The sequence below is a fragment of the Trichosurus vulpecula genome, chromosome 3 (assembly GCF_011100635.1).
Source record: "Trichosurus vulpecula isolate mTriVul1 chromosome 3, mTriVul1.pri, whole genome shotgun sequence".
Lineage (NCBI taxonomy): Eukaryota > Metazoa > Chordata > Mammalia > Diprotodontia > Phalangeridae > Trichosurus > Trichosurus vulpecula.
In genome coordinates, this window is record NC_050575.1 from 199,786,338 (window position 1) to 199,910,780 (window position 124,443).

Consider the following 124,443-nt stretch of genomic DNA (forward strand, 5'->3'; position numbering starts at 1 on the left):
CAACAAAAGCCACCAGCCCATGAGAGAATAGATTTCAAAGTTCCTTGTCAAGAATAAAATGATTACTAATGTGAAAATAGGTTTAATTAGAATGTATAAGTAAAGCCCATATCAGATTGCATGCTGTCCTGGGGAGGGGAGAAGGGAGAGGGGAGGAGAAAATTTAAATTTAAAACTCAAAAGCTTATGAAAGTGAATGTTGAAAACTAAAAATAAATTAATTAATACAATAATTTTTAAAAAGAATAAAATGTCATGCACAGGTAAGAGATTGTCATGATATTAATATCCTCTTAAGCTTAATAGAGTGTTAGCACAGTATAGTGGAGAGAGAGCTGACCTCAGAGTCAGGAAGAACTGGGCCCAGTTTTGGCCAGAAACCCTGAGGGTCTTCCCCTCTCATATAGATTTTTTTTTTCCGACTAGGTAAAGAGGCCATTCTCTGCCTCACTTCTTATTAAGCCTTCATCACCAAATGGGCTTGTCTCAGTCAAACAGATCTGTTAAAGACTTTAGCTTATAAAGACCAAGGTCTCCCACCACAACCTGAGCCATCTCCAGTTGTCGTAATCTATATCTGGCCACTGGACCTAGACAGCTCAGGAGGAGAAGGTGAGGTTGGTGACTTTGCATCACTTAAATCCAATCCGTGTCATGTCACGGCCCCACGTTCTCTTTGAGAACAAAGGACAAACAGCAACATCTCTGACGCACACTGGCTGTGTGACCCTGTAAATCACCATTCTCTGGGCTCCAAGAAACTCTCTGTGGGTCTAAGTTACAAAGTAGATGCCTCTCTCTTAGCAGGAGTATCCTCACTGGGAGTTCCCTACACCCTTAACATCACAGGTCTGGTCTCTATCAACAAGCTTATGTAACACATACAACTTTTTCAAATTAATTTCTTTGCACAAATTGTGGTTCCTAAAGGAGGGTTCCTAAAGTCTAAAAATGTCAGATGTGGTATTTGTGATTACTGAGTTCAATCTTATCATTCTACAGAAGAGGGAATTGAGGCCCATGGATATGTATGTGCCTGTGAATGGTACAAAGCCCCAGAGCAATCTCAACAGCATAACTGGTGCTTGATCCTAGGTCTTCCGCTGCTCGGTTCAGTGTACTTTCAGTTGGTCAATTAATAAGCATTTATCAAGCACCTGGGCCTGGAGTCAAGAAGCTCTGAGTTCAAATCCAACTCCAGACACTTACTAGCTGGGTGACCTTAGGCAAGTCGCTTACCCTCTATTTGCCTTAGTTTCTCATCTTTAAAATGGAGACACACTGGAGAAGGAAACAGCAAATCCCTCTAGTATCTTTGTTAAGAAAATCCCACAAACAATGTCTATGGGATCATGTAGAATAGCACATGACTGAACAGCAACATTTGACAGGCACCGTGACAAGCACTGGGGATAAAAAGAAAGGTAAAAGACAGTTTCTCCTCTCACAGAGATCACTGTCTAATGGAAGAGACAACAGGCAAATGAATATGTAGGTGATCCTGAGGGCCAAAAGGAGAAAATGCCTGAAGTCATACGCTGACGTACTGTTAGAGACAGCAAGTGACGGTGTCCTTTAGCACTAAGGGGAAAAGGAGAACCCATCATTTCATGCATCATCTTTGTCTAAGAGAAAGGTTCAGATGTGTTCCAGCCACAAGGAAGCCCAGGGGAAAGTCCAACTGTTTGAAGTCCCCAAAGAAATTCAGTTTGTCACAGAAAGGACAGTAGCTATTATGTGACTAAGTCTAAGGCCCGCTAGCCTCGAGTGTTCCACCCACCAGCTCTGTCTACAGACAATTGCCTATACCCTGCATTTCTCCTGAACCTCCTCCGAAGCTGTTTGCCCTCTCTGAGGTAAGAAGAACTTCATGAAGGAATCTCTCACATGGTGAGAGGGCCAGGGCCAGGGCCCTCAGCACCCAATCTCTGGCGTGATCTCTGTGTTTTTGTTCAGTGCCTGCTCACACCACCATCTGGAAATCACCCACCCACAGAACGATAGCTCTCCCACAGATCATTCCAGGCAGGGAAGAGATAAGGCAGGCCCCACTGAGCCAAGTCCAACTCCCTGGTTTTCCATAGAAACTACGTGTCAAGAAATAATTGGTGGGTGCAGCAGCCCAGGGAGGCGGCTGATAGTGATGTTATTCTAGCGGAATCCAAAAAATCAGAGGTCAGAGCTGGGAGGTTCCTTAGCACACACAGGTCCTGGGGCTTTAGAGCGGGAAGGGGCCTTGGAGATAATCTCACAGGGGAGGAAATCAAGGCCCAGAGAAATCAAACGACGTGCCCCAAGTCCCCCAGGCCCTAAGGCCCAAGCTGAGCTTGGAATACAGACCCACTGACCCCAGTTCCTGTGATCTCACCCCTATGCCATACTCTGTAGGACACAGAATGGCCAAACAGGCACCTAGAACCTTCTCCTTTTATAGAAGAGACCGAGGCACGGAGAAGTCCAGTCACATAGCTTTGTAAACTGTAGAGTGCAATACAAATGTAAGTTATTGCTGTTATTGTTGTCTGGGAGGGGAAACTCATTGGTCAGTTGTAGCTACGAATACATATTTATAGTAACCACAAGTTTTACATATTCGTGTGACCTTGGAGGACATCACTCCTCCCTTCTAAGCCTTGGTTTTTTTCATTAATGGAATGAGTTAGTTGAATTAAATGATCCCCAAGAACCCTTCCAGCTTTGGCATCAGGTGATCTATGCCCTCTGGTCTCTTCTAGCTCTGATATTCTAGGACTCTGAGATTATAACAGGAGGAAGGAGGTCCAGAAAGGCTAATGATGGGGGAATGAGGTAAGGAAATGCCAAGGGTACATCCTACCTTACCATTTCACAATGCCCAGCCTCGTCCTAATTATCACCCTCCCCCTTCCTCCATCAGTTTCCTCCTCTACAAAGTAGAGATCACAATTGTACCACCTACCTTGCAAGGATGTTGTAAAGATCTAATATATATATATATACATACATATGTATGTGTGTGTGTGTGTATGTATACCCCATATATATATACACACATACTGTATACATCCTGAGAGGCAGTATGGGTAATGAAAAGACAGACTTGGAATCAGGAATATCTAGGTTCAAATCCTGCCTTGGTTACTTGTATTACCTTGGGTAAGTCATTATCCAGTGAGGCTTGCTCAGACTCAGTTTCCTGATCTGTAAAATGGGGCTAGTAATAGCACCTACTATTAAAACCCCCTATACCTTGCCTCTAGATTCCCTTTCCAGACTTACTACACATTTCTCCCCTTCATGGACCCAGGTGGTATGTATTTTCCCATTGATGTACAACTCAAAAGCAGTTCCTGGCCCGGGCTGCACCTAAGCTCCTTGTTTCCAGATCGTGGGCTTAGAAGATTTAGACCTGGAAAGAACCTTAGAGATTATCTAAGATGATTTATTTTAAATAATAACAACTGGAAAGAGCCCCCAGCCTTGGTCTCTATCCTCCAAGTTCTTGGCAGCTAAATACTTTCTCCTTCAAATGGGGCACAGGGGGTTCAAGGCCTGTTCCTGGCCCCTAGATACAATCTGCCAGTTCCGGGTGATCAAGTGGGTTTTAAATAAATCAGTTTGGGTGTTTCTCCTCAGTTTTGGCCATTGTTACTCTCAGGCAGGGTGGACCCAGTCAGTGATCATAGCCGTAACAAGCACAGGAATCAATAGGATTATTTCAGACACTGCCCATCTGGTGGAGGCTCTGGGCTGCTAGAAACTGCCTCAGCTGGCTTTAAAAAAGTATCAGCCTGTTCTCCATTTCCTGCTCCCTGTGGATTATTCTGCCAATAGCTTGCTGTGTGACCCTAGATGAGTCATTTCCTTCTCTAGGTCTCAGGTTTTTTTCTCTTTAAAAGGAGAGGGTTGAATCCAGAGACCCCCTGTGTTTCACTCCTATGTTCCCCACATTGGCTCTGGCTCTGATCTTGCTGAAGAGAGAGTTTCAAAAGCAATGACGACTCATTTATTTAGCGTTTTTAGATTGGCAAAGCCTCTTTATACATTATCTCATTTTATCCCCACAACAACCCTGTGGGGGATCAATACATTAACCACCAAGCATTCATTAAGTACGATGTACCAGGCACTGTGCCAGGCACCGGGGTCGCAAAGACAAAAATGCAACAATCCCTGTCCTCAAGGAGCCTACATTCTATTGGAAGAAACAACACACAGACAAGTTTATCATACATAAGATATACAAAAGAGGGCAGCTAGGTGGCACAGGGGAGAGAGTGCTGGGCCTAGAGTCAAGAAGACCTGAGTTCAAATCCAGCCTCAGGCACTTACTAGCTGTGTGACCCTGTCCAAGTTGCTTCATCCCGTTTGCCTCAGTTTCCTCATTTGTAAAATGAACTGGAGAAGGAAATGACAAACCACTCCAGTTTCTCTGCCAAGAAAACCCCAAAAGGGGTCACGAAGAGTCAGACATGACTGATATGACTGAACAACAACAACAAAGATATATAAAAATTAAACACAAAGTAATTGCTAGAGGGCAGGGGAAGCACTGGCATCTGGGGGGAATCAGGGAAAGTTTCCCAGAGAAGTGGCATTTGAACCGAGTTCTGAAGGAAGCTAGGGAGCTTGAGAGGCAGAGGTAAAGAGGGACAGCATTCCAGGCACGGGGAAGGGCCCATTTGACTGAACTCCATAGAGCATGTGAAGGGAAGAGGTGGGTAATAGCCAGGAAAGGTAGTCTTAGAACTAGGTCGTGAGGAGCTTTAAAACCAACAATAACAACGGCTGACGTCTACACGGAGCTCTAAGGTTTACAAAATGCTTTACCTGTATTAGCTCACCTGATCCTCCCATCAATCCCGTAGGTGCTATCAGCATTCCCATTTCAGAGAGGAACAGACTGGCTGAGCCAGGGACACAGGGCTCGTCAGCCTCCGAGGCAGGATTTGAACCTAGGTTCTCCCAATGCCACATCGGGCGTTCACCTCATTAGCGACACGACCTCTCCATGGCCAACATCCATTCGAATATGTTATCTCATTTGGGCTTCAAGACAACCTTGCAAGGTATGTGGTACACATTGTAATGCCCGTTTTATTCATGTAGAAACTGAAGCTCAGAGAGAAACAAGCTGGCCAAGATCACAGGGCAAGTCAGGGGCAGAGCTGGGTCTAACACTAGCTGTCGCTCACTGAAGGCAGACTGTCAGGGCCCGAGCATTCCTGGCGGTCAGTCGGCCACACCCAACCTCCACTTTCTGCTTGGCCCTGAGATAAGAAGGGTGGGAGAGAGGAAAGTGGGAACCTTGGTTTCTCATCCTCGTCCAATTTCTGTGCTGGGTGTTGCCCAGAAGACTTCCCTATGATAACAACAGCTTTCTGAGGACTGGGATGGGGTCATAGGATTGGAGACTCTAGAGATGGCCGGGACCCTAGAGCCCATTCAGCCAAAGCCTCTTATTGTGCAGAGGGTGACCTGAGGCCAAGAAGGTAAACAACCTGTCCAAGGTGACATAGGCAGGAAGTAACAGGTAGGATGTGAACCCTGGTCTTCTGACTCTAAGGTCGTGTTCTTTCCATTGCACTGAGTCTGCCTGCTCCTCTATATAGCCCAACATGGGATTGCAAAAACAGCAGCAACTCAGTACTTTTTTTTTTAATTAACAAATAATGAATCATATTATTATCATGCTTTATGGTTACAAAACACTGTATATATATATGCATGTGTATGTATATAAAATATATGTACATATGCACATACACACGTATATATGTGTATGTATATCTATATATACACATATAAATTTTATCCCCTATCATAACCTTATGAGGTAGGCAGTCCAGGTATAATTGTATCCATTTTATAGACATGGATATTGAGGCTCAGGGTGTTTAAATGACTTTCAGTACTTTTTATGTGAATGAAAGGACTTTAGTATGAACTGAAAGAGGGAGACTGACTTAGAGCTGGGTCCCACAAGAGTGCACAGGACCCTATGGAGAAAACAGATTCTCTTGCCCTATCTGAGGCATTGCCCCCCATGTTCCCCGCTCCCACCGCATGTCTCACACACAAGGAGCCCTAGCTTGCACATACCTGGCTTCTTGTAGACACACACTGCCTTTCTCACACATGTACTTTCTTGGTTTCCTGTATACACACATGCCTGTGCCAAGCATACACAGTGACTCTTCCTAGCACAGAAATGTTCAGTGGAAATGTTTTTCTCCTAAGCCACGTTTTAATGCGTTCTAAGAGTCTGGCTACAGCCAAAGTTTCCCTGGCAGTGGTAGGGATGGAATGGAAACCACAGAAGTTCACTTTTTCCATAAGTCCTCAAGTTATTGGATCTCTCCAGGCTGCAACGAAGCAACTGGCTGGAATTAAAAAGGAGGCTGTGAGTCTTAAAACCTGCTGGGGCTTCAGGGTCCTCTTCCCCATGGAACAAGTGAAAGGAAAAGGCCATTCCAAAAGGAGATATGGTGTCAGTGGTGGGGCTGAAAGTAGGATAGAAGCCCACCTACCTGAGTGAGATAGCTTAGCCAGGCGTGGGGAACCTACGACCTCGAGGCCACATGTGGCCTTCTAGGTCCTCAAGTGCAGCCCTTTGATTGAATCCAAACTTCAGAGAACAAATCCCCTTAATAAAAGGATTTGTTTTGTAAAACCTGGACTCAGTCAAAAGGCCAAACCCAAGGACCTAGAAGGTCACACATGGCCTTGAGGGCTCAGGTTTCCCACCCCTAGAGGTTCTGTCCTGCCCACAAGCAGGAGCTGGCTAAAGTTGACCTCAGCAGTGGCCTTGCAGGCCTGGAGGATCTGTGGCTCAGATTCCTAACCTAAAAGGCATGGATATATGTCAGGGATGTATGAATTTGAATGGGGGGAAAATACATCTCTTTTCATTAACCTCTAATTTAAATTTAGCATTTTCTTAATTATTTAAAAACATTCTGAGAAGGGGTCCGCAAGCTTCACCAGACTGTCAGAGGGGTCGGTTACACAAACAAGGTAAAGAACCACTGGACTATGGGAATGGGAAGAAAGCTGGAGAGTTCACTAGAAAATCATCCACAGCTCCTAGATGATTCTGCCTGGGCCTTTGATGCCCTCTCTCTTCCCAAGTCTGACTTCTACAATCCCATCCTCCTAACCAACTCAGCATTGATATGTCACCCTGTTGGGTGGCATGGCCTCTGGTCCTGTTCAGTCAGAGTTGGATTTGCTAGGACAGGTCAGGATGTCTGTGTCTTTGAACCAGATTTGGAGTGCTCTGGAGATTGGGAAGGTCAGAGCAGGGAAAGCAAGGAGACCAGTTAGGGGCAGGAAGGAGAGACGTGCAGTCATGAAAGAGGGTATGACCTGCCCGGGCCAAAGATCTCCAGGCAGCACAAAGGGCCAATCCAAACTAAAACCAGGCTGAGAAAAAAACAAAATAAAAACAAAACCCAGACATCACAAGGGAAAAACTCCAACACATTCCAATTTCCCAGAAAGGAAGAGGAAAAGTCAAGATAGTTGCCTAATCTGAAAAGCTAGCAAGTCCCCAACAAAGTCCTCTGGAGTCTGAGACTTTTCTCAGTTCCCTCCACCCTTCCTCCAGGCTCCCAGGGTTCCCTTGCTTTTTGTCCTCTGTGGAAATTTACTCTCAGAAAGGGTCTAAAACTCACTCATTCTCTTTTGTGGATGACCAATAACCCCCCTGCCACACACACACAAGAAAATTATTGCTATGTTTCATTTTTATGTCACCTTCATTTCCAAATCTATTTCTCCCACTCTCCTATCCAGGAAACCATCCTTAAAATTTTTAGAAAGAAAGCAGTTCAGAAAAATCAACCAAACACATATACTATACCTGAGAGTGATGAGGCTGAAGGGTACCCCAAAATGTTGGGGAGCAAAATTATCTCAAAAGAATTCATTCAGGCTGTCTCCAAATCATATAAAGGCATTTCTTGCAGATAACACAACACACCAAACAGGCTCCTCTGCCCTTTAAGGGAGACAAAGCTCAAGGGAGGCCCCAGCTTAAGGAGGGGTGGGACCCCCCAAGGGAGACAGCCACTTAAGGGGGAATGCCTCCTGCTAAAGGGAGATGCCTATCAAGGGAGACCCTAGCTTAAGGGAGACCCTAGCTTGAGGGAGATGGGTCCTTAAGGGAGATGCCCACTAAGGAAGATGCCCCTTAAGGGGGGCATCCTCTGATTAAGGAAGATGCCCACTAGCCAGAAGAGGCTAGGGATTCTTATAGAGGAAAACCTGCTGTGAGCAGGGAGATGAGGTAACCAGGGAGAGTAGTTCAGAGTTATTATTCCATTGTTCAGCCCAGGGCAGAGGGACTGGGGGACTCTAGTTAGTTTCCTATTTTATTGACCAGCCTGCTTGAATCTCGTTGTCTGCTAAAGTGGCTCTAAGTGGTAGTTGAGATAACGGGCTTCTCGTTGACTGCTCTATTTGAATCTCATCAATAGTACATGCAGTATTCTAAGCCCATAGCTCCCCATCCCTACAAAGGGAAAAGAGGTACATTTTCTTAACTTTAAAAGTATTAAAGGGCTGATGATAAGTGGGAGCATTACAAGGCAGTCCATCAAGGTAACAGGCTTCAAAACTTTGTGTGTTCCAGGTGGGATAACAGCTAAAGCAACAGAGAATTCTAGAGTTCTGGAGAACATTGAGGGAACTGATTTGGACGATTTTTAATTTATCCTGTATGTAACTTGTTTGTACATAGCTGTTGCAAGTCATCTCCCCCATTAGATTGTCAGCTCCTTGAGGGCAGGCACTGTTTTTTGTCTTTGTATCTTCAACACTTAGCACAGAGCCTGGGTTGGGTGGTGCTTAATAAATGTTTATTGGCTGACCAATTGACTGACTGGAACATAATTTTTCTTTGGGTGAAATTTAGTTGAGGTTGGGTTAAAAAACATCTAGAAATCCTGTATGCATCTACATGAGGCTGCATGCTGTGATTTTAGAATTCTGTGATTATAAGAGAATGTGATGGGCTTCGTAGCATAACGGTTAGCCTGCTAACCTTGGAGCCAGGAAGACTTCAATTCAAGCCCCAACTCTGGCATATACTGGCTGTGTAACAAGCTGTGGACAAATCACAAGACCTCTCCGTGTTCCCTCTGATACTGAAAGTTGTGGAACAAGTGCTGCTCTGTTTAAGTGCAAGGCATACCTTCACCATGGAGTCCCCTATACTAATAAAATCCCGGTCCCGGTCTCTATCCCTATCTCTGATAGCCAGCCTGACAGAGAGGATGGAGGACTTGTAATAATTATCTTGGGTTAATGCTCCTTGCTCTACCTAACCTTGCAGAGTCACTTGGAGGAAAAAGACTTTATCAGCTTTAAAGGGCTTAATCAAGGGTAAGGTGGGAAGATCCCAAGACTCTAAATAAGGGAAATAGAGACGTTTAGATGGTTAATTCAAAGGCATGTTCCTTCTAAGGAAGTGTTGAAAGAGATGTCTGGAGACAGGCCTTCAATTTCCCCAAAGAGATCTAATCCAAGACTTGAGACTGCTGTGCTTTGGGAGGGGACCATGCACTGACTTCTAACAGGGTCCTCTTTTTCTGCCTCCCATTGCCTCATAATGGCTGCTTGTCTAGATGGTAGTGGCCCAAGGGCGATTCCCATAAGGCCATGTGAGATTTATGAGAAGGCCAGGGAAGGACAGCTGGTGTCCAGAAATTCGTTAAGTCTAGCTCCCCTGCTCTTCCTGTCCCTGTCAGAGATTGAGTCAGGTGGGGGAGGAGGAGGCAGGTCCTTGAAATACATCTAGAAGGAAGCTTTGCCTTAGTGAGACACAATCTGGCCTCTGCTGTTGGGTTTGTTTGCTTTGGGGAATTTAGGCCCAGCACTAGGTCAGGATCTGATGCAGGTCTCATGTACCACTGGCTTCTAGCCGTCCAGCCTCTCTGCTTTGGAATTTGCAAAGTTTCATGTCGTTTTTGGAGAGTTTATTGTTGGCCACTTAGGCGGAGGCAGGATTATTGCCAAAAGGTTTAGAGTCTGGGGCCTGAATAACCCAACCATCCCAAGCCCCCAGCATCTTGGAGGTGAAGAGGGGGAGAGGAAGCAGGATTTCCTGCTCCTTTAGTTCCAATGAAACATTGATGGGATCCATTGTTCCTCTCTGTGGGGACTGAGAATCCTAAGGTCATTGTGCTCTGGGAAAGGCCCTTCCCTGGACAGCAAGACAATGGGCTGAAATCACTGCCCAGGTAGGCTTGCATGGTGATTACACAACCCTGAATTTGTGCCTTGGATAGGCAGGTCAGTCAATTAACTAAGAAGGCCAAACATCTGATGCTAGTGTCTCTTTGCTGGCATCACGTCTCTCTGCTCTACTACATGTGTCTCTACATTCTGATCAAACTAGCTGTAGAGTGGAAAGGGCCCTGAGCTTGAGGTCAGAAGACTTGGATTTGAGTCTAGGCTTTGCCATTCACTACCTGGGTGACTTTGGGCAGTTAACTTAAATTCTCTATCAGCCTCTACCCCCATCTATAAATTGAGGCTGGATTAGATGCTCTCTACAATTCTTTCCCTTTCTAAATACTATGAACCTACATCCTATTCATTTTTCAAAGGATTTAGAGGTATAAGGGACCTTAGAAGTCACTTATTCCATCCCACCTCAATTGAAAGATAAGGAAATCAAGACCCAGAGAAATGAAACAATTTGTCCAAAACCACACTGATAAAAAATAATGGAGCCAGGCTGTGAATTTAATTCATCTGGCTTCAACCATAGTAATTCTTTCTACTGTAGCCTTCCTCTTCCTCAAACATGCCTTCAAGCCTCTGTATACTGCTCAGCCTACTTCTGAGACCAGGCTAAGTTTTATAACTGTGTGAAGACCTCTCTGGCCACTCCTAGGTCTCCCTATCTGAAGTATAGCACTCTAACATCAGAGATTCTGAGCTTAGAGGAACCTTAGATATAATCACGTCCAATTGCCACATCTTACAGGAGAGGAAGCTTAGCGCAGAAGGAGAAATGACTCTTCTCTGGTCATAGAGCTAGTAAATAGTGGAGTTGGGATTTGAACATAAGTCCTCCAAATTCAGATGCACAGCCATTTCTACTACACCACTTGGCATGTGGCCTTGCGGTACCTTCGTGAAATTTTGGAGTATATTCCCATTGGTGATAAGTGACTAGGCAAGGATGTGAAACAAGTGACTCACAGGTCAGTGGGCACATGGAGGAGGGGTCAACCAAGGGTCCTTAGGCATCACGATTGTTGGAATGGTAACATGCCCTTTAAAAACTCATAGGTAGGAAAAGCCTTGGAGCTAGAAGTTGAGGTTGGTTCCCCACAAGACCTAGCAGAGGGCTGAGCTCACTGGAGGAGCTTAGTAAAGCCTTGCGGTGGGATAAATAAATGAAAGATGGAATGAAAAAGTAAGTGAATGATTAGTGCGTGAATGAGTAAGTGAATGAATGAGCAAGTGAATCAGTGACTGGTGGATTCCAATTCTGTAGACAGACACGTGGCTGTGCAGGAGGCCAAAGCTGCCTCTGGCCTGACTCAGGAACAGGCAGTGAGGGCACTGCTGGAAACTCCAGCATTTTTTGGTTATGCTTTGTCTTGCTTATTAAGCCTCTATCTTCACAAGTTAACACCATGGGGGTGGGGGTGGGTGGTGGGAACCAGCTATGCTGCTTCCCCAGAGTCCTTGTGGACAGATGGGGAAAGAGATGGTGACCAAGAGGGGAGAAGAGGGAATACTGAGAGGGAGGAGAAGGAAAACAATGTGGTGCACGTGGTCAGCAGATAGGAGGTGAAAGGAACTCTCTGACCAGAGGGTTGGGACCTGTCCAGTCTACAGCAACTCCTCCTTCGTACTGGCCGGGGACTGACCCTAGAAAAGTTTCTTAATCTCCTTCTCTCTTTCAAATGCTCCCTTTTCTATTTTAGCTGCTTCCAAGTCACATTCCCTGTCTTGGCCTCAGTTTCCCTATATGTAAAATGAAGTCATTGGACCCCATAATTTCTAAGGTCCCTCCCAGCTCTGACAGTCTAGGTTCTTTACTCTACATTCTGAAATCCCACGTTCCTCCTCTTTATTTCTATAGCACCTTTTGATTTGCCTTGTGATTTGCTGAATAACAATGTAGTCCTCTGGCCACAAATATAATGCCTCCAATCCACAACCCCATAGAGGCTTGGCCTTCCAGTTGTTTTATCAGAAGCAAGAATCACAGGTTTGGAGCTGGAAAGGACCTTAGAAGGTCATCACATCTACCTACCTCATTTTATAGATGAGAAAACTGAGGCAGAGTTTAAGTGCCTTTCCAGGATCACACAACTAGGAAGTATCTAAGACAGAATTTGAACCCAGGTCTTTCTGACTCTAATTCCAAAACTCTGTCCACTGTGCCATACTTCTCTCCTTTTGAGGAGGGGGCTCAGGCCAGCCAGCTCTTCATTTCTTACTTGGCTCTGCATTCTTTTGGACTTCCTTATACTTCTCCATCAAGCTTCCTCACTGGCTACCTTCTCCCCCTACTCTCCTGTTGAGCTTCCTTTTGTGTGTCTCCCCTTATTAGACTCTAAGCTCCTTGAGGGCAGGGACTGTTTTTCTTTCTTTGCTTGTATTTGTATCCCCAGAGCTTAAGATAGTATCTGGCACATAATAGGTATTTAATAAATGTTTATTGACAAGCCAGTGGTGCCCTCTCCTTTGTACATTTCTCTTTGTAGTCTGCATTGACAAAGATGGCTAGCTGTGGGTAAAGGGGAGAGCGTATTGATTAATAAATTGACTAATGAGTTTTGGTCTGGGCCTGGCATGTGGGGGCCTAAAGACAAACAAAGAGTTCTTACAGCAATTTAGGTAGGATGATAAAACTCATACACTGGAAAATATGCCCCAAAGTGCCAGACAGCATATGATAAGCATTAGATGGATTTAGTGGAAAGAGCCCCAGATTCATTGCTCAGAAGCTTGAGTCACATAGGCTCCAGGAATGGATTCAGCTCTGTTGCTTACTGGCTTTGTTACCATGGGTGAGTCTCTCTCAACCTCAGTTTCTTTTACAGTAAAATGAGGGTGAGGTAGGTGTTGGTGAAAAAAAATAATAAAATGAAGCTAAACTGATTTTTATTTATTTCGTATTTTGTCTTTTCCATTTCTATTACGTGTAAAAACAATTTTTCAACATTCGTTTTAAAAATTGAGTTCCAAATTCTCTCTCCCTCCCAACCCTCCTCATTGAGAAGGCAAGCAATTTGATATAGATGATACATGTGTAGTCATGGAAAACATATTTCCATATTAGTCATGTTGTAAAAGAAAACACAAACCAAAGTAAAAACTGAAGAAAGATGAAGTTAAAAAAGTATGCTTCGATCGGAATTCAGATTCTATCATCTCTTTCTCTGGGGGTAGATAGCATTTTCATCATAAATCCTTAGGAATTGTTTTGGATCATTGTATTGCTGAGAAAAGCTAAGTCACTGATTATTTATGACCAATATTGGATGCAGAGTAGATGCCTATGGGTAGGGAATGTGGTTAGCTCCTATGTATTTGAATACTGCTAGATTCTATCACTGTGCTGGTAGGTGGGCAGCTAAGTGACACAGTGGATAGGGTGCTGGGCCTGGAATCAGGAAGACAAGATGAAATTCAGCTTCAAACACTTACTAGTTATGTGACCTTGGGTAACCTCTTTCTCCCTCAGCTTCCTCAACTGTAAAATGAGGATAACACCTGCTTCATAGGATTGTGGTGAGGATCAAAAAGCACTTAGCACAGTGCCTGATGCATAGTAGGTGATTAAAAAGTGCTTGTTTCTTCCTCCCTCTCACCCCCCCCATTACAAAAAAGTGTTCAGTGATGAAGGGGTGGCCCATTGGGAAACGACTACAGCATAAAAACAAAAGGTATCAATACAACTTTTCAAAAACTAAACATAAAATGAGAGAGACTAGACTAGACTATCTCAAAGGTCCCTTCCAGCATTGACTTTTTATGGCCCAGGTCTTATCCATGACAAGCACTTGATAACACCAGAAAAAAAGAAATTGATATTCTAACAGATAGGAAAAACAGGAAATGGCTGATTACTGATGTGGGGGCTCACTTATTAATCAACTGTCTATACATAGTCAAACTATCAACTTGTGAAAGCAAAGGTTAAAATCAGTACCTTCTGATGAAAATGAAAAGGTATGGAAGTGAGAAGATATGGCATGCAATTGAAATACCTCCAGTCTGACTGATTTAAATAAGCTATTAAGGCAAAAAAAAGAGAGAAAGAAATGGATAAAAGTATAGACATTGACGTAGACTATCACTATTTCTTAAGGAAGTTAAGCTGATTTAAATCAATTGCCACAACAAAGAGACCATCTTAAGCATCTTGATCTTTGCCAAATGGAGTAAGATGACAGCCAGTGCCAACACCCAGTTAGAACATAAACTTATTGGTAAAATCATGTAGAGGAGGATGGTAGAACAATACTAGCGTGTCACAAAACAGCAAGAAGAAGAGGAGAGAAAACAAATTTATAGAAAGTTTGGCAACATGCTTAGTGAAGTCAGATCATTCTAAAAGCACTTAAGGATGATACTGAAATGAGGATGACAACAAGAAAAAGGCAAAAAAAGGTAAAAGGTCTGTCAAAATTTCTATAACAAACTCTTTTTTCCATCAGTGACTATGGAGTCATCACCTTTAGACTTCAACATCATAATCCCCAATGTGCTGCTTGAAGAAATAGAAATGTCACTGAAGTAAACAAAGATGGGAAGAATGCCACTCAAGTACAGACAGGAGGTTTATACTGGAAGTGACACAGTTTTCAGGATGTTGAGAAATTGGTTCTCAAGGTATCTGAAAGAGGTAGGATATTAGATGCTTGGGAGGGGGAAGAAAACACAGGCAACTGAGGAATTATCAATAATTAACCAACTCATATGCCTGTTTTCCCATTCCACCTTCCATATTCCCAAGGGTATAAGCAGCTATCACAAATGTCTGTAAAACATCTTTATAGATATACAATATTGACTGAGAGGGACATAGTATACAAGATCTCATTATGTTTTGCTTACTGTTTGTTGACTATACAAAAGCATTTTAATTGGTAGAGCAAAATGCTAACTTAAAAGCTCTTCTCCAATAAGGTGGTTCCCAAATTTTAGAATTATATGAGCTTTCCTCATTGCATTGGCTTTTTTTTTAGTACAAAAGCTTTTCAATTTAACATAATCAAAATTATCCATTTTGCATTTTATCTCTATCTCTCTATCTCTTGTTTTCTCATGAATTCTTTCCTTTCCCATAAATCTGATAGGTAAACTATTCCTTGCTCTCCCAAATTGCTTATAGAATCAGCCTTTATTCCTAAATCATGAACCCATTTTGACTTTATTTTGGTATATGGTGTAAGGTATTGGTCTATGCCCAGTTTCTGCCCTACCATTTTCCAATTTTCCCAGCAGTTTTTGTGAAGTAGTGAATTCTTAGCCCAGAAGCTGGATTCTTTGGGTTTATCAAAGAGTAGATTGCTATAGTTGTTGACTACTGTGTCTTGTATACCTAACTTATTCCACTGATCCACCATTCTGTGTCTTAGCCAGTATCAAGTAGTTTTGATGACTGCTGCTTTGTAGTACAGTTTAATATCTGGTATGGCTTGGTCACCTTCCCTAGCATTTCTTTTCATTAATTCCCTAGATATTCTAGACCTCTTGTTCTTCCAGATGAATTTTGTTATTATTTTATCCAGCTCTGTAAAGTAATTTTTTGGTAGTTCAATTGGTATGGTGCTGAATAAGTAAATTAATTTAGGTAAAGTTGTCATTTTTATTATATTAGCTCGGCCTAACCACAAACAACTGATACGTTTCCATTTATTTAGATCTGACTTTATTTGTGTGAAAAGTGTTTTGTAATTATGTTCATATAGGCCCTGGGTTTGTCTTGGCAAGTAGACTCCCAAATATTTTATAGTGTCTACAGTAACTTTAAATGAAATTTCTCCTTCTATCTCTTACTATTGAGGCTTTGTTAGTAATGTACAGGAATGCCGAGGATTTATGTGGGTTTATTTTATATCCTGCAACTTTGCTAAAGTTTATTTCAAGTAGTTTTTTATTTGATTCTCTAGGTTGCAACAAAGATTAGGAGGGAAGCAGAAAACTGGGAGAAAATCTTTACTAGTGTCTCTGATAAAGGCCTCATCTCTAAAATATACAGGGAACTGAGTCAAATTTATACGAATACAAGTCATTCCCCAATTGAGAAATGGTCAAAGGATATGAACAGGCAGCTTTCAGAGGAAGAAATTAAAGGTATCTATAGGCATGTGAAAAAATGCTCTAAATCACTACTGCTTAGAGAAATGCAAATCAAAACAACTCTTAGGTACCACATCTCTTCTGTCAGATTAGCTAAAATGACAAAACAGGAAAATGATAAATGCTGGAGAGGATGTGGGAAAATTGGAACACTGTTACATTGCTGGTGGAGTTGTGAACTGATCCAGCCATTCTGGAGAGCAATTTGGAACTATGCCCAAAGGGCTATAAAAATGTTCATACCCTTTGACCCAGCAATAGCACTTCTAGAGTTATATCCCAAAGAGATCACACAAGTGGGAAAAGGACCCATATGTACAAAAATATTTTTAGCAGCTCTTTTTGTAGTAGCAAAGAATTGGAAATCAAAGGGATGCCCATCAATTGGGGAACGGCTGAACAAGTTGTGGTATATGAATGTAATGGAATACTACTGTGCTATAAGAAATGGGGAAGATATGAACTTCATAATAACCTGGAAAAACCTACATGATATAATGCTGAGTGAGCAGAGAAGAAGTAGGAGAACATTATACACAACCACAGATATATTGATTCTGTGATGATGAACCTTGATAGTCTTAGCTCTTCTCAGCAATACAAGGTTCAAAGCCAACTCCAAAGGATTCATGAGGGAGAGCTCTATCTATATCCAGAGGAAGAACTATGGAGTCTGAATGCAGATTGAGGCAAACTATTTGCTCTCTCTTTTTTTCTTTTCTTTTTTCTTCTTATTTTGGTTTTGTTTCTTCTTTCTCATGATTCATTCCATGGGTCATAATTCTTCTTTGCAACTTGACTATTGTATAAACAACTTTAATGTGAAGTTATATGTAGAAGATATATTGGATTCCATGACGTCTGGGGGAGGGGGAGGAAGAAAATCTGGAACTTAAAATCATGCGGAACTGAGTGTTGTAAACTAAAAATAAAAAAATCTTAATTTAAAAAAATAAAAGAAAAAGAAAAAAGTATATGAGATTTCCTTAACGATTATAATAATATCAGCACACATCTATGCAGTAGTTTAAGGATTGCTAAGTGCTTTATATTTGTTATCTTTTTTTAGTCTTCCCAACTACCCCTTGAGGCAGGTGCAATGACAATTCTCATTTTAGAGCTAGGGGAACTAAGGTTGAGAGAAGTTAGGCAACTTGTCCATGGTCACACAATGTTTAACTATTTAAGTCAGGATTCTATCTTGGGTCTTCCTGACTCCAAGCCCAACACTCTTTATTTACTATGCCACTATGAAGATAATTTTTTTTGGAAAGGCTCTCTGATTCTCAGTATCAAGTAAGAAATAAAACAGGCAAATGTACGCTCATTAAAGGGCAGCTAGGTGGCACAATGGACAGAGCACCAGGTCTGGAGTCAGGAAGATTCATCTTCATGAGTTCAAATCTAGCCTCAGACACTTACCAAAGAGTCAGATACAACAGTTCTTATTAAAGGTATTTGTCACTGTCGGGGAGGATGTTCAGTGAAGAATCCAAATGGATTCCATACACATGGGGAAATCCTCCAGATGCTCCCATGTGCAAATGATATTGTGCTGATTACATCAAGCTCAGAACATTGCAAACATTAGAATGTCTCCCAAATTAAATCCATAATCAGAAGGAGTTATTTCAAAGAATAGAAATAGATTAGGGAGAGCTTTTTAAGGGCAAAGCAGGAAAGTCCAGGTTTCTTGAAGTTTAAATCCTGCCTATCAACAGTGCTTCATTCTTCTGGTTAAGCATTGCCTTCTCCAGGCCTTTCTGTTAAAATATAAATCCTCTTTAAATGGAGAGCTAAGTTACCACACCTAATTCATGCTCAGATTTTGGGAAACCCATTTTATCAACTTTCCACTGGATGGTAGGTTGGGACACTGGGCACCCAGACAGGAAGAAGAGAGAAGAGTAAAGGAGGGTGGTTATACCAAAGACGAATGTCCCAAACTTGCCATTGGCTGGTGCTGCCTTTGGGTGTCCAACCCAAGAATATTCATTAAGTCTCTGGGCTATAGGAAGTAGAACTGGAAGGGAACTTAGAAATAATCCTTCCTATCCCCTTGCTTTACAAATGGAGCAGAGAAGTTAAGCGAGTAACATAGATAGCAAATGTAAGACTGGAATTTGATTCCAGGTTCTGTGGTTCAACAACTAGAGCTCTTTCCACCACATTGAGAAGTCCCTCTGTGTTGTTGATGGTGAGAGACACGGAGAGAGACAGAGAGAAGAAGAAGAGGAAGAAGAAGAAGAGGAAGAAGAAGAAGAAGGAAGAAGTAGAAGGAAGAAGAAGAAGAAGAAGAAGAAGAAGAAGAAGAAGAAGAAGAAGAAGAAGAAGAAGAAGAAGAAGAAGAAGAAGAAGAATATAGGGAAGAAGGAGGAGGAGGAGGAGGAGGAAGAGGAGGAGAGAAGGAGAGGGAGAAGAAGAGGGAGAGGGAGAGGGAGAGGGAGAGGGAGAGGGAGAGAGAGAGAGAGAGAGAGAGAGACTACCTTTGATTTATCATTGACCAAAACAACATTTTTCTGTTTTTTTCCCTAATGACTAATTCATAATATTTAAACTGCTGGCTGGAGGATGGAAAAGCTCCTTAATTTCCTAGCATCAAATGCACAAAGAGCTGCTGATTAAGGAATGCAATGGCAGTGGAGCAGCAGAACATCTGTGCACTGGGTGTAGGATTTCTTTCTATTTCATGCAGGATAAATATTGCCTGTTCCTCCCTGAGAAGGAATATTGTACCCATTTTATAATGGAGAAACAGAGGCTCAAGGAAATGAAAAATTATTTTCTGCTTCACAGATAGTAAGTATCATAGGAGTTCAGTGAAGGAATGTTTCTGTGGGGGGAAGGGGTTTCTGGACGTCTTTACAGAGGTGTCAGGACTTAAATGTTGATGGGTTAAACTTAACTAAGTGAAGAGGAAGGGTCTCAGTTGAATGAGAGGTAACTGGAATAGTAATGGAAAGAACATGAGAGTAAAAGGTTAGGAGACCTAACTTCAAACCCTAATTCCAACACTTCTTAGCTATATGACCATGGGCAAGTCTGAGCTTCAGTTTCCTTCTGGGTGACACAGAGATTATAGTACTTGTATTTCCTACTTCATAGAGTTGTTTTGAGGAAAGTGACTTTCAAAACTGAAAATGATATTGAAATGTGAGTTAATGCTATTATTATTAATAAGAGCAGGAGGCAGATATGAGACTGGTTTGTGGTGGATGTTACAGGAGCAGGACAGTTTAGTGGTATGGAATGCATGTGAAAGAGTAATAGGAGATAAAGCTAGAGGAGTAGTTTGAGTTAGGTCATGAGGAAGGACTGACCTAGAGCAATTACTACGTGAATGAGGACAGAATGACTTATTGTATGAGAAAGATGGAGAAGGAGGAGTCAAAGATGACCTGAGGTTTGAAATCTGGCTGATTGGGAAGATGGTGGAGGACCAGTAAGGAAAGCGAGGGAGGCGATGGTTTGGAAGGGAGGGGAAGAATTTGATTTTAGACATGGTGGGTCTGACATGGTGAAAAGTCTAGCAAGCAGTTGGAAATGAGGGATTGAATCTCAGAAAAAGAAGTCAAGAATGGAGATGAAGATTTGGGAGTCATCCACACAGAGGGGATAGCTGAATCTATGGAAAAAAAGAGCTCTCTAACAGAGAGAATGTAAAGGCAACGATAATAAATGGAATGACATTTCCAGAGCTTTATGGTTACAAAATACTTTGCATATGTTATCTCATCTGATCCTTAAAACATCCCTGGCAGGTACTATAGAGCTATTATTATCCCCATTTTATAGATGAAGAAACTGAGACTCCAAGAGGATAAGTGACTTATTCAAGGTCACACAAATAGTAAGTGGCAGAACTGGGACTAAAGCCCATGTCTCCTGACTCTAAGTCTCAGAGTACAGGGCCAAGATCTGAATACTGGGGTCTATAGTTTTCCTAGCTGTATCCCCTTCACCCTCTCCCCTACCTTGGTGCAGCTATATGCCTGAAATTCCTCCATTATATACACCAAGGTTTTGAAGACCTTTGTTAAAAAATATCTATTAGCAGGAAAGATTGACTGTTAGTTCTTAATACTCTGTCTGGGAGAGGCAGGTGGTAATCTTGAAATACTCCTTGAGTCCTAGAGTCCAAAAAGGGGAAGAGGTTGTGTTGTCACAGATGTTGATTATCTCCAATTTATCCTGTCTAGATCTTGTTTGTTACTGTGTACACTGTTCTCCTGGTTCTGCTCACTTCACTTTGCATCAGTTCATGGTTTCCACGTTTTTCTGAGAGCATCCTGCTTGTCATTTCATATTGTATAGTAGTACTCCATCACAATCACATACCACAACTTGGTGAATCATTTCCCAATTGATGGGCATTGCCTCAATTTCCAATTCTTTGCCACAACAAAAGGGGCTGCTATAAATATTTTTTATAAATACAGGTTCTTTGCCTTTTTGTTTTTTATCTCTTTAGGATATAGTGATATTGCTGGATCAAAGGATAGACATGGTTTTATAGCCCCTTGGGCATGGTTACAAATTGCTCTACAAAACAGTTGAATCAGTTTATAACTCCACCAACAAGGCATTGGGGTCTCAATTTTCCCACATCCACTCCAACATTTTCCTTTCATATTAGCCAATCTGATAGGTGTGGGTGGTACTTCAGAGTTGTTTTAATTTGCATTTCTCTAGTCAACAGTGATTTAGAATTTTTTTCATATAACTATTACTTTGTCTGAAAACTGACCATTTATTAATTGGGGAATGGCTCTTAGTTTTATAAATTTGACTCAGTTCTCTATATATTTGAAAAATGCAGCCTTTACCAGAGATACTTGCTGTAAAAATTTTTCTCACAGTTATGATTACCGTGTATTTTTCTCCATCCTATTTTCCCACCCTGTTTATCCTACTGTCACTCTCCTTTTACCCCATCCATCCTCAAAGGTGTTTTGCTTCTGACTACTACCTCTCCCAATCTGCCCTCTTTTCTATTTGTGCTCCCTTCTCTTATCCCATTCCCTTTCTACTTTTTCTGTAGAGTAAGATAGATTTCTATACCCAGCTGAGTGTGAATGTTATTCCCTCTTTAAGCCAATTATGGTAAGTGTAAGGTTCAAGTGCTCCCATCTACCCTGCCATCTTCCCCTCCACTGTAAAAGTTCTTTTGTGCCTCTTTTATATGAGTTAATTTACCTTATTCCATCTTTTCCTTCTCCCTTCTCCCAGTACATTTCTCTTTATCACCCCTTAATTTTAATTTTCTAGATATCATCCTTTCATATTCAACATACACCCATGCCCTCTGTCTATGTATACATCTTCTAATTGCCCTAATAATGAGAAAGTTCTTAGGAGTTACACGTATCATCTTCCCATGTAGGAATGTAAACAGTTTGTCTTTATTTAATTCCTTTTGGTTTCTTTTTCCTGCTTACCTTTTTATACTTCTTTTGAGTCTTGTATTAGAAAGTCAAATTTTCTATTCAGCTCTGGTCTTTTCATTAGGAATGCTTAAAAGTCCTCTGTTTCATTAAATATCCATGTACCCCCACCACCACCAACCCTCATCCCCACAAGGTTTACACTTACTTTTGTGGGGTAGGTGATTTTTGGTTGTAATCCTAAATCCTTTGCCCTCTGAAATACTCATATTCCAAGCCCTCTGATTCCTTAATGAAGAAGATGTTAAATCTTGTGTTATCCTGAATGGCTCCATGATATTTGAATTGTTTCTTTCAGGCTGCATGCAATATTTTCTCCTTGACTTGGGAGTTCTGGAACTTTGCTATAATATTCCTGAGAGTTTTCATTTTGGAATCTCTTAGAAGGTGATTGGTAGATTCTTTCAATTTCTATTTTACCCTCTGGTTCTAGGATATCAGGATAGTTTTTCTTGATAATTTCTTGAGAGATGATGTCTAGGCTCTTTTTTTTATCGTGGCTTTTAGGTGGTTCGATAATTCTGAAATTATCTCTCCTGAATCTATTTCCCAGGTCAGTTTTTCCAATGACATATTTCACATTTTCTTCTATTTTTTCATTGTTTTGATTTTGTTTTATTGTTTCTTGATGTCTCATGGAGTCATTAACTTTCACTTGCCCAATTCTAATTTTTAAAGAATTATTTTCTTCATTAAGCTTTTGTTTCTCCTTTTCTATTTGTTCAATTTCACTTTAAAAATAACTTAATTAATTAATTAATTTTTAGTTTTCCACATTCACTTCCATAAGCTTTTGAATTTTAAATTTTCTCCTCCTCCCTTCCCTCCCCTCTCCTTCCTCCCCAAGGCAGTGTGCAATCTGATATAGACTCTACATATACCTTCTTATTAAACATATTTTCACATTAGTCATGTTGTAAAAAAGAATTATAACCAATAGAATAAACCACAAGAAAGAAAAAACAAAACAAAAAAAGAGAGGAAATAGTATGCTTCGATCTGCATTCAGACTCCATACTTCTTTCTCTGGATGTAGATGGCATTTTCCATCATGAGTCTTTTGGAGTTATCTTAGGTCCTTGCATTGATTAGAAGAGTTAAGTCTATCAAAGTCAGTCATTGCACAAAGTGGTTGTTACTGTGTACGATGTTCTTCTGGTTCTACTCATTTCATTTAGCATCAGTTCATATAAGTCTTTCCAGGTTTTTCTGAAGTCTGCCTGTTCATTATTTCTTATATCACAATAGTATTCCATTACATTCATATACCACAACTTTTTCAGCCATTCGCAATTGATGGGCATCCCCTCAATTTCCAATTCTTGGCCACCACGAAAAGAGCTGCTATAAATATTTTTGTGCATATGGGTCCTTTTCTCATTTTTATGATCTCTTTGAGATATAGCCTTAGAAGTGGTATTGCTGGGTCAATGGGTATGAACATTTTTATAGCCCTTTGGGTATAGTTCCAAATTACTCTCCAGAATGGTTCAATCAGTTCACAACTCCACCAACAGTGCATTAGCGTTCCAATTTTCCCACATCTTCTCCAGCATTTATAATTTTGCTGTTCTGTTATGTTAGCCAATCTGATAGGTGTGATGTGGTTCAATTCTACTTTTTAATTCTAAATTCTAATTTCTAATTCAATTCTACTTTTCTTCAGTTAATTTTTGTGCACCTCTTCATTTGGCCAATTCTGCTTTTTAATGAATTCTTCTCTTCAGCGAATTTTTGTATATATTTTTTCCATTTACCCAATTCTGATTTTTAAGGCATAGTTCTTTTCATTGGATTTTTTGTGCCTCTTTTACCATTTAGCCTATTCTGCTTTTTGTTTTGTTTTGTTTGTTTTGAGGGGGGAAGGCAGGGCAATTGGGGTTAAGTGACTTGCCCAAGGTTGCACAGCTAGTAAGTGTGTCAAGTGTCTGAGGCCGGATTTGAACTCAGGTCCTCCCGACTCCAGGGCCAGTGTTCTACTCACTGTGCCACCTAGCTGCCCCTATTCTGTTTTTTTAAGGTGTTATTTTCTTCAGTATTTTTTGTGCCTCCTTTACCAAGCTGTTAACTCTATTTTCATGATTTTCTGGTATCACTGTCACTTCTTTTCTCAGTTTTGCCTCAATCTTTCTTACTTGATTTTTAAAATCCTTTTTGAGCTCTTCCAGAAATTCTCTATGGATTTGAGACCAATTCACATTCTTTTTTGAGGCTTTGGATGTAGCAGTTTTGATTTTGTTGCCTTTTTCTGAATTTGTGTTTTGAGCTTCTCTGTCACTATAGTAACTTTTTACTGTTAGAATCTTTTTTCATTGTTTGCTTATTATTCCAGCCTATTTGTTGACTTTTAGTTTTGGATTAAACTCAGGCTCTGCTCCTCAGGTGGAACTTCAGGTTTTTTGTACAGTTGTTTTCAGAGCTAGTTCTTAAGGTCTATAAGCTTTTAATTCTTCCAAGTTGGCATGATCTAAGAAGAGGTGTATTTATTACTTTCCTGCCTGTTCTCTTGTCTGTAAGCAACCACAAGCATTCTTTTCAGCCCTGGAACTGTGACCAGGATCCTCACTCCCCTGAGGCTGCAAGTTCTGGCATGTTAGTGCTCCTCCTTGCCCTGGGCCTGTGACCCAGATGCAAGTATGGACAATATAATATAACAGAGTACTGCTCCTGGTGCCAGCAAAGGGACCCTGTAATCTCCTTCTGACCAGTTGTCCAAACCCCTTACTATCTGTGGGCTGAGCACTCTGGAAGGTGCTGCTGTAGATTCAGTTACCCCCAAGGCCTGCTACTGGTTTCCTGTGGTGTGGCCTATGCTGGCTCAGCCTGTGCTGGAGTGCATTCCACTCTCACCGCAATGCGATAGATCTTTCCTGCCCGTGTTCTAAGTTGTCTTGGGCTGGAAAATTATCTCACCCTGTGTAACAGCAAGCACCCTGGCACACCCAGGATGGCCTGCTAGCACAGGTTCTTTGATCTGCTTTTAAAGGAAAGGTAGCTTTTAAAGGGGTTAACAATCTTATTTTAATTACATTCACTAGTTCAGGGGAAAGGTCAGCACCCTGAACATGGAGAAAATACAAGCAGAAAAATTAGCACGAAGACCAACAGACAGTGTTCCAGCTGTGTGAACAAGGTAATACAACCACGTAAAAACACCACCAGATTGGGGGAGCTCAGATACATCTGAGTAGTCAGGGGGCTCTGAACAAATGGCTACTCAAAGTCCTGTCCAGGGAATGAAAAGGTCTTTCTCATAAGTGAACCCCCAAAACAAAATCTCACCTCAGAGTATATATACACTTCTCGGAGCCCAAAGTCATCACAACCCTCATGACTCAGTGCCTAATTAGTTTAGTACCAAAAGGTGTGAAAGCCTTTCTGTAAGCAAGCCTCCCCCTAAGCAAGTTTCCCTGTAGGTAAGTTCCTCCCTCAATGGGCTCTATGAGACTCAGGATATATCACAGCTGTGATTGAACACATAGGTCTATTAATGGATGGGGAAGATCTTCCTAGTCCATTAACATTGCACCCTGTCCTTTTGTGGGCTCTGCCACTCCAGAATTTGTTTTGAGGCATTATTTAAAGTTGTTTTGAAGGGGATTGGGGAGAGCTCAGGTGAGTCCTGTCCCTGCCTTTTCTCTGCCATCTTGGTTCTGCCCCCTAGATCTAATTTGGTTGTTTTATATGTTGTCTCCCCCATTAGACTGTGAGCTCCTTGAGAGCAGGGACTGTTTGGGGTCTTTCTTTGTTCCGAGCTTAGCACAGTACTTGGTAGGTGCTTAATAAATGCTTATTGACTTGACTTGATTGAGAATTCAGTGAGATCCTGGAGTATGTGGGGAGCAAAAAGGCATAAAAAAAGGAGGAGAAAAAAAGAGTTGCGAGAAGCGACCTTGCTTACTTTTGTTGTTGTTGTTAAAGGACTAAGATACAGAATCATGACATCTTGGAATGTCCAAGTTGGGTCCTAGGAATGAAGGGTCCTAGGACTTGGGTCCTAGTCCAACCTCACAACTAAATGCAGGAATCTTTTTCTTCATTATCCCTGATGGCTGGCTACCTAGCATCTATTTGCAAACCTATGGGGACAAAATGTTTACTACCTGCCGCTAATTCCACTGTTAGCTTAAACTGTCCATATGTAAAGGCCTCTCTGGGCCACCTCCCAAACTTGGCACTCATGTACTTGCAAGGTCTCCAGGGGAGTGACCACTCTCAGTGGTTCAAAGTGGTGCCTTGTGGGTCTGTTGGTACTCCTAAAACTGTAACTCATTGGTACCCACCAGTGAACTTCTTATTAATAGTCAGCAAGTAGATACAATTAGCACAAGGCAGAGGCATTTATTAAATTGGCATAAGAAGAACAGGGGAAGGGGAAGGAATAAACATTCTCCAGTACCTAGCATGTGCCAGGCACTGTGCCAAACACTTTACAAATACTATATCTCATTTGATCCTCATGACAACTCTTAGAGGGAGATGCTATTATTATCTCATTTTTATAGTTGAAGAAACTGAGGCAGGCAGCAGTTAAGTGCCTTGCCCAGGGTCACACAGCTAGGCAGTGTCTGAGGTTAGATTTGAACTGAGATATTCTTGACTCCAGCCCCAACTCCATCCACTTCTCCACCTAACTGCCCAACAATAGCTACAAATTAATCCCCTCCTAAACCTGAACTGCATTTTCCCACAAAAACACAGTGTCCGTGGGAAGAACACGTACAGATTAGGAGTATACAACTGTAGTGAGGCCTATGCAGAGGGATTACAAAGTGACTTCAATACTACTGGGCCCTAATGCCTTTTCTCTTCTTATGGAGAACTTGCAGTGTGCTCTCTGGGTACCACATCTATACTCCATGGGGTGCTCAGCTGTGATCCCTGAGTATGCAGGTAAAATCCCATGTTGTTGTTGTTTAGTTATTTTCAGTCGTGTCCAACTCTTTGTGACCTTTTTTGTGGGGGTTTTCTTTCTCCAGCTCATTTTGCAGATAAGGAAACTGAGGCAAACAGGGTTAAGTGACTTGCCCGTGGTCACACAGCTAATAAGTATCTGAGGCCAGATTTGAACTCAGGAAGATGAGTCTTCCTGGCTCCAGACCCAGCACTCTATCCACTGTGCCACCTAGCTGCCCACTAGGGACCTTAAAGACCGTCCAATTCAACCTCTTATTTAATAAGTATGACTGTTGCTTTTGTTCAATTGTTTCAGTCATGTCCAACCCTTTGGGACCTCATTTGGGGGTTTCTTGGCAAAGATACTGCAGTGGTTTGCCATTTCCTTCTCTAGCTCATAGTGCAGATGAGGAAACTGAGGCCAACAGGATGAAGTGACCTGCCCAGGGTCACACTATAGACAGTATCTAAGGCCAGATTTGAACTCAGGTCTTCCTGACTCCAGGTTCAGCACTCTATCCGCTGCACCACCTGGCTCCTCCCATGTGCTAGGCGCTGTAATTCTCTCTTTTCTGTTGCCAAGGGCTGTGGTCCTTGAAGCTTCTTCCCCCATCTTGAGTCACTGCGTCTCCATGCCTATGCCTGACTGCAAAGTGTGAGCCTCTACAGAGGCTCTGCAGAGGCTAGATACCACAGCTGATGGAGGAGAGCTGGAAAAGTCTCCTCCTCTCCCTCCTCTCTTCCATTGCCACCCTCTGGTCTAGGGACCTGGGTCACACTCCACCAAGATGCTCCCCAACCTGGATGCCCAAACTCACTGGAACTAATTTATTATGAATCTGTTTGGACCGCCCTTTAAAGGCCACTCTGGATGATGGCCAATCTTTTCCCCAGCCAATGGTCCTTCTAATTCAATCAAAGAACTTGTTTCCCCTTTGCAAAGGAACAGTCCACATCTTATTTTCTGTGATTACATGTTGGGCCGGGGAGTGGGGGAGGGTTATTCATGAAAGGCTGTTGTTCTTCCTTTTTGAAGAGGACCAATTCAATTCAGTTGTGAATTGGATTTCAGGGAGGCAGAGCTGCACAAAGTTGCCAGCCTTACTCTCTCTTCCAGAGTCACCAAAAGTCTACTGGCAGGACAAAAGACGGGATGACTGGGGATGGCCTGGGAGGCCACGGATGACCTTGGTGTCTTCAATGTCTGACCAAGCTCTAGGCACTCCATAGCATCTGCTTCAGTTGCCTTCGTGGCTATCGGAACACATTGTTCTCATCTGCTCATTCTGCCAAGAGAAGTCTTCCCATGCTCAGGGTAGACACTCCCACAGGGTTTCAGGTCTGTTAGTTACCCTTAACCCGGTTGAGCCTGTCTGCTGAGACGTGCTACAGCTTCTTGGAGCCGCAGGTGAGAGTTGGGTGACAGGTGGACCCAAAGGTGGATGAGCAGCCCTGAAAAAGGCTCAGCAAGCCCTCACACCGGAGGTGCTGATTCTCCCAGAACATCCCATACACACCCGATTAAAGGCTACACTTATAGAGAACCAAACCAAAATCTCCCTCCTTGTAGCTTCTCCACCCCCATCCCCCACCCTTGGCTCTGGTTTTGCCCTCCAGGGCCACATGGAGCAAGGCTATTTCCTCTTTTCAGGGAATCAAGCATCTTCCTGCTGGAGGAGGAGCTGGTCTCTTGTAGCACTGAAGTTTATTACAGGGCAGGGATTTGTTCCTTTGCTTCTGGTAGGAATGAAAATTTTCTCTGTGATGAGGAAATAGGAACCAGACATCACGTCCCATGTCTTCTGGAAGATAGATTCCATCTGCCTTTCATTTAAGAGGATTATTGAGGTGAGACAGGAGGGAGGAGAGTTCTTTTTTCCAAACCCCTCTCCCTAGGTTTCACTGACCTTACATGACCTTGGGAATTCATTTACCTAGTCCTCAGTTTGCTCATTCATAAAATGAGAGACCTAGATGATCTCTGAGGTTTAATCTAGCTTTAAATGCTATGACAGGGCAACTAAGTAGCAAAGTGGATAGAGGACCAGGGCTGGAATCAGGAAGACCTGAGTTCAAATCCAGCCTCAGAGACTTACTAGCTGTGTGACCCTGGGCAAGTCACTTAACCCTGTTTGCCTCAGTTTCCTCATCCGTAAAATGAGCTGGAGAAGGAAATGGCAAATCATTCCAGTATCTCTGCCAAGAAAACCCCAGATGGAGTCATGAAGAGTCAGACATGACTGAAGCAACTGAACAATAAAAATCCTATGATATTGCCCTTGCCCTTCATTTTCCTCTTCCTATCTCCATGAGCTTTTTATTTTCAAACTAGGGTGGGTATGACCTTGGACTCTCTAAGGCTTTTACCAGCCTCTGGAAGATCAATCAATCAATTGACAAGGATTTATTAAATTCCTATTATACACCATGCACTGCAACAAGATCTTGGAATACAAAGACAAATCAAAAGAGTTCTTATTCTAATGGAAGAGAAAATGTACTCATATACGAGTATTTACAAAATTGGTAAAGTACCGCCTTGTGGGGGAAGATACTAGTATCTGGGGGGACCAGGAAAGGCCTCATGAAGTGGGTGATGCTTGGACTGAGTTTTGAAGGAAACCAGGAATTTTAAGAGGTGGAGGTAAGAAGGGAGTGAATGAGGCTCAGTCCATGTAAAGGCACAGAGATAAGAGAGCGAGGGTGGGGTGAGGAAGAAGAAGGTCAGCTTACAGCAGGGCTGTCCATCCTTAGGTTTTTACGGAAACAACAGACAATATATTTTGATTTGCCATTTTAGCGAGAGCTCTGCAGTAGCTGGGCTTCGTTTACTAAAGCATTTATGGAGATTTCTATGCTTGTAGGCAGGCCGCATAAATCCCACTTCGATGGGTCAACATTTTGGACAGTCCTGGCCTACAGTATGGACCATATGGACCATGTGGAAGATCTACCCCATGGACCACAGAGTGTGTGGAGGAGTGTAATATGTAATAAGGTTGGAAAGGTAGGTTGGGGCCAAACATGGGAGTTTTGAGTACAGGTCCAGTCAGTAACAGATCTGGGCCTCTTGAGCCCACTCCAGCTAAGTATGGAGATGTTATTACCAAGGGGTTGTTGGCCATCAGGGAATTAGAGTTTTGGGTCATAGTCACTCACAAATAATAATTCCCATTTCTGAATAGTTTTAAGGTTTATAAAACACTTTCTTATGTAATGGGGTGACTAACCAGTGAGTGCCCAGTCCTTGGAGCACGCTATACAGAACATGTACAGGCTAAAGTTGGTGGAGGTACAGAGAGCTATGAAACCAAAGAAAATAAGGGCCCCCAATCAACCGTGCTGAGGCCATTACAGATTCAGAGCTAGAAGGGCCCTTAGAAAACACCTGGCCTAGGGGCAGCTAGGTGGCACAGTGAATAAGGCACCGGCTCTGGAGTCGGGAGGACCTGAGTTCAAATCCAGCCTCAGATACTTGATACTTACTTAGCTGTATGACCTTGGGCAAGTCACTTAACTCCTATTGCCTCACCTCGCCCACCAAAAAAAAACCAAACAAACCAAAAAAAAAAACCCAAACCCAGAACACCTGGCCTGAATGACTCACTGGTCACTTACTTAGCTGTGTGACCTTGGGCAAGTCATTTAATCCCTATTGCCTTGCCTCCCCCATCAAAAAACCAAACAAACAAAAAAATAAAACACCTGGCCTAAATGACTCATTTTATAGAGGAGTAAACCAAGGCCTGAAGAGGTCAAATAACTTGCCTAAATTCACACAGGGGCAGCTGGATGGTACAGTAGATAGAGCACTGGGCCTGGAGTCAGGAAGATCTTAGTTCAAATCCGGCCTCAGATACTTCCTAGCTGTGTGACCCTGGGCAAGTCACTTACCTCTGTTTGCCTCAGTTTCCTCATCTGTAAAATGAGCTGGAGAAGGAAATGACAAACCACTCCAGTATCTTTCCTGAGAAAACCCCAAATGGGGTCACAAAGAGTTGGACACACCTGTAAAACAATTGAATAACAAGAAGCAAATCTATGTGTGTTTTATCCACACTGAGGGAAATTCTCAGATGAGCCAACAGTAGAGAAGGCATGATTTTAAAGTCCAGAAAGTTGGAATGGGGCTAGGTAGGGACTTAGAAATTCATTAGAGAAGTGTGAACAAAGCAGTATATGAGAACTGAGGAGAAAGGGGAATCAGAGAAGGCTTCACAGAGGCGGCATTTTCGTTTTTTGGGGTTTTTTGGAGGGGGGAAGGCAGGGCAATTGGGGTTAAGTGACTTGCCCAAGGTCACACAGCTAGTAAGTGTGTCAAGTGTCTGAGGCCGGATTTGAACTCAGGTCCTCCTGACTCCAGGGTCAGTGCTCTACGCACTGCGCCACTTTTTTTGAAATAACAATCATCTGGTGTCATGATGACAGGTGCAAGCAGAAGTTCAGGTGGAGAATTCATGGGATCCATTGATTTAGAACCGAAAATGACTTTAGAGGCCATCTGGTCAATAAACATTGAGTATGTGCCTGCTATGTACCAGGCGCTGTGCTAATGTAAAAAACAAAGACAATCCCCACCCTCAAGGAGCTTACAGTCTAAAAGGGAAAGACAATACACAAAAGGAAGGTGAAAAAGGTGGGAAAGATGCAGAGGACACCCTGCTGGGGGCAGGATGTTTCTGGAGTCCAAACCAAGCAAAGCAGTTGATGGAAAGTGAAAAGTTATTGGGAACATTCTGAGCCCTCTCTAAAAGGAGGCTTTGAGAGGAGTTTATTGCTTCATCCTCCAGCTTTCTAATCAGAGGAGAGAGGTAACAGAGGGTGCTGAAGCAGTGCAGGATATGAAAGCTGAATCAATCTCCTTGACTATGAGATTTCAGGTGATAAGCTTATCCCCGGGGGGAAGCTGAGGAGCTGATGGGAAATGAAATTCAACTTCCTCATTTTACAGATGGGGAAACTGAAGTTCAAAGAGATCAGAAATGCCTTACCCATCATAGTGACACACTATCAGAAGCAGCATTCAAACCCAGATCTTCCTGAATCCAGGCCAGTGCTTTAACCACAATACTATACTGCTCCTCGAGAACACTGGTATCCTGGAGGGAAGAGATTAGACTGAGTCCAGGGGAGAGGGTGTCTAACTTGTGGATGTGAGTGTTTCTTTTTCTTGGGAGGCAATTGGGGTTTAATGACTTGCCTAGGGTCACACAGCTAGTATGGGTCTGAAGTCAGATTTGGACTCAGGTCCTCGATGCTAGGCTTGGTGTTCTATCCCCTGCACCACCTAGCAGCCCCCGATGTGAGTATTTCTCATTTGCTTGCCAGGGACATACATCCCTGCACTAGAATTAGGTGACTTCCCTGTCAACCTCAGTTTGAGGATCATATGCCTGCCATCCGGCAAATATGGTACAAAGGAAAGAGACCTCAACTAGAAGCCAGGAGGCTTGAGGTTCTTCTGGTCCTGTCTCTATCACTGGTCCATTCCATCATCCTCCATGACTTTGCATAAGTCACCCAACTCCTCAAATAAAACAGGCCAAACAGGACATTAGAGCTGGATGGGACCTTGGAGATCATCTAACAATCCCTTTATAAGACAGAGGAGAAAACTAAGACAAAAAAGGGACGTCACTTGTCCAAAGTCAGCTGCCCATGAGGCAGGCCACTGCTGGCACAGTGGATCAAAAGCTGGACTTCGAGTCGGGAAGACCTGAGTTCAAATCCAGCCTCAGACTCTTGTAAGGTGAATGACTCTGGGAAAGTCGTTTCGCCTCAGTTTCCTCAGCTGCAAAATGGGAATAATTGTAGCACCTACCTCCCAGTGTTTTTATGGGGATCAAATGAGGTGATATTTGTAAAAATGCTTGGCACATAGTAGGCACTCTTATGAATGCTTATTCCCTTCCCAAGGTCACAGAATAAGTTTTGAGAGAGCCTATGGTTCTCCCAAACCTGGAGCTGCATAGGAGATCTGAAATTGAATTTAGAGCATAGAATCTCAGGGCTCAGAAGGACCTTGGAGAACATCCAATCCAACCCTCTCATTTTGCAGATGAAGGAGCTAGCTGAAGACTGCACAGCCTCCTACTTTGAGGAGACCAAGATTTCCTGACTGTTGGGTCAGTGTTTTGTCCACTGTAGCACTTACAAACCTGTCCGGATCCTGTCTCTGCCATTTACTAACAACCTGACATTTGTAGAGTACTTGAAGGTTTCTAAAGTGCTTTATGTGCATTTGGTCTCATTTGATCCTGGTAATCACACTGTGACTTATTGTTGTCTTCATTTTACAGATGATGAAACCGAGGCAGAGAGGAGTTCTTGCATTATCATACAGCCATTACATAGGAGAGGCAGGATTAAAAACTCAGATTTTCCCAACTCCAAGCCCAAGACTCCACTCCTTATACTACACTGCCTCAAGGTGATAAATAAGTAAATCATTTTATCTCTCTAGGCCACCCTAGGTTTCCTTATCTATAAAGTGGGAGAGGAAGGAGAAGGGGGGGGGGTGGAAGGAAGTTTAGACTAAATGATCTCTAAGAGTTCGTTTCTGCCCCGAATCAACGCTGTTTAATGTTCCTTCTGCGAGTCTGATTTTTTTTGGGAAATTTCCAGAGGGAAAGTTACCAGCAGCTCAGGGAGAGACGAAGGATGCACGGTGACTTCTCTCTCCAGTGCGTACTATCAAGTAAGGCCACCTCTCACTTAACCCTCCCTCCCTGGCAGGGCAGCCAACAGCCTGTCCTGGAACAGAAATGCCTAAGGGCCTACATCACTCTTTCCATCCCAAAGCGCCAAGGCTGCCGTCATGGGGCTGCCAGGGTCCACTGTGCTCAGACACTATGGACAGAAAGGAGTTGAGCTGAGGACACTGAGATGTGGCAGTCTCCTTTCTCTGGGGTCCTAATGCTCAGGCAGACTAGAGTTGTGAGGGGAGGGGGCAAAGGTCAGGGACTGAAGACTGGCTGACCAGGGGCAGAGGTCAGTCCTGGCAACTGGAGTCATGTCGGTTATAAAACTGTAGGTTCTAGAGATGGAAGAGACCTTAGATGCCACCCAGACCAACCTCCTCATTTTATAGATGGGAGACGAGGGAAGAAGAAATGATTTCCCAAGAGTAGTCAATCAAGCAAAGAGCATTTATTAAGTGACTACTATTTGCAAAGCACCATGCTAGATACTGGGGCACATATGTGGCAGGGTGAATAGAATGCTGGGCCTGGAGTCAGAAAGACTCACCTCCTCGAGTTCAAATCAGGCCTCAGACACTTAGTAGCTGTGTGACCCTGGGCAAGTCACTTAGCCCTGCTTGCCTCAGTTTCCTTATCTGTAAAACGAACTGGAGAAAGAAGTGGCGAACCACTCCAGTATCTCTGCTGAGAAAACCCCAAATGGGGTCACAAAGTGTCAGACATGACTGGAAAATGACTGAAATTGAATGCTATGTGCTGGGGATAAAAGCACAAGGAATGGAAGCAATCCCCACCTGCGGGGAACTTACATTCTAATGGGGGTGACAATAAGCACATATAAATATATAGAGACATAGATATATAAAATAAATATAAAGTAAATACATACATGTATGTAGATAGAGGTTTGTGGTTGTTCATTTTTTCAGTTGTGTCTGATTCTTAGTCACCCCATTTGGGGTTGGTTTGTTTGGTTTTTTTTTTTCAAGGATACTGGAGTGGTTTGCCATTTCCTTCTCCAACTCATTTAACAGGCAGACAGGGTTAAGTGACTTGACCAGGGTGACACGGCCTCAGACTAAGTGTCTGAGGCTGGATTTGAACTCAGGAAGATGAGTCTTTCTGACTCTACACCCAGCACTCTATCCACTGCCCTAGATAGACAGATAGACAGATAGATAAGACAGTCAGATACATACATACATGCATACACACATATAAAGCAGTGTAATGCAAAGAGGTTTGGGAAGAAGGACACTAGGAGTCTGGAGGATTCAGAAAAGCTTCCTGGAGAAAATGGTACCCGAACTGCATCTTAAAGGGAAAGAGCTAGGAGGGACAGTGACGAGAGCCCTGGACCCGGAGTTAGGAAGGCTTGAGTTCAAGAGTCTCTTTAGATCCTAACTGTGTAATCTTGAGCAAGTCACTTGACTTCCGCTGCCTCAGTTTCTTCAGCTGTAAAATGGGGATAATAATAGCAGCTATCGCCCAGATAGGAGAGTTGTTTTCAGGATAAAATGAGATAATATCTGTAAAAATGTGTTGGAAACCTTAAAGTGCTATATAAATGCTAGCTATTGTTATAGGCAAGGAGAGTGTATTCTAGGTAGGGGGCACAGCCACTGCAAAGGCCCTGGAAATGGGAGATGGAGTGTCATGTGTGAAGATCAGAGAGAGGGCTAGTTTGGCTGGATCAAAGAATGCAGGAAAAGGAGTAATATCGACTGAGGCTGAAAAGATAGGTTGGGATTGGGTTATGTAGGAATTTAAAAGCTAAATGGAGGAGCTGATATTTTATCCCAGAGGCACAGATAATAAGTGGAAAGTTGGGACACGAACCAGGCCTTCAAACTCCAAAACCACTGCTCTTGCACTATGGTTATTAATCTGTTCTATGTTCTTAGTTTGTAGGACCATGCATGGGAAGAAGGCATGCGTGAGACTAAAGAATTGAAAAATTAGGCAGGATGCTTTGTTGACAATAGAAAAGCCAGCCAAAAGCTGTGTTCCTCAAAGAGCAACTGCCTCTCCCAGGAGGCTAGTCATCTGCCTTCCCTAATTAACCTGGGAGTTAGGGCCCAGGGAACCACTTTATAGGCCGAGGTATTGTTTAATGGATCTGGGAAATCCAAGCCAGGAGTATCCCAAGGAGCCTGCAGCTAAGACACAGGAAAAGCCATTAAAGAATCACGGGGTAGGATCCAACGCTTAACCCAAAATGTTCAGGTCAGGAGGTTGTGGCAAAGGTCACCTTATCTATTCCCCCGACCCCAAGCACAATGGCCTTCTTCCGGTTCCTCACATACCACACTCCCTCTCTGTGTCTTTGCACTGGCTTTAGGGAAGTCACATCCACCCCTCGGTTTTCTCCTTTGTAGTATGAGGGGTTTACTAGATCATCTCTAAGGCCCATCCAGCTCTACTGTTTAATTTGAGAGGCGAGGTGCCTTGAGCCACACCACGCCTGGAATGCACTCCCTACTTGTCTCTGGCCCTCGGAGCCCCCAGTTTCATTCAAGGCTCAGCTCGAGCACAACCTGAGCCTTTTCTGATTCCTACAGGTACTAGTGCTTCTCTGCCATAATTATCCTGTATTTATGTTCTATGTATTTTGCATATATTGATACAAGGTATCCCAAAAATCTTAGTGCATTAAAAGCTTACTAAAGCTTAAAACTGCACTCAGACCTTTGATACTATACATATACATGCTATAGACACATATACACACATATACATATATGTATTATACATACGTATGTGTTGTCTTCCTCCATAGAATATGAACTCTTTGAAGGCAGGCACTGTTTCATTATTATCTTTTTACTTCCAACCTGGCACACAGTAGGTGCTTAATATATGCTTGCTGATGGATCAGCTGATTATGGGATAATTTTTTTAAAAATTTTTTCTTTGCATGTATCTTGTATCCAAAATGAAGCTGTGAGCTCCTAGAAGGAAGGGTCCAGGTATGTATTTTCTAGGAGGCAGCATGGTGTAGTTCAGGGGTTCTTAACTTGGGGTCTGTGAATTTTTCTAATATGCCAATAACTGTATTTCAGTATAATTGGTTTCCTTTGTAGTCTTTTATTTTACTTTTTAAAAATTTTATTTCATTGCTGGAGAACATGTGGGAAAATTGGAACACTAATGCATTGTTGGTAGAGTTGTAAACTGATTCAACCATTTTGGAGAACAATTTGGAACTACACCCAAAGGGCTATAAAACTGTACATACCCTTTGATTCAGCAATACCACTACTAGGTCTGCATCCCACAGAGATCATAAAACTAGGGAAAGAACCTATATGTGCAAAACTATTTATATAGTAGCTCTTTTTGTGGTGGCAAAGAATTGGAAATTGAGGGGATGTCCATCAATTGGGGAATAGCTGAACAAGTTGCAGTATATGAATGTAATGGAATACTACTGTTCTATAAGAAATAGCGAGCAGGTGGACTTCAGAAAAACCTGGAGGGACTTGCATGAACTGATGCTGAGTGAAGTGAGTAGAACCAGGAGAACATTGTACACAGTGACGGCAACATTGTGCAATGACCGACTTTGTTAGACTCGATTCTTCTGAACAATGTAATGATCTAAGACAATTTAAAGATCTAATTCCAAAAGACTCATGATGGAAAGTGCTATCCTCATTCAGAGAAAGAACTATGGAGTTTGAATGCAGATTGAAGCAGACTATTTTCTTTTTCGTTGTTGTTTTTGTGTTTTCTTTCTCATGGTTTTTCCCTTTTGTTCCGTTTCTTCTTTCACAACATGACTAATGTGGAAATATGTTTAATATGATCATACATGCATAGCCTAACCATATATGTACATTCATAATAGGAAATATTTTTAAAATTAATAAAAATAAGATATAGATAAAAACAAAACAAAACAAAATACATTTTATTTCATACCTCTTAAAACAATGATCTGAGGAGTCCTCAGGCTTCACCAGATTGCCAATGGTAAGTAAAAGGTAAAAGACAGATACTGCTCTCAAGGAGACAGAATTCTAATGGGAGACACAAAATGCAAACAACTATGTGCAAACAAGCTATTTTTGTTTTTTTGTTGTCTAATCATTTCTGCCTCTTTGAGGGAGTAATTTGTAGTAAGGCTGGAGAGGCAGGCTGGAGCCAGGTTATGAAAAATTTTAGATGTCAAACAGATGAGTTTATATTTGATTCTCAGGTGGAAGGGGGCCACTGGAGTTTATTGAATGATGTGATCAGACTTGTGGCAGCTGGTTGGATGACGAATTAGAGAGGGAAGACAACTGAGACAGGAGACCACTTAATAGGCTATTAGTACAGGCGAGAGGTGATGGTGACTCAAACTAGGAAGTTGGTTGTGTGAGTAGAGAGAAAGGGATGGATAGGAGAGAGATTGTGGAAACATACAAGGTAAGATTTGGTAAGTGACGAGATATATGGAATAAGGGAAAGCAGAGAATTGAGGATGACACTGAGATTTTAAACCTCGGTGACTAGGAGGATGGTGGTACCCTCCCTGGCAATAGGGATGTTTGGAAGAGGAGTGAGTTTGGGGTGAAAGATGAATTTTATTTTGGACGTGTTGGGGTTTGAGACAGCTTTAGGAGATCCAGCTGGGGATGGACACTAGGCATGTAGGGATACAAGACTAGAGCACTACTAACGTCTTCCTCCAATGCTTCATCATGATCAGAAGGTGACCTGGGATTCTCAAAGCTTTGTCAGCAGAGCCCAAGCTCTGCTAGGTCCTATTAAACTAGAAAATTTTCAAGTAGCAGCTTGAGGTAGCTAGGTAGGTGGTGCAGTGAATTGTGCACTGGGCCAAAAGTCAAGAAGACCTGAGTTCAAATCTAGCCATAGACACACTTAACTGTGTGACCTTGGACAAGTCATTTAACTGCTATTTGCCTCAGTTTCCTCACTTGTAAAATGGAAATAAAAATAGCACCTACCTAAAAGGGTTTTATGAGGATCAAATGAGATGATATTTGTAATGAATAATTTAGTATAGTTCCTGGCACCTAGGAGGCACTATATAAATGTTAGCTGTTATTATCAAGTATGTATCTTATTAAGACTGTGACTGTTATCCAAGGACCAGCCTAGCTAAGTGTGGAAAGGTTGATCACAAGGGGATGATATTTTTTTTTGACCACAGAAACTCATGAAAACTGACTACTAAGGTTTGGGGACATGACACTGAATAAAAATAAATGTAAAGTCTTATATTTGGGTTCAAATAATCAATTTCACAAAACAAGGAGACATGGTTAGAAAGAAGTTCCTCTGAAAAAGAGCAGAGAGCTTTAGTAGACTTCAAGATCACTGAGCCAACAGTGCATGATGACAGTCAAGAACACCGATGTAACATTAGGCAAGATGCTGTCCATTTAGGAGGTGGTAGTCCTGGTGTACTCTGCCCTGGTCAGGTCTCCTCTGGGGTACAGTGTTTAGTTCTGTGCACCAGGTTTTAGCAAGGACCCTGAGAAGTTGGAGAGCATCCAGATGTTGGTAAGTAGGAGGGCGAAGGGCCTCAAATTCATCCCATTTAAGGATCAGTTGAAGGAACTGGGACTGTATAGCCTGCAGATCTATGGGGTGACATGACAGCTGCCTTCAAGATAATTTAAAGGGCTATCACAGGGAAGGGGAATTGGACTTCTTCTCCTTGGTTCCCAGAGGAAAGAACCAGGAAAAGCTGGTAGAAGAAGTTATAAAGAGGCAGATTTATGTGCTGTGAAGGAAAGATTCCCCAATAATTATTTTTTGTTGTTTAGTTATGCCCAACTCTTTGTGATCCATTCGGGGTTTTCTTGGCAAAGATACTGAAGTGCCATTTTCATTTGCCATTTCCTTCTCCAGCTGATTTTACAGATGAGGAAACTGAGGCAAACAAGGTAAAGTGACTTGCTAGTAAGTGTCTGCAGCCAGATTTGAACCCAGGAAGAGGAGTCTTCCTAATTCCAAGCCCAGTGCTCTATTCACCGGACCACCTAGCTACTCAATAACTATAGCTTTGCAAAAGTGGAATGGCCTGCCTCAGGAAACAGTGCGTTCCTCCTCCCTGGAGGTCTTTAAGCAAAGGTTGTATGAGTATTCCCCATCCTCTAAGGGCCTTCACTTGACCCTGTCTCCACCCCCTTCAAGCTATCATCCTAGATCTCTCTTGCATTTTTGCAGTTGAATTCCTAGGAAAAAAGCTGCTTATTCTTGCTGTCTCCACTTTCTTTCTATGAGTTCAGGCCACTCATTGTATGTTGTAGGTGGCATTAGTGGAGAAATGGGCATGGAAAAAGGAAGACCCGAATTCAAATCCTACCTCAGATACTTTACCAGATGTGTGAACCTGAGTAAGTAATTTCTTTCAGCCTCAGTTTCCTCAACTGTAAAATGGGGAAAATAATAGTCCCTTCTTCACAGGGTTGCTGTGAGATTTGAGATGTCATAGGAAAAGCACTTTGCAAATATTAAAGCACTATTCAAGTGCTAGCTGTCATCATTGTTATTGTTATTAAAATGAAGAGAAGATGCTTATTCAGACCTGGAATAGACTAGAAGGTTTCTGAGATCCCTTCCATCTCTGAGATTCTGTGGACCTGTTCAGGGAGTGACCATATGGATGAAGTTACAGATCTTTGGAAAGTATTCAAATTAAGAGTGACTAAAATTTTGAGCTAAATTGTGGCCATAAAGGTTTAGAGAAGGAAGAACAAGGGATATTGAAGTAATCAGGGAAGACTTCATGGAGGAAGTGGGACTGGAAGCACATTGAGCAACTGGTAGTTTCAGAATTTTGCTGTAGTGGGTGTGGTATAATGGCCAGAGTGCTGAGCCTGTGGTCAGAACTTCCCATCACCAGACTGATTTGATTGGATTCCTACAGGATTGGATTCCTGCCTCAGAAACTTAATAGGTGTGGGTCCATGGGTGAGTGACTTAGCTTGTCAAAACCGCAGTGTTTTTAATCTATCAAATGGAACTGATGATAGTAATACTTTTCCTGCCTTCCTTATGGTTTGTTGTGAGGAAGGACCTTTTCAAACTCAAAGCACCATATACCTATGAGTTAGTATAGTCTCCTGCTTGGGTTTTAAAGGGCCCCATGGTGGGTTCTGTTTCATGCTTCAGGTAGGGCTTGGGCCAGGTGAACCTCTAAGGTGTTTTCCAGCTCTGAAGTTACATGATTCTGTTCCTATAACTGAATGGAATCCCTTTCGGGGTGGAGAGTGTTTTTACGGCTTTTTTTGTTTTTACACATCTGTAATCTTTTATAGATGTAAATCTTTTGCAGATGTAATCTCCACTGGAGAAGGAAATGGCAAACCTCTCCTGTATTGCCAAGAAAACCCCATGGACACCATGGTCTATGTGGTCCCGAAGAATTGGACATGACTGGAGAAATCTTTTTAAAGTTTTTTTTATTCTGAATCTAAAAACACCAAATAAAATGGGCACTTCCATACAAAGTAGAACAGAATTAGAGGCTTCTACATGAAACTGTGATCCTCTCTCACAGATGGCTTACTTTTCCTTTTCAGTATATAATAAATTCAATGTATCTTTCAAAGTTGTCTTACTTGTCTGTGTTTCCTTCTGACCTCTCTTCTGTTCTCTTCTGTGCACTTAGGAAAATGCTTCAATGACACTATTCCATTTTTTCTTTTTTTTAAAAAATATACCCCCTTCCCATTGGAAAAAGAAAAAAAGAAAGCGATATCTCTTGTAACAGGTATGCATAGTGCAGCAAAACAGATTCTTACATTGCCCGTATCTGAAAATGGATGTCTCACTGTGTGCTTTCTGGCCATCACCTCTCTGTCAGGAGATAAAGAGATGTGTAATCAAACAGAGAGCTGGAGCAGTCAGATAGCATGATGGAGGGATAACCAACTGATAGCCCTTGTGCTCTATAAGTATCCTTGAAATGTTAAAAAAAAATTCAAGGTGGGTGGGCATTCTGTGGCAAGTTTTTCAAAATGGATTTTTATTTATATTATATATTATCTATGTAATATATTATGTATATTTTGTATTACATATAATTATTTATATATTATATTATATTTATTTGTATATTATTAATGTTATATATTATTTCTATTATATCTCTATATATTTACACCACCTAGATTTCCTCCTGTATCCCTCTCCTTTCCAGAGAATCACCTCATAACAAATAATTTTTAAAAAGATAAAGAGAAAAAATTTCTTTAAAACTTATCAGTGCATTGGAAAAAATGACATTATACGTAATGGTCGACAACCATGGACCTCCAGTCTCTGCAAAGAAGTGTTTTCTTATATTTCCTCTTTGAGGACAAGCTTGTCATTTATAATTTCACAACAGTTTTGATTGTTTTGTGGTTGTTTCCATTTATACTGTTGTAATCATGTATATTGTTTCCTTGGCTCTTATTACTTCACTGTGCATCAGTTCATGTAAGTCTTTCCATACTTCTTTGTTATTATAGTCACCATTCTCATTGTTTCTCTCAGAATGATAATATTCCATTACATGTGTGTGTATATATGTGTATGACTAAACAAATTGTGGCATATATGTGTATTTATATATGTGGCTAAACAAATTGTGGAATGTATGCACATGTGTATATGTGTGTACATATATATGCATATATGTGTGTATGTGTATATATGTATATATATGCATATATATGCCACAACTTCAGAATGGATTTATATAACATATGTACAGTTATATAACCTCGATTTCCTCCTGTATCCCTTTTCCTCCCAGGGAATCATCTGTTATAACAAATAAATTTTTAAAAAGCTGAAGAGAAAAAAAATTCAGTAAAACTGACCAATGCATTGAAAAAACTGACATTATATGTAATGTTCCACAACCATGGACCTCCCACAGAACGTTATTCAACTTCTGAAATACTTCACTTTGCATTTGTTGCTCTGCCTGGTTTCAAGCTCATAGAACAAGATGCCCCTGTACCAGGTACCCCAGGATGTTGTCCCTCCCCACCTCCTGCTTTCTTGGCTCCTCCTTTAGATTATAATCTCCTTAAGGGTCAGGATTATCTTTATTAATTGTATCCCCAGCATTTAGCATGGTGCCTGGTACATAGTAGGTGCTTAATAAAGATTTATTGGATTGGACTGAATAAATATGTTGCTCTTTGTGTGTACATATATACCACGGTTTGTTCAGCCATTCCTTAATCAACGAACACCTACTTTGTTTCCAGTTTTTTCTACCACAAAAAGCATTGTTATAAATATTTTGATGTATGTAGAGCCTTTTTTTTTGTCAGTGACCTTTGGGGTTTATATGTCTGACAGTGGACCCTATGAATTACAGGGTGTGGATATTTTAGTCGTTTTATTTGCAAAATTCCAAATTGCTTTCCAGAATGGCTGGACTAATTCATAGCTCCACCAACAACATATCAGTGTTCTGTGGCAAATTTATGGGACTACATGGATCAGTTGTAATTGACATAGTCTCCACCTATAGAGAGAATACCCACATCGATGAGATCCCAGATCCATTGGAATACTGGAATCCATTGCCTTTTGCTATTTCTTGATTTAACTCCATACACAAACATGTGTTTTCTGACAAATGTAATGGTCCCTACACCACCCTCATACATGTGATCCTTTTGGTCATTCTTTTCTGGTTATATAATATGGATTTGTTGGTGCTATGAATCTTAGGATCATAGATCTAGAGATAGAAAGGACCCCAGATGTCATCTAGTACAACTCTCTCATTTTACAGACACAGAAACTGAGGCCCAGAGAAAGTAAGTGACTTGTCCAAGGTCACACAGGTAATCTCAGAAGAAAGGATTTGAACCCAGGTCCTCTCATGGTTGTCTTTAATTAAGTTGTTATAGTTTACATGTGCATCGCTCTTTTGGATTTGCTCTCTTCCCTCTTCCTCACTTCATTTATTTCTTTGTAGTCTTCATATTTGTTGATTCTCATAATGAAGTAATTTTCTGTCACATTAATATATACCATAGTTAGTTTGACCATTCATCACTGCAACCCACTTTGATTTCAGCTTTTTGCTATTTTGAATAGTAGTACCAGGAATATTTGTGGCTTTGTGTTCCCTTTGCACTAATTAGAAAATGGACCAACTTTGTGCAGGTCCTATACTCCAATGAATAAAACTCAAGGAGCTTATGATCTAGTAGGAGAAGCTGGTTATATACCTATAGTAAGAGGCAGGTTGGTCCAGTGGAAAGAACACTGCACTTGGAGCCGCAGTATCCACATATAAGCACCACTTATCGTCTGTGTGACCTTGCATTAACCACTCTGGGCCTCATTTCCTCATCTGTACAGTGGAGGATCTGGGCTAGCTGATCCACAAGGTCTATGACTCTATGATCCAAGATAGCAGAAAATAACTAGCGATGCCAGGCAGTGTATGGTCAGTGCCAACTCAGCGCTACAGAATGTCAGTGCCATAAAAGGTCAGAGCAAAGATTACCATCAACTGCAGCGATCAGGGAAGGCTTCCTGAACAAGACAGGATTTAAGCTGGGCCTCAGGAAATGGTCGGGGGTTGGTGAGGCAGAGAGAAGGTGGAGCGAAGGGAGCCGATTCTCAGGCGGGGGGAAATAGTATAAGAACCAAAGTAGAGCCAAGAATGATGGACACAGAGACAGAAGACAGTCGGAGAAGAGGTCAGTCTTGCTAGTCAGTCAGTCAGCCAACAAGCATTTATTAATCATCTACTGTATGCTAGGCACTGTGCTAAATGCTGGAGGTACAAAGAAATGCAAAAGGCAGTCTCTGCTCTCAAGGAACTCATACTCTATTGCGGGAAAGGTCTTATGGGGAGGGAAGAGAGATCAAGTCACACTTCTGTTCCAAGTGCCCCCCAAGAGCCTAAACACAGTTTACATGACTTGCAGAAAAAAATTCCTTCGCATTAGATTGGGATCCTTCAGCAAAGTGGGCCAGGTCCCAGATCAAACAATCAACCCTTCCAAATTCCTTGGTGAACTAAGAAATCAGTTCTTTGAGGCCAGAATCCATGATCATGGAGGCCGTATCTTGACAGTGTCCATATGATATCGTGGCAGTCAGATGAAAGAGTGGGGATAAAAAGAAAAGTTTCAAACAGTTGCTTGGACTTTAGCAACAAACATCTTGATATTTGGAGTCTGCTTGGGAAACATCTGGACGTTTGGAATTGGGCAACAGATATTAAAACACCTTCATGGAAACTGAAATGGAAGCTGAAATTTCCCATTTTTCCATCCAGGTTTTTTGGTGTGTTTTTTTTGAGGGGGGAGTGGAGTAGGGCTTGTAGACATTGTAGAGTCAAATCTGAAGTTTGTTTAAATTATGTATACACAATGTATATGTATGTGTGTGTGTATATATATATATACATATATATATATATATATATATATTTTAAATGAGCAAAAGTTTACCTTCCTCCTCTTTCTCTCCCCTCAATGAGAATGAAAGAAGAGCATAACCCTGGTTACAAATACATATAGTCAAGCAAAACACATTTCCTCACTGGCCATGTCCAAAAAAATATGTCTCATTTTGCATCCATCTATCAGCAAATGTGTAGCCTGTTTCGTGGGTAGCTAGGTGGCACAGTGGATAGAGGGTTGGGCTTGGTGTCAGGAAGACCCAAATTCAAATCCAGCCTCAGGTGCTTACTATCTATGTGACCCTGGGCAAGTCACTTAATCCCACTTGCCTCAGTTTCCTCATCTATAAAATGAGCTGGAGAAGGAAATGGTAAATCACTCCAATATCTCTGCCAAGAAAACCCCAGAGTCAGGAACAGTTGTACAGGACTGGAAGACTGAACAACAAAAGCATGTTTCATTGATAGTTCTCTGGGATTGTAGCTGATAATTACACTGATCAGAGTTCCTAATCCTTTGAGAGTTGTTTGTCTTTGCCCCATTGTTGTCTGTGTACAAATAGTTTTCCTGATTCTGTTCTGAAGAATCACATTTTGATTGATTAGAGTGCTGACAGACTGGGATTTGGGGGACTCTGTTTAATTTAACATTCTGGCTCCCCGTAAGACATCCAAAACCTCATTTAGTCTCTCTCCTTCTTTGTGAAAATCTTTCCAGAATTCCTGAGGTCACTTCCTTGATTTTGTAAGTACGGTCTGTGGGCCAGGACTGATTTGCTTGGTCTGGGGAATGGAAATGGAAGCCATAGCAAGCTGGGACTGACGGCAGAAACTAGAGAAATTTAGCTTTGAAGAGGAGACTAAGAGGAGAACCACGAACACTATTCACATCTGAAGAGCTGTCAGGAAAAAGATGGGTTCGATGTGTTTTGTTTGACGTCAGGGGCCAGAGCTAAGACCAAAAAAAAAAAAAGCTGCTGGGAGGCAGATTTTAACTCAATATAATCATCTAATATTTAGGTTTTGAGTGCTAAAATTAGGGCTGTCCAACAATGGCATGGGCTCACTTAGGGGGTAGCAAGTTTTTCCCATTATTGGAGATATTTAAGCTGAAGTTGGATGGCAACTTTAAGCAGGAGTTATACTGGATCAGATTATATATTGTCCTACATGCCTTCAGAGGGCACTTCCCATGACAACATGATGCTGCAGGAACTTTCAAGGCTACTTGCCTAGGATGGGAAGTAGAGATGGAGAAGATCATAGGGGTTTGGGCAGCAAGAGACTGAGTCTAGGAGGTTCCCTGGAAGCTGGTATTTTGAATAAAAAAGTGGTATGATTAAGTTCCCCCAAATCTCTGATGGAAATCTTTTCCTTCTTTTCTCTTCCCTTCCTCTCCTCTCATTTCTTCTTTACTCCCTCATTTCTCCCTCCTTTCTTCCCTCCCTCCCTTCCTCTCTTCTCTTTTTATCCTTCCTTCCATCTTTCCTTCCCTCCTTTTAATAAACTATCTCCTCCTCCTTCTCCTTCTCTTCCTCCTCTTCCTCTTCCTCATCCTCCTCCAAGAAGTAAAGCTGAGATAAAAGCTATTTTAATTAATTAAAAGTTTGGGCTAGCTCAGATTTGACTTTGGACAGAAGCCCCCCATGCCTCAGAATAGTAACCCATTATATGCGTAAGACGGGAGCCATTTCTAGTCATCCTTATCTATATCTTGTTACTGGACCCAGGTGCCACGTGGAAGAGAGTGAGGCTGGTGACTTTTCACAACTCTGCCTCACTTAAATCCAATTCACTTGCAAGTAATGACATCACCTTCCTGATGTCATTGGTTCTCTTTGAGAACAAAGGACAAACAACAACAATGTGTAAGACACTTTACAATGTACAAAGTGCTTTATAGACACTATCTCGTCTGATACCCCATGGAGCAAGTGAGGAAACTCACTGACATTTAGAGGGACCAAGTGGCTTGCCCAAAGTCTTATCTTTGTAAGTGAAGAAGCTTGAATTCAAAACTAGGTATCCCGACACCTACTTCGACACCTACTTCGGTACTCTTTTGATTACTCCATGCTGCCTCATAGGATGCTTGTTTGAAGTAACCTTAGATACGATTTAGTCTGACTCCAACATTTTACAAAGGGAGACCCTGAAGACCAGAGAGGGAAAGTGTCTGGAGAGGGAATGAGCCTTGAAATAGTGAGCTCCTCATCAAAGGAAGTGTTCAACCCAGGCTAGATGACTTCTTTTCAAGGATATTATAGAGGAGAGTTTTATGCTAGTTTAGTTTGGACTGATTGCTGTCAGAGTTTCAAGATTCTGCAGTTCCATTAAGTGCCTTGTCCAAGGTTATGCAGCAAGTTAGTGGCATAGTCAGGGTTAGGACCCTGACTCTCCTGACTTACAATCTACAGCCCTTTCTATTGTCCTACTGCCTCTCACCATCATTATCACTAGTCTTGGATCTATCTGGTTTAAATGCATTAGAAGATACAAGCATGTGCCAAGAGTATTATAATCACCTATTGTTGAGATTAAAATCTCCTGACAAGTGTCCAGAAGTGGTTGCTGAATTGATGCCAGCCCATAATGAATCCTCATTTCCTTAAGATATTAGGCCTGAGGGAGGAGAAGACAGACAGAAGTGAAGGAAAAGAATTTGCCATATCTGACTATGGGGCAACAGCAATAGGAAAGTGGTATATCGAGGAGTTGAGGGTCAGGGGGCTGAGGGCCTGGCGATGTAGACCATGGAATGTTGTCATAGGGGGACCCTGGATTGTGGACCATGGAACAGTGCATAGGTACATCCTGCAATGTGGGACATGGAACATCTTAGGTGGATCCTCCTTTAAGAAAACCTAACTGGAAAATTCAGATGAACAAAATAAATCTATTATAGGAGGAGATTACATATTTGGGGGATAGGACCTGGACCTGTGATTTCATCATATATCATTACTTGGGTTAGCACCTGAAACTCTTATAGGTTAATGACTTGCCCAGGCCAGTATGTGTCAGAAACAGGACTTGAATCCAGGTCTTTCTAGCTTCAAGGCCACCCTTTCTAACCACTACACCATATAGAGATTAGATAACATATCTTTACAGCAGATCCAGTCAGCAAGGCTCTGTGACTTCCTGTAGTAGTGATTACTGGCATCTGAGTAGAAATGGAAAAAACAGATGGGGGGGGTGGAGGGGAGGGGTGACACAGGATTGGATTTTGATAAGGCATGAACAACAGTAGGAAAAGAAAACAACAAGAGGTATAAAGGAAGAGAAAAGTGTGTGATGGAATCGGGCGGAATGCAAAGGGAAGAAATTGAGAACAGAACAGATTATTGGTGTTCATCCTTTGTTCTTGAAGAGAACCAATGACTTCACGAGGGTGAGGCTGGTATCCTGACATTCCTGTGAATTGGATTGAAGTGAGGCAGAGCTGTCCAAAGTCATTAACCTCACTCTCTCCTCCAGGGTCATTGGAGTCTAGTAGCAAGACCTAAGTCAAGATGACTGTCGATGGCCCAGGAACAGAACAAGAACAATAGACTGGGAGGTCAGGGAGGAATGCAGGGACTAGAGGCTGAGAGACTTTGTGGTGTAATGTGTAGAACTCACAACTTGGAGATGGGAAGGCTCATGTTCAAAATCTGTCTTAGCCACTGACTTTGTTTGACCCTGGGCAAGTCACTGCCTCCATTTCCTCATCTGTAACATGAGGAGATTGGACTCAACAGCTTCTAAGGTTCCTTCCAGCAGTAACTCTACGAATCTATGATACTTGGCAAAGACAGGGCACGATTTCTGACAACTTCATTGTATTCTTTATGGAAGAATCTGAGCAAAAATTGCACAGTACAGAAGGACTGCATGGGTTGGGGCAGAGGGTGTCCACATGGGCCAAGTCTCATCATTCTCCATATTGCTCTGAATGTAGGCCACAGCACCAGAATGAGAATTCTTTGAAAAGAAAAAAAAATTACTTATATATTGAAAATGAATGCTTATCATATTAGGGGTGGAGAACCTGTGGCCTTCTAGGTCTTCGAGCGAGGCAAGTTTAACAGAACAAATGCTTTTATTAAGGTGATTTGTTCTGTGACATTTGGATTCAGTCAAAGGGCCTCCCTTGAGGACCTAGAGGGCCACATGCGGCCTTGAGGCCACAGGTTCCCCACCCCTGTGACATAGATTATACTCTGGTTTTACATATTTTGGAGGAAATTATGTCTTCTATTGGGACATTTTGGAATTTAAAAAAAATCCAGACTGGCGACTTCATTAGTGTAGAGAAATATTGGAAAAGAAAGTACTCCTACTGACATCATTGTCCTGCAACTTGTAGTCTTAGATCGGAGCTCTCAGGAGATAAGTGACTCACCCAAGGTCACAGGCAGTGTATCTCAAATGAGATTTGAACTCAGGGCTTCCTGAATTTTAGGCCAGATCTCTACCCACTGGACCTTGCTGTCTTTTGATATGGAATTACATTATTAGAATACCCCCCATAAAGTCCTACTGTGATGCTTCACTTTGGTGCGGAGTTGAACCTGGGGTCTTCAAGGGTTCTTGAATGCTGAGCACAAGTTCTGACTGGTTCTATCAGGCTAGCCACAGACTGCATCCACTTCCCAAAGGCTAGCCCAGTTACATGCAGAGAGGCTCATTCACACCATGAAACAGACTAGCCACGTGGTGATAGCTTCTTGGGACATGGCAACCCATGAAAAGAGGAAAATCAAAAGTGGCCTCACACTAACTGTGTGACCCTGGGCAAGTCACTTAATCTCGACTGCCTCCCCCCAAAAGTGCCCTCACAGCTATTATGCAGATATTAGAAACACCGAGATGAACATACTTGGAAGGCAGCAGTTGGGGATCTACCTGTCCCTACCCCATGATAAAAAGAAGATTGTGTCCAGGCTCCTCCTTAGGCTCACAGCTTTAGAGCTGGAAAGGACCTTAGTGACCATCCGGTGTGACATTATGTAATGGTAATCAGGGAAGGATTTTTTTGCTCTTCTTCTCTTAAGCGCCTTTGATGAGTCTGGCCTTTGTTTGAATGGGGCAGGTGAAGTGGGATCTTTTTTGTCTTGGAGTGTTTCTCAGCACTAAGACAATAGGGAGTCATTGATGTGTATATGATGTGGTACTGGTGATCTGAGAGCTTTCTCACACCCTGTTTTCTCACACTCTAAATGGTGAGCCTTGAGCCCTCAGGGTCCTGAGCAGAGTACATGTGTTGGAAGGTTGGTGGGTTCTCTTTTGGGGGTACACTCATTGAAAGGGTGACAAGACTCTGGGCAAGCCATTGAAACAGCCCTCCCGGCCTTGAAACCCAGATGTTGATGCTTCTCTGGTAACCACGTATTGCTATGGATAAACTGGTTTTTGTTATTTGCTCTGTCTATAACGTATGTGGTTTGTAATTTCTGTTTGTATTTGCCCTGAAGTTCAGGGGGCTGATCTTTTCCCCCTGAACTAAGTGAATGATATATGTATGTTTAATTAAACTGAGATTGTTAACCCCTTAAAGTTGCTTTTCTTAGAAAACCAGATCAAAGGCCCTGTGCTGGCAGCCCTTCTGTGCGCTCTTGTTGGTCTTACACAACCGCAGTAGCTGCTAGCAACATTGTTGTTACACTCCCTCATTTTGCAGACAAGGAAATGGAGTCCCAGGGGAGGAAAGTGACTTAGGCAGGATCATAGAGATAGGAAATAGCAGAGGTTACATTTGGAGCCCCAGGTTCTCTGACTCCAAACCTTCTATCTTTTCCACTGTACCAGAGTACTGACTACTACACTTCAAATCAAATATTTGGGAGACTTGGCCACACCATGAGGCTAATATTATACATGCTGGGACAAAATTTCCAAGGGGAAGTAGGTGTTGGTGATTTCTTTAGGAAAAGAGGAAAGAGGGAGAAATGTATGTGTGTCAGTATGTGGGCACAGTTAGGAATCCAACAGATCCAGATTCTGCCACTAACATCCTATGTGTACCCTTAGGCAGATCTCTTCTTTTCTGTGGGTTTCAGTTTTCTCCTCTGTACTATTAGGCAGTTGGCCTAAATGGTCTTTAACGTCCGTTCCAGTTCTAAAACTCTATGTTTTGTTGATTCTACATGTGTGCTTCCACGTATGTGTCTGGGTATCCATGTTCATAGACTATAAGCATCCATGTTCACAGCAGAAATTGGCTAACTTGCTGATACTCGCTCCCTCCACTCTCCACCCCCATCCCACCAAATTTCTTTTTTTAAAAGTCAGTTTATTATTTATTTATTAACATTCACTTTGTAAAATTTTGAGTTCCAGATTCTCTCCCTTTCTCCAGACAATCTCTCGCCCATTGAGAAGGCAAGCAATATATCAGTTTTACATGTGAAGTCATATTTTTATATTCGTAAAACATATTTTTATGTTCGTAATGTTGCAAAAAAACACAAGAAAAATAAAGTGAAAAAAGTATGCTTCAATCTTCACTCAGAGATCCTTTCTCTTCTTTTTTTCTCTTCTCCCTTCTCTCTGCACACATACACATATAATATGTATATAAATATAGATACATGTATATATCTACAGATATAGATATATTGATATATCTTATAAGTACCTATTTATATTATACATGTGGTCTTCCCTATTAAAATGTAAGTTCCTTGTGGGCAGGGATTTTTTTTCCTTTCTTACTATCCTGGTACTTTGCAGGATCTGGTACGTAGGAAGTGCTTAATAAATGCATGTTAACTAACATCATTGTTGTCTTTGGATAATCTGTTCTCTTGGTTCTTCAAGAGGCAGTGTGGCATTTTGGATTTGGCATCAGTTAGACCTGGGTTCAAATCCTGCCTCATATACTTACTATCTGTGTGACCATGGGAAAGTTAAGTAAACTCTTTGAGTCTTTTGACTCTTCATCTTTGAAATGGGGATAACATTAACTATACATATTGTATAATTATAATTATATGTTATACATGATTATAATTATATATTATATAATATATATTATACATTATATATAACCCACCTCACAGAGTTGTTAGGAGGCTCAAATGAGATGTGTATGCATATGCCACTTATTGTTATCATTTCACTCTTCATAAGATTATAAAAGTTTTCAGACATTTCTCTGAATTTTTCATGTATATTATTTTTTATCAAGGAACTTTTTGAAATAGTATTTTTTTCTAATTACATGTTAAGACAATTTTATTTATTTTTGCTTTTTTTTTTGGCAGGGCAATTGGGGTTAAGTGACTTGCCCAAGGTCACACAGCTAGTACATGTTTCAAGTGTCTGAGGCCGGATTTGAACTCAGGTCCTCCTGACTCCAGGGCTGGTGCTCTGCTGACTGCGCCACCTAGCTGCCCCATGTTAAGACAATTTTAAACAATCATTTTTAATAAAATTTTGAGTTCCAAATTTTCTCCCTTCCTCCCTTTGCTCCCTCCTCTTTAAGACAGTAAGCAATTTAATATAGGTTGTATATGTGCAATCATGTAAAACCTATTTCCATTTTAGTCATGCTGTAAAAGAAGAAAGTTTGCAAAAAAATTCATTTTTTCTTAGAGGGTAGTAATATGCCATTACATATTCATAGAAAATAATTTATTTCGACGTACCCAACTGATGAGCACCCATTTCATTTCCATCTTTTCACTAAGCTCAATGTATAGTGTTACTAGAAATGTGTTTGTATACATAGGACTTTTCCTTCTGTATTTGATCTCCTTGGGATATACGTTCAGGAGTGATTTTGCTGGGTCAAGGGGTATGTGTAATTTCATGACTTTTCTAACGTAGACAAACTCTGGGCTTAACTCTCCCAATCCACTCATAATATAGATGTGAATATGTCTAACATAAAACAGTTGGCCCATATATAGAATGGATAGATATCTGATGTGAGATTCAGCCCATCTCATCTCCAAGGCAGACAGTGATTTCCATCTTTATGGAGAGTAGGCCTAGGAGGCACCTCCAGTATTCCAGGGGGAAGGGCAGCCATGGTCCAGGACCCCCATGGCTGGGTGATCTCTCCTTCGCTCTCCTATCTCCAAAAGGAATTCTGGGCTAGAATTAGATCTATCAAATATCTGTAGCCTGGGAATAGGATTCTTTTGGGGTTCAGGATAAAAGCCACTTCTGGTTGCTTTTAAGGGGAGAGTAACTAACACTCAGGAGATTTTCTGTCAGCTTAGCTCCCTCTCATCAAACACTGGTTACGGGAAAGACAATCAGGAATAGGTAGTAAACCTCTTATCAGAATAAGAAACAGATAGAAATTTGAGCAATTATGCAGATTAGAGAAGATGCAAAGATATATGCAATCTTTGGTCTAATGAGTTTAACCTTGATTTTTGGAAAAATTCTAGAACACATTATGAAAGAGATAGCTTGCAATCATTGAGAAAGGAAAGCAGTGATCTCTAAGAGCCAACAGATCTTCACAAAGAATGACCCGTGCCTGACTAACTAATGAACTCTTTGACAGCAAGATAAGATCTTAACTCAATGAAGGAGAGAGAATGATTTCACCAGGAAGTTCCCCCTTAACGATCTCTAGGGTTGCAGGCACTAGTACTAAAGGGTTATGTTGGGGGCTGGCTTCCCCACATTTCTTCAGCTCCAGGGAGATATCCTGTCTGCCATTCAAAAGTTCATTCTCTCTCTTGCCCTTGTCTATGTCAAACTCCCTCTCTGATTCTCTCCCCAGATGTTTAAAATCTGAAGTCTTTTCTCCATTTAAGAAGTATCAATGTCAAAGGTTCAGAGGTTTTTCAGCCAATCAGGAGTCATATCTCCCCTTCTTTCCCCCCTCTCACACTGTGCAGCACATAGAGCCACATACAGTTAGGGACTGTCTTTCAGGAAGCTGACTCAGGCTTGAGGAGCGGATAGATTATATTTATATAGTTCTACATTGTTTTTCTGGACCTGATTCTGACCAGCAGGAGGAAATGATGGGAACTTTGGAAAAGTGATTTCCATCTCAGAATTTATGACAGAGGAAAGGAAGAACATGTCACCACTTTAAAAAAAAGGAAACAGATAGAGTTTGTAATCTTTAGGCCATTGACTATGACTTTGGTTCCTAGAAAAATTCTGGACTATATTATAAAAAAGGAACTTGTGAGTGTTTAGAAAGTAAAGTGGTTATCTCTAAGAACCAAACTATCATCATAAAGAATTGCTCATACAAGGGCAGCTAGGTGGCGCAGTGAGTAGAGCACCAGCCCTGAAGTCAGGAGGACCTGAGTTCAAATGCGGCCTCAGACACTTGGCACACTTACTAGCTGTGTGACCTTGGGCAAGTCACTTAACCCCAATTGCCCTGTCTTCCCCACTGCAAAAATAAAGTAAAATCTTAAAAAAAAGAATTGCTCATACAAGACTAACCCTAGTCACTGAACTGCAGATTCTGTCATAAAGGATAAAGTCATCACAGCCAACCTCAACCTAAACCTAAACATGAATCTCCTCTACAACATATATAATTGAAATCCTAGATGCTTTGCCTTCTGGAATAACATTCTGAGCTCTCCATTTCTTTATAGTGTTGGCTGCTAAATCTTGTATGATTCTGACTCTGAAGTATTTGAATTCTGTCTTTCTGGATGCTTGCAGTATTTTTTTTCTTTGACCTTTCCTTTTCAACTTTGAGAATTCTTGGGAGGATTCTGGGAAGATGGCAAAGTAGGTCAGAAAATTTCAAGCTTTCAAGATTTTCCTCCACAAAAGAGATACAATAGCACCTCTGGGAGAATGTAGAGCCCTGAAAATAAGAATAGAAGCAGAACAGGGGTCCTCTTGGGACAATCAGAGAAGACTTGAAGAAAAATCCTAGGACTAGATTTCCTCCCTGCAAAGAGTAAACACCTCTAGGCTAAGGTCTGTTTGAACAAGAAGCAAGTTGCTTAAACAAGTGGCAAGCCCTGGGGTTAATTGTTTTGGGAGGCTGCCACTGCCGTAGCCACCTGTACTTTTACTCCCAGGACAGTGAGGGGAGTTGGGTATCTGATCTGGGGAAGATCTAAGGAACCGCTGCTGACAAGGAATGCCAGACCCAGCTGTGCTGTGGAGAGCCACAAAGACGAAAAGGAATCAGCACATGCCCAGAGTGCAGAAGCAGGGGAGTGGGATGCTGTTGGCTGTGGGCACTTACAGGAGTCTGGAGGTCTTGGCTTGAGTTCAGGGTCATAGGGGAGAACTGAAGAGGATCAAAGGCCAGAGGCACCATTCCCCAAACTCCAGGACTAGAGGCGATTATAAAAACTAAAGTATCATACCCCTCCCCCCCCCACCACCAAATGCATAGGCAAAGGAGAAAGAATCCAACCATAGAGAGCTGGTATGGGAATAGAGAAGACTGGAGTTTGTCTTCAGAGGAGGATACTGTGTGGGACGGGATTTTCAAATAATAGGAGAGACATCTTTAGGAGAAACAAAGTAAATTTATTTTACAAACCTTGCAAGATTTGGGCACACCTCCATAATGGAGGAGACGAGGTAAAAGGGAACTTGCCTTAATTTATACTCTTAACGAAAAGATTCACACCCACCTCTACCTCTATCCCTTCTCACCATTGGCTGGGAGGTGGGCTTACAGTCTAGGCGTGAAAACTAGACAGAGGACCAAGGTTGATTCGGTCCATTCAGGTTTTCCCTATTGGAACTCAACTGCCCGGGTGGCTCTGAAAGTCTAGGAGAAGAAATGGGGTGGGGGAGGGGGAGGAGAGACTTTCCTGGAGCAGAGAATAAATAGCTCACAGGAAGTTCATTATCTTCTAACATCTGAGAGAGAGGAGGAGGGGCATGCCCACAGCTCCAGGCCTTGACCTTCCAGAATCACAAGGCCAAATCTCAAAACCTTTCCTACTCCATTAGACATACCCTGTGAAGTCTTCACAACTATCCATCCCATTCAATACTGAAACAAAGAAACCCTCTTCTACCCCAAAGAGTAATGTCAAATGGTCACCTGTACAAAAAGAATTCATTGAAAAACTTAAAAAAGACTTTAAAAATCAAATGAGAGAGAATGATGAAAAATTAAAAAGAAAAATAAGAATAATACAAGAAAAACAAGAAGACTCTGACATGAAAGTCAACCAATTAGAAAAGGAGATCCAGAATCTTAAGGAAGAAAATGACTCTTTGAAAATCAGAATTGGGCAAGGGGAAGCCAGCAAAGTTATAAGAGATGAAGAAATTTTTTAAAAAACAAAATATAAAGAATTAAAAAATAGAAGAAAATGTGAAATATCTCATAAGAAAAACAATGGATCTAGAGAACAGATCAAGAAGAGAAAACATAAGAATAATTGGACCACCTGCAAGCTCTGATCCAAAAAAGAATCTTGACACAATAATACAAGAAATAATTAAAGAAAATTGTCCTGAAGCAAGAACAAGAGGGGAAAGTAGAAATAGAAAAAATGCACTGATCACAACCTGAAAGAACCCTGCAAGGAAAACTCACAGGAATATTATAGTTAAATTCCAAAACTGCCAGATCAAGGACAAAATATTACAAGCAACAAGAAAAAAAAATTTACATATGACGGTACCACAATTAGAATCACACAAGACCTAGAGTTGGCTACTCTAAAAGATCGCAGGTCTTGGAACACTATATATTGAAGAGCAAAAGAACCGGGCCTCTGGCTAAAAATATCATATCCCGCAAAGCTAAGCATAATTTTGAATGGGAAAAAATGGACATTTGATCAACTGTCAGACTTTCAGGACTCTGTTAAAAAAAAAAACCCTGAACTCAGTAGAAGATTTGACATACAAGAGCCAAGAGAAATATAAGGTACATACCAATGACAAGGGACTAAATAAGGAGAGAATGTTTACCTTTTATGTGTGGAAAATGTAAAACTTATGTCTAAGATTGTTACTAGTAATCAGGTAGCTTATAAGGAAGATTGGGGTAGACCTGAGTATGATATGACTTCAAAAAGTAAAACCATTCAAGAACAGCTAAAAGAATAATTATCTTATACAAATGAGGTACAATACAGAGGATTTAGATGGGGGAGGGAGGCTGTTCTGGAAACCTACTTTCATCGGGAATCAGTGTAAGGGGGGAAAATACATGGGCATCTAGAAGAGCATAAAAGTCTTCTAAATTTTAAAAAAATGAAACTCTAAGGGGAAAGGGAGCAAGGAGAGGATAAAAGAGGGATCTTTAGAGGGGAGGGTGAGGATATAGGTTAAAAGGGGGCTATAGAAGGTTGTTTAGATTTAGGGGAATGGGAGGATAAGGGAGTGAGCTTTAGAGGGGAGGGGGGCAGAATCTGTCAAAGGGATATATAAAAAGGTGTTTAGATTTAGGGCAACAGGAGGATAAGAGAGGGACTGCTGGAGTGGGGGTAGGTTAAGTAATAGGAGGGTAAGGTAGCAGGTAGAAGTAAAGTAGAGGACTTAGGAGAGATAGGAAAAAAGAGATATGCACAAACATAAAAACAAGATTAGGAGTAGAATCTCTTAGCGAAAGTATATGTTTATATATGTATGTATGTATGCATGTGTGCATGTGTGTGTGTATATGTATTCATGTATGTATATATCGATACCTATATATAAATATATCCAGGCTCAATTGTAGCCTTGGGGTGGCAGATAGTGGGGAGGAAGGGGGAAAAAACAAAGTAAAAAGTGTACAGCAGAGAACAAAAGTAAACCTACAAGGAAGCAAAGAAAAGATGGACGGCTTTCAACTTAATGCACAGTCTTTAATATATTATTGATGTATATTTTGAATCCTCTCCTATGTTCTGCTGTGCACATAACATGTGTTTTTTCTTTTCTTATTTTATATTTAAGGTTAATATTTAAGTTCATAATTTTTTCTTACTATGTTTTGGTATTTGTCTGAAATAAATTTTTTTTAAAAAATTTTAGGGTTTCTTTCAGGAGGAGACCAGTGGATTCTTTCAATTTCTACTTTGCTGTCTGGTTTTGAAATATCAGGACAGTTTACTTTTATGATTTCTTGAAATATGATGTCTAGGCTCTCTTTTTGTTCATAGCTTTCAGGTTGTCCAACAATGCTTAAATAATCTCTTCTTGACCTCTTTTCCAGATCAACTGCTTTTCCTATACTTCTATACATTCTTCTATTTTTAAAACATCTTTTGACTTTATTATTTCTTAAAGTCTTATGGAGTCATTAGCTTTTCTTTGTTCAACTTTAATTTTAAAGGAATTATCTTCAGTAAGGTTTTTGAATCTCTTTTACCAAGCTATTAATTCTCTGTTCATATCTTTCTTGTATAGCTCTCATTTCTTTTTCCATTTTTCTCTCTACCACTCTCATTTGGTTTTTATAATCATTTTTTGCTCATTTTAAACTTTTAAAAAAAACTCTTCTCGGAATTCTTATAGGCTTGTATACAATCTGCATTTTTCTTTGAGGCTTTACTTATAGATGTTTTCAAGTCATTATCTTCTGTATTTGTGTCTTGAGCTTCCCTATCACCATAATAGCTCCTTATGACTGAGTTCTTTTTGAGTTTTCTCATCCTTCCAGTCTACTTCTTCACTTTGAACTTTATGCTAGCGTTAGGCTCTGTGCACTTCTGAGAGAGATGTCTGACCTGAGCTTCTGTCATTTTATAGCCTTCTGCCACTTTTACAATCCAGTCTGTGTCTTTGGGAGCCTGCCAATTTTCAGTGCCTCCAAATTGGTGTGTTCTGGGGAAAAGTTTGTTCACTTCCATCTTTGTCTGATATCTGCAGGTTCCTGATCCAGGTTTGGTTCCGTTGGCTTGTGTGTAGTTGAGTTTCAGTATGCTATTACTGGACTTAGTCACTGTTAGCCCACTGAGAGGTATACGGATTCAAAGCAACTGTACTGCTGGCTCCTCTTTGGTCTAAGACACTCTTACCCTGATTGTCCCACTGCAGGCTTATGTGCTGGACTCAAGGCTAGAAATAAGTCTCAGTTCTGCTTCTGGGCCCCCTTCCAGAACTTGCTCCTTCTTCAGTTCTCAGGTAAGACCTACTCACTCAGGGACTGCTACTTTCCATCCCAGATCTGTGACCCTTGACACAGCAGCCATATGGCACCCATTCCTGTACCCAGTGCTATGTTGGGGATTCCCTGGCATCTCTTTTTTACCCTGGTGCTTCCTTCCTGGGTATTCTGTCTCATCCTTCTTTTGGTCCCTATACACTAGAATGTTCCTCGTTGCTATCTCTGTACCTACTCCTAGTCAGTCCCCATACCCAGTGTTTAAAGGCCTCTCTATCTGTGTCTCTAAGCTGTCCTGGGTTGGAAAAATGATGCATTGTGAGTTTTTCTTGGCATTCCTGTTCAGAATTCAGTCTGGCATATTTTTCAGGTTATTGTGAAGGAGGTATGCTGCGTGAGCTAGGCAAAAATGATTCTTCTCACTTGACATCTTGACTCTATCTCTCTATAGCATACATGACAAGTGGTCAATCAACTTTTGCTTGAAGATCAATCAGGAAGTGAAGGGGGGTGTCTGTCAGTAAATCAGTCAATAAACATTTATTAAATACCTACTATGGGCCAGGCACTGTGCCAAGTGCCCTTTTTTACATTTAACTTTTGTTTTTTTTCTCAATTACATGTAAACAAATTTTCTAACATTCATTTTCAAAAATTTTGAGTTCCAAATTCTCTCCTTTCCTTCTTCCCTCCCCCTAGAAAGCAAGCAATTTGATATAGATTATACGTGCGCAGTCATACAAAACATTTCCATATTAGCCATGTTCCAAAAGAAAATACGGACCAAAAAACTCCAAGAAAAATAAAGTACAAAAAGTATGCTTCAATCCACATTCAAACTCCATCAGTTCTTTCTTTGGAGGTGGATAGCCTTTTTCATCATAAATCCTTCGGAATTGTCTTGGATCACTGTATTGCTGAGAATAGCTAAGTCATTCGCAGTTGCTCATTGTACAATATTTCTTTTACTGTGTACAATGTTCTCCTGCTGCCAAGTGCTCTTAAGGCAGTCCCTTCCACTTTTGGATAGCTCTACTTGTTTTGGGGGCATTCCTTTACATAAAGCCTAAAATTTTCACTTTTTACCTTCCACCTATTACCTCTGGTTCTGCCCTCTGGGCCAAGGAAAATAAATATCATAACTCTTCAAAGTCTTGGAAAAGTTATTGCTTCCCCCCTTAAGTATTTTTCTTGTCTAGTATAACTATTCCTAATTCCTTCAAACAGTCCTCATATGGTATGTTTTCCAGACCTGGCATCACCATGTTTGTCCTTCTATGGTTACTTTTTACTTTATCCACTTCTTTCTTAAAGTATGGCACCCAGAACTGAATAGAGCATTCCAGATGTGGTCTGGCCAGGGCAAGGCACCAAGGGACCAAGGGGAAAGGGAAAGAGAATAAGAAATTATTAGGTGCTTACTGTGTGCCAAGCATTGTGCTAAGTGTTTTACAAATGACATCTCGTTTGATCTTTACAACAATCCTACAAAGCAGGTGCTGCTATTATCTCCATCTTATAATGGAAGAAACTGAAGCAAACAGAGGTTAAGGGACTTGCCCAGAGTCACACAACTAGTAATTGTCCGAGGTCACATTTGAACTCGGGTCTTCCTGACTCCAGGCCCAGTACTCTATCCACTGTGCCAACTAGCTGCCTCAAAGCTATAACTAGGCTTTCTGACTAAGGGTTCAAAATTTACAGGACACTGACAGCACTTGTGGTCCTCTAGCAGTATATAAACAACAGAACTTAGGACCTAGTTAGCACCAGATCACTAGACAGATAGATCTGGGAACAATTATGGACAGAACATATCTAGATTTCAGCCAAGTATCTAATAAAACCTTTTATATTATCTTTGTGGATAGGATGGAGAGATGTAAACCAGATGTAAGTTAGCACAGCTGAGTGGATTCAGAGATAGCTGAATTACTGGACTCATAGAGCACTTACTGAAATGCTGATGTCACATTGAGTAGCTAGTACAGCAGGATGCCGAAGTGACTGATCCTTACCTATGTGTTATTGGACATTTGTATTTATGACTTAGATTAAGGCATAGAGGGCCTGCCTAGACAACGTGCAGCTGACATGAAGTTGAGGGGGATAGCTAACCCACTGATTGAAAGAGTCAAGATCCCAAATTATTTTAACAGGTGAGAATGATGGATAAAATCTAATAGTGTGGACCAGTGTAAAGTCCTACACTTTGCTTCAAACACAACTGCAGAAATTGAGTATGGGGAAGTGTAACTAGAGAACAACGCGTGTGAAAAGATCTGGGGGCTTTACTAGACTGCAGGCTCAATATGAGTAAATATTGTGATAAGGCAGCCAAAAAAAAGCAAATGTAAACACAGGTAGCAGAGAGCGAGGACTTTCAGGCCAGGAATCCTAGATACAAAGCCCAAAGGAAGCAAAGGAGGCCAAGAAACAGAGAAGAGGAAGCAGTGCATTCCAAGGCATCCCAGGGATGGAGGGAGCCTCTGTAAATGCAAGGAGGCAGGAGTGGCAGGTCACTTGGGCTAGAACACAGTGGGTGAAGTGCCTAAAGGAGCTGTGGCTTGGACTGCTAGCAGGTGAAGTCCAATAGAATAATAGTTCACTGCTATTCAAATTATTAGTTGTATGGCACCTTTGGCTTAAGTGACCCTGTGAAGCAGGCAATCCAAGAATTATCTCCTTTACAAGAGGTGACTGAGGAGAAATTAAATGACTTGTCTACAGTCATGCATCTCTTCTCTTCTCACCAGTCTGCAATCTGGACTCTTCCATAAATTTCTTTTTATGTGTTGTCTTCCCGAATTAGAATGTAAGCTTCTTGAGGGCAGGGACTGTCTTTCTTTTTGCTTATATTTGTATTCCCAGAGCTTAGTACAGTACTTGGCACATAGGGAGCAATCAATAAATATTTAGACCGACTGTCCATTAAGTTTTGGAGCTATGATGCAAACACTGGTCTTTCGACCTCAAGTCCATTACTCTTTCCACTGTTTTTTTGCTGACGACAGCAGGGGGTGTGTGTGGGTGAAGGTGTGGGGGGCGGGGGAGGGGGGGGAGGCTTGATAAAAGTTCATGTTACTGTGGCAAATGCATTTTCTTTTGTAGGCTTGGAGAGCAGCTGGATCCTAGCTTCCACTTGGAGATGGAGGACCACTGGAAAATTGGAAACTGCTTCGGGTGGGGAGTGGGGCTGCTTTAATGAGCAAAGTGGTTTCTTGCTTCCAAGGAAATGGGATGAGAATGGAAGTCTCCTAAAAGCCCCACCCCCAAATCCTACTCTTTGCTCCAAGGACCCTCTCAAAAACCTATTTTGGAAATGGGGAAATCGAGGCATAAGTGGTTTTAATGCTATTAGTAAGCTCTTTGAAGGCAGGGACTGTGATATCTCTTGTGAAATCCCTCGTGTGATGCCATAAGCGTCGAACTCGGCACACCGTAAGTGCTTCATAAGTGTTTGTGGAATTGAGCTGGATTGTCCAGCCCCACCTAGTGGGCTAGGGGCTGGGGCTCGGTTCGGGAAGGAAACCCTGGCGTCCTGGGCCCCTCGGACGCACACACCTCCTTGGGGCGGGGAGGGGGCGGTGCGTGGCGCGGGGCCAACAGTCTCAGCTTGGGGAGAGAGGGGAGGGTCCGGGAGAAGGAGCGGGCATAAGAGGCTCTGGGCTGCCGCAGCCCAAGCTCACACCTGCAGCCGGGCGCTCTGTCCTCGTCCAGTCCCAGCCATGCCGTGGTTCTTGCTGGCCGCGCTGCTGGCCGCGCTGCTTCTGCTGCTGCTCCTGTCCCGCCGGCGAATGCGGTGAGTGGGCCGACCCAAAGACGTCTATAGCTTCATTCCCTGAGCCCTGTCCCAACCGCTTTCCTCCCGCCACCCTCGCTCCTCCCGCGAGGTTCCTGCTCTGCACCAGGGAGCCCGGGACCTCGGGACACCAAGTCTGGTGTGGGATACCCAGGCACCGAAGCCAAAATTGTCCCCTAGAGGAAGATGCTTAGAGTTCCCTGAACGGGGAGGTTCAGCCTTTTACGGTGAGGGGGGTAGTGACTAGGATCATGGCCCTCGGAGACCCTGCATCCCTAGGAAAGGGGACGCATGAGCCCCAAGGAAAGCAGACCATGGCTGGAGAACCCCGATCCCCATGCCAGCAGCCTTTAGGGAGACTCCTGGCCTTAAGTCTGGTGAAGTGGAGAGGGCCCCGGATGGGAGTGGGGAACACTTAACCTCAAATTCTGTTTTCTTAGTATCTGGGTGACTTTGGTCATTGGAGAGAACTTTGTAGGAAGGACTCGAGTTCCCTCATCTGTAATGTAAGGGGGCCAGGGGAAGAAGGGGGGAGCCAAATGGTCTCCAAGGTCCCTTTGCTGTTCTGTCAGTCAAGGATTCCTGGGGAGTTACAAATGCTTGGGGAGCTCTAAATAGAAAGAAAATATGAGACTCCATCTCTTGGTGTCCCAGGCAGAGAAAAGCATCTTCAGATAGGTCAGGAATGGATAGGCATTTCAGGGGCTACCAGGCATGGCAGAGCAGGCACCTACTGGGTCTGGGACACTAGGCCTCGGAAAACTGTAATACAGAGAACAACAGACCAGGAGTCAGGAGATCTAGGTTCTATGCCTGATTCTGTCACTTAGGTTCTCTGGGCAGGTCCCTTACCTTCTCTAGGCCTCAGTTTCTTCATTTATAGAATGAGAGGGCTGACCCAAATGCTCTCTAAGGCTATCTCTATCTCTGACAGTCTGTGTTCTAAGGCCCCTTCCAGGTTTGACCTCCGTGTGTTCTACTTCTTGTGGTCCCCCCAACTATAACAATCTGTATTCCCATCTGTTAAAAAAAATGAGGAGTTTGGACTAAATTACTTCTACGGTTCCTTCCAGCTCTAAATGTACTCTCCTATGATCTCTGAAAGAGATTAAGTTGAACCTGTAACTTTCCTATGTGTTCTCTTATCATACTTGGGTTCAGCAATTCAACAAGTTTTTTATTCCAGATTTTCAAAGGTGCCTGCTGGGTTGGCCCAAACCTGTCCAGGGTTGTGTCAGGGACCCAGATCTCTTTTAAAAGACGCAACACAGTACACCTCCTGTGCTCTCCTGAACACCTCCATCACCTATGGGGCAGTCACACCCTGTCGTTACCCACGTTCCCACTAATGAACAAGTTAGCCCTTGTTATCTGTTGGTAGACTGTTCAATGGTACACTGTAAACTCCTCCTGCAACCCAACTCAGGAGCCCTTTCCACTGTTATTTGGGAGAGTATAAACAATGGGTGGGGAACCTGCACCCTCGAGGCCACATGTGGCCCTCTAGGCCTCAAGTGCATCCCTTTGACTGAATCCACACTTCACAGGTGAGGGCCTAGAGGGCCACATGTGGCCTCAAGGCTGCAGATTTCCCACCCCCTATCTGATATTAGCCTATGGGAAACAGAACTGAGAAGGTATACTAGTGACAAGTTTTATTTCTATTTGGTTTGAAACATATTTTCCTGTTTTGAGTTATGTATATCTTTAGTGTCCTTAGCATGGGAAATTGAGAGTTAATTGTGTATGTCTGGATCTTTTCCTTTAAAACTCCTGTTCTGATAATAATAACTCACATTTCAGTAATATAGTATAGCTCACGGTCATGGGAAGTAGGCAGTGCCAGTATGATAAACATCATTTTACAGATAAGGAAATTGAGGCCTAAGTTACTTGCCCAGAAGTCTTTGGACTCTCAGTCCTCTGTGTTTCAGCTGAATAGATTCAGATTGTCAGTGAGTCTTAAAAGCAGGCAGTTCCTTGGTTTTTGTTTTCCTATCCCACAATACAGGAAGCAGTGTGGCCTAGTGGATAAAGTTCTGGACCTGGGCTCTGGGGTTTAAATCCTACCACAGGCACTTACTAGCTGTGTGACCTAGGACAAGTCACCAAACCTCCCTGACCCTCAGTTTTAATATTTTGTAAAGTAGATTAATAATAGTACCTACTTCATAGGGTTTCTGCTTTAAGGTTCCAGTGAGAGTATGTATGGAAAGCATTCTTCGAATTTTAGTTATAAATGTGAGTTATTATTCTTCACAGAACCTGCTCTGCCCATCTTTATGTTCTTGCCAGGGTGGAGGGTGGGGGGTGGGCGGGGGTACATAGGGAGGAATATGACACAGAAAATCCCTCCCTTTACTGAGTTCATAGTCAAGTGGGGAGATTCAAGATAAACAGGCACGATGCTGACAATTCTGGGCCAAGCTGTCTGACACTGATGTTAAGTGGAGCACTCAGAGCCGGGAGTAATCTCTAGGGTTGGGGGAAATCCGGGAAGGCTTCCTGGTGGTGGTGGGATTGAACTGAGCCCTGAGTCAAGATGAGTAAGCAAACGTTAAAAGAGAGAGGACATTCTAGGTTGGAGAGTGCAATAGATAGTGTTACCGGAGTCACAAGAGTGGTACGTTGAGGGGACTATACCCTAAAAACCACTAAAAGCAGGAGGTTCACATGAGGGAGTGTTGGGGAAAGCATTTTTTAATAGTTCAGAGATTTTATTCTAACAGTTTGAATTACAGTGCTTGTTTGATGAAATGAAAACAGAAAACAAGTACACAAAACAGTCAATTACTAATTGTATATTTAAAGCAGTAAGAGTTTCCACAACACCAAATAAACTAGTTCTGAGTTTTTCCCAAGATAAAGTTTAACAGCTCTAGCTTCTGTAGTTTATAAAAATACAAAAGAAAAAAACAGGAAAGATTTTTTTTCAGATGGCAAATCTGACCCCTTTAGTAACAAGGGGTAATAGAGGACATTTCATTCACATGCAGATGGGGGGATTATTCCAAAATGGGACCAAATACTTCTAGAATGGAATGACTCTCCAAGCTCTCATCCTCAATTTATTTTCTTTCAAAACCTAGACACCATAGAGAAATGCCTGGTGTTTTTGACTGTGTTTTTGAAATATCTCCAGCCAAACTTTGGGGCTAATGTAGGCCATGCTTGCTGTGGAGAGGTTTTAAACAGAAACACCACACACTTGACCAAAATTAAAAGGCTGGTTTTTTGTTGTCCAAATATGTCAGAAAGCTCTTCTCGATGTTTATAACCAGCCATCCTTGTGTTCTTCCTAAGAATTATTCAAGAGTGATGGAGAACTAATCACAGCTTGACCTGAACTGCAGAGGGGGGAAAGTCTAGTTATAAATGGTTTATGATTGAAGATCTAATGCTCTCAATGTGCAACCTGCTCTGAACCACAGCCTCAAAGCTTTTTTCACTAATAAGCAGAAGCTTTCTGTCATTGCTGTCAACCACAGAAATCAATCCTTGTGTATTCTAGAAGTCATGGTCTCATAGGGTTTGGACCTTGTCCTGGCCACCTACATCCCACACCCGTAAAGCTAATATTTTTGAATTCTGTAGTTTCTATGTTGAATCTTATAGTGTGAATAGTATTTACTATTTCACCCAGCTTCAGTTTGTACAAAATAGTTGTCTTTCTTGCAGCATCCAGACCAACCATTGGAATCCACATTTCTTTTTTTGCCAGAGAGCCCTTCAAAGGGGTTAGCAAATATATTCCCCGTGGTCCAAGTGTGATATGTTGAACATTGGCAAAAGAAACCTCTCCCTCTCCTGAGCCTTGGGCTTCCCATCTCCTCACTGTGGAAAGCATTTTGGACCAGACTTGGGAGACCTGAGTTTGAATCCTGGCTCTGCTACTGACTTGCTCTGTGACCTTGGGCAAGTCAATTCATTTGTTTGGGCCTCAGTTTCCTTTTCTGTAAGTTGAGAGAAGCTGGACTGGAAGATCTATAAGGGCCCTTTTAAGTCTAGCAGATGGGAGAGGGAAGTGGGTGAGGCGAAGTTGAGGACAATTCTCTTTTTTTGACTCTTTTTTCCCCCTCCTTGGGGAGCAGAGATTATCTTCCCGTGTCTGGGGATTTGCTTATTGATTCCCAAGGCAAGTAAGGGAAAGTGACAGGCCAGCCACAGACCACAGGCCCTAAAATAGATTTGGCTTTCACCACTTGCCACACCCAGGCCTGGAAACTGAGTTCACTGCCCAGATGTGTCAGAGGCCTGGGCTGGAGCTCTCAAGATGGCAGGGGGTGGGGGCCCCTTCCTCCCAAGGTTCCAGCTTAGGCTAACAGCTTGGATTTACCCACTGCTGGCAACACTTCCTGCCTTTGTCAATAAGTAAGCCCTGGAGTTTGGGTTGCATTTTCCACATTTTTTTAGAAATAGGAAATAGTCTCAGTTAGAAATAATACCTTGTTTTCCACTAGAGGCTTCCAGCTCTCCTAAGGGCCAACCCATGCCAAGGAAGAAGTTAACACTATAAGTTCCAACCAGATGGAATGATATTAAAGCCCCTTTCTGAGTTGTGTTGAGTGGGGGGATAAACAAGAGACACTTTCACCCGCCATTGGATGAGCCCTCAGACAAACTATAAAAGAACTGTTGTCTTCCAGCCCTGGCTTTGCCTGTAGCTTGTTGTGTGGCCTTCAGCAAATTATTTCCCTTCTTTGGGCCTCAGTTTCCTCATATGTAAAATTGAGAGTTTGAACTTGTTGTTCAGTACTTTTTTAGTTGTGTCTAACTCTTTATGACCCCATTTGGGGTTTTCTTGGCAAAGATCCTGAAATGGTTTGCCATTTCTTTCTCTAGCTCATTTTACAGATAAGGAAACTGAAGCAAACAGGGTTAAGTGACTTGTCCAGGGTTACACAGCTAGTACGTGTCTGAGGCCAGATTTGAACTCAGGAAGATGAGTCTTTCTGATTCCAGACCCAGCCCTCTATCCACAGTGCCATATAGAAGCTAGTTTGGACTAGGTGGTCTCTAAGTCATCTTCTCTGTTCTGAGATCAATTACATTTTATGTTCTAAGTTCCCTTTCAGCACAGTTATATTATGGTCTATATCCTAAGGCATTCCCAGCTTATGGTTCCATGAAAACATGGTTTTCAGAAGCCAGGTATAGGGTGAGCAGCTCCAACAGTTCAGAGCAGTAGGTCTTTTCCCCTCTCTGAGCCTCAATTTCCCCATTGGAAAATGAGGGAATTAGACTGGTGATCTTCAAGTTCTGTTTGAGCCCTAACATTATGTATTCTGTGTTCTAAGCTCCATTCCTGCTCAGACATTCTGTGTTCCATGTCCTAAAGACATTTCCAACTCTAGAATTTGGGGTATTTTTCCTCTTTTCTTTATAAAGGTTTCACTGATATGTTTTTTTAATACTAAAGAGAATCTTTTTAAAAAAATAACAAACAGAAACAATAAAGTAAAACCAAACAACTGTGTGCCTACCACGTCTCTACGAAGAGGAGAGAGATGGATTTCATTGTTAGGCCTTTGGAAACAAGAATGGTCATGGGATCATTGCAACTAATGAGATTCCTGATGTATTTCATTCCGCATCTTCATTTATGTCATTGTGGATGTTATTTTCCTGTTCCACTTTCTTTGCTTTGTATTTATTAGTTCTTAGACACCTGTACTGCTTATACTCATCATTTCTTTTGTGACACTTCAATAGATCTGTGATGTCATGGATGCTTCCCTTCAGTGACACAGATCGCTGTGTGCCCACCCTGTGCGATTGTCATCCATATCCTCCTGTAAATCCTCCCCTTAATTTACTAGGGGACTTCCTCTCATTCTTTTGACATTGTGTAAATTCCAGTAGAATAAATGGACTCTTCATTGGGTTATTCTTCATTCTTGCCAAATGACTGGCCCACGTCTTTTTCCAGGCACATACCTCTTTAATGACATCCTTTGCTGTTGTCTCTCTGATATCTTTTCTCCTAAGCAATCCTTCATTGGTGATGTGTTACAGCCAGCTTACTCCTGCCATGCACCTCCCTATTGCCCTTCGGGTGACCTTCAGCTTAAATTCTTCAGAGATTATGGTATTTCATGACTAGCAGCAATACAACATTGGAAGAATATTTATATTTTTAAAAGGATGGGCCTTTGTTTCAGGGAGAAGCTTGGAGGGGGGGAGACGATCATTAAAAGTGTTGCTTAATTTCTCAACTGCAATCCAATGTGGGACAGAGGGAAGAGCCCTGACTATGGAATCAGAGGGCCTGGGACCAAATTCTACCTCCTGTATTTATTAATAGGGTGACCTCTAGTAATTAATTTCATATCCTTGGGCCTCAGTTTTCCCTGATGGATAGTGAGGGGTTTGGGATTGATGGCTTCTGAGGTTTCATCTACCTCCAAGATACTGAGATCAAATCCACTCTTCTTTTCCTGTTCAACCCTGTGCCCGGCTCGTTGTCTTTTTGAAGCATTTGTCCGTGCATGTCCTGAAGGACCAAGTCTTTGGACTGCACATTCACTGCCATTTAGGTCTGGGCCCTAGGTTTTCTTTGTCCACTTGGTTTTTCCTCATGCAGAAGACACATAGCACAACAGTATTCCATTTATGCCTGTAGCACAATTTGTCCCACCACTTCCCAATTGATAGACATTCATTTTGTTTCCAGTTTCATATTTTTTGCTCTAAAATCCCTTTCAACTCTACGTTTTAGGTTCTAAGGGCCTTCTCAGGGGCAATACTTTACATTTTATCTTCTAAGGTCTCTCCCAGCCCTGACATTCTATGTTCCATCTTCTAAGGTCTCTCACAGCCCTGACATTCTACATTCCATCTTCTAAGGTCTTTCTCAGCCCTGACATTCTGTGTCCTGTGTTTTAAAGTGCCTTCTAGCGTCATCCTATGTCATGAATGTTCTGTGATTCTCAGAGGTAAATGGAGTGATTCACATTCTGGTCTTGGTTGAATCTCAGTTATAGAACTTGTCAGTCTTGCTCCAAAGCATCTTCCCTGGTTCCCGTTAGTCATCACCGAATTGCTGTACCCATCTTAGACAACTGGAAGCTTGTGAATGAAGGCAGAGCATGCTCCGTTCCTTTCCTGACTCTCCACTTCAAGCCTGCCAGTATCTGTACCATCTCCTGGCACAAGAGTCTATGGAGACTCAAACTTGGGCTTTAATCCTGTCTTTGTAGTTTTGGGATGGGCCAGGGTGTGAGGAACAGGGAGCAGAAAGATGATTGCTGCCTCACCATGTCCACACCTCCCCTGCTGGGGCAGCTCTACTTTGGGGTTCACTCTGCTATGGTGTACATTATATGTGGTTTGTACCTACCATCCCCCCTCCCTACTAATGAAAGTTAGTCGAGTTCTATCCATCCTTCAAGGCTAAGCTCAAATTCTGATTTCTCTGGGTAGTCTTTTCTGACTTCTCCCAATTCACATCTCTTTTTTTAAACTCTGATCTCTTGGGGCTCTTAGGCTAGAGATGATGAACCTGATTTCATTGGTATAGGGAACTCCTAGATGAGGAAACTCTCTCCACCAATACAGGCTGTGAGACCTCTGCAGAGGTGTCTTAGAGAGCTGCCTAGAAAATGGAAAGGTTAAATGATTTGCTCAGGGTTAGACAGTAATTATAATTGACAGAATTGACAGTAGCAGGACTTGAACCCAGCCCTTCTTAGCTTTGAGGCTAGTTCTCTATCCTCTACTCCATGCTGCTTTTATGACAACACTCACAGACACATATGATTCACCAATTCATAGAATGGTGAATTGAAAGTAGGTACGTGCTGGGGCCAGCTCACACAGGTTTCCAAGTGCTGATTGTTAAATTTTCAGTGTGAGCATTCGTGGGAATTGGCAGATGCTGCAAATCAGGAATTGATTTATTGTTTTGTTGATTGTGATGGATGTTGAGAGTGATGGAGAAAATGTTAATGATGCAGGTTAAAGTTAAAAGTGTGTTGTGTGTTTATTTTTTTCTAGAGAGCCAGTTGTTAAACATTTACTAGCACCCTCCTGGTTGGAGGAAACTATATCATCAACTCTAACAGCTGGTCTTGTGACCTTGAAGGCATATAGTATCATACAGGCTAGGCTAGGCTAGGCTAGGAAAGGGTAGGATAGGATAGGATTGGATAGGGTAGGATAGGATAGGATAGGATAGGATTGGATAGGATAGGATAGGATAGGATAGGATAGGATAGAATAAGATGGGATAGGATAGGATAGGATAGGATTGGATAGGATAGGATAGGATAGGACTGGATAGGGTAGGATAGGATAGGATAGGATAGGACTGGATAGGATAGGATAGGATAGGATAGGATAGGATAGGATAGGACTGGATAGGATAGGATAGGATAGGATTGGATAGGATAGGATAGGACAGGATAGGACTGGATAGGATAGGATAGGATAGGATAGGATAGGATAGGATAGGATAGGATAGGACAGGATAGGACTGGATAGGATAGGATAGGATAGGATAGGATTGGATAGGACAGGATAGGACTGGATAGGATAGGATAGGACAGGATAGGATAGGATAGGATAGGATAGGACTGGATAGGATAGGATAGGGTAGGATAGGATTGGATAGACTAGGATAGGATTGGATAGGATTGGATAGACTAGGATAGCATAGCATGGCATAGCATAGCATAGTATATAGTATAGCAGGTCCTTCCTGCTTCCAGTCTACTCTCTTCAGTACATCCTTCACGCTGATGATACCTGAGCAGTCTTTCCAATGCAGAGCTATGGTTATGCTCCTCCTGTGCTCAAAAATCTTCACTGGCTCCCCAGTGCCTATTGAATAGAATATAAACTGACTCTGATATTCGAGGTCCTTCACAATCTGCTTCTAACCTACCTGTCTAGCATTATTTTGTACTTCTCCCCCTCACTTACTGCATCCCTTGTTCACATCCTGCTGGCCTCCATCCTGTTGCAAACACCATCTCCCATGCTTGAGATAGACTTTTCTCCCCACATCTCTGTCTGTTGAAGTTCCTTCTTTCAAGATCCATAACAGTCGGTATGCCACCTCCTTCATGAAACCCTCTCTGCTGCTGACTCCCTTCCAGGCGAAAAGAATTTCTTTCCTATCACATTTCTCCTAGTATTTTGTCTGGATTTCTTTGCCTTCATCACAATCAACTTCATATCATGTTTATTTATGTGCATGTCAAGCAGAGCCATTGGAAAAACAGCAAGGATGAGCATCTAATTCACAAGAAGAATTCATTAAAATAGGAAGCTACTGTCCTTGCCCCAGCAATCACACAGTAGGTATTCCCATGTCAGAGAAATCCTGCCTCCCACCCCCCACCCCCCACCCCCGCCTAGGGAAGGTGGTTTCCTTATTGGTGCCTTGGGGTCATAACCCCTTTCTGCTAAATTTAGGGCACTGTTTTGATTGGCTTGCTCTGTTTGCATTCTGGCTCTAATGGCTTATCCCCTTTTCCTCCCCAGGATTCTATTAGGATCATAGGATTCAGACCTTAAAGTCCTACTCTAACCTTGTTATTTTGCAGCTGAGGAAACTAAGACTGGGAAAGGCAAAGTGACTTGTTTAAGGTCACACAGGTAGCAAGTTGTGTGGCTGGGATTTGAGCACACCACTCTACCATGGTGCCTATTTTAGACTATAAGCAAGAACTATGTCGTTTATCATTTTGATGTCTCCAGTGCCTTGCTCTGGTAGGCCCTTAACAAATGTTTGTGGAATTGTCTTGCTGTCTGTCCCCTCCCACTGGGTGCTTATTACATTCTGGGTTTTCCAGGAGACCTGGGGAGCCCCCTCTGGATCCAGGCCTCATTCCCTGGCTGGGCCATGCCTCAGAGTTTGGCAAAGATGCAGCTGTATTCCTCTCCAGGATGGAGAAGAAGCACGGGGACATTTTTACTGTGAGTGTGCCTTTGGGAAGGGTTGGAAGGGGTAGGACTGGGTTTTTTTTCTCTGTAGTTGGGCCCTCCTGCCTGTCATCCTCAGAACTCCTCACTCCTCCTACTGTTTCCTCTGAAGCATGGTGAGTCACAAGACTTGAGGTATTGTCAGCCTCTGCCATGGACTCAGAGTGGCAGGGGCTACGTCACTTCTCTGGCCCTCAGTTTACTCTTTTGTCAGATGGAAATAGTCCCTCTTGTTGGGCTGTTGTGAAGATGGTGGCTACAAAAATGCTTGGTACATTCTAATGTGCTGCACGGTCCTAGGGCATTACTATTATAATTAGCCAGTGTAGTTCACAAGGGCCTTTTCATATGGCCACTCTGGATGTTAATTATTCAGTAACTGGAGAGTCCTCAACCAAGGCCTTTCAAATCAGCATTTTCAAGTGGATATCTTATTTCTACCACAGGGCTTTCATGACCTTTCTTCCATTCTTCTTGCAACCCTTCTTTGTCGCAAGAAAAACCTGTTCAAAGAGGAAGCTACAGATCTTTTTTTCTTTCTTAGCATCATGAAAGCCAAGAAGGGGAGGGAACAAGGAACCTAGGAGGTTCAGAATTGGGTTGGATGCTGGAAGAGAGTAAGCTCTTCATCATAGGAGGTATTCAAGTGAAGACTAGATTCTTTAGAGAGGATTCTTGCCCCTGGTGGCAGTTGAACTAAATGATTTTTCCAAATCTATTTTCCTGTGAGATGTGGAAGAGGTCACTTCATCCCACTCTCACCAAAGCCAAACTGCTGTTCAGAACTCTGCTGCCCTACTCTGTAGGTTCGTATCATCATAGATTTGGAGCTGGAAGGGGCCTTTGAGGTCAAGTCCAACCTCCCCAATTTTACAGATGAGGAAACTGAGGCTCAAAAGTGTTAAATAACTTACCCAGGGTCACACTGCTAGTAAGTATGTGAAGCAGTATTCAAACCAAGGTCTTCCTGATTTGAAGTCCAGTGGGCTATCCACACTGAACTACCCTGTTTCTGTGATACCTCTGCCCCAGGAATTCCCCTCTGAGCTTCACTTGACTTTAGGAGGTCATGGTATAAGCCTTTCTTTCATAGAATCATAGAATGTGAAAGCTGGAAAGGACCTCAAGGTTTTACGTAGTCTCCCTTCCATTTTATTAGTGAGGAAATTAAAGCTAGAGAGGAAGAGTGGGATGCCTAAGATCTCACCATGAGATCAAGCAATCAACAAGCATCTATTAAATGTTTCCCATAGTACCATAGGATTACAAAGACCAAAATGAAATAGACCATGCTTACATTCTATCAGGAGAAATAACATGTGTCAAAATAAATGTATACAAAATAAGTGCGATGTAGTGTTTTGGAGGAGACTGGTAGCTACAGTAATCAAGAAAAGTCTCCTGTAGAAGGTGGGGCTTGAGCCGAGCTTTGGAGGAAACTAGGATTCAAAGATGTGAAAATGAGAAAGAAGTGCATTCCAGCCATGAGAGGCACAGCTAGTGCAAAGGCACTAAGGTGGGAGATGGGGTGTTGAGTGTGAAGAGCATCAAGAAGGCCAGTACGGCTGGAGCGTAGAGTACATGAAGGAAATGATGTATAATAAGGCTATAGGCAGCTAGGTGGTGCAGTGGGTGGAGTGCTGGGCCTGGAGTCAAGAAGACCCATCTTCCTGAGGTCAAATCTGGCCTCAGACACTAGCTGTGTGACCTTGGGCAAGTCACTTAACCCTGTTTGCCTCAGTTTCCTCATCTGTAAAAGGAGCTAGAGAAGTAAATGACAAACCATTTCAGTATCTGCCAAGAAAACCCCAACTGGGGTCACGAAGAGTAGGACACGATTGAAAATAACAGAACAACAACAAAAGGTAGGTTGGGGCTAGGTTGTGAAAGTCTTTAAATGCCAAAGAGATATGTTTTGTCTCTTTGATCCTAGAGTTAATAGGAAGTCACTGGCATTTAGGGGAGTAACATCATCAGACCTGTACATGAAGGTTCTGTGGAAGATGGATGGGAGAGGGGGAGAAACTTGAGCCAGGATGACTAAGTAAGAGGCTTTTGAAATAATCCAGGAGTGGTGATGATGACCTGAATTAAGGTGGTTGGTTGTATGAGGAGAGATAAGGGGACAGATGTGAGGAATGTTGTGGGAGTGAAAACAGCAAGATTTGGCCAATGATTTAGAGATATGGACTTGAGGGAGGGAGAGGGAGGAGTCAAGGGTGACTGAAAGGACATCACACTCTCATCTTTAACAGAAATAGAAACGTCAGGAATTAGAGTCTGTTTGGGGAGAAAGATAATGCGATCGGTTTTGTATACAGTGAGTTTATGATGCCTGTCAGATATCTATTTCAAAATATGAGGTAAGTCTGTATAGGTGTGTGGTTATGTGGATTCTCACTTGAGAGTCATCAGCCTCAAGGTGATAAAATTAAACCCATGGGAGCTGAAGAAGGTACTAAGAATCTAGAGAGAGAATAGAGAAAAGGTCCCAGTATGGAGCCTTAGAGAATATCCGATATAAGGGGATGAAGTTGTATGATGACCGAGAAAAGGTGCCTGATTCAGAAGTGGTCAGAGAGATAGAAGGAGAGCCAAGAGAAAAGAGTGTCACAGAAACCCAGAGAGGAGATTTGTCCTGTGGCAGTCGACAAGTAGCCAAGAGTGTTAAATGCAGGCAAGGGAAAGATTGAGAAAGATGAGGACTGTGAGCAAGGTCCTTGGATTTGGCAATTAAAAGATCATTGGAGAGAGGAATTTCGGTTGAGTGCTGAGGTCAGAATCCAGATTGGAAAGGGTTGATAAGTGAGAGGGAAGAAAGAGGCCTTATGAGGGGACAGCTTTTTCTAGGGGTTTGGTTGTGGAGAGGAGGACAGATACAGGATACTAATTGCCTGAAAAGATGGTAAATTCGAGTGAAGGCTTATTAAGGATGGAAGAGATTTAGACATATTTGTCTATTTATTTAGACATATTTGTAGGCAGCAGAAAAGGAACTAGGAGATAGGAAGAAACTGAAAATGTGAGAGGGAGGGAGACAGGGAGAGAGGGGGAACAGAGAAGGGGAGTGGGAGGGAGGGAGGGGGAGAGAGAGAAAGACAGAGAGACAGAGACAGAGAGACAGAGAGAGACAGACAGAGAGACAGAGAGAGACAGAGAGACAGAGACAGAGAGAGAGAGAGACAGAGAGAGAGAGACAGAGAGAGACACAGAGAGAGAGAGAGAGAGACACACAGAGAGAGAGAGAGACAGACAGACAGAGAGGCAGAGAGAGAGAGAGAAAGAGAGAGAGAGGAAAAGAAGGGAGGGAATAGGATCAAGAGTACATGTAGAAGAGTTGGCCTTGGAAAGACTAGTGTAAAGGGTGGTAGAGTGGGGGATGAGATCTGAAGAGGAGAGAAGAGGGAACTCGCAGTAAGAGTAGCTGGCACATATACAGTGTTTTACCACCATTATCTCATTTTGTCCTTACAACAACCATGAGAGGTAGGTGCTATTATTATCCCCATTTGATAGATGAGGAAATTGAGGCTCACAGAGGTTAAGTGACTTGCCCAGGGTCACAAAGCTAATAAGTATCTGAGGGTGGATCTGGACTCGGGTCTTTCTTACTTCAGTTCCCACACTCTATCCACTTTACCACCTAGCCATCCCTAGAATGGTTTCTATTTTCTTTGCAAATTATTAGTTGAGGTCCTCCCTTGGCTAAGAGTAATATGGGAGACTGAAGGAGAAGAAAGAAGGTCTGGGATAGCTGCTATGGGGAGTGTCCTGAAATGTCCAGTGAGGGCCCAGTCCCCTTCTCCTTCTTTTCCCTGCCTCAGCGTGTCTCACTAAATTGTTGTGCTTGTTCTTTGTTTTTGAAGAGGACCACCGCATCAGGGAAACCGCAAACCACATGATTTGCAGTTGACTTTGATTTGAGTGAGGTGGGGGGCAGGGGGCCTGTGCAAGGTCGCCAGCCTCACTTTCTCCTCCAGAGCCATCTAGGTCCAGTGGCCTGATGTTCACCAGGGTGACTGGAGATGACCCAGGATGCAATGGGAGACTCTGGCCCTCTTAGGCTAAGGCCTTTTTGTGTGTGAGGTAACGCCCATTCGGTGAATAGGCCTCTTTAAGAAGTGAGTCAAGGGATGCCCCCTTTAATTAGAAAAAAAAGAAAAAAAAATCAAGCTGGGAGGGGAAGACCCTCAGGGTTGCTGTTCCAAAGAGAAACAGTTACCATTAACATTCACTATAAGCCAGGAGGGCCCAAAATACAGCCATACTAACAGAGCAGAAGAACTAACCCAGGAGAGGAAGCACAGTATAAAAGGAAGATCACTGAATCTGAAGTCAGAGGAGCTAGGTTTGTAATCTCGGACAAGTCACTGCCCATTTCTAAGTCTTGGTTTCCTCACTTGTAAGATGATGAGGTTGGGCTGCAGGGTCTCCAAGCCTGTCTTCTCACCACAGACCCTGTGCTGCCTTGATCTCTGACTGCACTGACTTCCCCAGGTGCTCGTGGCAGGAAGGTTTATCACAGTCCTCCTGGACCCTCATTCATATGATGCAGTCGTTTGGGAGTCCAGCTCCAAGTTGGACTTCCACAAATATGCCATCTTCCTCATGGAGAAGATTTTTGATGTCCAGCTGGCCAACTATGATCCTGGTTTGGAGAAAGCCAAGATAAAACCGTGAGTGTCTAAGGACTGATCAATTTGGGGTTGGGAAAGGGAGAGAATCCTTTTTTTTAAAGTCTATTCCATATTCAGTGTCTCCTTTGTGTCTTTGTATCCCCAGTAGCAAGCACAATAGATAGTGGCTGAACAATTGATTACCACCCCCCCCAAAAAAAAGTCCTGGACTGAGAGTCAGGAGATCTGGGTTCAAGTCCCCCTGGGCCATTTACTGGCTTTGTGACCGTTATCAAGTCACTCGCCTTTTCTGAACTTCAGTTTCCTTATCTGTAAAATGGGGAGAATAATCCCTATTCTGCCTCCCTCCAAGGGCTATTGTGGGGTATAAATGAGATAATGGATGTAAAAGTGCTTTGAAACTGGAAAGGAGCATGAAGTAGGCCATGATCATTCTTAGGATTGTCATCAGTGGGCTCCGGAGCCAAGTTCAGCTCTGTGATTACCCTCTTCCTCAGGACCCTGCTCCACAAGAACCTGCAAGCCCTCACCGGGGCCATGTTTAACAACCTTTGCAACATCCTTCTGAAGGATGCTGGGGACATGGGCACAGACTGGCAGGAAACAGGGCTGTTCCAGTTCTCCTATGATGTGATGCTCAGGTGAGTTTCTTCCTAATGCATCCCCAACCTTGTAGACAAGGACAACCTGATAACATGGGTAATTGGGAAGGGGAATGGAAGGCAGGGCTTGTGTAGTTATCGAATGAGTGGGTAGATGTAGAAACTTTTTGAAAAGTTGAAGTCACCATATCTATGTAAGGGATGTCGTGGAATCTTAGAGCTAGAAGGGGCTTTGGTAAATCACTTCCTTACCCTCAACTTCAGTTTCCTGTAAAATGAGAGGGTTGGGCTAGATGATCTCTGAGGTCCCTTCCAACTATAAATTCTCTGATTCTCTATAAAATGGTAGAGCTAGAAGGAACCTTAGAGCATAGAATTTCAGAGTTGGAAATAGACCTTAGAGCATAGAACACAGAATTTTAGAGCTGGAAGGGACCTTAAAACTGAAAAATAGAATATCAGATTTGGAAGGGACCCTAGAAGAAAGAGGATAGTGTTAGAGCTGGAAGAGAACCTAGCACAGAAAACAGTGAATTTTAGAGGTCCAAGGGACTTCAGAATATCAAACATAGAATGACAGAGCTGGAAAGGACCTTAGAACCTAGAGTGTTAGGACATGGTGAAATGTTTTATTTCTGATTTGCCAAAGGGCTTCAGAGATGAAGGTTGACCCAGGGTGAAATTTAGTTCATACTAACGATTACATTGCCATGCCAACCAGAGCCGGCTACCTGACGCTGTATGGCACTGAGGGTGATGATCCAGTTAGCCAGGCCCAAGATCGGGCCCACTCTGCTGAGGTTTTCCAGAGTTTCCACCAGCTGGACCAGCTTCTGATGAAGCTTGCCCGTAGCTCTCTGTCAGCAGGTGAGTACTGTGTAAGGTAGGAGACTACTGAGAGTACTCTGTAAGGTAGGGGAGAGAACTGAGCCCCAAGAAGATGGGGAAACAGAGGGGAAATAGCCTTTGTACCCAACTGCAGTCCTGGTTTAGGGCAGAATGCCCACCCTGAGCAGCCTGGGCAAAGAGTCTAGAGCTCTGACTTCATCTGCCTCTTCCCCTGAGGCTACGGCCCCCAGGGCAGAGTCCCCTCAGCTTCCTCCCCAACCATCCCCATGGCCGTGTCAATCTCTTTTTGCCCTCCTTCCACTCCCTGAAAACCCCACATGAAGCCATATGGATGGAGGTGAGAGGCATCTGAGTCGGCATTGGATCCATGGCATTGTGGAGCTGTGAGTTTGGAATGAGACTTCCCTCTTTCCCTCTCTCCTTCCCTGAAGACCTTGCATCCCTGACAACATTCCCTGCTACTGGAAATTCCTTCTCTCAGACATTCCTTCTCTCTGCTGCCTCTTCCAGACTCGTCCTCTGCAGCCATCACTTAGCAGCCTCTCTTGAGATTCCTTCAGCCCATCCATACTGCCCAGTCCAGATCTTTGTCAAAGTCATTTGCTGACCTCCATGTAATTTTCCTTTATTTCTCAAGGAGTTTAGTACTTGGATCATAGTCTTTCTTTGTACCTTAACATACTAACAAATATAGAGGTCATCATGGTCTTCCTCTGTACCTTAACATACTAACAAGTATAGAAGATTAAATATACATGAGGATGGCCCCTAGAATACCTAAGCTTCTCAGGTCATCAGTCTCTAACTTCTACGAGCTTCAGCTTTACTCTCTGAACTCAGCCACCCCTAAGGTAGGTCAGTCATGCCCTTGATCCCACCATCACCCATAACTGTGCTACTCTCCTGATCTATAACTCTGAAATTCTTCTCTCAAATCACAGGCTCCCACCCTTTCATGTCTTTCATATTCTAAGATGCACAAATTTAGAGAATCCACCTCAAATGTTCGTATAGACTATTTGTGCCCCAGCTGTGGTAGAACATTCCAAACTCATATTGGTCTGATCAGCCACAGCTGGACACACTGAAACTTGACTCTAGCATAGTGCTATCATTTTGGTCCTCTTTGAGAATGAAGGACAACAACCATTCTTCATCTTCATCATGACCTCTTCTGGCTTTTCCCTGTTTTCCCAGTCCATCACCATGGCTCTGGCCTCACTTTCTTCCCTTCACAATCTTGATACACTATCCTCTACCCTTGAAACCTCTGTCCCCCTCATCCTATTGCAAGTAATACCTCGCCAAACCCTAGACCTGAGTGTTACTCCAGCCACCTTCCTCCACTCCCACCCACATGCTGCTTTTGTGGGAAAGTCATAACACTGTGCCAACAGGGTCTGCTACAGATTTATGTTAGTTAATCTCAATCGGGCTCTCCTAGTTTCATGGCAGTCCTCTTTGATCTTCCATGGTTGATCTTCTATTGTGCTTTCCACAGTGGCTACTCTAAACCTTCTCTCTGCAAGCTCACTATGCCACCCTTCCACTTTAGTGGAGAACTTGAATTCTTGTTTTACTGAGAAAATAGAGGCCATCATTCATGAGCTTTTTTCCTATCCTGTGTCACAGCTGAAGGTCCTTCTGCACATTCTCCAGTTTCTCCTGCTTTGCTTCAGTTTCTAAGAAGGAGGTAGCCTCATCTTTGCCAAGGCCAACCTCTCCACTTGTGCTTTGAATCCCATCCCCTCCCATCTTCTCTGAGAGCTTTGCCATTAGATCAGTTCCCCTTCTATTTATTTTCTATAGTATATCCTTATCTACTGACTCCTTCTTTGCTACCTACAACTGTGTCCAGGCCTCTCCCATTCTTAAAAAAAATCCTTACTTGACCTTGACAATCCCTCATACTTTCATTCTATGCCTTCACATCCTTTCACAGCCTTATACTCATTGCCTTTATTTCTATATCTACCACTCACTTCTCACCCCTTTGCAATCTGGCTTCTAATCCCACCACTCTACTGAAACTTCCCTCTTCAAGGTTATCAATAATTTAACTGTTAATCTAATGGACTTTTCACAGTTCTCATCCTAATTGACCTCTTGCTCCCAGTGATTCTCTCCTCCCTTGGCTTTTGTCACACAGCTATGCCCTGGCTCTCTTCCTACCTCTTGCTCCCCTTTCTTGGTCTTCTTTGCCAGATTATCATCCACATCTCACCCCTGAAGTATAGTATTCCCCAGGACTCTGTCCTGGACCTTCTTCTCTCTCTACAGTAACTCTCTTGGTTTTTTATCAGCCCCCTTGGGTTCAATTATCATTTCTGTGCAGATGACTCCCAAATCTATGTATCTAGTACCAATTTCTCCTAAAGTTTGGTCTTACCATCTCTACTTTGATGTCCTACAGACATTTCAAACTCAGCATGTCAGAAACACAGCTCATATTTCCCCTGAGATGCATCCATCCCTCAAACTTCCCTCTTTCTGTTAGGTGTCTCAGCCTTCTTGTCACCCACGTTCCCAGTCTTGGAGCCACCCTTGACTCTTCCTTCTCCCTTGACCTCCCTCATAATTATTTGCTAAGACTTGTCCAATCTTCTTCCACAACATTTCCTGTATCTATCCCTTTCTTTCTGCTCACACAGATGTTACTGTGATTCAAGTCTTTATCACTTTATGCCTGGACAATTGCAGTGGCTTCCTAATTGGTATTCTAGCATTGAGTCCCTCCTCCCTGCAGTCCTCTCCCATGCAGTTTCCGAATTAAAATTCCTAAGATGTAGGTCTCACCATATCTATTGCTCCCAAGCTCAAACACTTCAGTGTTTTCCTTTTGTTTAAGATGCAGACTTCTTGGTCTGACATTTCAAGCCCCGCTATGATCTGTCTTCCACCCACCTCCCAGGTTTATTTTGTCCTAGTTCTCTTCATGTTCCCTACATTATAGCCAAACTGGCCCTAATGCTAGTCTCCAGCTCGGCATTAAATCTCTCTTATAGGCAATGTAGCTCCATGCAAACAGGGCAGGACTTAGAATCAGAAAGATCTAACTTCAAATATAACCTCAGATACATACTAGCAGTATGATCCTAGACAAGTCATTTACCCTCTGTCAGCCTCAGTTTCCTTACCTGTCAAATAGGGGTAAGAATAGCATTCACCTCCTAGGATTATTGTAAAGATCAAATGGAATATTTGTAAAGTGCTTTGCCAACCTTAAATCCTAGTTTATTATTATTACCATTATCCCCTGTGCATATACACAGACCATCTCTCATACTTGTCTCCACTTAGAATCCCTGTCTTTTCTCATGGCTCACCTCAGATGCCACCTCTTACAGGAGTCCTTTCCTGATCTTCCCAGGTTTTAATGCTTTTTCCCCTCCAGAAATTTATTTGCAGTCTAGCCAAATTCCTGTATTCAGTACATGATATCCCATCTCCTACCTCTGTGCTTTTGTATGGGCAATCCTTCAAGACTGGAATGCTCTGCCTTCTCCCTTCAGCCTCGTAGATTCCCTAATTTCCTTTAGAGAACAACTTGGGTACCGCTTCCTACAGGAAGCCTTACCAAGTATACCCAGCTGTTACCATTTCTTGCCAGTTATTTTGTATTCATTTTGTCTATATTTTATTTGTGCATATACATATATATCACACGTGTTGTTCCAACCCCCACTCCCAGTAAAACATAAGCTCCTTTAGGGCAGAGACTGTCTCATTTTGGGTCTTTTTTTTTTGCCTTTGTGTCTCCAATGCCTGGCACATGGTTGGGGGTTGATTAGTGTGTGTTGAATCGAATTGAATTATTTATGAGTGTGGTGTATTCTCTTCCTCTGCCTCACTTTTGGACGTGAACCCTTTGAGAGAAGAGATCGTTTCATTTTTGTCCTTGTTTTCTTAGTACTTGCCATAGTGCCTTACACGTAATGGGCACTTAAAGTTTCTTGAATTAAATAGAACCTGGCCTCCACATAGAATAAGGAGGGAATTCCAACCATGATCAGCAGGTGGCGATGTTGGGAAAGGTTTTTCTGGCCATTGAAACACTCACAGAGCAGGCTACGAGCAGGAAAAAGATGATTGCAAAGATGTGCTAGAACTTTCTAGTACCATCTCCCAAGAGCTGATTGCTAAATTATCAGTGTGGGAATTTATGCTTAAGAAATTGATGAAGGCTATAGAGTAGAGTTTGATTTATTGTTTGTTGATTGTCTAGAACTAGATAGTGAGGGAGAAAATGTTAATAATGCAGAATAAAGGACTTGGCATTGTGGAATGTGGTAGACTAAGGCAGGAAATGAACTGGCCCTCCAAAAAAAAACTTAAAACAATGCCTCAAATTGAATTTTAGAGTGACAGAAATAATAAAAGGTCAAGGTAAAGCAGTCATCTAGCTTAAGACAACTTAGGAGAACGTTAGGAAAGACCTGACCTACTGGGGTGGAATGCAGATACTGCTGCATCAACAAACAGGGAGCCTTGGGGGTAGCTGCGTTGGTGTCAGTTGGTGGTTCAAGAACTTTCACCCCATGCACAGTGTGGGAGTCAGAGGACTGACGGGGGAATTCAGGGGCCTTCTGCTGGCACTGGATGGGAGCCCTGGTATGTTAACCCAACCCAGTCCCAGGCTGTGGCTCTGGGTGAAGAGTAGTGAGCATAGCTGGCGAACGTAGTCACAGAGAAGCAGAGTTCCTGCTCTGGGTTCTGAGAGGGAGAGGACTGGTTATGCTCACTTGCAGGAGAGTGCAGTCCCTGATTTTAGTTCCAGGGTAGACTGACACTTGCAGCTGCATGGAGGCCAGTGGTGTATTTTCAGGATATCAGGCTTTTGTAGAGGCAGTATGGGAACTCTAGTCATGGCTCAGGGGTGGAGAAGAGTACTTGGGGTCACTCACAAACCAAGATGCAAGCCAGAAGAGTGGCGACCACACTGGCCTTGGATCACAGCACATTAGAAGAACCAAAAATTCAAAGACCCCCAGATAGAGCTCTGAAAACAACAGTGCAAAAAATCTGAAGCCTGAAACATTATCCTCCAGTCCCAAGGAGTAGAGCCCAACCCTAATGTATAGTAAATAACCAAGAATAGGCCATTAAAAATGAATAAATAACAAAAAAGAACCTGGCCATAGGTAGTTACTATGGTGATAGAGAATCTTTTATCTATCAGGGTTCAAACTCAGAAGAAAACAATGAAGTCAGAACAGCCACTTGTAAAGTTTCAAAGAAAAAATGTAAAATGGTCACAAACCCAAAAAGGAATCATGAGAGAGCTTTAAAAAGACTTTAAAAGTCAAATAAGAGAGGTAGAGGAAAAATTGGAAAAAGAAATAAGAAATTTGAAAAGAAAATCAACCATGTGGGAAAAGAGGTCCAAAAAGTTACTGAAGAAAATAGCCTCTTAAAAATTAGAATTGGGCAAGGGGAAGCTATTGACTTCATAAGACATCAAGAAATAACAAAACCAAATCAGAAGAATGGAAAAATAGGAGAGAACATGAATTATCTCAATGGAAAAACAGCTGACCTAGAGAACAAATTGAGAGATAATATAAGAACTATTGGACTACCTGAAAGTCATTGTAAAAAAAAAGTCTAGACATTATACTTCAAGAAATTGTCAAAGAAAATTGCTCTGATGTTTTAGATCTAGAGGGTAAAATAGGAGTGGAAAAAATGCACTGATTACCACCTGAAAGAGTTCCCAAAATGAAAACTCACAGGAATATTATAGCTAAGTTTCAAAGCTCCCAGGTCAAGGAGAAAATGTTACAAGGAACTAGAGACAATTCAGATATTGTGGTGCTATAGTCAGGATAACACAGAATTTAGTGGTTTCTACATTAAAAATTCTAAGGCATGGGATATGATATTCAGAAGAGCAAAGGAGCTGGGTTTGTAACCCAAAATAACCTACCTAGCAAAGTGGAGTGTAATCCTTCCAGGAAAAAATTGATACTTGATTAATTAAAGGACTTTCAGACACTTGAGGAAAAGATCAGAACTGAAGAGAAAATTTGACTTTCAGATACGAGACTCAGGAGAAACACAAGAAGGTAAGCATGAAAGACTAGATCCCTTAATAAGTTTAAACTGTTTACTATCTTATATGGGAAAATAATATCTGTAACTCTTAAGAATGTTATTATTTAGAGTAGTTAGAAAAAAGTATATATAGTTAGAGGGCTTGGGTTTGAGTTGATTATAATGGGACAATCCCAAAAAAATAAAATTGGGTAGGGAGAGGTAAAAGGGAGCAAATTATGTCATATAAAAAAGGTGTGAACAGAAAAGTTTTTTATATTGGAGGAGAGGATGAGGTGGAGAGCAGGCAGCACAGGAACCTTATTCTCATTGGAACTGAGTTGAAGAGGGAATAACACATACATCTTGTTTTGTTAAAAGTCTTAGTTTATAGAGAAATCAGATAGGATAAGAGAGGGATTCTTAGAAGGTTGTGCAAATAAGGGAGGAAGTGGTCAAGAGTAAAGACTTCTGAGGAGAGATGGAGAGAGAGAAAAAAAGAGAGACAGAGACAGGGAGAAAGACAGAGAGAGACAGAGGAGAGAGAGAGGGGACAGAGAGGAGAGAGAGAGAAGGATAAACAGTGGGGGAAATAGGATGCAGGGAAATACACAACTAGTAATTATAACTTTGAATGTGAATGGAATGAATTCACCCATAAAATGGAAACAGATAGTAAAATGTATCAAAACTCAGAACTCAACAATATATTTTTTACAAGAAACACATTTAAAAATGAAAGATACATAGAGTAAAAATAAAGGGCTGGAGTAGAATTTATTATGCTTCAGCTGATATAAAAAAGCAGTGTCAGCAATTGTGAGCTCAGACAAAATTAAAGCTGAAATAGATTCAATTAAAAGAGATAAGCAGGGAAACTACATTATGTTAAAGTGATAATGAAGCAATGTCAATACTAATCATATATGCATCACATGCTATAGCATCTAAATTTATAAAGGAAAAGGTAAATGAATTATAGGTGAAAATAGATAGCAAAACCATATGGTGGGAGACTTCAATTTTTGCCTCTCAGAACTAGATAAATGCAACCAAAAAAGTAAGAAGTCAAGGAGATGAATAGAATCTTGGACAAGCTAGATATGATAGACTTCTGGAGAGAATTGAATGGGGATAGAAAGGAATATACCTTTTTCTCAGTAGTACATGCCACCCTTACAAAAATTGACCATATATTAGAGAATAAACACCTTATAGTTAAATGCAGAAAACCAGAAATATTAGCTGCATCCTTTTTATATCATAATGCAATAAAATTATATTTACTAAAGGATCATGGAAACACAGATTAAAAATTAATTGGATACTAAATAACACACTTAAGGTGGGTCAAAGTGGGTCAAAGAACAAATCATAGAAGCAAAGAATTTTATGAAAGAGAGTGACAATAATGAGACAACATGCAAAACTTATGGGATATGGAAAAAACAGTAATCAGAGGAAAATCTATATCTTTAAATGCTTACATCAATACAATAAAGAAAAAACAGATCAATGAATTGGTTATGCAATTTTAAAAACTAGAAAAAAGAACAAATTAAAAATCCCCAATTAAACACCAAATTGGAAATTTTGAAAATTAAAGGTGAGATTAATAGAATTGAATGTAAGAAAACCATTTAATTAATAAATAAAACCAGGAGCTAGTTTTATGAAAAAAATTAAAATAGATAAACCAATGGTTAATATGATTTTTAATAAGAGAGAAGAAAATCAAATCACTAGTATCAAAAATGTAAAGGATGAATATAACACTATTGAAGATAAAATTAAAGCAATTATTAAGAGTTATTTTGCCCAATTATATGCCAAAAAAATCATAATCTAAGTGGAATGGAAGAATATATACAAAATTATAGACTGCCCAAATTAACAGAAGAAGAAATAGAATATCTAAATAAATCTATTTTAGAAAAAGAAATTGAACAGGCTATAAATGAGCTTCTAAGAAAAAAGCATCAGGGCCAGATGGATCTACAAGTGAATTGAGCAAACATTTAAAAATCAACTAATTCTAATATTAAATAAATTATTTAGAATAATAGGCAAAAAGGAGCCCCTTCAAACTCCTTTTACGAAGCCAGTATGGTGCTGATACCTAAACAAGAAGAGCAAAAGCAGAAAAAGAAAATTATGTATCAATTTTACTAATGAACATTAATGCAAAAATCCTAAACAAAATACTAACTAAAAGACCACAGCAAAATATCACAAAGATTATACATTCTGATCAAGTGGGATTTGTACCAGGAATACAAAGCTAGAAAAGCTATTAATATAATTAATTATATCAATAACAATACCAACCAAAATCATATGGTTATTTCAATAGATGCAGAAAAAGGTTTTGACAGAACGTTCATTCCTTTTAAAAACACTTGAAAGCATAGGTATAAATGGATTTTTCCTTAAAATGATAAGAAGCATCTACCTAAAATCACCAGTAAGTATTATCAGTATTGGGGATAAGCTAGACACCTTTCCAATGAGATCAGAAGTGAAGCAAAGATGCCCATTATCACCACTATATCTAATATTGTATTAGAACTGCTAGCAATAGCAATAAGAGAAGAAAAAGGAATGGAAGAAATCAGAATGGGTAATGAGGAAATGAAACTGTTTTTGCAGATGATATGATGGAATACTTGGAAAATCCTACAGATTCAACTAAAAAAATAGTTAAAACAAATAAGAATTTTAGCAAAGTATCAAGATATAAAATAAACCCACATAAAATACCAACATTTCTATATGTTACCATCAAAGCCCTGCGAGAAGAGAGAGTAAAGAGATATTTCATTTACAATAACATAGACAATATAAAGTACCTGGGTATATGCCTGCCAAAACAAACCCAGGGATTACACCCTTTAAACAAATAAAGTCAGATTTAAATAATCGAAGAAATATTAATTGTTCATGGGTGGGTTGAGGCAATATAATAAGAATGACAATTCTACCTAAACTAATTTACTTATTCAGTGCCATCCCAATTAAACTACCAAAAATTTATTTTATTGAGCTAGAAAAAATAATAACAAAGTTTATTTGGAAATACAAAAGATGAAGAATATAAAAGGAATTAATTAAACAATGTAAAAGAAGGAGATCTCTAGTACCAGATCTTAAATTGTATTATAAGGTAATACTGGCTCAGGTATTAGCTAAGAAATAGAATGGTGGCTCAGTGGAATAGAGTAGTTATACAATACACAGTAGTAAATGATTATAATAACCTTGTGTTTGATAAATGCAAAGATCTAAACTTTTGGGATAAGAACTCACTATTGGGTAAAAATTGCTGGGAAAGCTAGAAAGCAGTCTGGCAGAAATTGGTATAGATCAATATTTTACACCATTTCCCAAGATAAGGTCAAAATGGATCTCTGACCTAAACATAAGGGGAGATATCATAACTAAATTAGAGGAGCATGAACCATATTACCTATCAGATTTATGGATAAGAGAAGAATTTATGAATAAACAAGCATTATGGGATATAAAGTTGATAATTTTGATTCCATTAAATTGAAAAGGTTTTGTACAAATAAAACCAGTATAGCTAAAATTAGAAGGAAAGTAGAAAATTGGGGAGAAAATTTCTTATAAACAGTTTCTCAGATAAAGGCTTTATATCCCAAACATATAGAGAAGTAAAATTTATAGGTAAGTGAAACTTATAAGGATATGAGCCATTTTCCAATTGATAAATGGTCAAAGGATATGAACAGGCAGTTTTTGGAAGAAGAAATTACACTAAATATAGTCATATGAAAAAGTACTCTAAATCATTATTCATTAGAGAAATGCAAATTAAAACAACTCTGCAATATCATCTCACACCTATAAGCTTGGATGAAATGGTAGAGAAAATGACAAATGCTGGAGGGACTGTGGAAAAACTGGAACACTAATACACTCTTGGTGTAATTGTGAACTGATCCAATCATTCTGGAGAACAATTTGCAATTATGCCCAAAGAATTATAAAATTGTGTATACCATTTGCCCCAACAATACCACTGCTAGGTCTGTTTCCCAAGGTGATCAAGGAAAAAAGGAAAAAAAAAATTTATGTTCTAAAATATTTATGCAGCTCTTTTTGTGATGGCAAAGAATTGGAAATGGAGGGGATGCCCATCAGTTGGGGAATGACTGAATAAGTTGTGGTAAATGATTCTTATGGAATATTTCTGTGCTGTAAGAAATGACAAGCAGGTTAGTTTTAGAAAAACATGCAAAGACTTGCATGAAATAATGCAGAATGAAATGAGCAGAACCAAGAAAGCACATACACATGTGTATAAAATTTTGGCCTCTAATGTGGGGTTGGGAGGGAGGGAGAGAGACAACTCAGAACTCAAAATGTAACAAATAAATTATTAAAAATTCAAAATAATGCAGATTTAACTTAAAAATAGCTTGTGTATATATTTTTAAAAAGCAAGCCATAACTTTCTTTCCAAAGAGGCAATATCTTTTTTTCCTAATATTTAACTTATTTATTTTTAGTTTTCAGCATTCATTTCCATAAGTTTTAAATTTTCTCCCCCTCCTGTAACAACAGTGTTACTAGCAGCTGCTGTAGCTGTGTAAGACCAACAACACTAGCGTACAGGAGGGCTGCTAGCGCAGATTCTTTGATATGCTTTTCTAAGGAAAGCAACCTTAAGGGGTTAACAATCTCACTTTAATTAAACATACATATCACATTCACTTAGTTCAGGGGGAAAAGCCAGCACCCTGAACTTCAGAGCAAATCCAAACAGAAATTACAAAGACAATATAAACAGAGAAGCACCAAAATCCAGCCCCCCCCTCAGGTGCTGCTTCAACGGCTTACCCAGAGTCTCATAACCAACACTCTTTCAATGAGTGTGCCCCCAAAGGCAAAACTCTCACCTCTGAGTTTATATACTTATCTCAGGGTCAAAGGACATCACAACCATGCAACTCAAACCTATGTGAACTAGCCTTTCTTGTTTCTTAAGCAGGTCAAAGACCCTTGATTCTAAAAGAGAAAACAAAAAAGTCCCACCCTAATTACCATAATACCTCCCTCCCCAAGACTGCATGCAATCTGATATGTGTTCTACACATACATTCCTGTTAAATCTTCTGTATTTTTTTAAGGAGAGCCATTTGTTAAACATTTACCAGTATGCCATCTTGGAGTGGGCGGGGAGGGTAGAAATGGGGAGAAAATTTGTAATTCAAACTCTTGTGAAAATTAATGCTGAAAACTAAAAATCTTAAATAAATAAATAATGATTTAAACATTTACCAGTATACCCCTGAATGTTTGAGACCATCTCCTCCAATCATCTTGACAAATGGGGAAACTGAGGCTTGGAGAGGTGAAGCAACTTGCCTGAGGTCACATAGTTAATTACTGGCAGTGTGAGGACTTGATACCAAGTCTCTGGGTTCCTTTTTTTCTCCTTTTTTTTTTTCAATGTGCAACAAAAACCTTTATTAGCATTTGACTCAGCTGTTCCTGAACCTGCTAATCTCAAAACTTAATATTAGGATTTTAAAAAGCTATAAATGCAAAACAGTGCTGTAATTGGCAATTTATGCTTTCATAATTAAATCAACAATTAACAGACACCTCTAAGGGGCAGGACCAGATGGAGGGTGGATTCTTTCTAAATGTTGTGGTCAGCTAGGGCTCGGCCATGTTCCAGCCTCTGGCCTTTGAACGTGAGCCTCTGCTGACCAGGAAGGATGCCCCCTTTGTCTTGGATTTTGGCCTTTACATCCTCAATCGTGTCACAGGGCTCTCCTCCCTGGTGACTGCCCTGCTGGTCAGGGTCTTCACAAAGATCTATATACCACCTCTAAGAGGCAGGACCAGATTCTCTCTGGATGTTGTCATTAGGTGGGGTGGGGCCATCCTTTAGCTGCTTGCTTGCAAACATGAGTCTCTGTTGGTCAGGAGGCAAGAGATGAGATGTTGTGTCTGGAAAAATAGCAAGTCAAGTAAGCTGGTTTGTCTGGAATACTAAGTGTGTGAGAGGGAGTGATGGGAAATCATCTGGAAAGATAGGTGAACCCAAATTGTGAAGAGGTTTGAATGCCAAAGGAGTTTGTATTCTATTCCAGTAGAGCAGAAAGGCATTCAAGTCTCTTGAACAGGGGAACAACATAGTCAGAGATGTGTTCTAGGACTTTCAAAAGGGTGGATTGGAGAGGGCAGAGATTGTGGACAGGAAGCCCAATCTGGAAGCCACTGTCATAGTTCTTTCTCTTCCTAGACTCTGGTCTCAGCCTCATGGGTCTCCTGATGCATGTAGCCTGGGGTAGGTTTGCCAGACCCAGGGCTGGCTCTTTGTAAAGAACCAGGTACCATGAAGGAAGTGTTCTAACACAGGGGTGGCCTTCACCAGGAAAGTGGAAGTCCTAAAGCCCATAATATCCTTACAAGTGTCTTCTTCCCCCGTGTACCCAGAAGGGCTGGGTCTGGGCCCTGACTCTCTGTGATGTATTCCTTGCAGAGGAGAAGAAAGAAGCCTCTCGAGTAAAAGCCCATCTTTGGAAGCTTCTTTCCCCGAAAAACCTGGTGGGCAGGGCCCACAGAAGTGCCTGGCTGGACAGCTACCAGCAATATCTGGAGGAACTGGGAGCTGGGGAGGAGATGCAGGCTAGGGCCATGTTGCTTCAACTCTGGGCCACTCAGGTGAGTTTGCACTCACTTCTAAACACACCAACAATTAGTCAGTATTTATTAGGTGCCTTCTCCGGACGGGGCAATGTGCTAGTCACTGGGGGCACGAGTACAAAGAATGAAATGATCCCTGCTTCTAATGAGCTTACATTCATATGGGGGAGAAAAGTACAGAGATATAGACAGCATAAACATGAAATAAATGTGTGTGAACTAGCTAAATAGAGAGTAGTTTGGGAGGGAGGGCACTAGCAGTTGGGTGGAATCAGGAAAGGATTCATGCAGAAGCTGGTGCTTGGGCTGTGTCTCCATGGAGGGAGATAAGGAGGCCTGGGGGAGAGCTGATTTGAAGACAAATGGGAGAAAGAGTGTCTTTATTGATGGACAAGGAGAAGACCTCTCTGGCTGGATTTCATAGTTCAGGAAGGGTGGTAGTGTCCAGTGGGGCCGGAAAGCTAGGTTGTATTGGTTAAGGCTCTAAAAGCTTTACATTTTATTCTAGAGGCAATAGAAAGCCACTGGAATTAACAATAATATACTTTACTTTCCTCATATTGACCTGGTGAGACAGGCAGCATACGTGTTGTTATTTCTCATACAGATTTGTAGTTTGAAAAGGTAGAAGGATTTTAATAGACACATAGTCTTCGTATTATTATGAAAATAGTTTTGACCTCGAGGATCTCTTAAAAGACTCCCAGGTGTAGGCAGACCACACTTTGAGAACCACTAGATTGACAGTCTTTAAGTGCCCACCCATCTATAGAATCTTTGAATCTAAGAACTACAGAAGTGGACCCCTACTCAAACCCTGATGTAGGGAGAATTACTACTGCTGTGACCCCACTTCTAATCGTGTATCGGGGGGGGGCCTCTAAGGATGCTTGAGGCGGATCTGCTGCTGGCTGTAGCTCAGTCCCGGAGGGGAAATAGAGCCCAGAACTGATTCCTGCTCTTGAATGCTTCATGCTCTTGTCTCAGAGCCCAGCCCTCTCTCTCCCTCCCCTCCCCCATTCCTTCCCCTTCCCTCTCTCTCCGCCTCTTCCCATTTCCTTTCCCTCCTCCCTCTCTCCCTCTCTCCCTCTCCCCCTTCTGCCTCCCTCCCCTTTCCTTCCCCCTCTCCTCAGAAGAGGCAGAAGAGTGTTCCATTTCATCCCTGGATAGGTTATTCCCTGATGGAGTAGAATATTTTCAAATTTCTCCTGTGACCATTAACACTTAATGCAGGTAGGGGCTGGCAAGGAGGCAAGGTTTTGCTGTAAGTGAATGGGGGTGGGAGAATGAGGGACAGTGAGTGGGGGTGGGAGAGAGAGGGACTATGTTTAATTGGATCCCTGGTGGATGTAATCAAATCTCCCATTAAGGTCTAATTACCTGTTCTACAAAGGGCTCATCATCTCTGGATTATTTTCTGAGGCTAGTATTTTATAGGGGTAGCTATAGTCAGGCTATAATCCTACCACTGAAATGTCTAATATAGTTTTCTTTTAGAAATCATTATGGTCCTTTGAACAGGATAGTAAAATAACTTCATTCAAAAAAGCCACTATAGCCACAAGGACTTAGAAGAACTTTTAGGTAGCTGTGGTAATATTAAATTCTGAAACCATATCAAGAAGTTAAAAACAAAACATTCCTTCTAAGAGGAATACTTTCAAGATGATCTGTCCATATCCTGGGTATAGTGAAGTTTTTTGTTTTAATAAAAATTTTTTGGCGAACAAGGAAATAAATAGGCAGTGGTAGCCCAGGCTCATAATCCCTGCTAACTGAGGGGGCTGATCTAGGGGGGTCTCTTGAACTCAGGATAGTTCTGAATTACCCTGGGCTAAACTGATTAGGTGTGCACCTTGTGTCTGACCTAAATATGGTGAGGCTCCAGGAGTGCAAGGCTACCTAAGGAGGGCCAAAGCTGCCCAGGCCAGAAACTTAACAAATCAAAGCTTTTTTGCTGATCAGAGTGATAGCAGGCCTCGGTACTTACAACCTGAGTGAGATAGGGAGGAAGGAGGGAAGGAAGGAAGGAAGGAAAAGAAAAGGAAGGAAAAGAAAAGGAAGGAAAGAAGGAAGATTAAATTTAGTCAGGTTATACTTTTTGGATGGAAAATTTTTAAAACAGAATAGTGGTAGTTTATTTAAAGAAAAAGTATGCTGCATATTGACTGCCAGAAACAGGATGCCTCAAATCTACAACCCTACAAAGTTGAAATGATGAAATCCTGATGTAATAATCAAATCACCCTTTAAGTTGTTCCATTTCAACATCTGACTTCAGCATCTTGTGTCTATTAAAAGATCCCTACCAGAGAAGACTGTGCTAAAGAATGTGAAAATTCAGCAGATTGCTGTCTGTTGTTCCTTTGATCTCATTCATGAAAGGATCCCAGGGAGCGGCAGGTAGATTCATAGGCTCATAGAACTTGGAGTCAGGAGGACTTTAGAGATCACCCAGTCCAATTCAATCTAATCCAAAAACCATTTATTAAAAATCTACTATGTACCAGGCATTATGCTAAGCATCAGAAATATAATTAATACAAAGAAAGATAATCCCTGCCCTCAAGGAGCTTATAATCTAATGGGGGAAGACAACACCCAAAAGGAGGCAGGAAAGTGGAGTGAGGACACCAGGAGTGTCAAGATATTAGGAGACCCCCTGTTTTCCAGAGTAAAGGCCCAGCAAGCAGGCTGTGCCCTGAGCTTGTGTTTGAACAATCTGACTGGAAGCTTCTGTGGGGGTATAAGATTCACCCACAGCCAACGCCCAGAAAGCTACCAACAGCACAGGTTCTTTCGATCTGCTTAATTAAGGAAAGCAAGGTGAAGGGGTTGACAAGCTTACTTTTAATTCAGCATTCAAATATCATTCAGTTAGTTCAGGGGAAAAAGCCAGCACCCTGAACTTCAAAACAAAATGCAAACAAATTACAAACATCAGCAGACTTTGTCTGATTCAAGTCCCAACACATAGTTACCAGAGTTCAACAAAGTGTCAACATCCGGGTTTACAAGCTGGAGGGCTCCTTAGCTACAGCTGCCCAGAGTCTCCTCATCAACACCATCCCCAAAGCCCCACACAAATGGCTCTGTCCTCCCTTCTTATAGGGCTTCAGACATCAAACTTCATCTGAATCACCAGAGCTCAGGCTCTTGTGATTGGTTCTTGAGTTGGTCCCTCCCCTTAGGACCCTGGGAGGTTCACATCCACATGGATTAGGTTAACACCTAATGGGGTTTGGGCCTGGGGCTTAGCACCTAGTAAAGCTCACTGAGATAAATTGAGTCACTCAAAGAAAACAAAGGCCATTCTGGTTACAGCTTGGCATAACAACAATCCTTTGTGCTCACCCTCTGGATGAACTGATGGTCCCTGAGCTCGGGCAGGCACTATTAGCAGACATGAAGTCCTGCCAAGAAAGGACTTTTTTGTCAGTAGACAACCTGGCCTCGATGTTGCTGTTGTGGATCACTACTGCTGCTATACTACACCATTTGACTTTGTCTAGCCACGAATGTATAAATCAAGGCTCAGTCACACTAACACGGGTACCTCCACTAAGGGCAGGGCCCAGCACATGTGTCTAATTTCCCTCCCTGCTTGAAGCCATTCCCCTCACTTTGAAATTAAACTTCTGTTTGATTCCTGACTCTCCTGTCTCTAGCTTGCTCTGTTTGGCTCTGGCCACCCACAGGTTAGAGACAGGTTTGGTCTGGTTGACAGGAGGTACCCAATTCATTTATTTTATAGAGGAGGAAATTGAAAGGCAGAGAGGGTAAATGGCTTATAGGATCAGAGATGCAGAGCTTAGATGTAGTTGGAAAGATGTAGAACTCAGGGTCACTGAGTTCAACCTCCCCATTTTACAGATGAAGAAAGTGAGGCTTTAGGAAGGTTAAGTCATTTTCCCAGGGTCTCAGAGGTAGTGAGTGGCAGGATTGAGCTTTTAACCCAGTCAGGGGTGGATAACCTGAGGCCTTGAGGCCACTTATGGCTGGCCCTCTAGGTCGTCAAGTACAGCCCGTTGACTGAATCCGAACTTCACAGAACAAATCCTTTTATTAAGGGGATTTGTTCTGTGAAGTTTGGATTCAGTCAACGGGCTGCACTTGAGGAGCTAGAGGGCCACATTTGGCTTGAGGCCACAGGTTCCCCACCCCTGACCAGGTCTTTCAAGTCTAGTGTTCTTGTCACTAGATGACTTGGCCTCCTTTGAAAGGCCAGGTGAGCCAAATACAGTCATAATGCTATGAGAATAATTATAACAAATGTTTTTCCCCCTCTAGAATTCTCCTTTGATGCTTCCTTGTGGCATAGAAATGACCTAAGGTCTCTAACAACCATGCCCAAAGACCACAAGCTCTGGCAGGTCCTTTGAAGCTGGGGAGACTTCAAGTCTGGGCTTGGCAAAGGCCTATTGGTCTGTCACCCCAGGACCAGCCCAGCTTAGTGGGGAGAGGTTCATCACCAAAGGGTTGGCCACTAGGGAATTTGGGGTTTTTTTCCCCTACAGCAATTCATTTAACTGTGGAATGATTACTATCTGCATCAGCAAAGGGAGTACTCACCTCCAATGAAATCATAACTCTTTTCAAAAAACTGGACTATTGAAATTTACATTTCTCCAGCACTTCAAAGTTTACAAGTAATTTCTCTCATAATAATTCTGAGATGAGTAGGGCAAATGCTATTATTCCATTTCACAGATAGAGTAACTAAGACTCAGGGAGGTGGAGCATGTCAAGATGCATAGTTGGAAAGCCCCAGTGGCAGAATTCTACCTCAGGACTTCTGACTTATGTTCTTTCTACTACCCAAGAGATAGCATGATGTAGCAGATACCATGCTGGACCTGGTGTTAGGAAGACCTGAGTTCAAATCCTGCCTCAACTAACTAGCTCTGTGACCCTGGTCAAATCATTTAAATCTGTCTCAACCTTGGTTTGTTTGATTTTTGGTAAAATGAAGCGACTAGACTCATTGACTTCTAAGATCTCTTCCAACTCTAAATCTACAATCATATACGCCTCTCCTAGAGTAATATAGGTGACTTAGTTGGCAGAGGGTGGACCAGTCTGGAAGTCAGGGATTCAGGACAGACAGAAAGGGGAGTCACCATCAGCCATAACAATCATAGAAGCTGAGTTTAATGATAAGGCAAAATTCTACTCTTGCCAGGGGTTTCTTATAAATCCCTTACAGCGGCAGGGAGTTTTCCTAGGAAATGAAGAATCCTAACTATACGGGTAAGGGCATTGCTCCTGACTTGGGGGTGGGGAGACATTTAATGGTAAATCCACTCCAGAGGTCAGGGAGAGGTTAGGAGGATCTTGGGTGAGTGGGGATGCCCAGGAATACCCAGTAAAAAATAACAGCTAGTAGTTATATAATCTGTAAGTTTTGCAGAGGGCTTTACAAATATTCACTCATTTGATCCTCACAACAACGGTGGAATGTAGGTCGTTATCCCCATTTATAGATGAGTAAACTGAAGCTAAAGGAAGTTAAGTGACTTACCTAGAGTCACACAACTAGTGAGTGTCTAAGGCAGGATTTGAACTCTGGTCTCTCTGATTCCAACTCCAGCACTCTATCCATTGTGTTGCCTCCCTTTAACCCACCCTCCCTTGCTCAATTACTGCACCCCTCCCCACCCCCAGCCTTTTCCATGGGTTAAAAGTCAATGATAGACTTAGGAAGTTGGGAGAGACAAGCATGATCACAGCAGTTGAATCCATGACATAGAAGAGCCAGTCAGTCCCGCAGTCCTGAGGAGCACCCAAGAGGGAGGCTATTTCCATCTCCATCTTCACTCACTTGGGCAGAAATCCGCAGATCGAGCACCGAGAACCCTTAGCAGCCACAGTAGGTCTGGGTGATCGATACATTGTAGTTAGTGCCATTAACGATGACAACTCCAATAGAGACGCCCCGTTCCCTCTGTTGCGTCCATCGCCTTTCATTTTCCTCATTCCTTCCCAGATGGTTTTTAGCCTTTAGCCTAATGTCACTTGCCTCAGAAATCTGATATTCCATAGCTCAAGTCCTTGATGGATGTCCCCAGGAGTTTGAAGAAACCATAGGGGGAGGGGCTAGCCAGCACCTGAACTCATTATTTTTTTTTTGGAGAACATAGGTCAGTGGAGCTGGATGGGAACTCAGAAGGCGTGACCTGGTGACATCTACCCGGGGAGGGCCTCCTTATCTGTTCAAATGACCAGTTTGGGTTCAAAACCAGACTGCCTTTTTGACCTTGGAAAGGTTGTTGAATATATTTGATTCTAGGCAGTGGGAGCAGGTAGCCATTGATATCCCTTCTAGTCCCTACATCTAGGACCCTCTGCTCCTATGAATATAGAATGTCAGTGCTGGAGGGCTCACAAAATGTAAATCATATAATAACAGTGATGATGATAGTTAACATTTATATAGCACTTACCACGTGCCAGCAAAGTGCTTTGCAATTATTATCTCATTTTATCCACATAACAACCTGTAATAACAATTTGGCCAGCAGCTACTGTGGGGTGTGAGATCCAATGAGACCAGCAACAAGAGCTGCCAGCATATTCTTTAAATCTGCTTTACTAAGGAAGGCAACATTAAGGGGTTAACATATATCACTCACTTCATTCAGGGGAAGAAGCCAGCACCCTGAACTTCAGAGCAAATACAAACAAATTACAAACATCAGCAGACAGACTTTGTCTGATTCAAATCTCAATTCATAGTTACCAGGGCTTAACAAAGTCCCAACATCTGGGTTTAAAAGCTGGGGGGCTCTTCAAGGCTGCCCATAGTCTCTCCAAGTCACACACCACTCTTCCGGTGAGTGAGAGCCCCCAAACAAAACATCTGGGTTTCTTCAAAGCTGGGGGGCTCTTAACAGCGGCTACCCAGAGTCTCCACACCAACACTCTTCCAGTGAGTGAGAGCCCCAAGGGAAAATGCCAGTGGGTTTATATATCCTGTTCAGGGTCAAAGGGTGTCACAACATTCGACTCAAACCCACATGGCCTAAAAGCCTCTGGCGACTCAAACCCATGCGAACCAGGCCTTCCCCTGAGGCAAGTAGGTCATCAGAGACTCCTGATCCAATCCAAGAAACAAAGGCCAGACTCTTCAAGCACACTTGATTAAATAAGTGCTAAAAGAGAAAACAGTAAAAGAAAGTCCCACCTTAATTAATGATACACAACCCTGGGAGGTAGGGGCTATTATTATCCGCATTTTACAGATGAGGAAACTGAGACAAATCTCAATGCTGGAGAGATCTTGAGATCATCTTATACAACCTAAAGGAGAAGCCACTTGCTGATTTCAGAGTGGTCCAGAACCTAAGACTCCTGACTCCAAGATCAGGGCTGCTTCCACTACTGAATGAATGAAAAAAGCATTTACTAAGCTCCTATTGTGTGATTAACAGTATCCTGTGTATACTTCCCCTCAGCTAAGGACTAAACTGAGAAATGGGCCTACAGGTTTTAAGATTAGGCTGTGATCAGTCTGGTTTGATAAAGATGACCTCCCCAGGTAAACGTCACCAGGTCACACCCTTCCTTACATGGGCACCGGTGTACACATGGACATACACAAGCTGGGTGGAGTGAGATTTTGGGCTCTACTCCTTTCTCTTTCCTCCTCTCCCTCCCATGGCTCATGACTATAAATCTTTCCCTGGAAACAAATGAGTGACTAGCTTTTCACCATATCTGATTTTTTAATGAAAAAGCAACCACCTTGCTTGAAAATTTGGAGTGATCAAATGACATCATAAATAGCTTAACTAGACAGTGAATTATTGATTGCTCATCCTTATCTGATAAAGAGGGCTCTGTAGGCAAGGTTGGAGGAGGAAGCTAGCCAGTGAGATCCAGAGCTGCAGGGAAACACTGCTCTCCGTCACTTCCATGGGCCCATGCAGAAGTGGGCATGCAGACACATAGAGGAAGAAGATGTAGGGATGGAGCATGGGCAGGTGGGCAGACAGGGGACTGTCCAGGGTGCTTTGTCCTCCTCTCAGTACAAGTGGAATTTCTGAGTCTGGGCCAAGCCTGGCAGTCACCAGGCCTTCCTCCCTCCTCTTCCTGATGGGTGGGCCCTCGGTAGCATCTCGAAGGTTGTCTCATTGTCCTTTCTTCCCTTTCTGGTCCTTTCTCTATCCCCTCTATCTCTCCCTGCCAGAGAAGATGATTCAATAAATGTGATCACATAGGAGACCGGGATCACAGTCCCATTCTGACATTTGATCAGTGACTTTGGATGAGTCACTCTGATTCTCAGTTTCCTCTTCTGTAAAATGAAGAAGTTGAACTCAGTCAGGGGTTTTTAACCTTTTTTTAAAGGGTCATGAAGTGCTTTCTCCGTAGCAACTTTTGAAGTTGTATTTTTTTAAAGGGATTTTGCTAATCCCTATGTTGTTGCTGAGAAAATTCAGCTATAGGAAATAATTTGCCATTGGGCAGTCTGGTAAAGATTCCTATGGATCCCTTCTCAGAAGATTTTTAAATGCAAAAAATAAAATACATAGGTTACAAAGGAAACCAATTATATGGAAATATAGTATATTATTTTAAAATACAAATAAAGTCAAAATATAAAATGGAAATATAGAATACTTTAATACAACAAGTTCACCTCCCCTAGGTTAGGAATCCCCTAATGGGTCTGCTAGGTGGCAAGGTGGATAAAGTGCTGGGTCTGAAGTCAGAAGGACCTGAGTTCAAATGTGCCCTCCAATACTTACTAGCTATGTGACCCTGGGCAAGTCACTTAACACCAATTGCCTCAATTAAAAAAAAAGAACCCCAATAGGTAATCTCCAAGCTCCTTTCCAGTTCTAGCCTGCTTAATTCTGAAGTCTGGCCTATCTTTGGCATTCTCTATTCCCTTAATACTCCTAGCTCTAATTCTATGCTCCGAGTTTACTTCCAGCCCTAACGTTCATTGTTCCAAGTCCTCTTCCAGTTTTGACATTGTATGGCCATCGCTTACAGAACATCCGGACCCTGCTTGAACACTCCCAGTGATGGCAAACTCACTCCGTTCTGAGACAGACCTTTCTAAGGTTGAAGAGTTCTGGTTGTTAGACAGAGATCCCTGTAGCCCCTGACAACCCTTCAGATCTAGGAAGGCCACTCTCATGGTGCCCCCTGGGGCTTCTTTTCTCTATGCTAAGTGCCAATGAAGGGAAAAAAAATTGTTAATTAACAATAAACACCTTTCACATTTGAATAGCATTTTATGCTGAGCAATTTCAAACATGTTATAATAGCAAAACTCACTTATACATAGTTTTTTCCCCACCAAAAAATCCTGTGAAGTGGGAAGTGAAAGTATCATTATCCCCATTTTACAGGTGAAGAAACCAAGTCTCTGAGTGACGTGACTTGTTCAACCTCCTAACATAGCTGGTTAACTCTGAGTCAAGATTCAAACCTAGCTCTCCTGCTTTCTGGTCCAGTGTTTTATTTTTTTTTTCTACTATACCAAACTGCTGTTCTCTAATGTTATCTAAATTACTTCTTACAGCACCCCTATAGACTTTGGTAACATTTATTATCATGCCCATTATATAGAAGACAAAACTGAGGCCCAGAGAAAAGAAGTAATTTGCCCACAGATGGTCACACAGATGATTAATATCAGTCCAGAGCTCTTTTCTCAATTATTATCTTAGCTCTCCTTGGATGAAATCAACCAGAGGAGCAGGGACAAGAATCTTTCCATCAGCTGCTTAAGAGCTAGGGGCCAATGCCCCTATTTGGCCAATGGCTGTCCTACCCAGTGTCTCTTTCCCCACCCCCTCCCTCGAGCATGAAGGTCCTGTCAATTGTCCTGTTTCTGTTCCTACCACCCATTGCCTCTAACGTCCTTCGAAGCATAGTTCTGGGAAGGCATCAATAATTCAGGTGCTGCAGTGATAGATGCTGCCTAGCTCTGGAAAGCCAGGCCTCCCAGAAACCTCTCAGGGGAATTCACCACACTGTTGCCCTGAGAAATGCTCTCAGCCTGCTGGTCAGGGATATTTGGTAGGCTCAGGAAAACCAGTCTCAATGGGAGCTGAGGAGCGGCTGTAACAGATGTCTTTGGAGGGGGATTTGGGAGTCCTTTAGCTCCCAGGAATTCTTGACAGTTTTCACTAGTGGAAAGGAAAGCAAGGTAGATCAAAACAGCCTGACAATGATGTATTTAAAAAAAAGTAAAGAAAATAACATCCATGAATCATTTCATAAATACACAGAAGAGCCGAAGAACATCCAGAAGGGGATGTAGGTGAACAGAGCCACTTTGTTGCTAAAGACATATTAAATTTAATAGAGGATGGTGACCGGACTTCTGATGTCATTGATATAAGGAACTCCCAGGGAAGGAAACTCCTTCTAACAAGGCAGGTCATCACTTCTGTGGCCCTCATCACCTTCATCATCAGCTTCTAGTCTCAGAGTCGCCTAGAGCACTGAGACATTCATTAAGCTATGGTTGTGCAGTGTGTGTCGGAGATGGAACTTGAACCCAGTGTTCCTGACTCCAAGGTTGGCTCTCTACTATACTGCCTTTTTTTTTTAAGAGTCTGTACTGTTTTTTAGGGTTCTTTTTATTTTATTCTGAACTTAAGAAATAAAACAAACCTTTCCACGACATAGTAGAACAGAAAAAAAAATATTACACATGAAACTGCAAATTATATACAACTTGCTGTTCCTTTTAAATATAAAATAAATTTGCGTAACTTTCTTTTTTCGTTTCCTTTTTTCCCTTCCCCCTCTAGCCTTAAAGATGGCCATCATTAGACACTAATATATATATGTGTGTGTGCGTGTGTGTGCGTGTGTGTGTATGTGTGTGCATATGTATAATATGTGAAATCATTCTGTGCATACTTATATTTATCAATTCTTTCTCTGGATGCAGAAAATGTCTTCCTTTATAGGTCCTTTTTAGTTAATTGGTGTCATACCAAATTCTTTTTTTTTGTTGTTGTTCTTTATATATTGAAACGTTCACATTAAATTCACCAAAAAAAAAAGAAAAATTTTAAATGCCTATTTCTCTTAGGTTTCATTTATTTATTTATTTATTATATTTTGGGTTCCAAGTTCTCTCTCTCCTTTCTTCCCAACCCCATGCTAGAGAAGGCCAACATTTCATATCTACGTACATCTCTCTCTCTCTTTCTACTTGTTTATGTTTATGTGTATATATGGAACCATACGTATTTCCATATGTCAGTTCTTTCTCTGGAGGTGGATAGCATTTTCCTTCATAAGTCCTTCATGGTTGATATGAACGATCATGTTACTTAAAAGAGCTTAGTCATTCAAGTTACTCTTCAAATAATATGCTCTCTTGGTTCTGCTTATTTCACTCGGCATTATTTCATGCAAGTTTTTTCATGTTTTTCTTTTCCCTTTTTGGAGGTGGGAAGGCAAGGCAATTGGGGCTAAGTGACTTGCACAAGGCCACACAGCTAGTAAGTGTCAAGTGTCTGAGGTCAGATTTGAACTCAGGTCCTCCTGACTCCAGGGCCAGTGCTCTATTACTGTGCCACCTAGCTGCACCTCCCCCCACCCAATGTTTTTCTAAGATCATTGAGCTGTAATTTCTTACAGCACAGTAATATTCCATCACAATCATATACCACGACTTATTCAGCCATTCCCCAGCTGATGGACATCCCCTCCATTTCCAATTCTTTGCCACCACAAAGAGAGCTTCTATAAATACTTTAGAACATATAAGTTTTTTTTTTTCTTTTTCCCTGGTCACTTTGGGAAACAGACCTAATACTGGTGTTGCTGGGGCAAAGGGTATAGTTTGATAACTCTTTGGGCATAATTCCAAATTGCTCTTTAAAATGGTTGGATCAGATAACAACTCCACCAACAGTGTATTAGTGTCCCAATTTTTCCACAGCCCCTCCAGCATTTGTCATTTTCCCTTTCTATCATTTTAACCAATCTGATAGGTGTGTGGTGGTATCTCAAAGTTGTTTTAACTTGCATTGCTCTAATCAATAATGATTTAGAGCATTTTTCTTATGACTATATATAGCTTTGATTTCTTCTTCCAAAAACTGCCTGTTCATATCCTTTGACCATTTATCATTTGGGGAATGGCTCATATTCTTATAAATTTGACTCTGTTCCCTATATATTTGAGATATTAGCCCCTTATCTGAGAAACTGGCTATATTTTCCCTCCAACTTTCTACTTTCTTTCTAATTGTGGCTATGTTGGTTTTATTTGTATAAAATCTTTTTAACTTGATGTAATCAAAGTTATCCACTTTATATCCCATAATGCTCTCTATCTCTTATTTATTCATAAATTCTTCTCTTATCCATAGGTAATATGTTCCATGCTTTTCTAATTTACTTGATATCTCCCCTTATGTCTAGGTCACGTATCCATTTTGACCTTAAATTGTAAATGGTATAAGTCTGCCAGACTGCTTTCCAGTTTTCCTAGTAATTTTAACCAAATAGTGAATTCTTTTCCCAAAAGCTTATACTTTGTGTTTATCAAACACAAGGTTGCTATAGTCATTTACTACTGTGTATACTTAACTCTATTCCACTGATCCACAATTCTGTTTCTTAGCCAGTAGCATAGCTTTGACAATTACCACCTTCTAATACAACTACTAGACCTTCTTTGTTTACATTTTTCCATTAATTCCTTTTATGTTCTTGACCTTTTGTTCATCCAAGTGAATTTTGTTATTATTTTTCTAGCTTAATAAACACTTGGTAGTTTAATTGGGGTGACACTAAATAAGTAAATTAGTTTTGGTAGAATTATCATTTTTATTACATTGGCTCAGCCAACTCATGAACAATTAATATTTCTCCAGTTATTTAAATCTAACTTTATTCATATAAAAAGTGTTTTATGATTATGTTCATGAAATCCCTAGGTTTCTCTCTGCAGGCATACCCTCAGGTATTTTATATTGTCTATGGCAATTTTAAATGAAATATCTCTTACTATCTCTTCTTGCAAGCTTTGTTGGTAATATATGGAAATGCTGATGATTTATATGGCTTTAATTTACATACTGTCACTTTGCTAAAATTCTTAATTGTTTCAACTAATTTTTTTGTTGAAAGTCTAGAATTTTCCAAGTATGCCATCATATTTGTCCGCAAAACAGTTTTATTTCCTCATTAACCATTCTGATTCCTTTCATTTCTTTTTCTTCTCATTGCTATTGCTTGCATTTCTAGTTCAATATTGAATAAGAGTGGTGATAATGGACATTCTTGCTTCACTTCTGATCTTATTGGAAAGGCTTCTAACTTATCCCCATTACAGATAATGCTTGGTGATGGTTTTAGGTAGACACTTATCATTTTAAGGAAAAATCCATTTATATCTATGCTTGCAAGTGCATTTTTTTTTAAATAGGAATGAGTGTTGATCTGTTTTGTCAAATGTTTTTCCTGCATCTATTGATACGATCGTATGATTTTTCTTGATTTTGTTATTAATATAATCCGTTACCTTAATAGTTTTTCTTATATTGAACTAGCCTTGTATTCTTGATGTAAATCCCATTTGGTCATAATTATAATCTTTGTGATATATTGCCGTGGTCTTTTAGCTAGTATCTTGTTTAGAATTTTTGCATCAATGTTCATTAGTGAAATTGGTCTGTAATTTTCTTTTTCTGTTTTTGCTCTTCCTGGTTTAGGTATCAACACCATACTTGTTTCATAAGAGGAGTTTGGTAGGACTCCTTCTTTGCCTATTATTCCAAACAATTTATTTAATATTGGAATTAGCTGGTTTTTAAATGTTTGGTAGAATTCACTTGTAAATCCATCTGGCCCTGATGCTTTTTTCTTAGGAGGTTTATTTATAGCCTGTTCAATTTCTTTTTCTAAAATAGGTTTATTTAGATATTCTATTTCTTCTGTTTATCTGGGCAGTTTATAATTTTGTAAGTATTCTTCCATTTCACTTATATTGTTTATTTTATTGGCATATAATTGTGCAAAATAACTCCTAATAACTGCTTTAATTTCACCTTCATTAATGGTACATTCACCATTTTCATTTTTGATACTAGTTATTTGGTTTTCTTCTCTTTTTAAAAAATCATGATGTCTATTTTTATTGTTTTTTCATCGAACCAATTTCTAGTTTTATTTATTAATTCAATGTTTTTCTTATATTCAGTTTAATTAATCTCACCTTAATTGTCAGGATTTCCAATTGGCTATTAAATTGGGGGGGTTTAATGTGTTCTTTTTTAGTTTTTTAAATTGCATACCCAATTGATTGATCTTCTCTTTCTCTATTATCTCTATTATCTCTATCTATTATCTCTATTATTAAATGTAAGCATTTAAAGATATAAATGTTCCTCTGATTACTGCTTTTTCTGCATCCCATAAGTTTTGGCATGTTGCCTCATTATTATCATTCTCTTTCATAAAATTATTTATTGTTTGTATGATTTCTTCTTTGACTCATTCAATCTCTAACATTAAGTTGTATATAATAGATTTGCAGTTTCAAGTGCAATCGTCTTTTTTATTTTACTATGTTTTGGGATTACTTGTTTTGTTTCATGAATTAAAATAAAACAAATTAAAATATTTTTTAAAACTGCCTTATAACATTTTAGATTTAAAAATTAGGTTACTTAGTTTCCAATTAATTTTTAATCTGTGTTTCTATGGTCCTTTAATAAATGTAATTTTTATTGTGTTATGAACTGAAAAGGATGAATTTAATATTTCTGCTTTTCTGTATAAGGTTTATATTCCCTAACATATAGGAAATTTTTGTAAAGGTGCCAAGTATTACTTAGAAAAAAATTTCTTTCTTTCTATTCCCATTGAATTCTCTCCAGATGGCTATCATATCTGAGATTCTATTCATCTCCTTGACCTCTTACTTTTTTTTTTTGATTAGACTCATCTACTTCTGAGAGGGGAAAGTTGAAGTCTCTCACTATTATGATTTTGTTATCCATTTCCATCTGTAATGCATATACCTTTTCCTTTATAAATTTGGATGTTATAGCATTTGGTGCATATGTGGTTCATATTGATATTTACTTCATTGTCTGTGATACTTTTTAACATAATATAGTTTCCCTGATTATCTCTTTTAATTAAATCTATTTCAGCTTTAACTTTGTCTGAGATCATGATAGCTACTCCTGCTTTTTTTATGTCAGGTGAAGCATAATAAGTTCTACTCCAGCCCTTAATTTTTATTCTATGTATGTCTTATTTGTAAGTGTGTTTCTTGAAACAACATACTGTCAGGTTCTGTTTTTTGTTACATTCTTCTATCTGTTTCTGTTTTATGGGTGAATTCATTCCATTCACATTCAAAGTTATTACTACTAGTTGTATATTCTCCATCCTATTTCCCCCCACTGTTTATCATTCTCTCTCTCTCTCTCTCTCTCTCTCTCTCTCTCTCTCTCTCTCTCTCTCTCTCTCTCTCTCTCTTTCTCTCTCTCCCTCATTCTCTTTTTCTTTCTCTCTCTCTCCCTCCCTCCTCCATTCCTCCTCAGATGTCTTGTCTGATTCTGACCACTGCTTCCCTTATCTGCACACCTTTCTAAGAGTCCCTCCCTTATTGTCCTATTTCTCTGTAAGTTAAGAAGACTTTCATACCCAACTAGATATATATGTTATTCCTTCTCCAACACAGTTGTGGTGAGTATAAGATTCCCATGCTACCCTTCCTCCACACTATCCTCCTCTTCACTATAAAAACTCTTTCATTCATGCTTCTTTGTATGAGATAATTTGCTCCATTTCATTTCTCTCTACCAAATTTTATTTTTTATTATTATCTCATCATAATCAACTCAAATCCAAGCCCTTTATCTATGTGTACTCTTTCTAACTACCTCAATAATGATAATATCCTTAAGAGTTAAAGACATTATTTTTTCATATAAAATAGTAAACAGTTTAAACTTAGTAATGGAGTTAGTCTGTCATGTTTGCCTTCTTATGTTTCTCCTGATTCTTGTATTTGAAAGTCAAAATTTTTGTTCAGTTCTGGGCTTTTCCTCAAAAGTGCCTAAAAGTCCTTTAGTTCATTAAATAGCTATTTTTTTCCTTGCATGATTACACTCAGCTTTGCTGGGTAGGTTATTCTTGGTTGCAAACCCAAGTCCTTTGCTCCTTAAAATATCTTATATTGCATGCCCTTCAGTCTTTTAATTTAGAAGCTGCTAAATCTTGTGTTGTCCTGATGGTAGCACCACAATATTTGAATTGTTTCTTTCTAGCTACTTGCAATATTTTCTTCTTGACCTGGGAGCTTTGAAACTTAGCTATGATATTCCTGTGAGTTTTCATTTTGGGATCTCTTTCAGGTGGTAATCAGTGCATTTTTTCCATTTCAATTTTACCCTCTAGATCTAAAATATCAGGGCAATTTCTCTTGATAATTTCTTTAAGTATAATGTCTAGACTTTTTTTGTAATGACTTTCAGGTAGTCTAATAGTTCTTATATTATTTCTCTTCAGTGCGTTCTCTAGGTCAGCTGTTTTTTCCAATGAGATATTTCATGTTCTCTTCTATTTTTCTATTCTTCTGGTTTGTTTTGTTTTGTTATTTCTTGATGTCTTATGAAGTCAATAGCTTTCCCTTGCCAATTCTAATTTTTAAGGAATTATTTTCTTCATTAAGTTTTTGGACCTCTTTTCTAACTAGTTGACTCTTTCTTCATAATTTTCTTACATTACTCATTTCTTTTCCCAATTTTTCCTCTACCTCTCTTATTTTATTTCTAAAGTCCTTTTGATACTCTTCAAAAAATTCTTTTTGGGCTTGTGACCATTTTACAATTTTCTTTGAAGCTTTGCAAGTAACTGTTCTGACTGAGTTTGAACCCTGATCTTCTCTATCACCATGGTAACTATCTATGGTCAGGTTTTTTTCTGTTATTTATTCATTTTTAACAGCCTATTTCTTGGTCATTAATTTTATATTATGGTCAGGCTCTGCTCCTGGGCTGTAGGGAACAATGTCTCAGCTTTTTTGCTGTTGTCTTCAGAGCTCTATCTGGAGGTGGAGGATCTTTGACTTTTTGGTTTTTCCAGTGCGCTGTGATCCAAGGCCAAGTGTGGTCACTGCTCTTCTGGCTTGTGCCTTAGTTTAAGAGTGGCCTCAAATACTCCTCTCCACACCTCAGCCATGACCAGGCTCTACTCCCACCCACCCCCCCACCACTGCCACAGCAAAGTCTCTTACCCCCTGCAGTGCTGGAAATGCACCACATTTGTCTTGTGGTCAGCTCATCCCTCTGCCTTGGAATCCCAACCAAAGACTATTCTCTCCTATGTGGTCACTATGCAAGTGACCACAATCCATCCTCTCCATCCCACCTCTCTGGGACCTCACTCACTCTCCTCTCCTTGACAATAGCCACATCCTAAGATCATGTCTGGTCAATGTGCCTGGGTCTCACATTCAGTGCCACCAGAGGGCCCCTGCAATCTTCCCCTGATCAGCCACCAACCCAGAGCGTGAAAGTTCCCAAAGCTGCGTCTACCCCTGACACAGCTTCCCCCAAAGCAGTTGTTTTTTGACACTGTGGTGTCTGCCCTTCACCCCTATCAGACCACCACCTCAATGGGTCAGGTCTTTCTTAGCATCTTCCTAAGCTGTCTTGGGCTAGACAGCTGCTTTACCCCGACTATTTATTATTTCTGCCACTCTAAAATTCAATTTGAGGCACTGTTTTAAGTTATTTGGAGGGGAGTTTGGGAGAGCCAGGTTATTTCCTGCCTTATTCTGCCATCCTCCCACAATCTTCCTCTGTTAGGTTTTAATTAAGTTTAAATATTAGGTGCTTCCTTCAGAGTAATTTTTGAAAGCATTTTTTTTGCCATTGCAGGAGGGGGGGAGGGTTGCTAATCCCTTCTTTGCTGCTCAGAAAACTAAGATATAAAAAATAATTTGCTCTGCCCAAGAAGGCAGGGTCTATGCTTTTCCAAACTTTTTATCTCCCCAGTGGCCAGTTCAGTGTTTTACACATTTCTTTACACATTAAGAGTTTGTGTTGGGGGTAAAACCAGGAACATGTGAATTCTGCTTTGGATTCCAAGTCTAAGGCTTGTTTCCATTATACAAAGAATAACCTAGATGCCATCTTGATTAGGCTCAGTTCCCTCATTTGTAGAATGGGAATAATAGTAATCAGGATCTTGACCTCAAAGGATTGTTGAAACATGACATCAATCTGACATCAAGACTGTTACCATTGGTATTAAGAGTGGTGTGTAACTAGATTTTCTTTGCCGGGTGGGGTGGGGGATGGATTATCCCTTCTAGGGCAATGCTGGTCCTGCTGCCTTCTGGCTCCTCTTGTTTCTCCTGAAGACTCCCCCTGCTCTTGCTGCTGTCCTTGGGGAGTTAGAAAGCACCCTCCAGAAGGAAGGGCAGGTGCCGTCCAAGATGGCCAGTATTCCTCAGGAAGTCCTGGATAGCATGCCTATTTTTGGTAAGTGATCCCTATTCTTTTACTCTGTCCCTCCTACTCAGGCCCCCATTCCCAGTGTTCAGCCTTGGGAAAGACCAGGATGAGAAATAATGGCTTCAGGCTAGAGGCAGTCCTAACAATCAGCAAACTTGCCAAACCGGTGAAGCTCGTTCTTGTTGTCCTTGGCCATCTGCATATCATGGAGGTGAAGCTCATTCCTGGTGTCCTTGGCCATCTGGGTATCAAGGAGGAAGCAGACCCCAGAAAGGCAGCAATTCTTAAAGCCCTAGCTATTCCCTTTTTCCCCACCAGGGGAATATGGAGGAAACAGAATACTAGATTTTTTCATGGGTTTGTTTCACCGTCTGCCAGGCATCCTGCTGCCTCAGGAAGAGACCCTGTTCCTGTCCTTCCCTAAATTTTATTTTATTTTATTTTATTGTGAAGCAGTTGGGGTTAAATGACTTGCCCAGGGTCACCAGTTAGTAAGTGTCTGAGGCCTGATTTGAACTCAGGTCCTCCTGACTCCAGGGCCAGTGCTCTATCCATTGTGCCACATAGCTGCCCCATTTCTTAAATTTTAGATTGGGTTCTTTCCTTAAGAACTCCCCATTTTGGGCTTGTGAATTCTCAGAGCATTCTGAGAGTCTTCCATCCTTGAGTGGTTGCATCTACCAACAGTGAGGGAAGGGTCCAAGAGAGATAAGGGCTGGACCTCACTGGGCTTTGGCACCCAATGGGACCACCAGAGAGGGTGTCTGTCCTTTCACTTCATGATCTCAGTTTCTTCCTTTGAGCAATCAGGGTACCCAGGCTCAAGTTCTACAACCATTAGCGTGTTCTTGGAGCAAAATTTTGTTCTTCTGAGCCTTAGTTTCTTCATCGATGAGATGGGGCTAGGAATACTTGCTCTATTTGTCTCACAGTTTGACTTTGCTGTTCTTTCCACTTATATTGCCGTAGTCAGTGTGTATGTTGTTTGTTATATAAGTCAATGGTCAGACAATAAGCATTTATTAAGCACCTATTATGTTCCAGTCATTAAATAAGGGGTTGGTTTTGTAGATGTTAATATGTCATAGAAATGGAAGCTGTTATTATTATCATGGTTTTTATTTTATTATCACAACAGGGGCAGGGTGATTGATATCAATCACTGGTGCCTCTTCTTTTGCAGGTTCTCTCAGGAAGCCAGATTATAGATAAGAAAGTCACTTGGTGAGCAGAGATTCAAAGTAAAGGAAGTTGGACATTCCTTCTAACCTGGGCAGCTTGGTTCATTGCCCTCACCTCCCCTATCAAGTTTTCTGTCTAGATAATCAGGGATAGGGATGGGGGGGGGGTGAGGGTAGAGTAAGCATTTATTAAGCACTTACTCTGTATCAGGAGCTGTGACAAGTTCTATTCAGATATTATCTCAGTTGATACAGACTGGACCTGAGATTTCACTAGTCTAGGGAATGCCCAGCTAAGGTAGCTCCCTCTAACAATGGAGGACAGCACCTTCTCTGCAACCAGCGGTTTAGAGAGTGGCCTAGAGTAGCGTAAGGTTAAGTGAATTGCCCAAAGTCACACAGTCAATCTATTTCAAAGGTGGCACTTGAACTCAGGTCTTCCTGGTTTCCTGCTCTCTCTCCAGGGCTACAGTGCCTCTCTGTCAATAAGGGGAGGGAGGAGAGAATTTGGAACTCAAAATTTTAAAAAACAAATGTTCAAGGTTCTTGTTTACATGTAATTGAGAAAAAAGTAAAAATCACATGTCAAAAAGAAATAATGATAGCAGCTCGCCTTTCTGGTTTCCTTCGAGGTTTACAGAGCCCTTTGAAGGAGACAGGTAGGGGAAGTGGTTTGGTTTTGGTTTTTTTACATTTTATAAATGAAGTAACTGAATTTCAGAAAAGCGATGTGATTTACTCGGAGTCACGCAGCGAACACCTGATTCAGAAAACCCTGTGCTCCCAGCAGCACTGAAGAAACACTGGCACAATGGGAGAAATAATTTGAGGCTCTTGAACCTAGAGCTATGTAGCTACCTCCTACTCAGACTAAGGGGCAGCTCGGTGGCTCAGTATAGAGCGCTGGGCTTGGAATCAGGAAGACTCGTCTTCCGGAGTTCAAATCTGGCCTCAGATTCTTGCTAGCTGTGTGACCTTGGGCAAGTCACTTAACCTTCCATTTCCTCATCTGTAAAATGAGCTGGAGAAGGAAATCACAAACCGCTCCATGGCAAACCATACCAAGATCTTTGCTAAGAAAACCCCAAATGGAGCCATGAAAAGTTGCACATGACCTTAATGACTAAACAACAACACTCGGCCTAAACCCCAAAGGGCCCCTCCCCTGCTATCTCATCTTTCTTTTCCTGCTCCTTGCAGACAGTGTATTAAGTGAGAGCCTGAGACTGACAGCTGCCCCCTTCATCACCCGAGAGGTGCTGGTGGACCTGGTGCTGCCCTTGGCAGATGGACGAGAGTACAGCCTCCGGCAAGGTGACCGCCTCCTCCTCTTCCCCTTCCTCAGGCCTCAGAGGGACCCAGAAATCTACGAGGACCCAGAGGTAATGGCCATCCTGCTGGCTTAACATTTTATGGAAACCAAGATGGGAATGAGGTTTTGTTTTTTTTTTTTCTTGCACAGAGATCCCAAGGCTTAGGTTCAGGAAGACCTGAGTTTGAACCCTGACTCTATCATTTAGATAGATATCATCTAGAACTGTGTGACCCTGACAAGTCACTTCAATTTCTCTCAACTTCGGTCTACTCTTCTGTAAAATGGAGATCACATGACCTGACAGGGTCATTCATTCATCTTTGTATAATACTTTAAAAGCCCTTTTTCTCAGAACAGCAGTCCACATTTTACAGATGCAGAAAGCATAGAAACATGAAGTTGCTTACCCAAGGTCACGCAGTAAATGTTACAATGGAGGTTTAAACCCAGATTTGACTTCAATAAGGTCAGTATTCCTTCCACCATACCATGACTGCTCTCAATAAGATTTAAAGCACTTTGTCACCACAAAGTACAATACAAGCTGAAATTGTTGCTGTTTTCAATTAATGATCTCCAAAAACAACTTGGGAAGACAACACCTATCAGTCAAACCCTAATTTCCCAGGACACACTGATTTCCGGTTGCCACCATGACTTGTTCATTCATTCATTCATTCATGCAAACATCCATCCATCCATCAATCTGTCCATCCAACAAGCACTTACTGCAAATAGATTAGAGAGGGGAGAGAGACTGGAAGCCATTAGGAGGCTATCGCAGTATTCTAGGCCAGAAGTGATGAGAGCCGTTGGGTTTCTCTGCTGGAATATCTGGGCTCTCTCCCCCACACAATTTTATTCCCAGCCAAATTGACTTTGCCTCCCATCTCCTCCTTTTTTGGAGGCTGATATGCTACTCAGCTTGAATCCCTGGATCATAACACCACTGTATTAGCTTTGCCCTTCATTCCCCAGGAGGTCCCAGTGGACCTGGTGCTGCCTCTGGAAGACGAACAAGAGTAGCAGCAGCTAGGTGGTACAATAGATAGAGCACCGGGCCTGAAGTCAGGAGGACTCATCTTCATGATGGCTTCAGACACTTACTAGCTGTGTGACCCTGGGCAAGTCACTTACCCGGGTTTGCCTCAGTTTCCTTTTCTGTGAAATGAGCTGGAAAGGGAAATGAGAAACCACTCCAGTATCTTTGCCAAGAAAAACCCTAGTGGAGTCATGAAGAGTTAGACATGACTGAACAACTGAACAGCATATAGCTGTGTAAAACCCTGGATGAATCACTTCACCTCTGTTTAACCTAGTTTCTTCAACTGTAAAATGGGGATATTAAGAGCACCTGCTTCACTGGATTGTTGTGAAGATCCAGTGAGATAATATTTGCGAAATGCATAGCACGGTGAGGTCCCTGGCACATAGTAAGCACTCAATAAATCTTATTGTCTTCCTCTCCCTTCCCTTCCCAGTGCTGGTATCTAGGATCAACCTTAATCCAGTCAAGCCACCTCTCTGACTTTCTAGCAAGTCGCAGGAGTCAATTCCAAGTAATAATGGAGCATTTTGTGAGATTCATTTGACACGGCCAGAGCCCAGCACAGGTATACATATACTCACATACACACAAAAATCATTATATGCACATATGTGCTCCCAAATATATACGTATGCACACATACATACAACATACAGGTGCGCCTAACAAGAGGCAGTGTGGTGTAATTTTTTTTTAAGGCATTGAATTTGGGGCCAGAAGACTTGAGTGTTGAGAAGTCTTGAGAATACTTGACATGTCTTGACTTTATCATTTAGTAGCTGTATGACCTCAAGAAAATAATTTACCCCTTGGGGTTCAGTTTCCTTCTCTTTAGGTTAAGTGTTAGAGTAGATGTTAGATCGGATTTGATGGTCTAGGATGGTCAGTTCTAATTTTAACATACATATCCATAAATATGTGTGTGCATGCATACCTACGTATAGATGGGATCCTAGATCCAGTCATCTAATCCAGAACCCTCACTTTGCAGAGGGGGAAAATGGGATCCAGAGGGGGTTAAGGGATTTATATAAGGTCTCACCAGTACTAAATGTACTTTAAATGTACTTACAGATACTAAACGTATTTACAAGTACTAAGAGTACTCACAAGTAGTAAATGTTAGAGAAGGGTTTCAAATCGAGATCTTCTTTAAAGCCAGCTCCCCTTCCACTATACCATACTTCTTTCCTAAACAAGTTAAGCCAAAAAGTATTTTTTAAGCAAGGCATTGTACTGAGGGATGTATGTATGTATGTATGCATGCATGCATGCATTCATGTATGTGTGTATGTATGCATATATGTATTTCAGCCAGGTTTTCATAGTTTATGAAAAGAAGAGAATTGATACCATGTCCCAAGGGCTCGAGGCTTTGAGGCACCTTGGGAATTGAAAATCCTAAGTTCTTACTGCCCCATTTGCCACCTTCCCGGAAATAACAGAAAATGGACTCATATTTCAGGAGTTCAAGTACAACCGATTCCTGAACCAGGATGGGAGTGAGAAGCGAGATTTCTACAAGGGCGGGAAGAGGCTCAAGAATTACAACCTGCCTTGGGGAGCTGGGACTAACATGTGTCTGGGAAGGAGTCATGCAATCAACAGCATAAAGCAGTAAGTGTAATAAAGGATCCTGTCCTGGGCCTCAGGCCTCACTGCCCTGTGGTCAGCTTTGTTGGCCACTGGCTCTTCCTCTCAGGGCTTGTCTAGGGGACATTGGTCATCCATCGAGTTTTTTTTTCACCTTTTTACCACTCACTAAACCTCCTAACTCCTAAACCCGACTTGTAGCCACAATGCCTTTAACTTTTCAAGCCCCTGAGCTGGCTGAGCTCAATTGTGTTCAGAGACTCGGTGAACCCATAGGATTCAGAGATGGCAGCTACCTTAGAGAAAATCTAGTCCAGACCCTTTTCAGAGGAGGAAGATGAGGCCCAGAGAGTTTAATACTTCTACTAATTTCCTCTTCCCCTTACCAAGGAAAGAAGAAAGACAATGCCAAATCCTTGGTTACAAGCATTCTCTCCCTCTTGAAATTACCTTGTATGTATTTCCTACTTAGTTACCTGCATACATGTTGTATCCTCAGTAGAATGTAAATTCCCTGAGGGCAAGGACTGTTTTATTTTTGTTTTTGTCTTTCCACTACCTAGCAGAGAGGCCTGTACATAGTAAGCCCTTAATATTTATTAAATTGAAAACAAGGACAAAATAGATTTCTACCACCTCAGAAAGGTCAGGATTTAACTTAACATATAAATGATTCCTTCCTCCACCAAGTTTGCAAAGACTGCCCCTTTCATTATAATGGACTAGTGTCCAAAGCTGCCCTCTTGGACTGAGGATCAAGTTGAGATCCAGAGAAGGGCTGTAACCTGCCCAAGGTCACTCAGGTTAATGAAGAGCCAGGATTGGAACCCAAGCCTCTGAGTTCTCTGCACAAACCTCTTTCCTTTGACCATGATGTCCCAGGGTTGGATGGGCATTTGGGAGCTTCCACTATCTTTCCTCACTAAGAATGCCTTGGCAGGAGTAATCCCTCATCTGAAAGCTCCCTGGCCAAGACATTGGACAGACTGTTCAGCTTTCCCTGGGGCAGCTACTTTTGAACATTTTGAACCTTTTAACTCAAGCTGATTTATTGCCATATTTAAACTATTGCAAAGGATGAGCTCAGGGACACTTCAAACCTAATAAGCCCTGATTCCTGGTTTTGTGTACTTCAGCACCAGATTCTTGAGGTACCCAGGCTGGCCTGAGAACAAGGTTTCAGACTTGCAATTTAGCAAATCCTCTGTGCCCAGTCCTGTTTTGGGGACAGTGTGGGACACAGAAGAACAAGACATGATCACTATCCCCAGAAAATAGAGCTTGGATAGCTTGCCTAGGGCACATAGGTAGGAAGTGGCAGTGTTGGGATTTGAATCTCTGACTCCAATCCTGTGCTCTTGCAACTGCACCTAAGAGGTACCTTCAAATAACACCTCTCATTTTTCTAACACCTTGAGTAAAAAGCTATTTCCACAATGATGAGGTTGGCATTATACACATTTTACAAGTGAGGCAACTGAGACTTGGATTTGCTCATAGTCATATAGTTAGAAACTGGGGCAGCCAGGTGGTGAAGTGGATTGAATGGTGGGCCTAGAGTCAGGAAGACTCACCTTCTTGGGTTCAAATCTGGCCTCACTTACAATCTATGTGACCCTGGGCAAGTCACTTCACCCTGTTTGCCTCAGTTTCCTCATCTGTAAAATGAGCTAGAAAAGGTAATGGCAAACCACTCCAGTATCTCTGCCAAGAAAATCCCAAATGAGGTCATGAAGAGTCAGTCACGACTGAAAACAACTGAACGAGAGGAATCAAATGTTGAGATTTGAACATGGGTCTCTGGAGTCCAGGTCCAGGACTCTTTGCATTATGTGATTATGCTTCTCCACAGAATGATCCAAGCCAGGCGGGACTTTCTAATTCAAGCACTTCATTTTATAGGGAAGCAAACCAAGAATGACCTAAATCTTTGGTGAAGAACCTTGTGAAAGACAAGGACAATGGATGCCAGAGTGGGGTAGATGGAGGAGAGAGCAAGTGAACTGGCTTCCCTCTTTTTTCCTCGCTTGTCAGCTTTCTTGCCTCTCTCTTTTCTGTTCTCTTGTTTCCTTCCTCCTATGTGCCCCAAGACCAATATGGTGGATGAGAAGGGGAAGACAGTCTCTGCAGTCTCTTATCATTCAAATTCCATTAAACCCTAATAACGAAATGTACATTTGCATTGTACATTTAAGATTTACAGAAGCCTTTCCTTACTCCAACCCTGTAAGGGAGATAGCACAAATATTATCATTCTCATTTTCTGTACGAGGAAGCTAAGCTCAAAGAGATCAGGTGATTTACCTATCCATGGCACAGCCAGTAATCATCCAAGCCTTTCCAGTTCTATCCTTTCTCACTTCAAACCCCAGGATAATCCTAGCTGTTTAATCAGTCAAATTAGTCAACAATCTTTTATTAAGAACCTACTATGTGCCAGGCATTGCACTAGGCGCTGAGGTTGCAAAGACAAAAAGCAAAAACAGACCCTGCCCCCAGGGACCTTAGTTTAACTGGCTACAACACGTACCACCTCCACACAAGCACTGTGAAGTAGGTGGTAAGGGGAATTGGTTCTATTTTTATAGAAGAGCGAACTGAAGCTGCCAATTTTGCCATTGAGTGTCCATCTCTCCACAGGTTTGTTATTATTTTGATGATGCAGTTTGACCTGAAATTGAAAAATCCCGAGGAAAAGATCCCCAGCTTTGACCGCAGTAGGTACGGGTTTGGACTGATGCAGCCAGAGCACGATATCACCATTTGCTATAGACTCAAGCCCAGAGAGACACCGGGCTCCACAGGGCTTTCCTTTCCAGCCCCTGGGAGAATTACAGAAGCCTGAAAAGCTAATGATGAGAACATACTCATTGGAACTCTCATCTCTCTTCCTTTTCTCTGCCCAATCCCTTCCTTTCTTCCTCCAAGAACCTTCCTATTGAAAAAAAGATTCTATTTCTGGTATCATGGGATTCATCTGCCCTTCCAGGACAGGGCAAAGAATACTTCCTCTTCTGGTTTAGAAGTTTTGCCAAATCATATCAGCTTCCTGGGAGCTTCTTCCTAGAACCAATACGGAGGACCTTGAGCTTGGCCCCACGCTTCCTCCTTTCTTTGTTGTCCGTCTGTTGCTAGCATTCTCTTCTATAGGGGCAGAGGATGGAGCTCAGTCAGCAAGGATCCTATCTGTACCTCTAAGCCACCTCTATGACATGTATCACTGCTTTAATACAGGCTGTCTGGACTTTGGAACAAAGATAAGCTGGTTGTGGACCCACACTACGCTCCAGGGAGCATAGACCTACCACATTAGTTGATTGCCTGCCTATCTCAAAGAGTTGGCAGCTTAGGGCCACACATAACCCAAAGGGGAATGTAGAACTTCAGACTTACCTGGGCCATTCATGACTTTTTTCCCTGTCACTACAAAACGAGTAGCCGAATATCAACTGATTTGATGACATACACCAAAGCTATTTATAGCAATGACTCCCTCCCAGTCCCCAATACTCTACTCCTTTCTGAAGTGCAAGTGGAGAATCCATCATCCATGTAAAGCTATTCCTAACACTTCCCAAACTTTCCAACTCCCTAACCCCTGCCTGGGAGGGCCTAGCCCTAGCCCCTCCCTGATTTTCTTGGTTTCTGAAAAGCCTTGCCTGCCCAGATTAGAAAACCAGCAATCCAAATTCCAAATTGCCTTTCATGTTCTCTAGCTAGCACTGTCTCTTGGTGTACAATTCTAGGACCTACTCACTTGGGTGCTAGACCTTGACTTGCTTGGTAGCTGTCCTCTCTGCCAAAAGTTTGCCTGCATTGAATTCATGGGCAACAGAATTCCCTTTCAGTCCAGGGACCAACACAACTACTTGTTATTCTGCTCTGGTTCTTCAAAGAACATGGTGACTCACATCCTAGAACATAAACGCCAAATTGGGGTATGCTGCACCAATTCCTTCTGTCAAATAATCCTCACCCAGTTCTGCATGCCCCATGCATTGGGGTTCCTTGTGTCCCTCGCTCAGGCATTGTTTATTTTTTAACCAAAACAAGCTAGGAAGAACTCAGAAAGTTCTCAATTCAGATAAGTGACATAAGATCCAATCTAGTGAGTAGACCACCATCATGATTCTTCCATACTCACATCTATACATAGTGGGTGAGAGATTCCTAAATACTATGCAGCTCGGGGTGGGGCTCTGTCCAAAACTGGGACTGATCTGTTTGGCACTGCCTGCGGTACTCACTGAATCTATTCTTCTCCTTAGTCACTCATGTCATCCAAGGCTCGCAGAGACTCACTCAAAATGAATAACTTCTTTGGTGCCAATATGTGCAGTATGCTCACTCTCCACTCTCACTTCCAATGGACACACCTCCCCACAAACCCCTAAGTATTCAACATAAATACTCTCAGCCTTGGAAACTCTTTAAGTTTCTTCTAACCCTATTCTAGCCTTCTAGCCATTGTCCTTTTTAAAAAATTGATTGTTATCGATATCACTTTTTTACATTGCCCTGGGTTTTCCCTCCTTCTAGAAAGCCAGCCCTCATAACAAAGAATTTTTTTAAAGAGGAAAAAGAGAAAAAAATCAACAAAACCAATCACTGCATTTTAAAAAATCTGACATTACATGCAATGTTCTACAGCTCTGGACCCTGCCATGTCTATATGGGAGAGGGAGGAGGTGTTTTCTCACATCTCCACTTGGAGGCTATGCTTGTTCCTTATAATTTTGTGACATTCCCTTTGGATTGTTTCCTGATTGTTGTTCTTTCCATCAAATTGTTGTGGTTGTGCATATTGTTTCTGGCTATCCTTACTTCACTGTGCATCAGTTCATGTAAGTCTTTCCATGCTTTTTTGGATTCTGTGATCTTTCTTTTATCATATTCAGTACTTTCCAACCAGTCCAAGACTGGCACCAATTCTGATCCTGAGGCTATCTTCCGATACCCTTGAATAGGCTTGTGGAATAATTGACGTCTCCAGATAGCAGGCTGCCCCAGCAGCCTTGGGTGCACAGCTGTGCCTCCTCTCCTGGCATCCTCATATTCTGACACATTCATCAGCTTTCAAGCTCGGGGCTCCCTGTCAGCCCATCACATCACCTCCTGATCACTGCTGGCCCATTCACATTCCTACATTATCATTAAGTAATCACTTTTTCCACTTCCCAAGAAGGGACGGAATGAGAAGGAAGAAAAGCTGCACAAGATAATATTACACCTTTCAGAAAAAAATTCCTCTTGACATTAAGTTCACAAATGACAATTCCTCTCATTACAAGAGGTAATGACCTTTTAAGCTCCAGGTGTTCCTAGTAGAACTGAGGGACAGGAGGTAAATAGGTGACCTGGCAAGTTAGAGATACAGCCAAGGGAGAAGAAAAAGGAATAGATGAAAGAGAAGTGTGTATGGTTGAGAATTATATTATTATGGTAGATAACTCTCAGTTGCTGGCTTGGATGGAGGCGCTAGATGAACTAGCATCAATTCATTAGCACTTATTAAGTGCTTACTATGTGCCAAGCACTTGCTACCTGCTAAGAATATACATGAAAGCAAAAAAAAAAAAAAAGACAGGGCCTGCCCTCAAGGAGCTTACATCCTAAAGGGGAAAGAAAACACATAAAAGGAAGCTGGGGTGGGGGTGAAATTGGGAGAACCAGAAGTCAGAGGTGGGAAAGGAATGACAAATAGCAGGCCTGGGTCCTTCCTTAAAATGGAGGTTCTGAGAGGAACTCGCTAATGGGAGAATGGGCAGAGGGATGTTACAGAGTAATAAGACTGCTGAGATATGGTGGTAAAAGTCAAAGCAGAACTGAGAGAGGAATGTGTGATAAAAACCCAAAGAATGGATGATTCCCTTAAATTCCTATTTTACCTTGAACTACAGTCAGATATACAAAGAAAACACACACACACACACACACACACACACACACACACACACACAGCTTAGACCTCTTGGCTAAGGACAGGTGAGCAAAGAGCCCTGGGACATGCAAGTTAATCTGCAAAATGGATGGTGCCTGGAGAATCACATCAGGATGTAGTTTGCATTAAATGCCACCCTTTCTCTGCCACTGATCTCCCAGGTCCTGGAGGCCTTAGGCAGCAGCTATGATCAATGACAATTTCAAGGAAGAGGGAGGGAGTGGGCTTTCCCTCCTGGTGCTGGGGAAACCTATCTCTGTGCATAGCTGACCGTCCTCACCTCCAGATCGCTAGACCATCTGAAAAATCAGGGCCCCTCAGGACTGTAGGAATGGACTAGGTTGCCATAGCAACTGTTTAGCTGCCTTATTCCTGAGCTTGGATTAGAAAGGGAAGCAAGAGATACCAAATTACATGTTCTGGAGGATAACCAAAAACAGAGAGTACTTTATAGCTTTCTTCTAAAACTATGTGCTGTACTCTTTAAATGTATGTTCTGGGAAAGGGGCATAGTCCCTTTAAAGGCAGAGCTCCAAGGAGGACCCCTGTGGGCAGTTACTTCTCTAGCTAAGTGAGGGAAAGGCTGAGATAGCAAACATTTCCTAGAGTATGGGAGCTTTCAGGAAGATTTAAGCTCCATTTGACAGGGACTTTGAAGTCACAGCGGTGGAGCTAAGAGACTGAAAGGGTTTCACTTTAATGCTTTAGGGAAGGGATTCACATTCTTAATGCTAAAGAGTAGTGAGAAGGGGAGCAGAGTGTATCTCAGCATTTTTTATTTAATCTTGTGTTATTTGGCTATTATTTTGGAACTATAAGTTTAGGTTCTATTAGCAAATTTCATGCTTGTTTTAGTAAAAAGTAATATTTTTATAGAAAAAGCACAGAGTTATGTTTTCCATATAGTGACCATTAGAGTTGGCAGGGCCTGTAGAATACAGAATCTTGGAAGGGGCTCTAGAGATCATTTAGTTCAACAATTTCATTTTACAGAAAAGGAAATTTGGGGAAAAGAAGTGATGTGGGGGAGGGGACAGAGAGGGCCCCTTGCATAGCCAGTAAGGGAGAGCTGGGACTAATACTCAGGTCTTCTGAATGATTTTTGAGCTCTTGACGCTTTAGCACAGTCCCTCATTCCTCAATTAGCAGGATGCCTATAGCTGGGAAAGAATAATGTATTCTAGACAATTTCATTTTTCCAGTTTACTGAGGATAGAATAGGCCCCAGAAACATTTATTGTTGGAAAATGTTTCTCACATCCATTTTCCTGCCTTGGTAAATTAATTGAGAAGCACAATAATGGAATTTTTGTTTATTGAGGGAGTTTCCTACTGAGCCTCAGGGTCATTATTATGAAAACTTGAGAGCAAAGAAGATATAGCATGGCAAGACCTTAAAATGCTCTAAATAAAGGCAAGCTGCTGTGATGATGGTGATGATGATGATGATACTGCCCAGGATGGAGTGGAGATAGACAAGGTGGAGGAGGTCAGGCTGGACAGGGACTAACATGGCCCTGGAATTTAGTTAGAACAAAATCCCTGCTCTGAATTGGTTTTCTTATTCTATGACTCCTGAAACTGACGTGACATCTCTCACCCTCAAATCTGCTTAGGGTGCCCAGTTAGCTGGGACCCATTGATCAAGATTTAAAAACTCCACCATTTTGCTCTGAAATCTTTCATGTTATGTCCCTGAGCTCAACAGGCAGGGGCAGCGACTTCTGCTCTAGCATTCAGCACAGTGCAGGGCACTCGGGGGGTCTTAGGATATCTGTGTGCCTGACCCTAAGGTCTGACCACATGTTATTCCCCTCCAACTTCCCCACAGAGAGGGAGACAATAGACTGGACTGATGTCAGTGGATTGATAGAAAGGATGTCAGAGTTGAAAGAGTTGATCCTTAGAACATAAGCATGAGCTACAGGGAATCTTAGAACATGGAATGTCAGGCCTGGAATTGGCCTTAAACCAAAGAATGATAGAACAGAAGGGCTGTCACTAGAACATACAACAGCAGAATGGAGGAAGGAAAAACATCAAACATCACCCGTGAAAGTCCAATGTACAAAATATACAAGGAATGAATGCAACCATATAACATTCCCTCAGTAGGTATGTGGTCAAAGGATACGAACAGCTTTCAAATAAGATTTGTAAACTATACATGACAACATGAAAATATGTTCCAAATCACTAAGAATTAAATGTCACCAAGAGTGAATATTGCTAAAAGCGAAATATGTTTCAAAATCTTTAACATCGTAAGGGAAATGCAAATTTTAAAAACTCTCATTAATTTTCTCAATTAAAATAATTTTCCCTCACTCTATGCAAATTTGCAAAGATGAAAATAGATAAGAGTAGTCAATGTCGGAGGGATTATAGGAAGACTGGTGCATTCTTGGTGGAGCTGTGAAGTAGTCCAGTCAGTCTCGATTTCAGTTTCAAATGATTCAAGGAAAGTGACTGATGCTCTTCAATCCCACTAATGGGCATTTGCACCAAGGAAGTAAAAATTAGGCACAAAAGTCCAATGTGTATCAGAATATTCATAGCAATACTCTTTGAGGTAGCAAGGAACTAGAAGAAAAGCAAGTGAGTGTCCATTGATTGGGAAGGGGTTGAAAAAACTGGTATAATGAATGAAATGGAATATTATTGTGCAATAATAAATGATGATTATGAGGAATTCAGAGGATTGTGGCATTTTTGTATGAACTGGTGGAGAGAAATTAGTAGAACAAAGACAATATGTACAACAACATAAATGGAAAGATCACCAAGAAGTTAACTCCGAGTAGTGGAAAAACGAATAAAGACCCTGGAGAATGACTAATGTGAAAATGTCTTATATGATTGAGCATGTATAACCTGTATCTGATTGCTTACCATTTCAGGGAGAGGGGAAGGAAGGGAAGGAGGGAGGGAACTCAAAACTTTAAAAAAATGTTTAAAAATTGTTTTAACATATAATTGGGGGAAAATAAAATATCATATTAAAAAAATAAAGACCTTGGAGAAGAGATAATGAAATAATCCCCTTCCCTCATGGAAGAAAGGTGGAACACTACTGGGACTGAATATTATATACACCATCAGAAAAGGTTTGTAAGTGAAAGTGCATGCTTCCCTTTGTTTGTTTGCTTTTTGTCTAGAAGGGGATTTCAGTCTGGAGGGGGTGGATAGGGAATGACTTTGATACAAAGGAAAAAAAAACACCAATAAAGAAAGTTTAGAAAAATAAGGTTAGAAGGGACCTTCGAACTTAGAACAGAAAATATTAGGGCTGGAAGGAACTTTGGTGAGTATCTAGTCTAACCTCTTCTTTTAGGAAGCGATAGGTGACATGCTCAAGGTGATACAGTGAGCCCAGGTCTCCTGTGCCCAGGTCAGTGCCTTGGCCTCTACCCTATACTGCAAAGTGTTTGTTTTTTTTTTAAAAACAATTCATTGACACCTGTAAGGGTCTCCCATTTTACAGAAAGAAACACAGATGACCTAAGAGATGACAAGACAAATCACAGACACTCAGGGCCAGGGCTGGGACTAGAACCTGGGTCCACTGACTGCAGTCCCAGGGACCCAGGGACCTCTCCCTTCAACCATATCACATTTGTAATG

The 124,443-nt window shown here is 41.7% G+C and overlaps 1 protein-coding gene across 1 annotated transcript; it reads left to right on the plus strand.

Annotated features, from left to right (window-relative positions):
• The first annotated feature begins 62,379 nt into the window (after positions 1-62,379).
• PTGIS (prostaglandin I2 synthase) lies at positions 62,380-120,444 on the plus strand. Its single transcript, XM_036752342.1, has 10 exons — positions 62,380-62,548; positions 72,346-72,469; positions 76,973-77,151; positions 77,610-77,753; positions 78,436-78,581; positions 91,114-91,295; positions 109,600-109,768; positions 112,123-112,304; positions 114,751-114,902; positions 117,519-120,444. The coding sequence occupies exons 1-10, from the start codon at positions 62,475-62,477 to the stop codon at positions 117,721-117,723; spliced, it is 1,557 nt and encodes a 518-aa protein (XP_036608237.1). The 5' UTR covers positions 62,380-62,474; the 3' UTR covers positions 117,724-120,444.
• Positions 120,445-124,443: the final 3,999 nt, after the last annotated feature.

Excerpts from the sequence above, each read along its gene's own strand:
- PTGIS (XM_036752342.1), top strand. The coding sequence starts at position 62,475 with ATGCCGTGGTTCTTGCTGGCCGCGCTGCTGGCCGCGCTGCTTCTGCTG. Across the intron at positions 77,152-77,609 it reads GAGAAAGCCAAGATAAAACC|GACCCTGCTCCACAAGAACC; the intron begins GTGAGTGTCTAA and ends CCTCTTCCTCAG. Across the intron at positions 78,582-91,113 it reads CCGTAGCTCTCTGTCAGCAG|AGGAGAAGAAAGAAGCCTCT; the intron begins GTGAGTACTGTG and ends TATTCCTTGCAG.